Genomic DNA, 144,179 nt, shown 5'->3' with positions numbered 1-144,179 from the left:
CATTGCAACCACAGAGCTCTCTGAACTGGGCTGTCAGCACCAAGGAGCTGCAGATGCTAAAGATTCTCTCTAAAAAAAGGAAGAACTGGTTATAGAACAGGCAACAGAAACCAAGGCAAAAAGGAATTCTCAGTTTCTCTTTGTATCCTTGTGCTGATCAGGAGGAAACTAAGGTCTCTACTGCATATTTTCAGATAAACCAAAGGCCACTTCACAGAGGCAGTGTATATGGCTTAGAAGCCTCCCCAATGAAATGTCAGGAGTTTTCACACAATTTTAAATCTCTATGAATTAGCAGATTTCTTAACAATGCAGAATAAAGTTGTTTGGGGTGGAAGATTGTTTGGGTTTTTTTAATTTATTAGTTTTATCCTGTAACATCTGCAAGATCAAACAATTTAATATATGGGAGGTCCTCTACTGTGATGGCTGAAGCATGAGAGTATTTTCCTTTGACAAGAGAAAAAGAATAAAAATTAGTGAAAGTTATGGCTATGTGCCTATTCAAGAAATATAGCTACAGCTGACATAATGAAAACAAGTTTTCAGTTGCAGAGTATTACAATAGCTTTTGTCTCCTACTCACATCTCTGCTGTGCTTTAATTATTATCAAGTATCATTGTCAGAATATTCTAGTACTCAATACATAGCAATTCCTGAAATCAACAGCTAAGAAATTAAAAGTACAGAACATGTAATAGCCAAAAATGGATAAGTAAATGTGTTCTGGAGAATAGATGATTATATATTAATTTTTATGATTACATTATATTCGATTCCAGTAGATAGATGTTATTTCTGAAAATATCTTCAGCTGAAGATAACCTGTAAGTCTGTCATGTTTTCAACATTGCCAATCTCCATTTTCTCCCCTGTCCTGCATCAACATTCCTTCAGTCCATGTGTTCTGTTTGATCCCTATTGCTTTCCTCTGTGCCTTGTGCTTAAAAGAGAGTGGCAAGCTTTGGCCACTCGACAGTTCTTTCCCCACTGCCTGTAGCTGCAACACAACTTCATTTTGGAATATTCATTCAAGAGGAAAGAAATAAGCATAGGCTGCTTTTTAATGTGTCTTTGATGCTCCTATCTGACTATTTAAATATTCATCTGGAATTACAACTGATGAATCCATCTTGGTCCCACCCCAGGAATGACTCTCACCTTCTTAGAACTTTGAAACACAAGTGTATGTTAGTTTGTCAATGTGGTTGTAGTGATAAAGCTGCACAACTAATTTACTACAAAGGAAAGAAATTAAATATTTAGAATGTCAAATGAATGACATTGTTACAGATGTCCACAGATTCCAAAGATGTCATAATAATCCTTTAAATGATTCTCACAGTATTTAGACAGTAGGTCCATTCACTGTTTCCTAGTTGTCTGATTTCCAATGGAATCCCAAAGTTATGCAGCATTCTACACATCATCTAATGAGTGCTGAGTTTGGAGACATAAGCGCTCCACTCCACCTATTTTCTATTGCTCTGCTGATAACAGCAAGTTGTGCTGTGGACTCAGTGCTGCCAGGGCATCCTGTCCAACCTGCTGTCCATCAGGCTCCCCAGGCACTGTCCATAGAGCTGCTCCCCTGCAGGCACACAAGCCTGTAGAGTTGTAAGGGGCATTTTATCCCGGCACACAGCCTAATATTTGTCCTGTTGCATTTCACAAGGTTCTTCTTGGCCCCCTCCTCCACTTTGTCTGGGTATCTCTGAATGTGGCTCCTGTCCTGAGGACAGTGGGTGGTTCTCACAGGTTTTGTCACCTGAACAACTGGTAAGACTGGCATCCATCACCTCCTCCACACCATTACTGAGAGGGTTCAGTCCCTCACAGACAGCCTGGCAGTTCTCCACAGGTCCCCCTCCTGAAGGCAAAGCTTGACCCCTTAATTGCCATCCTCTGAGCCTGGACATCCTACACTTGTCTCCATCCATCCAGTTTTCCATCCATCTGGTTAAGTCTGGCTGACAGCTCAAAGATCTTTATAGCATGAAAACATTACAGACAAACCTCAAATTTATGAAAACACTAAAACTTTTACTGCCACGATTTTCTCACTATTTTTATTCAAAGACAGGATACACACAAAAGAATTTGTTTCTGGATTTCTATGAAGGTATAACTTTCTCTGGAGAGGTGTCCTTGCAGCTGACTTCAAGTTCTTATAAGCTCAGGAAAGAGAAAAAAGGGGAAAAAAAGTAGAGATAAAACTTTAGAGAGGCTTAATTACACTTTGTTATAACATATTTATAGTTGCCAGATGAGCACTCTCAGAACTAATTTTAACACCTCATTAGAATATATATTTCAACCCAAATTAACTAAAGGCATTAATCTTCTACACATATACATAAATCCAGACTGCAACTCTTTTAACTTTTTTCCTTTATTATAATTTAACACTACTTTTAATATAAAATGCCAAAAGAATATTGGTTACACTTTTCCATTTGCAAAACAAAAAATATTCCATAATTCAAGAGCATTCTAAATATTTTACCTGCAATTTTTAATTAAAAGACCCAAGTATACCTCAGAACATAACCCTGCCTTCAAAGGGGGGTGAAATGCACAAGATCACATTTGTAAGAGTGAACACACTTGAGAAAGGATGAGAACTTAAAAAAAAAAAAAAAAAGGATGAGCTTTATAGAGGTTGTTCTGACAGCCTAATTAGAGCAAGAAACAGACACATCAAATACTTTAGGTAATCCCTTCTCTCCCCCTCCCTCAATTCAAAGCAGCTTCTTTCTCCACTCCAACATGAGCCTGAAGGAGATGCACAGCAATTCCCTCTCCTTCATCACTCACACCTCAGTTGTTGAACAAACCTTGACTCTTAACTACCAACTCAATATGAAGTTTTCTTCATGAAAATGAATGAAAAGTATGAATGAAAGCACTCTGTTCCTTCAGTTGATCACACATCTCCACTTGAGATCACACATCTCCTTATTTCTGCTCTTCTGAGAAGGAGAATATTAGAAGACCATTTAATCTCAGCATAATGCAAATAAATAAAAAATTAATCTCATAAATGCAAAGCAGCTACAGCAGTTTAAGACACTGCCACCCCACATCTGGTCAGGGTCAGGGCAAAGTAGGAGTGATTAGCAGTAGTGAAAGCACTGAAGTAAAAGTCTCTGAGTACTTGTTCTGTGAGTTGTGATGTCTCAGATGGGGACAACAGTGAGCAGGAAGATGTGGTGGTTTCTTCAGTTGTGGCAGCAGCTTTGAGGATATTGTGGATAAAAGTTCTAGGAAGTACAGCTGGAGCAACTTACAATACTACAGGAGCAACTACAGGGCAAAAATACATCAATAGACATCAAGGTCAATAGCAGTTTAGTAGATTATCCCAAACAATGAGTTTTAATCTGCTGAGGACTGTAAAGTGTTTACCAGCATGCAAGGAGAAAAGAGAGAGCTGGGCATGGCCACCCCAATATGCTCCTACCAGAGGCCTCACAACACTTTTACCAAGGTTTTAAGTTTCACACTTCTGTTGTCAGAAACAGCTGGCAAAAAATTCTGAAATTTATTGTAATCCTTGTGAGGGTTTTGTTGTTTTATAATCACATTCATATAAACACAAAAGGTTTTTTGAGCTTCACTGTTTGTGTTTTAGGATATTTTTTGTGTGATGGTTTTTTTCTCCCTGGTGATATTCTCTTCTGTCTGTCAGGTATATTTTGAAAAACAAAATGTTCACCTGAGAAACCAGAACCAAACACTATTAAGCAGAACTAGATAATTCATCCTGGGAATGATCATTGGAAATAAATGTATATTTATCTTTGAATTTCTAGTATTGGATTTTTTATACTCAGAGGTACTTGAAGCTACAAATGTTTTTATGGCACACAGAGGTATCTCTTCTAAAGAGTGTTCAGGGATTGGAGAGCAGTTATATTGAAAGATGGCAACTGAAACACGGCTATTTTCATCAGGTTTAGAGAACAGCTTGGCAAGACACTGTAAATGCAGCAAAATGCATAACACCTAGTTGAGTAGTACCCTCTCTCTGTGAAATAAAGAAGCTTCCCTAAGACCTGATAACAACTAATATGAAATTGGACTCTGACACATAATAAATCCATCCATTAAGAGGGTAAAGAGAGCTCAGATTTCAAAAACTAGGGATACTGAAGAATGCCCTGTCAGTCTCATGTTGGACAGGATTTGGTTTACTTTTATGACACCACATAAAGAAGTAATAGGTTATAAAGCTTTCAGAGCCCTAGCATAGGTGGCAGAGACTTTATGCCCTCTCTGCTCAAGTGGATGGGAAACAGATGCCAGAGCACTTTCCTACACACTCTCCTCTGTGTCAAAAACTGTCAGAGGAGCAGAGGAATGAGCTGCTTGCCCACTGCTTTGTAAAGCTGATATATTTGGTTTTGGCCACAGACTGTTCAGAGACGTAACACCACAACTGGACACACATCTGATTTCCAACAACAGCTTCTAATCCTTTGCAAGCAGTGAAATTATAGGCACCAAGTTTATCCTAGCTGAAAACTGTTTATTAGGAAGGTATAACTTCATATGCAGTTAAATTATCTTTCAGTCTAAAAGAGGTTTCAAGCTTCTTCTAGCTACTCCTTCACTGGAGGGTAGTCTAAAGATTTTACTAAGTTACATGCTTCAGTTATTGCCAGGAAAGATAAAGGCACTACCAAAAGAGCTGTATCAAATAGCTGCAGGTGGTCCCAAAATTAATGAACAAAAATATTTTCAATCTTTGATAAAGAAACAGCTGACCAGAACTTTTCAGTACTTTTGGAAAGGAATGCATAGAGGACAACAAAGGTTTTGTACTGGTAAGGATGACCTCTCAGCTGTCAAAAAGTGTTTACCTGCTGGATGTTACACTTGTTCAGGACATAGAATGCAATGCTTCCACAGTCTTCACAGTGCTTCTCTCTGTGTGCAGTAAAAGGGGACATGAGCACGTTGTACAAAACGTTAAATAACTAAAAATGCCCCAGAAAATTAATGGGTATCAGAGGGAACAGAGTTCTTGATCCACATGAATGTGCACAGCGAAAGTGCAGATAAATTTGGATTAGCAAGCAAAACTGAGCCCTGTTGTTAAATAGCACTTGATTCCATTAGACTGTGTCGGATTGTTAAAAATGCTAACATTATGTGTGACTATTCATTTTCATCACCTGCTCTTGATTAATCCAGTCCTAAATGGCATCTGTGGACCCTGCCATCTCATACTACTTAATTAAATTAGCAACACATTTGTCTCCCCCGTTTTCCTATCAAAGGGTTGTGCTCAGGAGAAATAAAACCTTTGTTCACTGCATCTCCGTATAATTTACACTCCTTTTTCCCTTTTTCCTCCAGCTCCTGGCTCAGATGCTAAATTGTAACTGGTAATAGGGAGCTATTAGGTCTAGTGAAGCATGTCAAAGAAGTCAGTAGAAAACTAGACCTGAAAGGAGGCTTCAGATCTCATAAAACAGGGTCAAGATTCTAGATTCAGGATTATATTGTACCAAGTTTCATTCATTTTGCAATTTTTTTTTAAAAAAAAAAGCATATTACCTTTACATATATATATTTGGGGCAGAAAGATGGGAAAAAGGCTGAAAGAAAAGAGAAGGAGAGACAAGAATGCTGAAATAGGTAGAAAACCTTTTATTTAGGGTTTTTTTTTTTTTCCCCAACAACTTAAAAATAAAATTGTCAATAACAGGTACCCATGTCTGAGTAATAGGCCACAGTATATTGTATCTCCAGGATAAAGAATTCATATAATTTGCACTGCTATGAAACAGTACAAAAAAGTACTATCATACTGGGCAGTATGTAGCCAGAAAATGGATTCTGTGTGAAAATAAAGCATTCAGCTTACAATTAATCACAAGATTCACTCATGAATTAATATCATCTTCTATGTGATATCCTATGTAGTTTCCTCCAAACTTTGTCTCTCATGCCAAAAGTGACAAATCTTTTCATCCCCACCAGTCTCTAGGGCAACTTGTGGTATGTGCAACATGTCAATCAGGCAAGGATAACCTAAATACCAGCAACTGGTTCTTAGGTTCTTTTTTGTTTCCCAGTGGATATGAGCAGAGACTGAGATAGAGAGTACTTCTGTTTGGGGTTGCAAGTGAGCTGCAGAAGCTGCAGGAGTGTGCCACAGGCTCTGCCATGTTCCTCATCCAGTTATCCCTTTACTAAAAGACTTTTTACCTCCTGAGACAGGAACCTAGTGGGCTGCAGATCATTCTTCAGCCATCCTTGCCCTCTCGCAAGTAGCTTTCTGCAAGCAAAGGATGGGCAACCTGGCACTGCTGAGAATGGGACACCTGCACTTGTCTGCACCTCTCTTCCCTATTTGGAAATTACCCATCCAAGAAGTATAGTGATAAATTCACTCATATTTGTGAAGCACCCTCAATAGATGCAAAAATACAGGGTAATCCATGAAGACAATGACACAGAGGAACAACGGGCCAACACTATGAGATTCAATAGGCAAAGTGCTGGTCCTGCTCTTGGACCTCCCACAGCACTACAGACTGGGGACAGAGGGGCTGGAAAGCTGCACAGCAGGAAAGAAGCTGCAGGTGCTGGTCAACTTCAGATGAACATGAGCCAGGAGTGTGCCCAGGTGGCCAAGAAGGCCAGTGGCATCCTGGTCTCTATCAAACCAGTGTGGCCAGCAGGACAAGGGCAATGATTGTTCCTGGGCCTCTCACTTAAACACAGATATTGAGATGCTGGAGCATGTCCAGAGAAGGGCGAGGGAACTGGTGGAGGGTCTGGAGAATAAGTCCTATGAGGAGTGTCTGAGGGAGATGCGGGTGTTTAGCCTGGAGAAAAGGAGTCTCAGGGTGTCTCTTATCACTCTTTACTAATACCTGAAAGGAGTCTGTAGCCAGGTGGGGTTGGTCTCTTCTCCCAGGCAAGTAGCAATTGGACAACTGGAAGAAGCCTCAAGCTGCACCAGGTGAGGTTCATGTTAGACATCAGGAAGAATTTCTTCACTGAAGGTGTGGTCAGGCATTGGAACAGGGAACATTGCCCAGGGAAGTAGTAGAGTCATCCCTGGAAATGTTCAGCAAATGACTGGATGTGGCACTAAGTTCTTTACTTTATTTGGCACAGTGGTGTTTGGTCAGATGTTGGACTTAATGATCTTAGAGGTCTATTCCAATCTTAATGCTTCCATAATTCTATTAAATTCCTGGCAGAACTAAAACCTGAACAGTTCTGCACATGCCAACCTGTGAAAACACCAGTACTGAGTGCAGGGCTAAAGCACCTCTGTAAACTTGTGGAAACTGAGTGCCTAAAGTGTGAGACAGAAGTATGTCAGAAATACATAAGTACCTCTCTCATCAAAATGTAAATGGCTTCTCTTGCAGGAGAATTAGGAAAAAATCTTAAAAACAATTGATGATAAGTTCCCTAATTACTGTCTGCTCTATCTACTGAATAAAACAAAGACCAAGTGTATTCAAATAATTTTTGTAGTGATCATCTAATTAAATGTGTCATAATTTATATGCACAGGCAGATGATTGAATTCTTTTTCTGTGCAGCCTTCACCTTGGTATTTTCTATTTTCTAGGTCCTTCTTTTTTAGCTTTTTTTTTTTTCTTGGTTTGTTGAGTGCATAGTTAGAAATATACAAGGATGTCAATAAAGATCTTGAAGAAAAATACAGAGCTTTCATCAGAACAAAGGAGTGATGCATCTTTGAACTTCTATTTTTAAAATTGTGATTAAGTTGCTCTTTTTTGCAAAAGTGCATTTGGTGCTGTTGCAAGTATGTGTTTTCCATTTAAGTCTTCTCATATTGAGATGACAAGCACAATCTATCTTCCTGGTGACATTGTAGCAAAGCAGAAATTATTGATGCTTACTAGCTGCAGGATCATAAATAAGGAAATGGAAATTGATACTTAATTGATAAAGTACTTTCCTTTCCACTTAGAAGGCTTTCTAATTGCTTCATAGGAAGACAAATAAAGCTTATAAATGCCTCTGGATGAACTCACAGAAATACAGGGTAAAAACCCCCAAAACATCAACCAACTTTTCATGTGGTCTTTGTTTTTCACAAAAATCCCAAAGGGTCTTTCATGTGTACTTTCTCTCCTCTGCACATTAAGGATAAATTTCAATTATTTGGCTAAACCATTTTTTATTTGAGTCACTTCTTTTGTTAGTTTATCCTTTATTATGCAAATGTTTGATGCAAAATAAAAGTGCCACATGTTCATCCTGTTTTGAGCTCTACCAAATACTTGGTAGAGATTAAAGCTCCCACTCAGGAAATCATTCCTATTGGGACACTTTTCTATTAATGTTAAAAACATGTATATGTTTTGTTTTCCAAAAGCTTGAATTTAAACATATGCTTTCTTTAAATAACATCTACCATGGAAATACAAGCCTAACTCTGCTACTTGGATTTGGCTTTGAAAATTAAGAATGTTAAAGATGAGGATAGTATCTTTATAACATTATATTTATATTTATATTTATATTTATATTTATATTTATATTTATATTTATATTTATATTTATATTTATATTTATATTTATATTTATCAATCATAGCCAGGTAACTCTAAAAGGGCAAGTGTCCTCTGACATTACCAAGGGATGTTTTCACTAAGCCAGTGAACAAACCAGCCTCAGCTGCTGGGTTGAGCACACCTGTTCCTCAGAGAGCTGCTAGTGCCTTTCATGACAAAGAGGAAACAGAAAACGTGAATGGTGCTGGTCTTTCTCTGTAATTTTTATCAGTGCAGTGGTGCCTGATGTATCAATGCTTCTTATCTTCTTTCCTTAATTGTCAACATTTATTCAATCCTAGCTTATTAGGAAACAAACAGAAGTTTATAGACTAAACTGATTTCCAGCTAACACAGAAATTCAAATATATGTGTGTGTATTTCCTATAGAACAAAGCATCCTGAGAAATAAAATCTGAAATAATATCTAAAAGATCATTACTTCATTACATCTTTAAGGGACTTCACTTCTGTGAAGTCTTCCCCTTCTGTTCCAAGTGGAAAGGCAACAGGTAACAAGTGGTCATTTTTGCCACTCCCTTGTGGATATGCTGTGGCAGAAGGTAATTGTTTTTATATCATCACCCGAAGAGCATTGGATCAACAGAAAAAAAAATTGTAATTAATATGTTTATCAATTCAAATCTAGTATGATAGGTTGATGATAGAGTATAGACTGGAATATGAAATTTTATTAGTTCAGGAATAACCTTCATTAGAAAGATGTCATAGACACATAAACCATCAGGAAATGGTATCATGCAGATCTTATCTGTTCTATAATAAATCAAAAAGCTTCCCATTAATTTATATCTTCTACAAGTGACTTTTGTGATGTTTCATTTCATACATTCTTGGATTGATTTGAAAATTAAGAGACAGTGACAGATTTTTAGTTTTTATCCTTAAGGCAGAGTTAAAATATTATTAAATCAACATTAATTAAAATTTATCATCACAGTTTCCATTCAGAAAAATAGCAGGAATTTGAACATAGGCAAACAATTGCAAAACCCTAATGCAAAACACTCTGATCATGGCACAGTAATAAAATGAAGGAAGGTGTAAATCAGAGACAAAGAAAAGTTACAGAAGAGTAAAAGATAATAACAGTTTTCATGAGAAAATATTATTTCTTAGGAAAAAATAAGAAAATACTGTGCACTATTTTCAACTGCACTATTTATTATTTTGTTATGGAGGGAGAGGAATTATTTTAGTGAAAGATCTGTTTTAGAGAGCAAAAAAATAGTAGCTTAATAAAAATGTATATTTGTAAACAGGCACAACTGTAAGCAAGTCACGTTACAGATATATATGGGTAAGTTTGAAAACTGTTTTATCCTGTGGAAGGTTATTTAAAGTATTAGCAGATTCTCTGAAGCCAAGGGCATTTGCCATCCCTTTGTCTGCTGGAATATATGGAGAAATGTCATGTTCAGTTTAACAAGCTATTTCTGGGTAATACAGCTTTACTGGCAAAGTTAACAAATTATATTAAGTGCATCTCCTGTGTAATATTCTCAGATGGTAGTTCTACTACTTTGATTGTACTTCACTGAACAGCTAGGACTGGAGGCATGAACAAAATGCAGTCTTACTGGTTATTTCTGGTTTTGTGAGCCTGTGTTTGCCTTACATAAATAAGAAAACTATTAGCTGCTCCTTGGCAGGAGGTTTGTGAAGAGCAGGGACGCAGCCTTGTGCAGCCCTACCCCTGACTGCCTGAAGATGCAGACCATGAAGCAGCTACAGCCACATTGGCCTCTCCAGGAAGTCAACAACTGCCTGACACACAGCATGCATAAGTGATGGCATATAAACACATCTCTCTCTTTTTCAACCTGGTTATTTTTGCTAAAGTCACTCAATAAAGTAATTTTTTTATTATCTATCCTATTGATCTTTATACACAGCATGCTGTGATGCAATGTTGTGTGTCTGTATGTATTTTCAGTATTGAAATTCCCAGTTGGGAAGCATTCTGTGTTTCCAATAACTTATTTTTTTTATCATCTGTTCTTTTACAGCATATAAACTCTAGTCTTTCAGTTTTTCTTAGGGTGCAGCTTGCTGATTGCTGCTTTACTTTGTGAAATGTTTTAATTGCAGTTATATGGCAGTCAAATTCAGACACATTTAGACACAAGTAGGTCTAAGAAAGGCCTCAGAAAATGGTGGTTTTTTACAGCTTTCAAGGGGCTGAGTCTCAAAGCTATCACTGCATTTTCTACACTTCAGCATCCTCTAAAAACCCTTCATCTCAAAATGGAGATAGGGCACAGCCTTGGAATGCAGCTTGGATTTGCAGGAAAAATACAGTCAATATGGAAGAGTGTCTCTCAATACCTGGCACTGCACAATGTATCATTAAATAATTTAGGCTTAAGGGCTGGACCTCTGATCAACACACCAGGAGATGGCTCAAACAGAGCTTAAGAGTGAGAAAAATGCACCAAGACTCTCCTGTGTCATTGGATCCACAGCTATTGTCATTATCTCTGGCAGCAATTTCTTTCATTTTTCAATCAAGAGCAAAAATTATTATCCCAAGCATAGTGGAGATCTGCTCACAGGTGAAGCAGTACTTGCTTGTCACAGTCTTTGGTCTGGAATGATCTTCTCTGAGGATGGAAACAGAAAGGACATTCAGCTCAAAACTAGTCAGAACTTTGCATCAGACTCACACTGACACCATTCCTGATTTCATTTTCTTGGGGGCCAAGTCAGCACACAGGGCTTTGATCATGAGCATCACTGGTGATGGTAGCTGAGCCAATTCCTGAAATAACCATTTTGCAGACAAGCTGAATCATTGAAATCCCCAATTTACACAGCTCAAGAAGCATTTGGACTATACTCTCAGGCACATGGTGTGACTCTGGGAATGGTGCTGTGCAGGGCTGGGAGCTGGACTCAATTATCTTTGTGCAATTATCCTCTTCCAATTCAGCATATTCTGTGATTCTGTGATTAAAATTTCACAAACAGGATTCATGTCCTCTAATGCTATCCAAGATCACATGTAGACTGTTATCTCGAATAGGTTGTGAGTTCACCACATTTCAGAGGTGGAAAAATATTTTCTGGGAATTTGTTTTGTTTCTATTTATGAAAATGTCTTTACTTGATTTGCAAAAGAACATAAATATTCTCAAATTAAATTAATATGGGAGAAGAAATCAAGAGATCATGTATAAGATTTGTTGGTAAACTTTTGTTTGGGGATTTTTTGTGCTAGGCACAGTAGGCATAGAGGGTAGCAAAAAAACCCTTGTTCTGAGAAATTTATACTCTAAATAGACAAAAAAAGTAAAAGCAGCAGAAAGTAGCAAGTATATTCCATTGTATCTTTGGAGGATGGAGGCAGGGATGTCAAAAAAAGAACTAGAAGGTTACCTGGGGGAATGTGAAAAGAAAAAAGAAAGAAAGAATATTGAATTTGAGGCAGTTAGAGGGGAAGAATGCCCAAAGAACCAGGTGAGGATAAATATTGGGTGCTGAGACTATGAAAAAAGAGGAAAGTCAGACAAAGTAGAGGAACAAGAAAATGGTCAGATTGTAAATAGTCTCTGTATGTAGGAAAGCTCAAACTTTGGATGCAGCTGCTCTCACTGATCAGTGTTTCTGACTCATTTTTTTACCTGAGAGACAAATGATGAGAGGTGGAGAACAGAAGAGGAAAATATTTGTCTCAGTGTGTTAGCCTTAATCCAATGAAATCCTGGAACCATGGAAAAGCACAAAAAACATCTGGGATCCAAAACCAGACTAAGAACAATCAAAGTCCCCCATTTCCTAGCTGGATAAATAGAGCTAAATTTTCAGAAGTAACTGTATGTATTCATGTGTAGTTCTTTTCTGTTCTCTGTGCAAAGAAATCCACTATTAATCCTCAGACCATATTTGCATATATGACTTACATATATCTTGAATGAAAATGCAGTTTGTATATGGGTTACATAGTCTTCTGAATATGCACCAATTTGGATAAGACAAATTGCACACACACACTTTTAGATACTGCTTAGAGGCACCCTTGAAAGGCACCCTTGATTCAAAAGCTATTAGCTACTCATCTCAAATCTCACAAGTCATGCAGGATTAGTCCTAGTATTATTAATGCAGAGAACAAAGTGATTGGAGATTCAAAAGTCATTTTAGATGAATTTAGTAAATTTTATAGCAATCTTTTCACATCAAAGGGTTAAGAGGATAATGGTTATGAATATATTCCTTGATGTTTAAAGGATCCTTCAATTCCACCTGAGGACAGTATAGGTCTGGAATAATCTATTACCCATAATCAGATGGAGCATGCAATTTATTTTGGGTGAAATTCTCCTCATCTGCATAATTGGTCTCTATATACAGGAACTTTAGGGAAGGGAAATTCATCTTGCCTACTTGGGGTCAGGATGCATCATATGGCCCTTTGCAAAAAAAATGTACAAACACAACTAATGCTGAGGGAAGGGAAGGGAAGGGAAGGGAAGGGAAGGGAAGGGAAGGGAAGGGAAGGGAAGGGAAGGGAAGGGAAGGGAAGGGAAGGGAAGGGAAGGGAAGGGAAGGGAAGGGAAGGGAAGGGAAGGGAAGGGAAGGGAAGGGAAGGGAAGGGAAGGGAAGGGAAGGGAAGGGAAGGGAAGGAAGGGAAGGGAAGGGAAGGGAAGGGAAGGGAAGGGAAGGGAAGGGAAGGGAAGGGAAGGGAAGGGAAGGGAAGGGAAGGGAAGGGAAGGGAAGGGAAGGGAAGGGAAGGGAAGGGAAGGGAAGGGAAGGGAAGGGAAGGGAAGGGAAGGGAAGGGAAGGGAAGGAGGAAGGGAAGGGAAGGGAAGGGAAGGGAAGGGAAGGGGAAGAGCAAGGAGAGGAGAGGAGAGGAGAGGAGAGGAGAGGAGAGGAGAGGAGAGGAGAGGAGAGGAGAGGAGAGGAGAGGAGAGGAGAGGAGAGGGAGGAGAGGAGAGGAGAGGAGAGGAGAGGAGAGGAGAGGAGAGGAGAGGAGAGGAGAGGAGAGGAGAGGAGAGGAGAGGAGAGAGAGGAGAGGAGAGGATGAGGAGAGGAGAGGAGAGGAGAGGAGAGGAGAGGAGAGGAGAGGAGAGGAGAGGAGAGGAGAGGAGAGGAGAGGAGAGGAGAGGAGAGGAGAGGAGAATGAAAACCTTTCCATGATCCACATTCACCCCTCAACATCTAAGATCTATCATATAAAATTAGTGCATTTTCTCCTCAATTTTATGTGTAAAGGGAGCACAGATGTTTAAAAACTGTTGGTACATAATCTTTACACTAAAAAGCCTCCAGGTTCTTTGCTTTTCCATAATTTCAATTTTAAAAATTATGTTTATTTTTATTCCATGTGTGTTTGAATGCCAATTTTGTCTCTGAGATTTTAAACCAAAAGAGAACTCACCTATTTTGTGAGAAATTTAAGAATCAGATATTTGTATTGAAGTATTGAATTCAGTGTTAATTCTGCCTAATTACATTGTAGTTCAAGTTCTGAACTCTTGAGATATATTGATAAAGATATGGATATAAATATATAATTTCCACTTATGAATATAATTGGAAAAACCTCTTTCTTTGTCTTATTTAAGCTAATTACATAAAAATTGTAATTGTTTTATTGGTTTGGATATAAGAATTTTTCAGCAGATCCTAAAATCAGACATATAGATAGCAGGCTGAGTTTGTTTTAATATACTTTTCAGTTCTTTTCCACTACTTTCTTATGGTTCTTTTTTGTAGTTTGTATACTGTGTACCTCCTTGTGTAGCCCACCTGTACCTTGTTTCCAACAAGCATCTGTGTAAAATTGTGTCTAGAATAGTCAATCTGCATGTTTCTTCAGTCAGAAAAAAGTAATTTGTTCTCCTTCTCCCCTTTTATACTGGTACTTTGGAGAGTGAAGCTATGTTTTTGCACCCTTATATATATGTGCCACTACATTATGAAAGTGAGCAATTCTAGTATGAAAGTCTAAACATTCAGCTCCCATAGTTTCCTCAGGATAGAACGGAGTGATGACTTCTGGGAACCTTATCTGAGAACTGTTATCAAGCCTTATCTGAAAATAAGTCTATAAATAATGAAATCAAAGATCCCAAAGGCATTTACATTCTGGCTTCCAAGGATAAAGGATAGGCCCCTAATAAAGAGAGAGAAGTGACAATGCCAGAACCCTCCATGCTTGTTTTCCAGCCAGCACAGCAAGCAAGCAGATGTGGCCATGTGGATTTTGTTTAGGACTCCAAAGAAGCCTTTTTTTGAGCCTCTTCTGTGGTAAATACATGTGATTAATTTCCAGATCAAGTATTTTAATTGCAAGGGAAGGAACAGGATGCAGAATGGTAATATCTAAATGAACATGCACAGGTTTTTGAGGAATCCCTGATGTTTCATCTGTGATGGCTTAAAAAAATCTCAGCACTGCCATGGTCCTAACATGGTCAACCATGAAAATGCACATCTGCTTCACTCATTTTTTTCAACTTTATTGTGGTTTCTTTGCTTTTTGTTTTGTTGCTAGAACATAATGATTTTAATTTTCCTGTGTGGCTTTTTATAAATCTTTTAAATACATGTTTGTTAAATTAGTATTGTTGTCCTTGAATTTATTGTCAAAAAGACACATGTACACAGATAATATGAATTTGCACTTTCCATCACCCAAATCTTTCAATTTTTAGATGACTTGATATATTACATAAAGTCCTCAAGGAATGTTTTCAAAAATCATGTCTCCCAAGAGGAACCTGAAAACTGCAAATACTTCCCATTTGTATTAGTTTTCAACAACCATTTTTTTTCCATTGGAACTGAGAGGAAACAATGTCATTAGCTCTCTTGTGCAAAACTTTGCTAGAAGTGAAGCTTCCTTCATGGTTGGTGTTCCACCACTTCTCCAAATCATCACTCCATATGGTTAGAGAACATAAATGGATTCCTCTGAAGTGTAAGAATATTTCATATCTAGTTCAAAAAAAAATTCCATCTGCTTGGAGCTTCCTCTACAGCCCAATTCTCAACAAATTATCTCATTATGTTTGTGTTGAACATAAGCAAAACTCTATGACTACTTACACAGCTGCTGGCAATCACTGACCACTCTACAGCACAAACGAGTTTTGCAGTGTAACAGAGTTGTGAGTTCAGTGTGACTGAGCTCTAGCTAATGAATTCAGAGTCTCTGACTCCAAAGCAACAGGAGGACACAAAATAAGGTGAATTCACTAAAAATCCACGGGAGCTGCTGTCACTACCACCCCATCAGTCCATTTTCCTCTCTATTTTTTCAGCCTTAGGAGATGTCTTCCTGGGCTTCTGTGGTGCCTTGGGCTTTGGTGATTAGGGAAATAATCATCTTGTAAAGTGCTGGAGATAAGGAAGATTATTTAAATAGTGGTTTCCTTCTTTGTTTACCTCTGCAAAAAGCTGAGGAACCAAACAGCTGAGGGAAACATTTTGCAAGCTTTTCAAATTTACAGAGCAAATTCAACAGAGTTGCCCTGAATGTTATCACTGAATTTGATTCTTTACCAAATTAGCTCTTCTATGAGTAAATATATCTTTCACAGTTGCACTCCTCAGTCTATGTCCTGGAAGTAACAAAGCTGATGGAGTAAGTTCCAGATATGCAAATCAATTAGCCTACATAGCTAAAACAAAATCTCAGTAAAATAAGTGGTATCCAGTTTAAAATAATCAGATATCAAATCCAGGTTATATAATTTTCTTTGCAACATTATATGCCAATTATAAAATCTTACATTATTTTATGAACAGTGACATCATTAATCTTGTATGCTGCAGTGGAAATTTGTACAGAACTGAAAGCATATTTGAAAACAAAACAGTGCAAATAAAAGAAAACTAGCACTCTTACCCACAAACTCTAACTGTCAATTTGCAATATTTTCACATGTGATTTCTTTGGTAACTGAACTAAGATTTGAAGAAAAAAACCTCAGCATTACTAAATCATTTATTATTAATAACATTTTCATGGTAATTTTTTCGAAATAATGAGTACACATGAGTACACAAGCTTTGCATTGTGACAATCATCAAATTTTGTACAATTATGTGCAGATTATATATATATATATACACACACATATAAAAAAGATTAAAAAATCGTATTATACCAATAGGTAAGTATACAGATGTGTATTTATATATATATGTATGTATATGTAGGAGAAAAGAAGGCAATAAAATGCAAAATTTAATCCATTATGGGTTTAGTATAATAATGCACAGGTCTTTTTGGCAATAATACAAGCTTGGACTTTCTTCCAAATTCTTCATAGAGCTTTTAACTGAAAATCTTCTGTTCCAGAAGAATTCAGCCTCTCTCCTCAAAATAATATTTTGATAGGTTTAATGTTAGTATAAATAACTCCTGCTACTTTTTGAATATTATTCTGTCATTTTATATTTGTTCAATTTCAGTGTTACTTTTACAATTACAATATACTATGAAAAATATAGGAAGCCTTCTTTTTTGTTGTTTTTTAAATAAACAGTGATCATGGCATTCACATGATACTACCTCCACAGAAAAAATAAATAATTTCATGCACAGTACTTTCATGACATGGGTCTTCTAACTTCATTGACTTTAGGACCCAAGGGAAGCCCAGGCACAATTGTCAATAGACCTCCTTGAAATAAAAACATCATTTTTCCTTCTGCCCATTGCAAGGAAGACTGAAACTGCCACTGATAATTAATCCACTGAGAGAAATCAATATTGCAACCGGTTGGAGATGAAACAACCCATAGCAAAATAAACTTTTGCCATGACAGTGCAGCAGTTCTTCGAAGCATACTCTGTCTGTGGGCAGATGTGGAATCTTAATAAATGATTGCAGAAAACTAGGAGGCAGTTGTATCAAACTGTTGTATTTTGTGCCATAAAAATGCAGTTCTTGTTCTTGTATGTGCTGACTCGCTTTTCATGACACAATAATGGGCCCCTATTTGTAGAGTCTGAAAATATCATGAAACAAAGAAGACAGGACAGCTTGTATCTGACTGTAAGAAAAAAGTAGAAATGCTGTATTGCATTCCACTTATGCCAGTTTTTGAACTAGACTGCAGGAAGTTAGATTTTAGCATGAAACTCTAAATCTCAAGTGAACTGGTCAACATTCACAGATGTATATTCATTTCAACTCCCAGATGAAGGCCCAAATATTTCTTGTAGAAAAGATTTTAGGTATGGAATAGAATTACAAAGATTTGAAGAGTAGCTGTTTTAATTCAGACCCTTGATTGAAGAAAAAACACTTAGATAAAATCAATGAAAATAATGATGAGCTGAGTGCCACTACACATGGAAATCAAGCCTATAGATGCCTGGGAGTGGCATTAGCTGGAAACACCATGGCAGTCAGTGACAGAATTCACTGGTGCAGTCTCCCAGCAGCCCAGACTTTAGGGACAAATGGCTAACATTTGATCCTGTGCTCTCAGCACAGGTGGTCAGTGAACACAGAATGATCCATGTTCCTTTGTACAAAAGGCTGTTGCATTTTATCCTCTGTATGAACCTAACAGGTTGATTTAGCTGATGTATAGCTTCCAGAAAGGCAGTCACAGTGGGGCTGCCTGATGATTCTTTTGGCAGCTTTTAAAAATATATAGACCTTATTTCAATTTATAGGCTTGGGTTTGGGACATTTAGAATGTTCCACAGCAAGTTTTAGTTTGTTTTATCAGTCTCCTCCTCATCGTAATGTCTGGTCTACATTGTTTGCTGCAACTATTTTATCTACTTATGCCTTGGGACTGGGGTCCTTCTAATTGGATTGCAACTGAATTTTGACTGACTTAAATAACACATATACCTTTCTTGACAATCATTTTAACAGCTTATTATATTATTCTTTATATTATTCACATATTTAAAATATAATGAAGATAAAAATTAGAATTCATCCATTTGTCTTCTCTGAAACACTTTGTGGGTTTGTTTTGTTTATTTTCAATTAACAACATTTTGTTAGACTTAATACATGTCTTCACACCTACACATACCCAAACATGCAGCAGGCAAACATGCATGCACATACATATATGCTGTAATTTATTTAAATCTATCAAACTGATACTTTCAGTAGCCTCTGAAAGGCTCACCCTAAATCTTCTCTGCCCACCCAAGACAGCCACACCCTCAAGACATTCAGCTCCATGTGCTCTCAGAAGCAGAGAGAATCCTGTCTCCACAATGCAGCAGGTTTAAGAAAATAAGAAAGTAATAAAAAATTATTGGGAAAAATCACGTGCCTCACTTTGAAAATAAGGCAGGAGTGTTGCAAAAACAGAGTTGGGGTATTTTTCCCTGAGAATGAACAAGTAATACAGCTTCACTTTCCAATGAGTGCTGTCCTATGAGTAGTGTCCAGCCAGAGTTAGAGGGCAGAAAATGGACAGCAAGCCATTTGGAGGTTCGAGTTATCCTTTTTCTTTATACACATTTGTCATGGGGTACTCCATTCTCTTATCAGCTCAGGGAGAGATTTTTCTTTAGTCAGTAGCAAGTCAAAAGAGTCCTTACAACATGCTTGCAACGGGCTGGAAAACAAAGGATCACTGATAAAGGTTAGTCTGCTTTGGTTTTCATTGAAGCTTCCATTCCACATCAACATCCTACTCTGATACGGGCTAAAACTGATTTTTCAGTCTCCCCTCTGCCTCTAGTTGTAAGATTTTTGATCTCTGGGAGAATACAGCTGAACATTTCAGGGATGGAAGAGTCTATGCCACCAGCCTCAAAGTAGTTGCTGTCAGAAGAACAAGCTCAAATACATCACAGGAGGTGCTTGGAACAGATGTGTGTCTGTGTGTGTGTGTTTCTGTGTATGTTTTGGTATATAATCCTGTGCTCTGATATCTGATGGGATAGATTTTAAAATAATTTTCACAAAACCTCTGTGAGTCAGATATTTTTCTATACAGTTTTTACAAGAACAAACCTAAAAGCAGCAAAGCAGGGAAGTCACCTTCAAGCAGATAACAGGGTGCAGAGCTCTGAGTCTTGTGATTCCCACTCTCCTATTAAAAGCAACATTTTAGTAATGGCAAGGCAAACAGGAATGTTCCCCTAGAGAGAATTTTCTAGTGTTTTGTTGTCCTAGTGTTGTTCTAGTGTTGTGTTTTTTAACCTCTGCTGTCCTTTGGAGAAACTGCATTTAGGGGTTGGGTTTTATAGAAGCCCATAGCACTCGTGGAAACAAACTAATGATGTTTCTTATCTGTAGATAGCCTGAGTATGGGCATAATTCATTACTTTAGTAGCAGCTCCTCTGCTTGGGGAAGGCTAGTGAAAAGATATTGCCAACCTCACAGCAAAGATATCTGTTCCTTAGAACTGAGTTTCAGAAATCAGGCTGATTGCTCCCCTCAGTCTCAGATAGAGGGGAGCTTTCCCCTGAGGGGAAACTAGATTGAAATTGGTTTGGAATCTCCCTCTGGGAGATTATATGTTCCCTTCTGACCACAAGTCACCCTTTTCATGTCATTCCTGCTGCCCCACACCACTGAATTGCTCTGCCACCCCCTTTATTTACCACTTGTCAGCTTTCCTGGTTCAAGGTATAATTTCCTTGATAAATATTCCTTATGTCCCATGATTTCTGTTCTCCATCTTACAAACACAGTATAAAAAGGCTTTTTCCTTGGGCTGCAGACACTACAGTATCTTTCAAGTTCACTAGTCCCTCTACAAGAGAATATTTGTCTGCAGAATTGGCCCTTTGGGTGGTCAGACTAGATATTTGCCTGATTAGCCAAATTTTGGAGGAAAGTGGTTGCTCACAGAAGCTGCTGCACGCTGAGCACTTGCTATCAGTGTTTCTTCTGTTCAAATGAATCACCACTGAGCATTTTGAAGAGAGGAGGGGTTGAGATTTAGAGGTTTTGAGTGTTGGCTAAAACATTTTGAGCCCATCTTCCCCCACTAGGATGCAGGAAGCCTGACCTGGCCCTTAAGCCACACTCTGTTGAAGGAAGCACATGGTGCTGGGCAGCTGCAGGCAGCTCAGGCAAAGGCTGCAGATACAGCTAAGGATCAAGTAGGAAAGGGAGAGGAATCAAGCCTCTAAAGCACAGGCCAGGCCCCATTTGTCTGGCAGGGAAGCACAGGCAAATGTGGGGTCATGTTCAGCAGCGGTGCTGAGAAGCTGCAGCGGGATGCCCAGGTGGGATGCTCTCACCTCCCTGAGCACTGTGGCAGCTTGATCTGTCTTGTTTCTGGGCTGAAGTACATCTGCTAACCCACCACATTCCCAACTCCATGTGTTGACCCGAGGAGGTTTGATGAGAAGGACTGATTTCAAGAATAGATGGCCTGTGTGGCTGATTTATTTCTGCTGAAGCAGACTACCAGATCCTCTGAAGCTGTCTCAATTACCTCTATGTAAAGGCTGTTATTCTTCTCCTACAAGTAGTAGTCATGTTTGAGTGGCCCGATTTGTGCAGATTTGGCCTGCCTTGTCCACTTAAAAGACTATTAATCACTACTCCAGTTTATAAATCAAGGAGGCCAAGTTGCTGAGAGCAATTGAGAGGCTGAGGCTCCGCAGAAGCACTTAGCCAATTCCCAGACCCAGGCTTAGCATTTCTTTCTCCCCGCCTTTAGTCGTCAGACAATTCATCATCCTTCTCCCATTGAGGCAGAGTGAGCCTGACAGAAGGATGCCTGAAAGCTAATCAATATGATCAACTTTACGGGGAGAGCACATCAAAATTTTTTTTGGTTTCTAAGTCCTTTAAATAAACACAACCTATTTGCTTTAAGACTTCATAGTTTTATAGAAATTATAGAAGACAAAACCAAAAGACAAAGCACAAACTAAAAATAAGATGCAGCAACAAGGGAAAAACATACCACAGCCAGCCTTTTACAGTAGCTATCTATGAAGAATAAAATGTCAGGCAAGGAATAGGACTATTATGATTGTGGATTATCAGTTTTAGGTACTACAGTCACACAAGATCGCTTTTCTTTTACAGCAGTGTCAAGTGCAATTGGCAGGCCAGAAGTCACAAGGAAGTCTGCTCCTACTAAATAAGCATCAGCCTGTTCTGTGCTTGCATCTGGACTAATGAGGTTACAATAAAAAATGGATCTGCTCTATAATAAGGAAGCATGAGGGAACTTGAACAGGAGGTTTATTTTCCTATTCTGTGATAAGTTGCTTTTACATATTTCGAGCACAGCCGTTTTTTGGAAAGAGAGAAAACATAAATTGTTCATTGTACAGAGGAAAGCATGAGTGACAACTGTAAGTGGAATAGACAGTTTCCATTACCTCCTCACACTTGCTGAAGAATAATTTGCAAAGGCTGGGTAAATTGTGTTTTAAGAAGTGTAATGACGTGTAATAATTTCCTGTCAGCATGTCAGTTACAAGCAGAGTGAGTTTGATAATTTTGGGATAGGAGATAGAAAGAATTGAGGATTGGGGGGAGGGAAGACAGAGGGAAGAAATGGGAAGGTCTTTTAGGATCGCTGACTTCAGAAACTAATGAAAGCATAATTGTTAAAAAAAAAACAGGTGGAGTGCTAGATAAAAGCAAGAGCTGTGCAGCAGCCCGCCCAGATACTAATTCCCATTTGCTTTCCCATTAATCTTGCATAAAGATTCCAGGTCACAGGTCCAGCTACAGGGAGTATTAAGCAATTTAGTAGGATGGGAAATGGCTCAGAAATCAGAAAATGGATGATCAGAAAAATTCCCTTTTCTTGTACTGCAAAAGGCATCTGTAGCATAATGCGGAAAAATATTTCTGCTCTCGGTCTTTCTGAGAATGGGGAAAAAAAAAAAAAAACAACAAAAAATATGGAAAGAAAAAGAAAAAAGAAAGAAACAGTTGGGATGCATTTGACTGCCTACTCGTCTTTGAGAATGCACAGTGTGGTAGAGATCAGTAAATGCCACAGCTTATAGATCAACCTAAGATGAATGAGCCAGTTATTTTCACACTGTTTCACTCCTTCTTCTCATTTTTATCTTAAAGACAATATTGCCTGAGATTTATTATTTATTAATTTTGTTATTTTATCATGCTGGCACTTCTCTCAGGAACATAATATTTACTTTAATCCAGCCATGGCTGAATCAAATTTCCACTCTCCATTATACATATATGCACCTAGAATTAGTCTGTTGACCTCATGACACCTATGACTGATTTTCATTGTTGCAAAAGCAAAGAAAATTTGACCCTCAACATGTAAATTTTATATTATCCATCTCACCTTCCTGATAGACCATGATTTCCCTTCTTCAGTACATATGACTCTCCAGAACCATTCTTAAAATTAAACAGGACTGTTTCTACCATGTCTTCATTTTTGGTGGTGGATTAGGTGTAAAATAGATATTTTTCTACTTTAGTATTGAATATAATAATTGATGGCATTTTCCTAATAATCTATTTCTCTTCCATTTGCTTTCTTAATGGTGGCCTTGTGCAACTTCTACTGCTCACTGAAATTTAGGCTTTTAGAGAATAGAATACTTTCAGCCTTAAATATGCCTTAGAAAGAAGTCTTCTTTATGTCAAATGTTGAATTCACTGGTTAAAATAGAACATTTACCCCTGAATATACAGCAAGGTAAGTGAATCTTTTTTTTTCAGTTATGCCACTTTGTAAAATAGATATTAAAATGCTCTGGGTTTGGTAGTTTTGGTTTGGGTGGGTTTTTTTTTCCCTCTATAAATTATTAATGGCTTTTACCTCCAAATAGGTTTGAATGGAAATTTCACATCAATTTCTCGTTTTTTCTTCCCTAATGTTGAAGAAGATGCAGAGGTAGTCACATCTTGGGACTGAGCATGGAACCACTCAGCACATTGCTGCATGCTGACTTCAAGAAAGAACCTGACATATCTTAATTGTGTGACAGTGCACATGTCACCATAAATTTTGAAACTGATTTAATTGGAAGAGTTAAGTTATGAGTGTAAACAAATGCCAGACAGCTGGAAGAGTGATAAGTCTTGCTTGTCTTCAAGGTGTGCCACTGAAGTAGTCTTCTCAGACTGTGGCTTTACTTTCCCTTCCTTATATTCAACTAGCCTCATCTTGAAAAAAAACAAAAAACAAACAACACAACAGAGATATCCATGTTAATTAAAGTTTAAAAACAACACAGATACAAAATAATTATCATTGTCATTATGTTACACATCATAGCAGAGGAAAACATACTACAATTGTGACAGCACAAGTAATAGGTCCCAAGAAGTAGTTTTAATGAAGAACAGCTTTTACATGAGTGTTTTTCTCTGAGAATCTTCAAGAATCATCATTCCAAGTCCAATCCTACAGAATTCTATCAACAACCATTTGGTTATTCGAGCCGAGTTTCCTTTAAAATGTTGAACTGCAAAGTTCTCTATACTGTTCTAGGCACAGAAGTTAAACCCTTAGAAGGAGACATCATATTCCACTGAGGAACAACTCTAAGAAACATTTTGGGATCTGGACTGAGTAGCAACCGAAAATGGGCTAGTAGCAAAATGTAATGGTAAACAGCATATAAATGAGGAGTGGGGTGAGGGATGCATGTGCACCCAAGTAGGGGATGCCCAAAGGAGCCAGGAGTCCCTTTCACTTCTTTGAAGAGCTTCACCAAACTGGTGCTGAATCATTGCAAATTGGCTTCTTGGCACTCCTTTTGGGAGGATGTTGATGATATTGTGGGGTTACATAAAATAACAAAAGAAATGATCCATATGCTGAGTAATCTGCCATGTGGTAAAACATTAAAGGAATTCAAGTGGTTTGGCTTATCAGAAGACTAAAGACTAAAAAATAAAAGATGAAGGTGGTTTAATTATAGTTCTGTAAGTACTGTGCATTGAAGCAGCTTCTCATCTACTAAAGAAAGAATAAAAAGAGTCAACAGCCATGAGATAAAGAAGACAGATAAATTCATATTTAGTACTAAGTTATGCTTTTACAGCAACACTAACTACCAAGGGAAGTGGTGGATTCTCCACAACTTAATATATCCAAAGCTGGTCTGGAAGTCTGCCTGGAAGATATGCTTTCGTCAAACATAAATCACTGAGCTCAGGAAATAAATCTATATGATCTAATGGTTTTTTCCCTAGCCCTTAGATTCCTTGTATTTAAAAATATGGTATAGATTAAAATTGAACTAATAGCTTTGAGACTTTCTTTGGTTTCTGTTAAATTATTGTCTGTTTTTAAATACTTAGTGGGTATCACGGCCTGTCTCTGTTTTCCCTAGGAGGCTGGGGTCAATTCAGAAGTATTTCCCTCAACTTTAGAGAATAATTTTAAAGGCAGCTAAAGCCATACTATGCACAGATGGTCATCCTGGACTAAAGAGAAGTCCAGGGGAAAAAAAAAAAAAAAAAGTATGTTTCATATTAGGATATCTCTCTAAGCTGTACAAAAAAAAGAGTTTGAAGAAAGGGTATGTGTTTTGAAGTTTATGTTTTTTCACAGGTTAGAGAATTTATTCCAAATGAGAGCAAGAAAAGTTCTGAAGGTTATTTTTAATTCCTGCTCTTCTTTGCCAAGAACTTGTTGTAATATAATTCAAGAGTCTTTTTTTTTTCTTTTGCAAAGAGCTACCAATGGACGTCTATTCAATCAATATGGAGATAAACAAACAAACCAATATTTAAATGTCTGAAGTTTCCACTGCTGTAATGTGTAAGCATGAATTAAAAGGCTTGGAAAATTCCACCTTCATGTCTCCAGAGTGGCCACCATTTTCAATTAGGAAAATAATATATTATAATAAATCATTAAATATTCTTAAAGGAAAACTAAGCATAAATGTGATCCCTGAAAAATCATTATTCAAATCTAAGAGACATAAAGGAATCAAAATACAAATACAAATCACAGATAAGTGGAGAAATTAGCAAGTTATTAGTATTTTCTGTAATTCCTCAATTTCCCTCCTTTTAATATTGCTGCAGTGATTCTCATTAAGTTTGTGACTATAATTAGAATTTTCCACGTGACAAGCACTCTTCAGATGGAAAGGGAGGTGTAAATTCTGTTTAAAAGTGCATATTAATGACCATTATATTTCATATTGCTTCCATTTTTAAGAATATCTAAACAATGAAATTTAGAAATGTTTTCACTTAAATGTGGTGGAAGTAATTACTGTTTGCAAAAGAGAGATCAAACACAGACTAGGCTTACAAATCTTTCTTTCCCATAAAGATCAATTCTGCCACACATGGAAATAAGGAGCATGGATTCTTGACAGATACGCTGATCCCTGCCATTGTTATGGAGTGGGCTTGGACACATGGTGTGCACTGGTCTGTGAATTGCCCTGGACTGACAGGAAACTGAGCAGATGCTCATCAGGACTGCTGCAGATACTTCCACCCCCTCTTGGTGGCTTGAGGCATGACCATGTTCCAAGCCAGGGTCTCCCACCACAAAGAGGTTTGAGTGAGGGAGTTAAACCCACTGAAGGAGCTGCTGTGTCCCAGAGACATGGGTTGACCAGCAGTGGGGTTGGAGCTCCAAAATTCCAAACCTTCTGCTTTGAGAGTTTATACCTTCCTTCCAGCACCAGTATATGTTCCACAGCTACAGCAATCTGCAAATTGTCATTCTTTTGATGCAGATCAACTAAGAGAAACAGTCTGTCAGAAATATGGAGTAACTGAAGTCTGCTCTGTGTCTCTAAAAGTGCTTTGCTCCTGCACAGTCCTCAGTACTGTATTTCTCCATGTCATGTGAACCGTTACTCACCTGACAGGACTCACATGGCACTCACATCAACCTTACACTGTTGGAATGATGGCATCTTGACTACATCAGTAGCTACCCTGCTTATTTTGCATCACCCATTTTGTTTAAGTCTCAGAGTGTGACAAAGGGAATAGATCAACTTCATCTTTCTACAGAATACGCTGTCCTCCAAAAAGTCATGATACCAGTTCATGCCATAATGAACACCAAATGCTCTCTATAGCCTGAATCACACAGCCACTTCAAACAGTCAAGGACCACAGCTGCTTTATAATAAGGTCCAAAACTCCTGCACGATCAAGGTGACAGGTTAATTCAGGTGGCCAAGTGAATCATACAGGACAGACCTCTGAGAGAGATGCACCTGACCTTTGGTAGGAGGGTTAGTGAGGTCTGCTGAGCCATGACCATTCTGCACAAGGAGGAAGACTAGCCCTATCACAGCATCACACTCAGAGTTGGAAGGGACCTCCAGAGATGATCTCATCCCATCCCTCTGCTAAAGCAGGTTCACCAGAGCAGGTTGCACAGGATCACAGGCACATTTTGAATATTTCCAGAGACAGACTCAGTAACCTTTATGGACAGCCCCACATTCTTCTGCCATGCCTTTGAGCAGAATCTAGATAAATCTTCAGTTAAACAAAAGCCAAATGTTACAAAATAAAATGCAGACAATTTTGGCAGTATTGGTCTAATGGGGGCCATGTTTCCATGTGAAGTGCATTTCCATTCAGCATGCTTTAACTAAAAACTCCCTTGCAGTATGGGAAGGCAGTAGAGCTAGAACCAAGCTCTGCTCCCTAGAGGTGCCTGTGACAGCAGGGAGTGTGACAGTGACACTTTAACAGCACTAACTTCACACAGTACTAAGGAACTCTACCCCAACACCAACATGTGCAGCTATGGGCAAAGGTTAGACTGACTGCTTGGTATGTCCAAACAAAAAAGAGAAATGTGGAAATGCTTTTAGCCTCCTCTGCTGTGCAGTTGCTGCACACTATGCTGTTATGTGGGATTTTCTGACTGAGTGCCAGCATGATGTGGCAGTAGGACTGCTCTGATCATTGTGGGGTGTCTCAACTGATGTGCAACCACTTGCACCCAAGTTCTTCCCTCAGATGATTGCAAATTCAGAAACTGCTGGTCTCATTTGATAGCATACAAGGCCAGTTCTGTTTAAGCTGCCCACAGCTGCATAATTTCTGTTTTATAGACACTGTATAAAGCTAGATTTTTGCTCAAAATTTCAGAGACTATGTAAGAAGTATGATGAAGTCCTGAGCTGCAGGCACTCTGGCCACGTTACAAGTATAGAAATGGTTTCTAAATGCAGTTAAAATTATGAAAGCTCTATTATTTATGATGACACTGATTATCTTCCCCCATACCTCACTGACAAATTCAGCCACTGCTTTTAGATGAGATATCATACTTTGTCCACAGACAGCCCTAGAGGTAGGAATTAATTATTAAATACTGGGTGATGATAATTACATGATAACTTTATTGACCAAAATCGAAAAGGAATGTGTCATGGGTTCTAAATCTTCTCTATAAAATGAATCCTCTGAGAAAAGAGAATATCTATTCTGAAACAAAAAATTAGCTTATATAAACCATCTTTAGAAACCTCTTTGTCAAAAATACTAGCATCATGCTTTTAAAGCATTAAATGGCAGAACAAATTTTAATCCAAATGTTTACTTGTCAGCATTAAATGAAATCTAGATAATAAAGCAGAACAGTAATTCAAATTCAGTACTGTGGACCACATACAAACTGTGTCCCTGCAAAAATTCATATTTAAATTTAGTTCTGTATATTCTTGTGTCTTTCAATGCTCACCTTTTCAGAAATCTGCCTTAAGTGTTCAAACTGAGTGTTATTAAATGAACCTTCCCAAAATCAGATAAAATTTACAAAAAAAGGAAAAAAACAATCGAGCTGTGTAATTATATTACTCCTTACATTTGTAGTCAGTAAAAATTTTAATGTTACTGATTAGTTTTCTGAAATCTTAGAAGAGAAAGTGTTTCATGAAGTACAGCTAGTACTTTTCTGATTCTTTTTGGGTAGCATTACAATAACAGAATTTCCAACTGCAAGGAGAAATGCAAAGAGGATTTAGGTGAAAAATAACAGCTTTGATAGCCTCATATTGCCTGTTTCAGAATGTTTTAATTTATATTTTGGGACCACTACTTGCACAGAACTATATATACAGAACTAAATTAAGAGATAGAAGGTATGGCAGGAATAAAAATTCACAAACATAGAGGAATGTTTGTGACAGAAGTATGAGAAATGAATTTTAGTATGCATATCAGAAATCAGATTTAGAAAAACAAGGTGTCTCAGAACCCCAGCAAAATGTTGCCCTAGCATTTGAACAAAGCTTTAATCTTAGCATCATCCAAGGTGGTAAATTCTCCCAAAGAATGGGCCTAGAGACTGAAATTAGAATCACATGAAGTTAGAAGCAAGGGAGAATTACAGTTAGGGTTAAACAGTCTGGTCTGGTGCTTTCTCAAACCTTGTCAGTCAGTGTGGCTCAGTCCCTGTTCAACTGCAGATCCCAACCAAACTCACTGCAAACTGTGCCCAGATTTGAACTGAGCACAAGACAAGCATTTCCTCCAGGAATCTGTTGAGTTGAGAGGATGATTTGCAATGGGATACATGCCTTCCTGTCTCAGGACACACAGTGCCATCCATGATACTTACTGATTCAACACAGACTGGTTTCAGCTGGGGAGAAGGGCCTGATTCTGGCGGAAAATCAAGGACTCTTGCACACAGCATAATACAGCAGTGCATCCCTCTTACATTCTGAAGGACCAGCTCCCCTAGGATGGTGACATTTGTGCACACTTGCATTGCTGTTCTGCTATGACTTACTCAAGCACATGCAGCAGAGTCAGGGATGGCAGAAATGGCAAGCAGCTGGGGAGCTCAGAAGAGAGTATGTTGTCTCAAACAAGGCTGCCAACATGTTTCCCCCATGGTTTCCCAACTTGAAGCCTCTCCACGTGGTCATGTGCTAGGTGAGAAGCAGGGCACACCAGACAGATTGTGGGTGAGTAGAGGCAAGAGCACAGGGGATAAGTACTGAGCCAGGCCATGGGGACAGCTGGCACACCCTGAGGACATAACCAGTCTGCCTTTATCTAGTGTCTGCCTTGAACACAGAGACATGGACAGCATCCCCATCCAGCTGGCCCAGAAGTCAGAAGTTAGCCCTGACATGGTCACATGGTTGCACAGATAGATCTGTGTCTTAATTTTGGATCGATTGCCCCAAGCACAAAGGTAAGGAACTCAGTACCTCCTTCACTACCTGTTCTTTCAAAGGACATGACAAAAATCATATGCCTCAACATGAGAGATAATGGAAGAAGGTTGTGGGAAATGCAGAATAAGAACTGTCTCTTTTTATTCTGGAAGTGGGACATCCAGCCATTTCTCCAGGAAAGTAATGCTTACTACAAGTGTAATCGCTGTAACTGAATCATTATGTTGTCTGGATTTTTCTTTTCTCTCCTTCTGCCTTGTTCAATATGCTGCCCTTGACAGTATATCTTTCCAAAGTCTGTTTCACTGAATAGTTTTTAGACAGTTCTGGTACTTTTTAAATACCAGATTGAAAGTCAAGTCAGATAACAGATAGAAATCATATATAATGGCAAAAGAACAGAATTAGTGGAAGCTTTGTAACAAAAACAGTATTTAGAAGAGAAGTGATTAATCACTATTGGTTGGAATCTCCTGTAATGATGAATAATTCAATATATAACTGGTAAGAGTATCACTAGCCTGTATCCCTATACATTTGGTTCATCTGAGAAAATCACTATGTAAATAGAAAGAGCACAGAAGCACTCCAAGGCCTCTGTAACAACGGGAAATTCTTTATTTAAATGATGGAATTAACATCAGCCTGAGGCTTTCCTGTGAATTTCTGATGCAAAGCTGCAATTTGCATATCTGTGAGTGTGTATGATATAGATTATCGCATATAAATAAAGATCTGCAGAGCTCTCTGAATTTTTCCTGTGCAGATCCATGAGTAAGTAATAATGTACTGCCTATTTTGGATTTCTCTCTACTCAAGGGAGCATTAACTTCTGAGCATACCAGAGTAATTTAAATCAGTGGTGTGCAATATATGGGTGGGCAGCAGGCTCTCCACAGTGGCTCTGCAGCATTTCTGTGCAGGAGCAACATCAGCCCAATCCAAACAGAGTTTGCCCCTAAATATCTCCTTCCTTTGATTTCCCCTATCCCTGAAATTACCTGTTAGTTCCTGTGGGGTGAGGAGGAGGACAGCTGTGCCTGTGGTGTTGCTTCCCTGAAACTCTAACCAACAGCAAGCAGTAACCCAGAAAAGTTCAGCATGTGTGGCAGCAAAGGAGCCACTCAGAGAAGCCTGTGAACAGCATCCCCTCCCTCCCAGTGACTGACAAAAAGTGTCACCATGACCTGCACCCTCCCTTAGGTGAGGGCAGAAGAGAGCCACCACAGTCTAACTCCACCTCTGACATGGGAACCCCAAAGATAGGGGCAAGGGGTCCTTCTGCTCCTTTGGTATCACCAGACAAATGCAACTGGACAAGGCAGAAAACAGCCTCAAAGTACAGACTGTGCAATCCCTGACCATGCACTAGTGACTGTCTGATCATTTGGGTGGAGTGGTAACATTACACTATCAAGGAATTAACAAATGTGAAAGATAGGGATCTCCCAGTGTAGGAGACAGTCTTGATCCTTAATCCACTCCCACCTAGGATTTGAACTGCTGGTAACATCTGCATCCCCTCTAGTAATTCATCCAGCTATCCATGTCCCCCTTTGTTTATGTGGTGCCTCACTCTGCTCATCTAATCCTGCACTGATAATGGGAGTCATTATACAAATGAGAGGATATAGCACAGATGACAACATAATCTATCATTTCTTCCTATGACTGCAATGTTGTGTGATATTCACCAGGCAGATCTGGAAAGAGAACCTTGACATATAAAAGGGCAGTACCACACTCACTTTGCCCATCTTTAAAAAGAAACACAAAGAGTATGACAATTGCAAAATATTGCTCTGCATATCAGTGTCACTGTTCATAAACTTGACTTGTTTTACTTGCCCATAGATCATCCATTGGTCTCTGAACTTCTGTAGTTTAAATGAAGTAACTTTTTTTCAGGTGCAGACTTTTTTTCAGAACTGTAGACTAGCTTAAGGGATTTTCTATTAAAAATTTTAACACTTGGAAGTGAATTTGGGTTTTGCACAGCGTGTGTTTAAAACCTCACTTATGATATGGACGGACTAGTTTTATGTCAGCTAGATAAGGTTTTCACTGTGAATCAATTTACTAGAATAAGATAACTAAAAATACAACTTTTTTACATAAAAATCTATAGCAAGGATCCTTACAGAGGACAGTAAAAGGTACCAGGATCACATGCCATTCATAAAAGAGCCTTAAAGGAACCCAGATATTATGAGAACTAGTATTGGTGACACACAGACTATAACTTAAAGAATTGTGGAAGAATATTCTCACTTTTATGGGTGTGCAAACAGGGTGCACTGGCAAATTGTGAAAACCTCTAATAAAACCTGCTGATAAAACTAGAGATGGGTTTGATGCAGCTTTAGTAAGAAAGTCATGTCCTAAAGATCTGGTTGAAGCTGTGGAAGGTATGAGCAAGTATATGAGTAAGCTTGAACAAAATGATTGAATTTCCAGGGGTCTCACCCAGGGTTCCTTACCATTGCCTTCTAGAGGAAGCAAACTCTTCTGGAATAACAGGGAAGATGCAGGGATATACAAAGACAGAAAATAAGGAGTGTGAAAGGAAGGTTACCAGGGTGTGACATGAGACTCTACACTGGCATGCATGCCTGCATCATACTGCAAAAAAAAAAAAAAAAAAAAAAAAAAACTTGAAGGAAAATACTGAGATGCCAAAGTTTTCGGACACAGAAAGTTATTTGCAACAGTCAGAACCAGTACTGTGTAAAGAGTATGTTGGGGGAACCTGAAATTTAGTGACTGATCACATGACAGAATGTCATTATGTCATTAGAGATGCAATGTCAACAAAAGAAAAAGGAAAGCATACACAAAAATATTCTTAACTACACAGTTTGGACTCTGTTATCTACTACTACTCACAAAGACAGCATTCACAGTTTAGAGTGCTGTACCTGGCAAAAAACCCAAAAACACTATTAAGAAGGAAAAACAGTAAACCAAAGTAAACTCATTATGCTACCATTATTTTTTATTAGTTCATATCCTGAATACTCATGTGGCTCTAGTCATCACTTTTCACAAATTGACTTTACCCCAAAACACCAAAAAAAAAAAGGAAGAAGAAATACAAAAGGGAGTAAAATAACACAAGAAAACACATCACAACCAGGATTTTTGGCCTGCAAAATAACCTGCTGAAAAAGGATGCAATGAAGATCTGTAAAATCATGTATGTTCTTGACATGGTAACTAGGGAACAATGGTTCATTTTTTCTCCTGACAAAAGAACTAGGACTACCAAAACCAATAATCACTTTGAAAGTCTGAAACAAAAGAGTATTTTTTTTATACAATCACAACTAAATACTGGAAAGTACTGTAAGATGAATTTCTTAAACCCAACAGGTATAACACATGATTTTCTGGATGTGATTCATGAATCATAAATGAGTTAAATCAGTAAATCGTAGAAAATCATAGGTTAAGTCAAGGGGATTATCACTGTATCTTTTTCTCCTCCTTAATACAAGCTCCATTTATTTTTCCATTGGCCAGAAAAGGTTATGGACAGATCTTTGACTGGATCCAGATATCATGGATCACCAAAAATGACCAACACCTTATACTGGTAACCACATCACCCCGTTGCTCTTGCCTTGAACTTGGAGCTGAAGCTCATGCTGAGCTGCTCACAGGGCTGCTGTTATCCACAAAAACCTGTAAAAGTACACTGTAAAGGAAAGAGGGACTCATTGCAATTCTGATAATGCTTTTTTTTCTTCCAACAAAGGCTTTTGCACACATTATTGTGCACTAGAAAAATAGACCTCACTGCTTCAGTTTTCATCTGAATACTCCAGTACATTTTGCAATACTAAAAAACCACAAAGTTGCAAACATTCAAGCAAGTGTAAGCAAGGAAAGCAGTGTAGGTTTGCAGTGAGTGAAGGGGCCATGGTCACATATATCAGCACTACTGGAACTCACAGCTTTACAGTTCCTCACCTGGGCTGCCAAGCCTTGAATGCATCCATGAAGGATGGAGCTGCAGGAGGGAGTACTGGAATGAGCAACATATGAAAAACAAAACTTAAATGCTTAGTTGCAAGGCTTTGTTGCTTGATAAAGTAGCTGGGAGGTCAGCCAAAAGAAGTGAAAGAAAAGAAACAAGCAGCAAGCCAGAGGAGGCTCATATTTGGTAAAGAGGAAATGTGTCAATACAAGGGTTTGGAGGTGACTGTGCAGAAGCAGAAGTGTAAGTGAAATAGCTTATTTTGATGTGACAGCATTCTTGCTAGATTTAAAGCAATAAGTGAAGTGTTGCTGGAAGGTTTCTAATAAGCAATTTAAGAAGTCCCAAGTGCCTGAGCAAAAGCTGTGTAACGAAGGTCATGAAGGGGATTCAAAGATTTTAAACAGAAAGGAAAACATGCAGCATATATACAGGAAGAGGTAATGAGAAGAGAGAAGTAGAAGGAGCATTTGAACACAGCAGTTTTAGGTTTTAGTTTTCTGGGCTACAGCTTTTGCCATCTATAGCAGTGGAGGCAGACCAGAGCAGAACAGCATAACTCCAGTCAACAAGAGAATTTAAGACAGATTAGAAAAAATAAAGACAGAAGAGAAAAAAAAAATATTACAGTTAGAAGGAAAGAGAGATTATATAAACTATATTTTAAGCTTTATTTTTTATGGGTTTTTTATTTATTTATTTGAAGCTTTGGGTATTTCTATTAAGAAAAAGATGTTTCTGAGGTTTCTGAGCCAGAAATTACTTTTACCAAAGCTTGCTGTTGTTGCTAAAAGTTGCCAGAACTAGGAATCTGAGGAAAAGTTAAGGATGTGAAAGCTGGGGTAACAGCTGCAAACATCCAGTGTGAGGTAAATGATTCAACTGTATCAGGAGTTTCTAGAAGGCAGCAAGACATATAATTCTACACTAGAGCACAGAAATAGCCAGAGTACTAAATAACACAGCATATAATGTGGTTAATGAGGCAAATATTTTTAACAGGTTTGAGTTAGTAATTGAAACCTTGCAAAAGACTGCACCCGGGAAACAAATTTATTTGAAGTCATCCTTGTTTCATCTTCTAATTTTATGCAAGGACCGGAAATTATGCATTTGTGCAATGCCCAATAAACTTCTTCTTTTTTTTTTTTTTTTTTTTAATATTAACTAAGAGATAAAAAATGAAGAGGTTTTTCTGTCTGAAGTTTGTGAAGCAGCTGTTTACAGTGCGTTCTGAGGTTGAGAGAGGTTTCCTGGTATAAATCAAAGCCGGTCACATGCTATGTGGTATTTCCACTGTGTCCTTGATTATCTAAGAGCACAGCAAGTAATCAAGAGTATCTTTCCAGCTCTGCAGAAGCTATTTCCACTGACTTTCTCTGAAAAAGAGGCTCCACTTCAGCTGAAGTATCTGCTGTAGCTGGGAAAATTGAAGGCTTTCTATTTTCCCCTAGGGGCTATGTGGCTTGTGTCCATCAGTAACCTAGCACATTATTAGCTACAGAAGTATTTACCAGTTACGGGAACCTGCTTTTCTTCTTCCTCTTCACTTACAAAACGCTGGGTTTTATATGACTGTCGCAGGTTGAGTTCCCAACACCCTCGCTAATGTTAAAACCCTTTGTAAAGGCGCTGCTGTCGAGCGCCCGTGGGCGCGGCTGCGGGCGCTGGGAGCGGCAGCTCCGCAGGGAGCGCCTGAGCAAAGGAGCTCTTGGAGCGCTGCTCTGCTCCTGGAGCTTCCCTGCCCTGGCAATGCTTTCCCAGCTCACAGGGATGAGGCACCTCCTTGCCGCCACCCCACGCTAGCTTCTCAAAGGGCTCTCATCCTGAGTTTCTCCTGAAGGACCAGACTGGCATAATTTGAAGTCCTTACCCTTCCTTCCCAGTGGTCCTGTTCTGGTATACCCAGGATACTTGTGCCTTTGTCTCCTCTGGTACCTATGCCAGACTGCACACATCCAGAATTAACTGCCCAACCATCATTAAGCACACAACAGTCAGTAACAACATCCACCTCTTCCTGGAAATGCCCAACCACTAGAAACACAGAGCAGTTGCAAAACCTTCCCAGAAATCTGTTACTATGCCTTCATTTTCCAACACCCAGGAGTACTAACTCTCCAGTCATACTGAATTTCATCTCCTAGTTTTCCCCAGGCATTGAGAAAGACATGTATTAGAAAATTTCAGTTTATACACACGATCAGAAATACAGTTATGTGAAGTTTTGCATAGATCAATTTATCATTTCAGGAAGAAGCATTACATGGGATAGTACCTTCCAAAACTTAAAAAACAAACAAACAAAAAAAAGAAACAAATTAAATTTTCCCATGAAAGCTACTTAATATAGAGTGCCATCTGCTGGCACTGTTGAAGTGAGGCGTTGTTCATAGGCATCGAGGTTCAATAAAGTTTTGCTATGCCCTGGTAAGGGCACATTTCGACTCTAAGCTGTTTCACACTTTCTGTTTTATTTATTCATGGTATTGCCTTCATGGAATAAAAGGGCACTGAAGCACAGTGGTGTAGACAGCTCTTGTGTGAACATGGGGGAGAAAAGCATAGTCTATTAATTCACATTTTTATATTCAAGTAGTGTCTTTATTGTTTTGGGATTTCTGCATCTATTTTGCTTTATCATTAATAGATTTTTGAAACAATCATTCTGGAAAACATGAAAATTAAAAATATAAGAGAATTTCTAAAATACTGTGGGTGAGACTTTTAAAAGAACCTACTTCACCTTGTGCTGAATATACAGCTCCAAAAATCCAACTTGCAGGTCTCAGGTTGAGAAGCACATTATTGATAAAATAGTATTGTATATCTGCTTGTTCACATGAATTTTCTACAAAAGCATGTGGATTAAGCCTCCTAAAATGCTACCTAAATACCTTTTAGAAGTACTGCCTCCTCCAAAACCAGGATAAAATAATGTTGCCCTTAATGAGATGTTCCCTGTGTCCTGGGTCTGAGCTGTGCCAACAACAAGCTGAATAGTGAGAATAACTAGAGGGGATGAGGATGAAGGAAAAGGGAGATAATATACTACCTTGCAAAACATTCTTTTGTCTAAAACCAAAGTTAAAGTAACATTCCCCTTTGCTAGCTCAATGACTGCTTACTGAAGAAGTCTACTTTGCTTTTGAGTGTCAGCATTATTTGTAACATTTACACTTCATGCTGCCCTCATAAAGGAAAAAAAAAAAAATCTTAGAAAGACTGCATTCTCTTCAGAGACAACAGAGATTTTTATTATTATGAGACACTGGAGTTTCTGATTTCCAGCAGGTTCACAGCACAATGTACTTCATTGTCTTCCCTAAAAAAATCTCCATTCATATTGCAACTCACTCCCACTCCCTCCTCTTACTTCTTTAGAGGCACGTGACAAAGTGTACCAGACCAGTTCCTGAATAGTTAAGTTCCTTCCATCTCTCATACTGATAACAGCTCTTCCATTTTGCTTTCTTATAATGTTTTTTCACATCTGACTCTCTGTTTGACTTCCTCCACTTTGTTGTGCAGTTCCTATGAATTATTGAGGCAGTTTCCAGTTGATCTCTCTATCCAAATTAAGCATTCCTATTTTTAACTACCCACTTTGCTCTTATCCTCATAGCATTTACTTCCTCTGTACTGTCCATTCTCTTATCAGTCAGGTCAGCAGAAAGCCAAGAAGGTTGATTTTGCCAGATATTATGCAAATATCTCTTCATTGGTGATTTCACCGGTCTGATGAGATGCATTATCTTCGTAAATATTTGCCCTTTAGATCTAGAAAATAGAATTCCAGAGAACCTCTCTGAACATCTTCTCCCACCTAGCACAACTCTTTGAGCTGTTCAAGCTAGTTTCTTATTCTTACAGTCAAATGGTGAACTGACAGTGAAAGGATTCTTCCTTTTGTTCTTCATGCCTGTTTAGAATGACTTTCACACTTAGCCAGCCCCTCACAGCATTATGCTTGGACAGATTTCACACACGACAGCTTTTTGACTGATTTCCATCCACTTTGATGGCCAGTGTCTTATCCAAAAAGTCATCTTTCAGAGCAGCCTTTCACATTCCTGTGAAACTTTGGCCTTCCTTCTCCTTTTTGCTTTCTGCTTATCTGTTGTCTTCTTCAGCCACTAGCCACTGCTGTTACCATTTATTCAATCTCTTCCTTCTTGCTGCTCAATATTCTGTCTCTAAAGGTTGCACCTCATCACTCCTTTCACAGAACAAACTCTTTGCACTGAGCAAACTCCTTCCACAGACTTCCTTCACATTCTAGTATTTTCCTCTGCCTTGTCATCATTTTAACATATTTCTAGAGGTCTCCTTTTCATCTGGGGATCTGCCAATCAACCCCATCTGCAACTACAGTTATGTTCATGCTCTTTCCTTTCATCTTATCTGTCATATTCAAACACATTTCTGTATTCTACCCTCATTTCTAGCTGCATTTCAGTCTCTCACACTTTTTTTTACCTGAACATTATGAGATGACCCTTCATGCATATGTAAATTCTGTCAGAAACTCACTGAAGTATAACATACACTTACAGCTTTTGCATCCAGTCATCTTCATGGTTTCTGCCATATTTTGGTCTTCTTCACTGGTGCCCAAGCTGCTACTTTTTTTTTCTTCCTTGCTTTAGGTTTAAAATTGAACAAACCATCTGCATACCAGTGTCCTCCCCAAAATTCTTTTACTAGACTCATACCAGCCTCTAGTTGCTTTGATTCTGACACCTTCTTACCTACATTAGCCCACCACTTCATTTAGGGTTAACTCTGATCAAAGGCCATGATCAAAGACTTCCTCTTTGTGCTGTTTAAACTAAGCCATATGGCTCTGCAACACAGCTTATCTAGTCTTGTTTGAACTGGTTGTGCACTTCCATGCACAGCAATCACTTCCAATCATAGTAAGAAATTCATGTGGATTTTCGGATGCACTTAGGCCAAAGCTCACATTACAGCTACCCCAGGCAGAAAAGCTGCCCGCTGCTTTGGAAGTCTGAACCAGGAATCCATAACTCCTCACTCATCCAGCAGTAAACACCTGGGAGAAGGTGGGCATGCTTTGCTTCTGGGGTATGAGTTTGGTGGAGTTTCTTTCAAAACTAAAACATCAGAGTTCAAACAGGAAAAGTGCACAGGGTTATGCTACTGGAAAATTTGGGAAAAATATACCAAGAGTCTAAAGCCTTCCTAATGAAGCTGCAGGTATTGGGAGGACTTAAAACAATATAATGGCCCTCTCAGTCCAGGCAAGGTGAGCTACTTAGATATCCTCTGACGTAGCCAGTAATTTTTACTAAATAGTTCATTTGGGTCTACACATTCCTGATTTTCCCCCTTGTCTCTTTTTATTCTCAAAATAAAAAATGTGAACCAAATTTTAAATTTGTACTTAACTCTGCGGAGCTAGAAGGTAAAAAAAGTGTATTTTGTTTTAGTTTGAAATGCCTAGAAACATTTTGGCTGCAATAGAAAAATCCTTTCTGGAAAAAACCCACCAGTATTCAAGATGTTACCCAACACTGCAATAGATTACAATAATGCATAGGAATGCCATGTCTGAAAAAAGAACAGCCCTTGATGAACTTTGAGTGTTTTTACATCTGAAACTTAGGCCATTAAATCCCTGCATCAGAAACCATTATGCTGACTTCAGATCCCACAGTATTTTCTTACTTTCGAGGCTGTATTTTTTTTTTTGTAATCTGGAGACTGAAGTGCTGTATGCTATACTACCCTTCTCCTGGAATTTCATTTGACAACAATGTACATATTAGCTTTCAAAATCTTTACAATTTCTATAATGAAAATATAATATTCAGAAAATACTAATGCATTCATGCAGTTTCCAGAACTCTAATAGCACAAACACTATTGTATTCTAGTGTTACAGCTAAAACTTGGACTAAAGAATCAAAATAAAGTGTTTCTAAATGCCATATATTAGACTGCCTGGTTTGTTATAAGGTAATAAGGAGAAAGCTTGCATGTAGTCATTCATGGTTGTTAAATAAGATTCTTTGTGACTTGCAAAAAAACTAGAACACAATGAAGAATTATCAGTGCATTCTCCACGGAAGTCATCTACATGTGTTTATTTAATAAACAGAAGATGGCTTTATTATACACATTTGATTTCCATATGCAATCGTCTCCTTATCTGTCACTTGTATCTAAGCAGGGTGCTTTATACAAATCTGAAAATGAAAAATTCAGAGCAGGGCACAGGAAACTCATTTAATGTCGAGTGCAGTCAAAATCAAGATTTCTTTATTTGTAGTAACAACGCTGTTAAATCAGAAAATTACTCTCCTTTTCTGCATGTCCTTCTTCCTTTACAATTCAGTTGTTTGATCATAAATTGTCGAGTGCAATGACTTGTCTCCTCCACTTTCCACACTGGTCGAGACAGATTAAAAACTCCGGCATACCACCAACCAGTCTCAGCATACCATTAGCATATATATGAGATTTGAGACATTTTCTAATATTCTCCAGCAGAACTCATCTGTCAGCCAGGTGATGAATTATAAAAACTCTTAGCTTGTTTAGAAAAGAGGGGGAGAGTGAGAGAGAGAAAGAGAGAGACAGAAGAGGAAAACACGATGCCACCTTTCTTTTTCATTTTACCCATCCACCCTTGCAGTTAGCCATACAAATAAACAGTAACCTCAATAAAAGAGACACAGTGTGAGACATTTAAATACAAGAGCAGCAGAGCACAATTAAAGGCTCATGGAAGTAGATAGAATTATGGAGTGGTCAGTAATCTACATAAATAATTTTGAGCACATTTTTTTCTACCTCATATTAACAAGGACTCATAAGGTGCATTACAAAATCCACAGAAGCATCATAAGCTGGTAAACCAGCACAAGGACTGTGTAGAAAGTAGTGGAATAATTAAATTGCAGAATACATCCAAATTAGAGAAGATTGGGATAGTTTTTGCAATCGCTCATGAGTCCAACAAGTTTACATGCACATCCTGAAAATTTTGTATTCAACTAAAAAATTAACATTCCTTATTTGCATTTAATTAGCCTGTTTCGGTTTTTTTGTTGACTAGAGGGTGGAAATTGGACAATGATTTCTTGTGATTTAAATCAAGATACTATGAGCACTATTAGTAGGAAATAACAAATACAGGATATTACAAATAATGAATACTTCTTCAAATATGTCAGTAGATAATTACAGTTTATTAGTATATTTTAAAACTAACAAATTGCTACATGGATGCTTTATATTAAAGAAAGGTTAATGTCTATCATCATAATTTACACAGTTGCCAAATGCTAATGCCATTTTTTGTATCTAATATTAACTAAAAAGAATTTGTATTTCCTGTGGACTCTTGGAATTAGAACTGAGAAAATATTAAAACATACATATATTTTTCCACAGAAGAAGTTCCCAGGAACAAAGCTCTTCATAAGCAATAGGAAAAATTGGTAAACACTGTTTAAAAAATGGGAAAAGATATTTTAAAATTTAATTTTATTTCATGCTAACATTTTTAATACACTAACTTCTGAGTGTGACAAAAAAGGGTTTTTTCCATACTTTGAGGGCTTAAAAAATAATTTGAATTTTGTTTTCAAAATATCATTTCTGTTTAAAAATTAACCTACCCATAAAAATAAAGAAGAAAAACATCTAGAAGTAATTAATAAATAATTTATTTTCCATGAGTTGCATTAAAAAAATAATTCATAATATATTACAAGCATGTTACAGTACAAATATGACAAGACAAATTCCATTAGAATTGAACTAGAAGTTCTGTTAATAAATGTACAAGTGAACCAATGTATATAATTACTTGTTTTTTGCCCAGAAATGCATTTGAGATCCAGGGCACTGCACATCAAGCTGCTATAAACTATGGAATAAAGAAATCATTATTTTTAGGTTGGAATGAGTATGCAAAAAGTGAGAGATTTATGTAAGTGAACAATTTGATAGAAGGTTGAGATCCTATTAACAATAATATGGTGTTTGTGTTAATATACATGAGATGTGTGTCAGAGGATGAAGGTTTTAGCCAGTAGAGTGATGACATCTGTGCATGCATGAACTAAGAAATTAATGTATATAAATTATCAGATGTATAGAAAAGCGTAATTAAGGAATAGTTATTTGGAACTGATATTGAATGCCAAGTAATCAATATTTCCTCGCTAAGCTATGAAGATTCTGAGAACATAAATTAGCAGCTAGTGAGCTATTTTTACAGTTGGAACACTTGTTTCAAGTGTTAGCAATAAGCAGAGTTATCAAAATCATAATCTGTTTTGGTTTCCATTTGCAGGTGTACCCAATACCATTATTAATTCTTGCATTTAGAATGATGAATTAATTTAAGGAACAGATGTGTAACTGGTCCTTTCTCTCTATGATAGTCACTGTCTGGTTGCAATACATCAGCATTTTTAAGGCATTTAATTTTAAAAACAACAAAATGATTTTTAAAAACTTGGACTCAAATCAATACTTGCTTCACCAAATATTTGCATTTAACATCAAAGAAAAGCAACAGAACATTACTAGACACATTAATAGTCCTTAATTAATAAATACAAAGATAGATAGATGATAGATAGATAGATAGATAGATAGATAGATAGATAGATAGATAGATGATAGATAGATAGATAGATAGATAGATAGATAGATAGATAGATAGATAGATAGAAACTATGCCTCAATTACAGCACAATAAAAGACATAGTACACAATCATATTGCATTGCCAGGTTTCTCTAAAGTCATAGAAAAGAAACTGTGACATGGACATCCAGCTGTTTCTTTGTCCATTTACACTGGATATTTTCAGTGAAATTACCAGCACAAGAAACATTACACTGAGGTACTTCATCCTGATTTTCATTATGTTTTGGAGCTAAAACTAAGGCCTTTTAAGATTCTGAAAAAAATCTCCTACTACACTAAAGACGAGTGTTCTAGGACTAAAAAAGATAGCTTTGGAAATCAAAACAGATGTTCTTGCAAGACTGCAAAGCCAGTGTTGTAGATTTAAATGATCCGGATAAGTTGCAAGCTGAAACTTTCAGAGATTTGCCAGCAAAACTTAGCAGTAAAAATCTGGTTAATATTAAAAGCAGAGATGCTTTTCCAACATAATCCTAAATGGATTTGTTGTATCTCATTTTCTTAAGCAGCTTCAGTGAAGAAGTGGAATGAGAAAAAGCAGCATGCTTTTACCATCTCCACTATGGAAAACGATGTGGAAAAAAACCCCAAACCTGTGGGTCTAAATGAAATCCCAGAAAGGTCCTATTATTAATTTATTATAATAAGCAATAGAGTATCAAGTAAGAATATGGAATCTAAAGTGACTTAACTTTGTAAACTCAGGCCCATCTGCTGGTGAAAGCTGAAAAAAAGATCTCACATTTATGTTTAAGGAAGTTTGAGTCCGGCTGTGCACCAGGCGTTAGAGCGCATCAGGCGTTTCTTCTCCTGGTACATCACAAAACTGTCTCTGCAAAACAGAAATTACACTTTGCTAATTTCAGTGTAGATAATATATACTTGGCAGTTTTTCCTTTAACAAAGCCAAGGAAATGGTTAATTCTTCATTGATCTGTTCGAGTATTCCCAGCTGTACAAGGAAAGAAGTGGAGAATAAAGAAGAGGCAGTTTCATTGTATGATATAATAAGCAAGATTATTGGCTGAAAAAGTCTTTTATCAATGCAAAATTCGTGGAGGAAAAAATATCACGGAAATTATGTTATTGGCACATTGATAAATGACATGCCTACTTAACTGGGATCACTGCCAAGGGACAGATCCAGTTTCATGCAGGGTTTCAGTCCCCCTTAATAGCACCAGCAGATAAAGTGGCAAGCAGTTTATTTTGTGGTGCTTGCAGATCTCTCCATATGTGGAACGGTAGGATAAATGTCCTTTAGTCATACCATTATTGATCATTCTGGCATTAGTCTTACCAAGTCAAAGTCATCTAATATAGATGTTACACATGTTGCAATTGATTTAAAAATTTTAATTATTTGCCTCAGTGCTGCTTAAAATAATTTAAATAATCTCAGCATAGTGGAAATGAATATGTCATAATCAAGATATTTGTTAATCATGGATAGGTACATTTCAAATGCAAAGACAGTAACAACAGACACTTCCACTGCTGCCACAATGCTTTTTCCCCATGCTAACAACTCAGACACACTGGTGTGTTAGCTGAACTTCCCACTAAAGGCATGAATCACATTCTAATACTGGGCATCTTCAATGACTCAGAGGAAACCTTACAAAACGTGTCTCTTTGACAAGGTATTCTTCCATTTGGGAAAATTATTGATCCAGCTCCTCTCTGAACTATGCCATTTTCCATCTGGAACAGCTTAGAGAAGGAAGAATGCATATTTAAGACCAGTTGTCTTTATAAGAAATTTATGATGATGGTGGCAAACAGGAAGGGACTGCATTTGCTGTCAAAATCTCTTTTAAGGCCACCTTTTCATAGTGAACTATCAAAAAGCAACCTTTCAACAGAACTTGCTGAATCAAATTCTCTTTTCATTATGATCTCTTCCACTGGTTGTTATTATCTTATTCATTTTATCTCCTCTTTCCTTTTTTTTTTTTTTTTTCCTTTGGCTACTTAATAAACAGACCTTTGTAAAACAAATGGCTCCCCCATCTTCCCCTTCCAGGTGAATACTGTAACCACTAGGCTGTAAAATGTCCCTCTCTCAAACCACTCCATACACAGCAGTGCAGTTTTAATAGGAAGGGAGAAAGGTGATTCCAGTTCAGCCCCTCTGCAGGCAGAGTTGTAGAAGATTTGAAGCCTTTCAGGCAGCTAGAGCTGGCTCAGACTTCCCAGTAATGCCAGCAAAACTGAATTTTGCCTGCTGAACATTACCATGGGTGAGACACACCCTTGCCAAGGGCAAGGATGCAGGGAGGAGGAGTGGCACCCAACTGAGTAGGACAATGGAGAGCTCACAGTCCTCTCCTGTCTGCACTGATTTGAGACATTGGAACACTGACTGGGTGTGAATCTCATCCAGAAGCAGAGCCTGCCTCATCACACTCACCCTTTTTACAGCAGCAGCAACAGCAACCAACTCAGGCACAGTCATGTTGCTGCTCTGCACAATTCCTTGCTTTGCCTGTTCCTGGAGATAGCCCCATCATCAGTGAAGGAATCCCAATCCACCTTTTAATGGCATGTTCAGAGACTGCTTTGCTAACTATGAACTTCTCCAGCCAAATGCCAACAAAGTTATCAGCTTTCCCTGTGTTTTCAGAAGAGTCTCATCCCAGCAGTCACTATCCAGTCCCATCTCCAAACACTTCCTGGAGTCGGTTTTTAAAAGAACTCAGAATTTGATAGAAGATCTACTTTCTTGCTTCCAGATGGTCTAAACTGCTCTTATTGATCAAGCCTAGAACATTTATTATTGAGTAAAAGGAGCCAAGATGCCTGGGAGCCAACATTCAGCAGATGAGCAGCAGTTTACAGTCTCACATTTTGATCCACATTAATTTCGATCAAATTAATTCTTTCTTTAGGTCCATTCATGTTTGGACAGCACGAGGTTTTATGTAAACCTCATCAATTGCATTACACACATTAAACAGCAGACTTGTTACACTTTATACATCACCAACAGCATGTCACAAAACAAAGTACATTTCTGGACAAGCTTTCTCTGGTAAATCTTTTTGACCACACAGCCTGCTCACCAAACCTGCATGTGCAATGAAGAATGACTTAGGTTAATGTAATGGCAAAATGGAAAACAATTGGAGCCTTATAACCTCCAAAAACATAATATAAACTATCCATGAAGACTAGTGCACTGTGTTAAGGTATAAAACAACACCTAAATCCGGCTCTTTCTTGTTCCCTGCTTATATAAATTTAACGCTTTGCAAAATTATTTCTGAAAGTTAAATTTTGGGAGAAGGCTGATAAATTTTGTAGATAATATTACACCCTAAAGAGAGTCTATCATCCTGTACTGAAAAATACAGGAATAAACAAGCAATAGATAAGATGATCAGCTCATCTTTATAACAGTCAGGGGTCTGGTATTTTGGTGAAATTTTATTTATTATTTATGATAATTTTAATTTTAAAATATTTATAATTTACTATTATTTTGCTATATTTTTAGAAAATATTATGATGTTACAATGAAAAAGCATAAATCAGGGTACAAAGACATAAATATAACAGTCAATTATCCAAATTTCTGTATAGTTTGTTTCATTCAGATGCATTTAATCATAACTACATAACTTTTTAAACCTATTAAAAACTACAATACAAAAATAAGTTTTCTTAGATTAAAATTAACATTTTTTACAACATGTTTAGCTTTTTAAATTACATTAATTACTTCAAGTATTTCCAAAATATACTGACAGCTGGATACAGAAAAGTAATGACTATTTTAAAAAAAAAGAAAAATGTAATTTCTGGGTAGACCTTGAAACAATCACCAGCTAGGACAGGACTCCATAACCTTCAGGTTTCAGGAGAGAATATCACTGTAATTAAAATGGAACAGAGCTTGGGGAGTCAAGAAATTGCAGGAGAACAAAAACATCAGGCTAAAAGCAGTAAATCAAGAGCTGACTCCAGGGATGAAGGGGTAGATCAAGTGGGGCTGGAAAATAGACTAAAATTCATAAGAGTTGGGCAGAGATGTGCAAACTGGAAAGCACAGTAACACAGCAAGAGAACTGAGAAGAGCATCCAGCAGAAAATGTAACCTTTGTATTCCTTAGTTCCAAGTAGACTGTCTGGAGAATCAAGGCCAACAAGTACTGACCTTTTTTTTGTTTTTAAATCATGTTCCTAATGTATTAGGAGTATTTGGAAATAATAGTAAAACAATTTTTCTATTATAAACTTAACATTCATAGATACCCACTAAAGATGTATTTCCATAAAGACTACAACTCTAAAGGCACATGGGACATTCCACTTCCATCCAGTGGGGAACTGTAACCACAGCACACATAAAAACATTTTACAGTAGGCCACTTCTGGATTTAATTTGTTAAATTATGCCTTTTCTTCTCTTCCTGGCTTATTTCCTGTGAAAAAGATGACTTTAAAGGGTCTCAACTACATATGTTTAAGTCAGGACTTTGGTCAGGATAGAGGGAGTTTTCATGCCTACATAAGGTCAGAAAAGCAATTTGTGGTAGAACACGTCAGATATATTGTTGGGAAAGGTCCAGCTCCAACTCAGAGAACTGACATGCATACATTTTTTAGGTTTAAACTGTGCTGTAAGATGCAGATCATATGAGTTCCACCTGAACTGAGATGAGGACTCAATGAATCTCTGACAAATGTCTTCTCTCCAGCACGATGTCCAGGGGTGCCTATGGTCAACTCGTATCTCCACTTTGGATGACAGTGTTTCCTAAGCACTGAGATAGTCATGCAAATGCATTACCTTTTTCTGACATAACCCTAACAATATCTTAATCTGGGAAAGGAGATGGTTGAAGACACATGCACCTGTCTCTGTTTCCCTCAGGACACTTGGACAATGATGAATTCAGTCTAGCCCAGTGCTCAGTCACACACATGGTAATATACTTTTCCAGACAGAGTACCAAAAACCTCACTCAGGGACCAAAGTCCTAGATACTCCTGCAGCCTGCAGGAGTTGGAATCCATAACTCTCACTTTTCTGGGAAAGTCCCTTTACCCATGGAATATTGATTAGGCTTAGGACTGGTTCATCTTTCAGCTTACCTGAAAAGGTGGGGGCAATGTCAGAAAATAAAAGATGGGCTAAGTAGCTCAATATCCAGCTCAGGTACCCAAATTACAGGAGCAGTAACACTCCATGTGTCGTTGTCCCACGTAAGCAAAAATCCAGCTTTAACCATTCTTCACCCTTTGAGATCTTATCTCTTTATTGCCTAGGTAGATAGGGAGTTAGATAACTAGTTTATATGTTTTAAACTATCTTTGATATGACCTTAGGTCTGTATTCATTCAATGCTGATAGGCATTCCACACACTGAAAAAAAAAAAAAAAAAAAAAAAAAAAAAAAAAAAAAAAAAAAGAAAAAAGAAAAAGAAAAAGAAAAAGAAAAATAAAAGAAAAAGAAAAAGAAAAAGAAAAAGAAAAAGAAAAAGAAAAAGAAAAAGAAAAAGAAAAAGAAAAAGAAAAAGAAATACAACCCAAAAAGCAGCATATCAAATACAAATAGGGAAAATTGTAAAACACACTTATATGTATCCTTTCCACAGACCATCAGAAAAAGCTTAGCACATGCTTGGAATAATAATTCTATCCAGAATGACAGAAATCTCATTTTTAGCAAGAGAAGAAATAAGGACAATATCTTTCAAGACCACCAAGGACCTCAGCTCTCTTCAGGTCTATTTGCTACTGATAAATGCAAAATAATGAGAAGAAACAATTGCATTAGTACAGGAAATATTAATAAAAATAATATACTGAGTTAAATCTCCTTGCAACGCCAGCAGTTAGCCATTTGACTCAGTCTACTTCTTCACAATGAACCTTAAAACAATAAGCATGGTAGGAAGTGTTTCAATGACAGCTGTAGTAGACATGGTTTGTCCCTGGTAAGATCCTGTTCAGTACCCAATGTCACAATTTAACTATAGAAGTTACTATGAAATAAAGTTAGTTCAGATCTTTATGAACCTAATTGCAGTGAATCTAAATTATGTATTTAAATAATCACTAAAATCAATGAAATATGTTCTCTGTAACAAGTGGGAGTTCTACCTCTCATATTTGCTTTCTGGTATATTACAGATATGAATGTAGAAGTGAAACTACACCTCACTGGAATTAGGACTACTAGTTTTACTCTCAGTAAAATTTGAGAGAATTGTGTAGGATGGCCAGATTGATGATATTTACAAAGCCCTATCCTGTGCTGTCACAGACAATCCAAAAGGATTGAGAAGAATCTGTTCCTTTGCACCGTGCATCTATCAAATCGGTATGTACCAATTGATCTCATTTTCTGAGATTAAGCAACAATAGCAAATTTCAGCTGGCCAATGAAATGGTCAGAAGACTGGCACTAGACTACACATGGTTGCAATCTGAATGTCACTCTCTTCGCAAATGTGAAACTTTCTTATAAAAATGTTCTGCGACTATGGAAATGTATCTGCATTCTACCCTCTCCTGAGCCCATTAAGGTAACTGATAGACTTTAGATCACAGTGACTTGAAAAAAATTACTTTTTAGTATAAAAAAAAGAAGACATTCAGAGAATAGAAAAGAACAAAATCCTACCTTTTCAGTAAAAACAGAAGGCAATAGAAGCTTTGGAACAAGTGCTTGCCAATAGAAGGATTTCATGCTCTTGTTAATTAAAGGAACAAAGAAAAAACAGTGCAGTAGGCTGTATCCTACATAACAGCTTCTACTAATAAAAAGTAATAGACAATTTCCTGCATTCAATTCTTTTGAATACTATTATACAAGGTAATAGAGTTTTGGAAATGGAAGTCCTAGCAGCCTGTCAGAAAGAGCTTTCTTCCACTTTTTTTTATTAAATGACTAAGTGCAGCAGTCTGTGTCCTATCTCTCCCTCTTGCATCTATTGGATTGTATTATTTTACATTTTGATTGAAATGATGTCACCAGCAGATAAAAGCCTGGCCCAGGCATTGTAATTGAATCAGCCTGAGTTGTTTATTCTAGTGATCTACAGCGATGCTTCTCTTGTCCTAACACAGAATACATAAAAGATCCCCTCTTGTTTAACATGCTACTGATTAGATCTATTTTTTTTAGAAGAAGGAGAAATCAAATTGGGGGGTCGAGAGAGTATGAACTGGAGTTTAGGGGGAAAATAGGAAAAAACAGATGAGAAGAGACACCATCTGCAAAACTTTCCATGTGTGACTGAAAGTTTAAACAAATAAATTTCACACGGCATCGGTACCAGATGCAAACAGATTTGATTGACAACATTTAAATAACAGTTAATGGGAACATCTACAATTTTTGAAAGGTTTTTCATGCTTAGCTCCTAAATCAGACATGTTCAAGTGCTTATTTAAAAATAATGCTAATCTTGAAAGAAGAAATATTTTAAATTAATGGGGGGTTTACAGCTCTAAAAAATACAGTGTGTTGGATATTAAATTATTGTTATTAACATCTTCTGTTTTCACTAAAAGCCTTTTACATTTTAAAAAGAGTTAAAACAACCTTCTGTTTCACAAGTTGTTCCACAAGTTGCTTTCTTTAGGAATTATTTTAAGAGGAAGTCTGTCTTTTATGCCAAGTGCTGTTTCTTTGTCTTTGTAGTTGCCCCCCACACATGCTCCCACTCCCTCTCTGCCCCCCAAAAAACTTTGGTCAAATAAAGGAAAAATTACACTATTTTATGTATGTCATGTGCATACCTTCACACAAAACTTCCTCAACAGCATTTTTGGTGGTGGTAGGGGTGGTGGTGGTTTTTCTGTTTTTCATTTGCTTTTTGTCTTTTTACTTCTGCATCTTTCCTTAAAATAAAGTACAAGCATACGAGGTTTAGTACTAGTGCCAAGATGAAAATACGCCAAGCCCATCAGGCAATTTCCAGAGCTATTTGCTACTTTAAATCTATATTTTTAATTGTTTGCCTCATGTCTGAAGCTGGGAGCTTATTTAATTTGCTATCTGTATGAGAAGGAAACAAAGATGTAATTTCAGAAAATATGTAAGAGATAAATAGATCTTTTGAATACAAATAAAAAACTATTAACAACTACAATTAATAAAGTATTGTCATGGAAATGACTATTAAAGACATTAGTGAAAAAAATATTTTGGGAACTTTTTATAATCCATTTTTTAGTACTGACATCTGTAACAAGACAATTTCCACATGTGAAAATTTAAGCTAGCAAAAAATAGGTTTTTAAAAGTAAAATAAAAATCTGTCTACAATCTCTAAATATACTAAATATATCTTAATTTAATTTTATTTCCTGAAAATTAGCTACAATGTGTAAATAAAAAATACATTTCCCATACCATTTGCAGTCTATTTAGCACTCCTAATAACTGAAGTATAAAATTCACTTCATATTAATTGCAGATACCCAACCAAAAGACCTTAGAGATCTTAATTTTTTTCTAAATCATTTATTGTCCTGAAGGTATCGTTATTTGAGAGTATTTGTGAAATGTGCTTATTAATATTTCTAGTCAGTGATGAACTTGGAGCTAGGAAGGTACAAGATGCACTATCTACATTAATAAATGTGTTTGTTTGCAGTGTATTGTAATGGATGTATTTTGACTGAAGTTAACCCTTTAATTTGCATAGATTAATTTGGGTAGTACTCTTTGCAGTTATCTTGGTTTTCAACACTGCTACTCACTATGAAAATACTCATCTCATAAAAACAAAATTGAAATAATGAAGAAATTAATTCATATCTGTCATTAATAATTTTAAAACAAACTCACTGCTTTATTTAAATATAAATGTGTATCACATTTGGCCTTGTAACATAGAGACATATTGTTCTGTGACCAAATAGGGAGACCTAGACTCACCAAACCTACAATCCATATTCAGTCCCTAGAGCTGGTTAAATATAATTTGCATCACAGAGGTTACACATTTGGTCTCTGGAAAAAAAAAAATAAAAGGTAGGCAATGTTGATTTAGCTTCCCTTCAATACTCTCCAGCAGCTGCCTCAGGGAATAGCACTCAGAGGAACATCCCAATATGCCATGCTTTTTCTCACCATCACATTACTTTCTTGTTAAAGCATAAATGGTTGGTAAAGGCAAATTGATTTCAACAAAGGAAAACCATTGTGAACATGAGATCCAGCAACCAATCCCCCTAAACATGAACAGAGATTTATTTATAATTTGAAGATGCAGAATTAATTTTTTATTAGCAATTTTCATGATTTTTGGAGTTTCCACTGTGAATTCCTCTGATGTCTGGAGGTCTGGCAAATATCCTAACACCATCAATGGGATTCCCTATTTTAATGGGAGTTGTTTCAGATGCTGCCAGCAGAAATGTGTGAAGAAAAAGAAAGCCTATAACTTCCATTTATTGTTTGTAGTAATTTCCTTTTATTATTCGTAGACAGTATCTTATGAGAGTCTTTCCTTGTGAGATTTGCAGCCACAAGCACATTTGATAAACCAGTTAGAGACTTGTGCAATCTGATCAAAATCAAATTAAACTTTCAAACCTATTAAAGCTTGCAAAAAGAAATGTAAGATGGCAAAACATAACACCAAGAAGTGAAAAAAGTGACCACAAAACAGACAGTCAAACAGTAGTGCATGTGTCAGAAACACAGCAAAACATGAGAGAGATGATGCATGGCTATTTGCTTGATTTAAATAACTTCAGAATAAAAGACACTCAAATCCCAGTACTAATGATGCATTAACTGGAAGATAGACCCTACACCCTTCCTTCCTCCAGTGCTCTAAGCATGTGGAAGCCATCCCTATGATCAACAAGATCACATAAGAGAGTAATTTGTTGGGCTTTAAGGGTGGGAATTGGAAAACTGAGGTTGAGGACAACATAGGTTTCACATTAAATAATGTGCTTTTTGATCCTGAAAAAAACCGATATTTTTTTTCCTTTCTTTAATTCATTCAGGAACCTGAAATGAGTGCTCAGCTTGTATTCGTAGAAACATTACCAATATTTCAGGTCTGTCTTTAATCAGAAAGCCAGGCTTGAATACAAAATAAAATGACAAGCAAGATGCTGAAATTTCAAGTATATCCTGTCTCTTACCAAGGTATGGAATACAGGAAGAAATAGGGTGTTCATGATAAGAAATGGCAGTTTCCTCAATTGTCTTTTTTTTTTATATATATAAAAAATGTATCACAACCTAAATCCAACTCTTGCTAAAGCAACTCGAGTAAGAGAAGATTTTCAAAAATGCTGAGCCCCAGCAGACTGCCCTGAAGTCAGTTATTTAGAAAACTAATTGAGAAATCCAATATACTATCATGCTTGTGACAATTCTGATCCAGAGAATGTAAATAACCACTGAGATAGCCAAGTACACATAGGTCCTCCTGCATTTTCCTAAAACTGATACTTCAGCTCTGTTCTGTCTTTTTCAAAAAGAATAATTAATTGCACAGCTATGCGTCTCCTTCATAAAATCAAAATGAAATAAAAAAAACTGTGTTGCAGACTTACCATTAAGGAATGGTAAGAAAATCCATAGAAATAAAGATGTTAGTGTCAGTCTTTAAGGGGCCATTATAAACTAAAAGAAATGTAGAGACATAAATAATTCTTTGGCTATATATATGCATATATACACACACATGAACATACACATCAGAAAAGCATAGAGTGCAATTTCCTTCTATATTATTTATGAAAAGATCTAAAATCTGATTAATTGCATTGTACAAAATGTGATTTTTTCATGAAATACACTGCAGCTGAGAGAAAATGTGTCTGTATAGCATATTTTTTCGTGCAAAGTCTGAATATTTAGAAAAGAAAGTTTACATGTCATCCTGTTCCATCTTTGCATGTACTTGCTCTTTATCTCTAAAGCAGCATACGTTCCATATGAGAGAGGGGGTTGCCATGGTATCTGCACTTTAAAAAATTGAATAGCAGATCTAAAAGAAGCATAAAATCGATTTAACAAGTTGTCATGTAAGTTACCCTGGCCCATAAGGATGAAATCTATGCACCTATTTTTACATAAAAAATGCTTATTTAAAAAACAAACAAATTAAAAAAAAAAAAACCACAATTGTATTTTTTTAGTCTCTCAACTAAATACACTTTTCATTAGGTTGGTTTCATCAACTTACAAACCATTTGGTCATGCATGTGGATTTTCAATCTTTTTTCCTTGTCTCTTTAAAAATATAAAACACATAAGAAGTAAAGAAATAACTCTAAAAAGTGATCCTAATACATCAGATAAAATGCTGGCATACAATCCGAGACAAAAGTAAACCTTACTTAAAAATTCATTTATTAACTTCTTACTCATTCTAAATAAAAGACGTTTGAATAAACGCCTTCAAACGGGTACATTTCTTTTTGTTTTTTTAACTACTCAGAAAAGAAAGCTTCATCTTTGACTCATCTTGACTCTTCTTCATCTTTGACTACTTCTTTTAGGTACAGGCACAAAACAGTCACATTTCTAGTGCCCAGTTTGCAGGGGAGGAGTTCTTGCCTAGTTTCACAGCAAATTAAAGAAAACGTGATTTACCTCTCTCTGTGTGTTTGTTGGTTGGGTTTTGTTTGATTGATTTGTTTTGTTTTCCAAAGAGAGAAATATGAATGGAAGAGGACAGGTGGAAGATGACAACACTATATCCTCCCAACTTCCCTGCAGGATAGGTTACCATCAACTCATTGAGTAAACCCCACACAGAGCTATTACCTCTACCAACATCCTCCTTGGAGCAGTGCAGCCATTGGGAAAAGGTCAATGTTACCTAGCAACTAAGAGCCAGTGCCTTTTTGTAAATTAACCCCTTCATATAAGCTTTGGTGACATCTCAAATCACAGAAGAACACCAGACATTTTATTTTCATTTAATGAGTTCAACTGTTGTAAATTGTCTGACAGAATCATGACTGAACCCAGAAATTCTTTTAAGGATTGGATTTGTTCAGTGGAATACATAATCCTAACTATGCTCAAATAGAATTATGTTGATCTCTTGTAAACCCATACAAAAATCAAAGGCTGCTTCACAGAGAGTTTCAGGATATTGTACTCCAAGTTTCCACCTCCATAGTCCCAGAAAAGGACATCCTAAAACACAGCCAAGGTCAATGCTCAAAACAAAGTCCCCAGAGAAGCCACAGACACAGACACTGCTCCGGCTATAAGGTGTCTGTTGACTTATTGACTTGCTCTCCACTTTGAATCTTACTTTGACTATAAATCCCATATTGAAATAGGAGATGAATAAGACTGGAATAGGAGAGGCTCTTTGGCTCAAGGATGCCAAATAGCTGACATTCTGGGGATTATAGAGCTCAAGGTAAATGCCACAACTGTCAAATAGGGGAAGCATGAGTTAGTGCTAGGGAATGCAGGCAGAAAACTGTGCTAAGAGTAACTAAGAAGGGGACAAACTCTTTACCTGATTACTTACTTATATCCTAGGACTCAGTCATGGCCCACTGTTTGTATAGGTTTGCTCTCTCTCAATGAAGTACCTCTAGTTCAACTACCTCCCAAATTTATATACAGTTCACTACCTACTGGCATGTGCAAACAAAGGAATTTTCATTCTCCCAGACAAATCTCTCTATGCCATGAGGAACCAGAAGAATCATCAGAAAGCTCAAAGAGAACCACAGAACAACCATTACTGCAGGCTCTGTCAAAAGGACAAATGTGCATCTTTATAGACATAGCCATTATCTGCACAACTCCTCTGTTTTTACAGAGAAATTGAGATAGAAACATTTTTTTGAAGCTGGGTGAGAAGTTGTGTTAGCTTTTTTGCTTCTAATAACATAGCAAATATTTGCTTAGTTTTGTTAAGGTAAGCTCATGTTCTAAATACTTTGTGTGGAAAATGAAGGAAGTATCATAAACATCCACCCATCTAGAAGATGACCATACTCACAAAACACCTGAAGTATTCTCTTGGATTTAAATCCAGTGTCTTAATCAAAGAATTCCCAGACTCTTTCTGCAGTCTTTAGCCTAATTTATGGCATGGAAATACAGTCTTGTCCAGCAGTAAAACTCACTTGGCTTTTAATCCTAGTTCTGCCTCAGTGAGAAAAATGTCTAGTTAACTAAATAAAAAGTTGAGATCTTTTCATGACCTGAGCTCAGAAAACCAGGTTTATCTCCGCATCTCACAGTTCTGCACAAGTATGTATGCAAGAGAAAAAATACATTTCAGAAAGAAGAGCCAATTGTATCAATTTTGCACACTCCATTTTATGCTTTTTGTCCTTTCCCAGGGACATCAAGCTAAATTTATGGAACAAATTTATAGAATTCTCTTCTTTTTTAAAGGAAATGTAGGAATGTTGTGTAAAACTGTGATTTCAGGAATACATCTAATCCCAACCTCCCCCACAAACATGTCAAACCTATGATAGAATTTGTAAAAGATGGCAACCCTGAATGACATTGATAAAAGGAAGGCACTATTCTAGAAAAATAAGTACCTTTGTCATAAATGTCAAAAATGGTATTTCATCTTTCATTTTCCATATTCTTCTGAGTTTCTTTGCATTTTTTATTTCTTTGGAATCAACTGTTGATATTAATACCCTCATCTTTCTACCAGCTCAGAACAATTAAGGCATTAAGTATTTAAAACTACTCCATCCAACATATGTTAGACATAATAGGTTTGCCAGCAAAGGACTGTCCATTTGGCTACTGTATTATGTCCTTCTTCAAGTTTCTTAGTCTTCACTGTTTCTTAATAACCTAATTAATTTTAGGCCATGTGCATTCCTCATCACCATCTTGCTTCTTCTGCAGGAATAAAACATAAGGAGAAACAGCCATAACTAATGTCAGGACTTTCTTCTCAAGATGTTTGATAAATTGTCTAAATATATATGTGCTTTGAGTTACAGGACTCATTAAAAAATAATCCTTTTTTAAGGCTGAGAACCATAATTAGATCAGGATTCGTGTCTGTCAAGTTGCCTTTTTTATATCACTAGATTAGGAATTTAATACATAATACATAATAGACCCCAGGCCTTCTCCAGAGCTACTTTGGGTTCGATCCACAAAGAAGGTAAGGGTGGAATTTATTTCAACTAATCTTTGAGGCCTACAAAGTAGTCATCAACATCTGAACTATACATTTGTTATCTTTTTAAAGCCAGTGGATGAAAAGGCATATCTGGGATACAGATCACCTTCTCATAAGGTCGATGCCTCAGTTGGGTGAGAGAAGGGCACCCATGAAGTGTTCACTGGCTGGAAAGGGATTCTAGATGACCACCCCAGGTCTGGAAGGACAAACCTGAAGTGGAGTCATTCACATCCCAAGGGTTCAGAAGAAGTTCCTACCTGCAGATCACTCTCTGGACAGTATCAATTACTGCTTTGGTCTTTAGACAACAGCTGTCTCTATCTTCTAAGTTTAACAGGAATCAAATACGAGATTATCTTTTACGTACTTCATATATTAATTGGGTTCTGCTGTGGTAAGCCTTCCAACATACCAGATCAAGCCAACATGAAAGTCATCAGCTGAAGTACTGCACAGGTCCTAATCCTGATGCTCATTCTAAAGAAAGCATAAATTATTTCCAGAAGATAAAATTTAGTTAACTTTTTCATAATGTGTATTTATGAGAATATATATACATTTACAATGTAACATTTAGAGAAACACCTAAATATTTAAATACACACACACACACACACACAGAGATATATATAGCCAAATATATGTGAAGTAAGTCAGTAAAGGAATGTAATGGGCACATAGTGAAAGTTAGAAGAATTAATAAAATTTTTGGCACTGTGGTGTTAAAGTACTATTTGGATGCAAAACTTCCCACCTTTAGTTGAAATCCTTCCACAAAATAATTTAATGACATTTTCATTATGCTGAATTTTTTAAAGTAATTTATCCTTAAATATCCTAGTTGCAATATACAACATGTTTTTGGTACTTTGCCCTACCTATCTACTTCCCTATAGTTTTGATTTTATGTGCTGGCTTTTTTTCTCACTCTCCTTTCTCAGTGTTGTGAGTTTCGTCTTATTCTGTGTCCTTCTCTTGGCAGGCTGGACAAACAAAAATCGCAAGAAAATTTTGAGAGCAGAAAAGAACAATTAAAAACATGTATCACAAGCGATTCCTTTAAACTAGTTCTTGTGAAAATGCTGATTATGCATAACAAGTTCTTTGTGTAGAAGGTCTCAAGAATATCTCCTACACTGAAAAGGAACAAAAGATTACTGAGCTGCTAAAATACCACTGTGAACCTGCTGTTTTGTTCTGAGAGCTTACATCCTAATTATAGCATTTTTCTTTTTTCTGTATTTAAGAGTCCTTTTTTATCGCAGCGCAGACTGGACATAAACATTCCTTTGGATCCTGTGTGTAAATAATGAAAACATAAAAACTATGGATTTTTCCCCTATCAAGGAGGTTAATAGTTTAATTGTGTACGGTTATTCTTACATTAAAAGCTGCATACCTGGCAAGCTTTATCGGGTAACAGGGACTTTTAAATGTGCCAATGTTTCTACAGAAGTAACGCGGGTCAATTGCAAAAGGGATAACCATAATGATTAAATCATTAAAATTTTGTCTATGCTTCACAGAGCATAGAGAAAATTAACTTCCCACCAACCTCATTTTTCTGCTGAACATGAAATAATGATTTTCTGCCAGTATAATTACAAAGCTAACATCTGATAGAGTCAGCATCCAGGGGGGATTATCACATGCATGAGTATTAGACCTCATTACCAGCTTGACTGCAAAATTATTACATCTTGTAATTGGATGGTGAGATTTATATACAGATTGGCTGGGTTCTCTGTAAGATTGTAATTACAAGCTTCGTTGGTTCGCTACTTATCACACGGTGCAGGAGGAGGCAAAAACAAGCAGAGGAAAGACCATTTCATTAAGCCATAACCCTATCAAGGGAGGAGCACTGTAACATCCCTGTATTTATTAGGCCAAACAGAGCTGTTTGCAGAAGGGGAGGCCATTTATTACCGCCTGACAAATGGGATTTCATTTATTTAACCTCAGTGATCTATTTCAGTAAAATGTACAAACGAGCCATCCATTTTATGATTCTGGAGTCAACGCCTCAATTATCTAAAGGCTAACTGACTGTTAAAGCACCCATCTGCTAGGATGAATTCATTGATTTAATTTGCTTCATGTTACTGAATGATTCTCAGCAGACAGGGAGGGGATGGAAGGGGAAGGGAAGAAGGGAAGGAAGCAAGGGGGTGGCTGGTGGTTTAGGAGGATGCATTGGAGTGATTCAGCACGCCGGTGCCTGTCTGCGTGTCTGCGCGCGCGCCCCGGTTTTTTTTTTTTTAATCCTTCAGCACAACAGAAGAAGGAGATCAATAGCAGCTTAAATTTTATGAGACAAGGAGTTAAGTTGTTCAGCTCGAGCCAAAACACCTTTGTTCTACCATAACAAGTAATCTCTGTGGCGGAATTAATATTGACAAGCTGGCTTCTTTGTAGCTAATTTTGTGGGTGCCTGAGCCAATCGTGAGCCTTGCAGTAATAGAGTTGTTATTAGAGTTCATTATAAAAGCTGTGGATCAATGGCTACACTGGGAGGGAGAGGACATGCTGCAGCAGAATGCATATGTATGCTCAAGGAAATGAAATCCTTTTAATGTCCTTGTAATAATTTATTCTATAGTACTCTTTGACTTAAAAAAAAAAAAAAAAAAGAAAATAAAAAAAAGTCTTTCAGAAACAAAATTAAAAATGTTCCCTTGTGAGGCCTTTAATTTTATCATAACACTGAAACTGATAGGAAGTAAAGCAAGATTCCAGGGGTGGAGAAATTCAGGCAGACCTTGTTACCCAGCTCTGAGTTTTATTAGAATTGGATTTTGTCTGGAAAATACCCTAACTCCCATTTTATCCAAATCACTCTGGCTGGTTTGTGGAAAGTTTAGGCTGCTATACGGGTAGCATTGATGTCTTTTCAAACACCCCATTTTTCTGCTCTCCCTAAACCCTCTGTCTCATTAAATCTGATTTTTACTTTTTTTTTCTTTGATGGAGTGTCATTTTGTAGAAAACATCTTTACACCCAAGGAGAAGAAGTCACAAATACCATGCTACAGCTTTTTTTCCCATGTTTCTGGGAAGGAATGACCTGTATGCTGTGAGTTAGCACTTTCAGCAAGCTGACAAGGAGTTCACAGAACACAGCTCTTTGTAAAAGGTTGCCTCTTTCAGCTGTAAAAGGGCCGTCCTTGATGTAAGTGTTCCCAGAGTAATAATCCATTTCTCTTGTGGCAGCCACCAGCTCATGCTATAATCTTTCCCACAAGCTCCAAATCAGTACAAGAAAGCTGTTTACTAGACAATTTTCCCTACATCTCAGTGTTAAATGATACTATATTAAAATGGAAGAATATCACACTCTAAGAAAGGCAGGAGGATCAAAGGCATCCCTCACAGTGAGTGAGTTGAAAGAAATTAGCATCTTTTGGTCATGGTTTCCAAGATATAAAAATATGGTATTTCAGGGCCATAAGTTGTTTGCTTTTCTTTCTCCTTTATTTCACTATAAAAAATAGCCATTCATTTTTTTTCATCTCCCTATGCTTGTCTCTGCCAAAAAAATTGAATCACTTTCAATTGATGCAATTAGACAGGGTAAGTCCCTTGTGTAGACACTGTTGTTTCAATTGCAGCAGATATCATTAAGTCAATATAAGACACTCTTCCACAAAAATAAGGCCATCAAATATGAGCACTGTTTAATCTGTTTGGTTTGGGTTTTTTTTTCAATTACCACATTTTTCTCAAGGATTGACAAAAACAAATAACTTCAATTTTCTCTTTTTTTTTTTTTTTTTTTTCTCCAGACATCTGTCTTAAAACTTAGATTCCTGCTATTTGGTAGAGCGACAGTGATTTTTTGTTATTTAGAACGTTTTGAATTTGGTGATTTCTTTCTTTTGTTCTAATACAAACCCTATGCAGCTGTACAGGTTGACTGCTGGAAAGCAGCTCTGCAGAGAAGGGCCTGGGGGTTCTGGTGAGCAACAAGCCATCCTTGAGCCAGCAGTGTGCTCTGGGGAACAAGAATGGTATCCTGGGGGGGATTAGGAAGACCAATGCCATCAGGTTGAGGTAGGTGATCCTGGCCCTCTACTCAGCCCTGGTGAGGCCCCATCTGGAGTGCTGTGTCCAGTTCTGATGGCCCTGCTTGAATAGGGAGGTTGGATGAGATGACCCACCATGGTCCCTTTCAACCTTACCTGTTCAGTGCTTCTGGGATGATAAGCTTAAATTTCAGAATTTGAACTGAATATAACTTGGTTGGAATCGTGCTTTGAGAAAGACTGAAAGGGTAAGTAAGTATGACATATTCCTTCTTCCCCCAGTTCAAATAAATAATTTTTCCAGTCACCCTCTGTTGATTTCCTCTTCTCTTCATGACAGCTAATTTCCGATAGTGAAAGAATATCAAAAGGATCTTATCTGTGATTTTTATGGCTTGTCATTCTGTTCTGACATCCACATCCCTCCCAGGATCTTTCTGAGGGATCCCTAAGAACCTCAGTCTTGATGATTTCATTGTTCTTTGCTGTTCTTTATTTGTTCAGTATGGAAAGTCTTTAAGGAAAGGGAAAAAGAGAATTGGTAAACGTATCTCAGAGGTCAAAAGGAGTTTCCATAAAATTATTGCAAAATGAGCAAGATCCTGCAACAAAAATGAGAAAAAATAGCAAAAAACTTTTCAGCCACATAAAAGAAATGTAAAGTCAGATCACAATGACACAGAGATTAAGGGCAGTATGTATCTGGCTCAAAAACTAAATTACCATACTTATAGAAAATGGAGATAAAATGCCATCCTTAGATGTAAGAGCAAGACATCCACTGGAAATGCAAAGCAGAATTTCCCCTAGCAAGTTAATACTTATTAGGTAGATATATATTCTGGTAGACCATCATTTTTTCAGCATACTGCTGTAAGCACTCTGTGGTCTGAGCAGCCAAGAATTACACACAGATGACCTATGGGAAGCTCAGTACAGCAACTGCAAAATTAGCATTATGATTTCTCCCATGCATCTGCCCTCACTAATATATCTGTCAGGCCCTCAGCCAGGCCTTCTTAGTGTTGGTCAGAAGTTCTTCAGAACACCAAATTTCTTTTTGTAACATCTTTTCATCTTTTGAGACACTCCATGTCAGTGTAATACAAGCATAGAAATCTTAAGAAATTGTCTTTGGTTCTCCATTCCCTTTCTACCAGAATTCACTGCTCTGAACCACTATTAGTCACTCCTTTTTTTTTTTTTTTTAATTTTTTTTTTTTTAATTATTTTTTATTTTTATTATTATTCTCCTATTTTACCCCATTTAAAGTTTGGAAATTACTGTGTTCTCTTTTTCTGCTTGATGGAGCACAGAAGGTCTCTCTTGCCTTGAATCCTTGATTGCCAACTTTGAAGTTACTTCTGTATATTACTGCAGGCCACTATAATCTCTAGCAAAGTATCAGCAGCTGAAATCCCTCCAGCACCAAGATTAGTCTCTAATTCTCCTTTATTTCAATGGAGAGAGAGTTTGATGATGCAGATCTGATGCTCTGTCACAGCACTTGCTCCAATAATTTCACTGTGCCACTCCAGATTTACACTGCACTAGAAGCAAGGAACAATCAGGCCACTGTGGGAAATGGGTAATTCGTAGGAGAGACTCTTTCTTTGCCACACGTTTACCCTTAGTGGAGATGAAATAGATTGTGGAGTTGTATTTATTAAGCTCTCTTGTCACTAGAAAAAATGTAGCAACATTTAAGCTGCTATTCTTACTCTATATCCCAAAATACCACTACCACAGCAACAACTTTACAATAATACATTTTGGAGTTCTCAAATGCAGTTTGAATTTCTTTCTTTGAAGTTTCTGCTTGCTTTCTGAAAATATTTGAACAGCTGGGGAAGGCATTCATTAGAACACACATTCTCCAGCCTTACTGATCACAATTAACATTGGCAATAAACCACTGAATACAGTTGTGTGTTGCATATGCAGCTACAGTAAAAGGCACCTACTTTTCAAGTTTCAAAGCCACTTGTCCTTTCACCCTACACCTCAAAACAGGCCTGAGGCAGGAATGTATTGCTAAACACAGGCCTCAAGGCATGCTATTCTTTAGTAAAATATGTGTTGTAATGAGAGAACACTGCACCTCTAATAGTTTACCATTTCATGAAGGCCTACAGTTATCTCAATCTGAAGTCTGTTCAGCCTAGTCTTATCTACTCATTCAGTTACTTTTTTATTTACATACTTTCCATACAACTCAATTGTCCATATACAAACAAAAAGGTGTTCACTGCCAGTTAGTCAGTGTTGTTTCAGTGCAAGGGCCAATATTTCCACTAACTTTCATGAGAATATTTCTCAGTATACACGCCGAGACTTTTGGAAGAGCTGGTTTTCTCTTTTTCTCTCATACTCAATCTAATCTACATGCACTAAGATATGAAGCATTTCACAAATTAAATACGTCCATAACTCAGAAAAGACATTTGCCAGGAAAAAAAAAAATCAAACAATGTAGCCATGGTAACCTGTAATTAAAGATCAGATCCAAAAGCTTATCACAAAACTGGTATCTACAATACACACATTCTTTTTCATCTTATTAGAAATAAATTCTAGGGAAAAGCTGTATCCAAAACCAGTTTTCCTTCTAGTAAATATGGGTCAAAGGGTTCCTTAATGTAGCACATAGGATAGCATGAGCTGAGCTTAAGAGACACCAACTTGGGATGTGTGTTGATATCTCTAAGGAAATTTACTAAAAAGGCATGTTTATTGAATGGGCTTGGGAAGATATCAAACTGTGAAGGTGTGTAGAAGTACCAGCTCTCTCAATAAGTCTTTAAAGCAAAAAATTCTGACTGGGTGAGATAAAATCACATGATAGGCCAGGCTGGAAGGCCTTTGAAAGATCACCTCAACATCTTATAGAAAAGGGAACCTAGATGAGATTTGCTAATAACCTTCCCAGTTGTATCTTGAAAATCTTCAGCGATGGGGACGCATGCCCTTAGGGAAGTTGTTTAAGTGATTGATTGTTCTCACTGAAAATCTTCTTTCTCATCCTGGAACCTGTTGCCCTTTGTCATCTCCATGTTACTCCTTACGAAGAGAAAGCCTCCATCCTCTTTGTAGCCACCCTTTAAGTACAGGAAGATGGTGATGAGATCCTCTGTGAGACTTTTCTTCTCCAGAGTGAAACTACCCCCCTCTTTCAGTTTTTTCTCATAAGGCATTTTCTCCAGATGTTTGATCATTTTCATGGCTTCCTTTGGTGATGAGATTGAATATTTGTGTTATTATTTATTCTGCCTCATAACTAGAATAACTAGAAAAAGTAGTTAGATGTATTTGGGAAGGACAGAGTTGTAGCTCAAGAGTCACTGTTGCCCCACTTGCTACCTCCACACCTCCCTAGTTATTACTTTGCTAATGGATAGGAAAAGTGTCCTAACTAGGACAAGAAAGAACTCAAGTAAGGGTTAGATTTGATGTGATAATCGAGAGATTCCTGATCCTAAATGCATTTTCACCAAAAAGACCTTGAATGCTGGTGGGGCATTTTGAAACTACCATGTCTTGTAATTATGAGCGTGACACAATTATCAGTCCACTGATCTATGCAAGTGTGTGCTTTCAGCTTTGCTTTAATCACTGAGTGAGGAAAAGACTCTGAAGATATGATCTGTCAGACCAAAAATACCTGGTTGCTGAATGAGGAAAATACTGCTCTGGATCTAGGGATTTTTAAGAATGTGTTTTCTACAATCTAGTTAAACGTACAATTATTTTAATTCTTAAGGATATGTCCCTTCCCTTGATTAGGAGGGTATGATTAACACACTGATTTTAATGTAGCAGTCATATTAATTAATCATTTACTATCACTTAGGTAGAAAATTGGTATTCTTGGTTGTACATGTAAAAATAATATTTTAAATAAAGCCTATAATTCTGGTGATGAATCCTCAAGAGTTATTCAGAGTGACTTCACATGAACAACTCATATCACAAGATTAATACGAGACTAGAATAATTTTGTGTAACACATAAAGAGCTCTATCCTCATTTACACAAAACCAAAATGAACAAATGTCAGGAACACACTAGCACACAAAGAAAGTATTTTAAACTAAAAATTTAACTAAAAATTGGTCATGTTACTGCTTTTGCCATTATCTATAAGTCTATGCATTTTTTGAAACAACAAGGGATTATTACTTCAAGGATAATGGAAACACTGCAGAACTACCAAAGCACTTGCTCATCAAGAGTATTTTCCTTCATTGTTCTTGTTCTATTTTGTCCATTGCATTTTTTTCATCAATATCATTTCTCTGTTGACAGTAAATGCCAATAGAGTCATCATACTAACAATCTTTGAGATCAAGAAAGAGATATATCCAAACAACTATTGTTTCTTGGTTTGAGAAAAAGGCCTTCATTTAACACATATTTTTTAAAGTCAGATATTTCTATATTGCAAGTTCCTCACAAACATTTTCTAACATTTCTTGTTTGGATACTAGCCTTGACAACTGTGATCTCAAAGAAACCATCAGTGTTTGGGCACAATCAGAAGCCCTCAGGAGTTCTGAAAACCCAAATATAAACACCTTTGTGGAGGGTGGGGAAAGGGTAGGGAAGAGGAAAAGACTAGTTAGAAATTCTTCCCACAAAAAACTCTTTGGAAAACACACTTAAAATTAGAGTCAGTCCTTAGGCAACAACTCTCTTCTCACCAGCTTTCCACAAGCTATAATAGGGTGTCAAAATTATATCTATCTACTTGTTCTGTCTTTGATGTAAGTGACAAAGCAATAATGTAGTTTGTTCCTCTGGTTTCTGTGATTTCTTTCCTAGAACTCTTATTCAAGGACTGATGAGGCCTAGAACTATTTAACTTCCAAAAGTCAGAAAAGAAAAAGGGACTTCAGTTGAGCCATCTGGCCTCTACAACACTGAAAATCACTGGTGGGGACCAAACTGAGTTTTCTATGTCACTGATAGCCAGTTTAAGCAGAAGACCACTCTCTCTCCTCATGGAAGCATGATTTGTGTTCCCTTAATAAAACTACCAGTTTCAGTCAAACAAAATTAAATTACAACTTGGAACAGAACCTAGTATTTTTGGCTGCATAAAGTAATTGAAATAATTATTATTACTTAATTCTAGTAGCTAATGGGGGAAAGAGCATGGGACCTATTGCTTCTCTCTCTCTCATATAAACATGTAAGTCAGCAGCCTGCAGTGCTACACTCACCTGTAGGCATAACAATGCTGAAATCTATTGTGCACAGCAGACCATCTTCAACAAGGGACCAAGGAGCACTCACCTTGTAATATCCTACATCCCACAAGTGAAGGTGATTTCCTATTACAAGCACTTTACACCTCTTTTCCACCCTTTTACCAATTCCTATATGGAAGGAATGTGCATGCCAAATTTTGCAAGGTCCTAAGTCCATGGGCTGCAAAGAAAGAAGCTTTTTTGTCCCTCAACCTTGAGAAAATAGCACTTTCCTTCCACTAAAAATATCCACCAACCAATCTGGTTTTTTGTTTCTTTCTGTCTGTGAGTCATTTCTATGGTGGACTGAACATTTCTAGGAAAATAAATAAATAAATAATGAACTTATATCACACAATTCATTCTCTTCATTCTCTTCCATATCTACAGTGACTGTACTGTCTTATACAGACAGAAGCCTTGCTTGCTAAACACAGAGCTCCTGGGGGTTTGCTTCTTGACAAAACCATTCCTAATCATTCCTATCCCCCTCCTTTTGTGGGAAAATGACACTGAAAAAAAGAAACAGCAAGGCATGAAAAATGGAAAGCTAGGGAGAAGTGTGCATAAATAATATACAAAACTCTGCATTCCTTTGAGACCAGGACTGAATCCAGCTCAACACAGGGACAGTCAGGGTACTGGATCCCTATCCTTAGGATGCAAAATGGGCATCAGGTCCTCAAAAAGAGCTGCCAAACTACCTTGTTTCTTCATAGGACAGTTCCCTGTTCCCTCCACACCACATTCACCCAGCTCCCCCTCAGAGCTCACTCAGCCCATGAAGAGAAGGCATTTCCCCAGGGACTCTCCATGTCATGTCTCCATGCTTCCCATTTGAAAGAAGCAGTCCCATCCCACCCAAGCACCAAAATATCATACAATAGCATTTCATGTATAACACACATATGGCATAACTTTCCTTCTTCTGCTGCAGGACTGTCAAATAAAGTCAATGGAATTGCAGTGATGTAAAATATGCCTAAGTAAGGTAAGAATAAGACCCTTTTCTGCCCTCTGCAGCCTGATCATATGAGAAGCTGAACATTTCCCACTAAGTGCTTTGTGCCCTCTGCTCACATCTATTTGGTTTCAGTGAGAATTCAGCTAGAAGAGTTAATCTCTTACAACCCACTATTCTGATGCAATATGTTGCTCACATTCAGGAAATCTGAACTGAGTTTAGAAATTCCCAGGTCCCTCTGACAGTCAATAACTTACTATTTTAGTGCAATGAGCACATTAGCCCCGAACAGCTTGAGACTGCATTCTCCATTGATCAGATAAACAATTTGTGAGATATTTTATTACGAAACGACGCACCAATTTAGCCATCTTTTCATCAATGATGTGCTTAAATTGGATGTGAAATGCCTAGAAAGTTGCCTCCCCAGGGTGCCATCAATGAGAAATGTAAAGCAGAGGCTTTCAGTTAATATAGTTCATGTAGCAGAGTTTTATCTTTCAGTCAAATCAAATTTAAGTCAGCTGGTAATACATGTTTGACCTCCCATTATCTAAAGCCATAAATTGCATTGTAGTGATTTGTTAATCTCGCCTTAAATCACCCAGCAACCTTTATATAATTTTTTATGAATCATGGGGGTTTTATTTTTCATTTACTTATGAGTCTATAAAGTACAGTTGATTACATCTCTGGTTTCTTGTACCTACCCCAGTCATTCAAGAACCCTTACTTCAGTTGAATATAAAATGCATTATTATTTCTCAATTCATTTAGGTACAGAATATCCCACTCTGGCTATAAGTGCTTTATTCCAGACACAGCATGGATAGACTGAACAGTCCACTTTCAGACTGAATCTCTGAATCACAAAAGAAATGGAAAATGAATCATACAGTATTTGTGATCTTTTCTCAAAAAGTATCTAAGCCTGTGTTAACATATTTGCTAAAACAAATTTAATTAACAGAATGGATGTCCTCTTTTATTTCACAGCCACTTCATGTTGTACTTCTATCACAGTTTCATCATGGAATTTCAGGAATGACACAAACCATCATGGTTTAATACATCACATAAATGAACAGGCAACATTTTTCATTTCCCTCACCACCACTATGAAACAGGAAAGATATGGAAAACTGAGAAATATAAAGTACATGCAGAACTACGGAAAATGAAGTACCTTTGTAGTATTTCCGGAAGAGACAGTTCAGAAGACGAAAGGGACGAGATTATGAGAAATGTATTTTTTAAATGTAAACATTCATCTCAGTTATTCACTATAATCAGACTTTCTCAGATTTTTTTTTTTTTTTTTTTTTTTTGCTTCAACATCCGTGTAATACTGAGTTTTGCCAGCTTTTAGAAACCTGCAGCCTTCAATCAATATAAGAATCCCTGTCAGAGGATCTAGAAAAGGCACAGTCCTGTGTGTTGGGCACTGTAAACAGCCCTAGGGAGAGATGCATCATAAACAATGTCATGGGGTAAGAGCAGAGATCCACCAAACTCATTTAAAGGTGTAGCTACTAAGCCTTCATTAGATGGGTCCACCTTCAATCCCATCTGATCTAAACAGGACTCAGACTACTTATGTGTAAGATGGTAATTAGCGATGACTTGAGAGATTTAGTCTCTCTGCTTGCAAAATGGAAAAAAAAAAAAAAAACCAACAGATTTTTTATCCTGGCAATGCAGTTTTTCCATCCTTCAAGATGTCTCAGAATTTTCTCTTGGCTTGAGTAACAGGCAAAACATCCCCTTTCCTCAGGTCAAACCCTCTCTCTGCCACACTTAAGTTTTAAAGGGATCTCTCCCATTGACCAAAGTACAGATGGTAAAGCACATATTGACACAGCATTCAAACTTCTTGACATTACAGTACAGAGCACTTAAGCTTATTTTTATTAAGTCAAGCTTTATCTTTTGGTCTTGCAGGATGTCTCAGAAGGTTTAAAATCAATTTTTCCTACATCACCACTGTCCTTTACTTCAGCTATCATCTCTGTTACTGTCTGTGTGGACTCCTCTTGCAAAGAAACTCATGACACCAATAGCACAAGAAAACACTGACAACCACAGGAGACATGTAATCATGCCTAAGCTTGCATTCACACTTCAGGGACATTCAAATATCTAACCTAGATCATCCTCCCTTTCACTTATGCCACTGCATGTGAAAACCTTTAGGATGGATGCTAGAGATAACCCTATTGCAGGAGCAGAGCTGTCAGTCAAACAGACAGAAACTTGGGCAACTAATCTTGTAATTAAAGATGAAAAAGCAATACTGTTAGTTATTCTAAAAATTTATATTCCAAAGAGTCACATTTCAAAGGATTATTCCCACTCAGTAACAATTACCCTTTCTCTTGTACCTTTAATCTTGGTTCTCAATGTTTAGCACAAAAATAGAACCCAAAAAAATAAAATCAAGCTAGGAAAATATGTTCTGGCTCACCTTTGCTTTTTCATACAGCTCTAAAGAGTTCTCTGCTCATTGCATCTCTCTGTGTCACCAAGACTACTCAAGAACTAGCAATAAAGGCAGCAATATATAAATATAATACAGGCAATACAATAAAGGCAGGTATAGAAGTGTTATATGACTTACAGCTCATTCATAGCTTATCAAAATTTTTGCTAAAACATAGATGCAACATTAATAAGCATCTAATTTATAATTTTGTGTTAAGAACATAGATGAGTAATTAGCATAAACCAATTGTTAGATGTTACATTTCAATACATTGAGAGGGCAGTGGTGATATGCAGAAGTTGTGCTTAGTACTCACAGCAGCTAAACATTTGCTGAGTGTCTGACTGTTAGTGGGGTTAAGATCAAACACTAAACAAGAAGTCATGCTGGGAATCCAAAATCATCATCATAATGTTAAAAAGCCCAACCAAAAAACAAAACAAAACAAAACAAAACAAAACAAAAATATCTGAACAAAAACTAAGATAATAACATAATCACTCATCCCTGGGAACGAAGGATTTAAATAAATTTATGGATAAACTGGTACTAAATAATATTTTCGTGGTATTATCAACTAATGAACAACCATGACTCAGCACAAGCTACATAACTAACCCAGACCAGCTGAATACTGAAAGCTCCAAGGCAGCTCTGGGTCCTTTATTCCCTGAGCGTTGTTTTGCCCTCAGGCACACTCAGTGTAGACACAAACCCTTTTTGAGAGAGAAAGGACACACCACCAACATGTACCCTAATGCAACAGCTCTGCTCATTTTACAGTTTCTCTACCAAAGCATTTGAAAGGTATGGTTCTGGGGAGAAGGACTGTAAGTACAACAGTGCTTACTTAAAATTAAAATAACTTTTGTAACAAATATACTGTCTGTTTCAATTTTGAAAAAGCTGAACTCAGATAAAAATCACCTAAAGTATGAACTTTTTACCTAACATCCCTCTTTCACTAAATGGTAAATTATCTCAGTTTCCAGATTACTTAAAAAATTAAGAAACCATTACCATAAAATGCATTCAAAGCCAAACTAAAAGTAAAGCCATAAAGATGACCTTATTGTCACAAATGGGACAGAAAATCACTATCTAGAAGACACTGGACGTATTTAATAGAAACATAGTATCATTTCACTTGGGAAAAAACCTTTAAGATCGAGTACAATTTAAAAAGAAAAATAAAGAGGTTCTTCACCCTCAGACTGATAACATTAATTAAAATATTTGTCTTTTTATTTGAAAATATTATTGTATTTGTGCATATAGGAAAAAACAAGGTAGGAACAAAGTGATCTTGTAAAAGATCATGTAGTACAAGTTTCAAATGTGACAGAAGGAATCTGGCAGATTTACTGTAGGTCAATAGTCATAGCAGATTTTTTGAAAAAACACCAGAAGTGTTATAAAACTATTATACTCTCTATGAGTTCTCGAAAATCAGAAGAATTTGCTTGTGAAAGCCTTGCAGTTTTGGTATAGTTTGTTTTGTTTTATTTTTCCTCATTATTAACTTTAGCATTTATTACACCCAAAAGTGATCTTATTTTTATCTCTATATTCTGCTCTTGCTGCATGATTGCAAATTTCATAAGACTCTCTTTCAACTAAACTATTTCAATTTTCTATTCATACACTCAAGACTTCAATCACTATGGCTATTTGAAAAATTATATCACCAGCAAGAGCAGACAAGATTTTATCTTTTGTAAGCTATAAAAGAGGAAGATATTTATTTTCATTCCTATAGGAGAGGTAGGTTGTGACAATAAAATGTAAATGACACCCACAGATTTCAACTGTACAGTCAAAACCTGGGCTTGTTTTCAGAAAAAAACATGAAAATTTGCACACATTTTTACAGTTTTGCAGCTGCCATTTATATTAATAAATTCAGCCATGTATTTAAATAATTTTTTAGCATCAAATCAAACTAAAAATATTACATCTACTTGTGAAAAAACTAAAATATGGGGTTTAAGACTACAAAGACAGAGTGTTCACATGATCTTAATAATGTTAACTCATACATGTGGACATGCAGAATCAGAAAGAGTAGTATCTTGCCAAATAACCAATATACTTTTTCAGATAACTGTACCAATACAGATAATTCTCACGAGCAAAGATTTTTCAAGTATTAAATGGAATCATGATTCAATTATAGCAATAGAGTCTGTCCTGGCACTGCTTGAGAGAGAGGACCTCAAACATAATGTAGGAGGCCTAAAAAAAAGGTACCTGTTTTCACCTTGGAACTGATCTGTACTAAACATGATACAACATAAAACAGACAAATAAAAACAACAAGCAAAATTTTAAAACAACAAAACAAAAAAAAAATTCCTTGAATTTGAATTCTCCACTGAGAGGAGAATTTGTGGCTTTAAACTGACTGGAAATTCAGATGGCTTCCTGTGCAACACAAAATTCAGGAATGCTATTGGATGTTATAATAAAATTTGGTCTTTTTGTTTAAAAAAATCAATGTTGCACAGTTGTGTTAAACAAAACACATGTCATTTTACTTCACAACACTATGCCAGACATAAACGTTATTCACTTTTGAAATTTTAAGAACACTGAGAATGTATATGGGTAGCCAGGAATCTATCAATGAAGTTGGAGAACAAAAATTTATAGGATAAGTAGATCCACCATTGTCTATCTCCTAATATCACTATGCCTCTTGCATCACCAAAACAGCTAAGAAATTGTATTCACACATTACCAAATCCACTGGGAAAATAATGTAAGCAAAAAAATCTAAGGATACCTGGAAACTGTGTAAAAGCATTTCAGTAAAAGTCTGAAAATCTTCTGCCTGAAGCAATTAAGAAAGATGCCTTCACCAATTAAAACTACCCTAACAGGTGCGAGAGCAGCTATGAAAGCATAGCTTGCTGATTAAAGAAACAAGAAGCTGATGATTAATATTAATTGGAGTGTAGGAATTGTAGAAAATTGATAAGGGAAGCAAAGCGACTCAATCTATCATCGTGCCAGAGCTAAGGACAATATTTCTTCACTGAAAGAGTGACTGGGCACTGGAATCATCTGCCCAGGGAGGTGGTGCAGTCACTATCCCTGGAAATGTTTTAAAGAAGATTGGATGTGGCACTCAGTGCCATGGTATAGTTGATGAAGAGGTGTTAGGTCATAAATTGGACTTGAAGATCTGAAACATCTTTTTTGACTTGGTTCATTCTGTGATTCTGTGATTCTGTAATTTAAAGGCATATTTCTCCATGAAAGCACACTTAAGGAAAGAAAGGGCAATCAAGACTTACTTTTTCAGCCAAAAGAGAAAGAATCTTAGGCTTCTGACATCATTAAGAGACATACTGCATTAGAACAGCTGCTCTGTTGATGCTGGTAATTCTGCTTCCCTATATATTCTTGCTCCTTCTATTGCCAGCTACACTATCCTGCTGTTAAATCTTCCTGAGTCCCTGCAGTAAAGAAGGAAGGCTAACAGAAGGGGCAGTAGTGCAAGGGCATGGTTCCAAACTTTTCTCCGACTTTTTACTTGCATCATTTCCTCTGGTGGATGGCTGACATCCAAATTATATTGTCTAGAACTTGCCTCCTCCATCATTTCCCCAACTGTATCATCACACTTGATGAACTTCCATGGAGTTACCACATTATCGTGCCTTTCTTATAAGACTTCATTGCTCTGCTCTAGCTACTAGATGTACGAATTTGCTCTTCTGTCAAGTTTCCCCCTCAATCTTCCAATCCCTTCAGCCCCAAACAGGGAAAAACACACACACACACACACACACACACACACACACACATAGACAGACATAGACACTCTCTCACACCCTCTCTGTCAAAATGCATTGCTGCTCTGTGCCAATAAGAAAAACCTTCTCAAAATCCTGCTTTGCAGCCAACCTTCAAGCACACTTCTCTCACAATGCCTACAGATAATGGCAGTCCCCACTGGCAAGGCCAGAAGTCCTCTGATATCTGAGGGGGTTAGGAGAGAAAGAAAGAAACAATCAGGCAAAAGGCACTGCATGAGGATACTCTCTTCCAAGAATAAAGTGGCTCTAATACTCTGTAGCCACATTAGGCACAGGTTTAACGAACTTCATTACCTCATTTATGAATGCCTCAAATGCCCTGTGTGAACAGGACCCCTCTCTGCATTACCACACTTGCACTTGCCAATATGCTCACAGCACCTTACCTGCTGCAGCCTTCATCTGCATCTGGTCTGAAACACTGACAGTGAATTTTGGCTTCTATTACATGTCCATGGAGTGTCTAGGGTAAGGTAGCTCTGAACTTTTAATGAGGTTCTTAAATGCTACCTTGATATAAGTGGCTAAGCGAAACAGCAGTGATAAGACTGCCTATTTAGGGAGTAACAACCAGCTTACCACTATGGTTGGTTTAAATCCTGTGAGAACTATGGGCTGTATGACTCTAGCAGCACATACAATTTTGCAGATAAATTAAGTTTTACTCACCAGATGCCTACTCTCCCTTTAGCCGCTGAGGTACTGGACAAGAACAGTTTAAATATAAATTCAAATTTTGTTCTATGGTTCTAGCTCATCTCTATTTCCAGTGTAATCAAACATAAATCTGATCACACAGCTTGGATAATATCATTGTTCATTTTATAGCCATGGCTCACCGTCACACTGGACAAGATCACACAGGGGATAAGGTCACGGAAACTCTCTGTGTGTCTTCTACCCTGTGATGTTATCAGGTGCTCAACCCTAAAGCAATAGAAATACACTGATAAAAGAGGGGAAAGGGAACTGTGATAATAAATCAACTCAACTGCAGAGAAAGTGCCAGGGAAAACAATATTGATTTTTTTTTACAAGTCAGCGCACAGATTTGTCAGACAAAAGAATAGAGATGTCAAAACCCACAGAATCAAACACACTAATATTAAGAGAAAAACATCCACACTACCTACAAATGCTAGAATGTGTGCATAGCGATGTTTATCAGGTAGACGAATTTATTTTATCACCGTCAGAAAATTTAAAGAAAACATTTATATGATCTGTATTTAGTGGCTACTGTTTGCCCCACACTGATTTCACATTAAGACATCTAAGTAGAGTCAGGCAGAAAGGGATTCCACTGCAAAAGGAAAGTGCCTCTGGCCCAGTGAACAAAAGATGCTTCACTCCTCACCTAGGGGAGGTGACTCACTGGTCACAACCTCCCCAGGTGATAGCAAATTATCTTGCTTCTCTTCAGTGACTTAGAGGAGCTTTCTTTCTAAAATGGCCATGTTACACTCCTGGAAAATAGGGGATTGGTCAGGGGAGGTCAAGCAGACAACACTATATTGGACAGAGAAGACATTTAATTTCTATTCCACTATTGAAATGAAGTATTAAAATCATAAACCTATTAAAACAAGTATAGTAGACAAAATCCTGAACTTTGATTCTCTTACTGAGGATCATAAGCAAGTAGGAGTTACACAAAATGCTGAGAGTAAGAATAGGAATAACTAGCAGTTCAGAGCAGTAATTCATTTGCTGCCTAACACCAATCTTTGATAAATTCAGAGAAAATAAGGTCAGAAGGACTCTTACTTCAAATATTGTACCTTGTGGAACAGAAACCCTTAAATGCAGTTCCTCTTATTTGTATTCCCAAAACCTGTTTGGCAAAATCAATTGTTTTAGAAAGATATTTAACATTGATTTGAAGACTTTATAAGGTGTAGAAATCATCAGTTCCACTGGTAATCTGTGCTAGTATTTCCATGCCCTTACTGTTATAAATTACTTGTAATTTCTTATTCAAATTTGGATGCCTTTAACTTCCCACCATTAATCTTTCCTCTCTTAAATTACAAAGGCAAGATTTTCTCACTGTAAAGGTACTTGGGCATGATAATCACAGCACTTTTAAATCTTTTTTTTTACAAAAAGGGATAGACTGAATTCCTTAAAACTCTCATTATAGATTGTATTTCTCAGCACAAGAGTTATTTTTGTGGCTCCTTTGATCACTACTTTTAACCCTTTCCAATTCTGGAGCTGCAAGGGGTTGTTACTCCCATGGATGTGGGTTGCACCTGTGACCATCTAGAGATAAACAGATGTTATTTCCCCAGTTCACAGGACTTCAGCACCTTTCATGCTGCTGCCAGTAGGGTACCAGGCATACCCACAGCTACATGCCATGGAATGTGTTCCAGGTACAAACTAATACTGAACCACAAATCAGGGCACTGTAAAAACATTATGCTTTAGCAGACATTGATATTCTTTAAATTGGACATACTGTTTTCATTTGCTAGGCCCTGTTTTTATTACCATGCTTTTATTTCCATTGAATGAGAAGCAGTGCTTAAAAAGAAGAAAATAAACTGTGTTTCATCTTTTGCAGGATGGTCACAAGAGTCTTGTTTAGGGAAAAAAAGCTATAGTAGAAGTAGCAGATCAGTTCTAGGCATCACTAGAAAGGCAAGCAGCAGACTTCATTTTCAACACCTACACTTCACCAGCTGCCAACATGCTAAAAGAATTATGAACTTTCAAATACTCTTGAATTCTATATGCACATTCTTTTCTGTCATAGGATTTTTGTTTTCTTTTCCCATTTTTTCTGTCTATGAAAGGGTTATTTAAAAAAGAAAAAATGTAATGCAGAGAAATATGCAACATTTGATGCCCTGTTATTTAATACCATATCTCTGAATAATCAAAAAATCTATTAAAATAGAGGCTGTAATTAAACTTTTTTTCTGCCAGTAGTTTCTCCCTTGCAAGTTAAAAACACATCCATGCCACGAGCCACAGCAGCAGAACACTTGTGCCTGAGGTTCCCTTCTCATGGGACACTTCCAGTTATGAAAGAAAAGTGCATCACAGCCAAAATTTTCATAGCTTTCAGCACAGTGAAGCAGCTGATTGTGCTGTGAATCTTCTCATAGCACGGGCAGTCTCCAGTCCCACCACTGAATTAGAACCTCTTCATGATGGGGACACAGCACACAGTTTGAAACATGGTCTGATTAAAATGTCAGTATTTGAGAAGGCTTGTAGCTAATTTGGTTTGCTTGGCACAGAACCTCAGAATGAAAATTGCCTTTTCATGATCTCTTCATGAAAATGCAGTTCAGTGGTAAACAAAATTTCAGAAGCAGAATCGGTGTCTTTTGTGTTTGTTACAATTTTTGAGCCAAGTAAAATTGTGTTGAAGTGAGGGCTATTAAAGCAGCCATCCTTCAGCAACTAAATGTTTTGAAAATCCTTAAAGGATGATAATGCTAAATGTACTAGGGACAGGAGAAATACAAACCACTGGATTAAGTGAGCAAGACTTGAATAAACACCAACATGTGATAAATGATACTAGAAAGAAATAACAAGTCTTGCTGAAAATACATTTTCCAATATACATTGGTTTGTTCTTGTTCATCAGGCCTGTCAAACATACAAAAGTTGCTTATTTGGATATTGTATGGGCTATTTACTACCTGGACTTCTGAATTCAAGCCCACAGTTTAAGCCTATGGAGTCCTGAAAAAATTCCAACAAGAGCTGTAACACTGGATTCTTTGTACTTCTCTTTGCATTTTTATGAAAACATCTAGATCTCAAAAAACATTCCATGGAACCATACTTCTTAGACATAAACGAAATCCTATCTATTATTTTAGCAAGATATTGTGCTTCATATTAATTTTTTTAGAAATCTCTTCCCTACTCTGTAATCTAATGATTAAAGTAAATGTTTTCCTTCCTTCATCTTTCCTGCAAAAATTAAGAGAATTCTCTCTGAGTAAAAAATAACAAAATTTAAAAAAATTCTAATCATTCCTAAAGAGGTAGAAAAACTTCAATTGTGTAGGTGCAATTCAAGATTTTTATATGACAATACCATATTACTTAGTAGAAACAACTCAAAATTACATTTATGTTCAAAATTCTTGGGGAATAAAACCACACTGCACTGATTTCATAATTTAATGTATTATTTTTTCATTTCAAATGTGTGACTTACAACATGGACAGCTATACAGAATATTTCACAGGGGACTACATATTTATTCTCTTCCTGAATGTCCTGGTTTTGGATGGGATAATGTTAGTAAAACTGAGTGCCTATTCCAACTCATCCAATACTTTTCTCCTTTAGAGTCTCCTGCCTGGCTCACTTTTCCCTATCTGCTGACATCACATCACTATTGAATGGCAACAACCAAAGCATTCATGACAAAGTTATCTTGCTCAGCCTGTGCAGCTATTTGTCTGTTTTAAAGACAAGTTACTCTTATGAAAATCTAACATGAACACAACATGCCTGCTGGCATTTTTCCTTTACACCAGCACATCTTATGAGCCTAACAAGGCTCATCCATCATCTGCACTAACCATGGACTGAGGTGAGAGGTCAGGAGTCAGGGATTGGAGAAAGTCAACTGTAAGGGGACAGAAGGCATGCTGATAGGTAAAAGACTGTATCACTGTCATCCACTGGCAGCAGTGATTGACAAAGACAATATTGTTTGGTAATACATGACAATTATCCATTTATTTCAAATTTTCCTTTTGCTTTTCACAGCTGGAGAGATGCAATAGCTTCTGCTGAAAGTCCATGAGAGACTTTTATGATTTCTGCCATGTCTGTAGTGCAAAGCATCTGCTCAGCTTTTAGAGGTGACCCCTCAGTGAGAGGTTCATAATTTTAGGTTCCAGGTTTAGTCATTTTGCCCTACACAGATAAGATTTCTTATTTCTCCAGAGGGTTCAAGAAAGTCATGTGAAAGAAAATGGTCTTGCCACTGTCAGATGTTCTTGATAGCATTGTTCTGGACATTTTTCTCTGCAAGTATATTCTTTTTAAAAACCCATAATTAAGTAAAGGCTTCCTTAAATCCCACAAGCTTTATAAAATAAACCTCTCTCTCTCTGAGCAGAGCTTCTCTTTCACTCCCAACTATCCATTCTAAAATCTCAGCAACAGTTTTCCAATTTCTATGACAATTACTTTCCATTATTCTAAATCTTTTAATCATGAGATATGACTGCCTAACCAGTAAAAAAATAAGCTCCAGGTTTTTTTAATTTCATTTTTTCATAAAATTAAGGAGCAAAAGAACAGTATATTTGGGATTATTTTAAGAAGAGAGAGATGTTTCAGCAATCTGCTAAACAATTGCATGTCCTCTCTCAAAAAGATTCTATGTTGTTAAAGCAGTAAACAGTAGTATAAAGTTTCCTAAATTACTTGACCTTTCTTACACAGTCCAATGAGCAAATGATAGGTCAACTGATCTCAGAGGGGTATTTTAGGAAAACATCCCTAGAAAAAATATACAGAAATATGGTATTCTGGATCTAAAAAAAATAGTCTCCATGTCTTAAACTTCTGATAAAAATAAAAATAGGACCAGGATATGTGACTGTCTTTTGAAAAGCCCAGGCTGAAATTTAAATGTCCTTAAAATTTAAATATCCTTAAAGAAATAATCAGGGTTTAAGCCCTGAGGGGATCTCTTAACCACTCAGCCTTATTTTAAAATTCATTATGTGTCTTTCAGCTATCCTATGCTAGACTGAAAAACTTTATCTTAGTTTAAATACTGTTTGCCCAACAATTGCAGAGATTTTTGCAAAGATGTGTGAGGTGAAGCCCCTGTCCAACCCACAGTACGTCAGCCCCTTCTCACTGCACGATAGCAGCTCCCAGGGAGTCTCACTCATTTTGCTTGCCAACCAGAATGAAGAGCTCTTCAACACCCAGCATTTTTTTCCTCTCAGAAATACTTACATGCAGCAATCAAGTTACTGCAACCTTTTGTTTTTCCTTCTCTCAGCCTAACAGCTGGAGGTTTCTAAGCCTGCCTTTCAAAAGCCTTTACATCATCTGTGCAGCTCATTTACGCAATGGCCCCACTTTTAAAATATGACCACGGCCAGGCTGGGGAACAGAACCATATTTAGCTTCTCAATATCTGTCTCACTGACTTGGTTTAAAGAGGTAAAAATCACCTACTTATTGATCCTCTGTGCTCATGCCTAAGGATCATATTAGCCATTTTGTCAGCATAGCAGAGAACTCAGTAGTTGAAAACAGTGCTGCAAAAATGCTGTTAGTGCTCCAGTATGACACAGTTTATATCTAGAAATTACATCACCTATAATATGAATGTCAAAAATATCACATTTCCTTCTCAGCATTCCAGCCCAGAATTAATTGGAGGTCCAGAACCAAGGAGGTGAAAGTGCACACAGTAGAGTGCTAGTCTTTCAGCCACAGCCTTTAAATATTTTACATACATGTCTTCATTTCCACAAAATAAATATTTAATCTTTCATAATTTTACATTATGTTTTATTCTGTTGCTTCAAGTAGGATTTATTCTAGTAGAATTACCATACAATCTTGGAAATGGTCAAATCACCAGAAAGTTATTTATCTTGGATATATACACCAGGAAAACTCAGTATAAAAGATAAAGAGTAACTTAAGGATTTTAGTCTTTAGTGGAACATTCGTTTTATGTGCCAGATCCTGAAATCTCGCATCAGCCAACACATTAAACTCCCAGAAGGCAGCAGAGGAAAGGTTCAAGTGAAAAAGCACTTGACTGCTGAAGGAGCCACTCCATAAAACTATTAATCCCCAAGAAGGACAACAGAGCTTACACTAAGAGTGAAATATGTGCAATTGAGGATGCTACCCATTTCATTATTGATTACTGAATGGCCCAACACTGCAATCTGCTCCAAGGAAGCAATGATTCTACTCTCCTCCATCGCCTAGTTCCTTAACACTGAAGTTCTGAGGTCTCAGATTTTAGCATCACATTCACGCTGCTTTTTCTTAAGGATTTCTGGTTCTTGTTTTTGTAGGCACATTAAATCAAGACTATGTAAATGTAATGCCTGACTATGAAACAGTGGAGAGAAAAAAAAGGGAAAAAAAAAAAAGAAAGAAAAAAAAAACTGCACCAAAGCAAACCTACCACCCATTTGGAAATACTTTTGTTAGGCAACTGCATCATGCATTTAGGCATTTTTTACTATTAAAATCAGTATCAGTCTTACCTCTGAATTCAAACTTCCCTATGCTGAGAACTGCCCAGAACCCCTTCTTCTTCTGAGAAAGGCTCTTTATTACTCATCAGGCATAGCAAAAGCTGATGTCAGCATAATGTTGGGAGGTTTTTCTCTTGTTGCTAAACTCGAGGTAGTTGCAGGAGCTGATGAGGCATACTCAGAGCACATTTACCCGCTCCTCAAGGAGCTTAAAGCTGCCCAGAGAGTAAGATCCTAGACTGCTGTGACCAAATGTTTAAAATATGGGCAGAAATATTAACTTAGGAAATAGCCCAAATCTTCTTCCTCCTTTTATCTAAAAATTTTTGTCATTTTCTTTTGATCACAACAAAAATTCCAGGCTCATTCACACCATTTAATGCTAATCCCTGTAAGACAATGGATTTCTTAACTGTCCTTCTGACTACATAAGAATTTTTTTTTGTTAAAATACTATCAAGCTTAGAGTATTGAGTTTCTCTAACTCCACTCTCAATTACCTGTTCACCTCTGTTTTCACAGTAAGGTCATCCAGATGACTCAAGTTGCTTCAAACACACTGTTTTAGTACCTCAAAAAAATCTCACTAGGAACTTATATATCTACCAAAAATATGTTTTGGTGTTTTAAATCTCTTCTTTAATGAAGTCTCCAGGTAGTATTTGGGCTTCATTATGTGCCTAATGAATAGATATCTTTGAGGAAACAGTAATTGCAAATAATCTGTGAATGGAGTTACTGGAATCATATGTAAAATTCATCATGCAATTTTATTAATGTAAGTCATATAATTCAGTTTCAGATTTGCAACATCTATCTGGTTTTGGTAACAGCTAAATCATACTTTTAAGGTGTTAACTGAATTGTACAATTCTCTTTCTGGGTTTCACAATGACTCTCTATTTAGAAATGTGACTGCCCTACAAGAGCAATGACTCTCTATTTAGAAATATGACTGCCTTACAAGAACAGTATAAATATCTGAACTCCACAGATTCATTTAAAGTGGGAATTGCTGGATTTTCAAGCCAAAATCACTGTAAATTCTTATGTCAGGTATTGCTGGTGTTCTTCAAACAGTGACTAAAGAACAAAAAGTTGGCCCTTGTTATGAAAAGGATACAATCAGCAGCAGAAAACAGATTAATTAGATATACAGAGAAACACAGAAAGACAATGAAACATTAGTTTGTGTGATTTATCAGTTAAACAACACAAACAATGTGGAAAGGTAGATGTGAAACAAGTAAAAGAAATACTTGCTTTTATCAAAGACTTGCAGAGTCAGAAATGTAAGCAATGTACTCTCCATCAGTTCAAATGAGACACTGAGATCACTGGTTTGTCAAAATTTTGTTTTCCATTGACTACCATTTGGCTTTGCAAAGTTACTTCTGATTCCTATTCCAGTAACTTAAAAGTTCACAGATTTGCAGTGTCAAAGATCCTGTGTCAAAGCACTAATATATGACATTATGTCAGACTAAAAATATTTTGGAACAGCAACTGCCAAGTATTTGAAGGCTAAATTCCATTAGTGATTTAACTCAGAAGGACCTTTCTGTTTCCGTGATGCGTGCCTGTGGCCACCTGACATATTTCCAAGTTCTTTTCCAATGTGTGTTCTCTCTCAGTATTTTTTGAAATTTTTAAGTCTCCATTTGATGTGGAAAATGATGTCTAGGTAACCCCTCTGTGCATCCTGTGACATTTTAGTACTACCCTTGGTTAGCAGTTACCCGGTTCTGTTTTGTAATGAAGAATAAAGTCAGCAAAGTCTAACAGGACATACCATTAAATCAAATTATATAGCACCAACTATTCAAATAAAATTTTTGTCTCAGCATTTAGTTTTGTCAGTTGACAGCAGGGTTAGTAAGATCTTTCCATACATAACTCTGTGCAACTGCTAACGACACACTTCATCAGTGATTTTTTTTTTTATGTTCTTCAAACATTTTGATAAGGCTTAATTTGGACTTCTTTATGCTATACTTTGTCTGATGTGTCACTGCAACATTTTTCCTAAAAAGCAAAAGGGCAAAGGCAAAAAAAAAAGCTTCACCTTGCTTGGCAACAATGAAATAAAATCAAAGAATATTTCAAGTTAAAAGGGACCCATAAGGACCATATTACTATGGATTTTGAGTCAACATCTACAGTCTCCTTTTGCAAGGAACATCATGGATTTCTGCATCTGTAACAGAATCCATTACATAGCTTTAAATATTCCGTATCTGATTCTATGATATTCTAAACATTTTTAAATACTCTTATCTGGTAATAAAATCATACATAATAAAACAGCATCAAACTCTACTTTGGTCTACTCTATCTCTCTATTATAAAGTATTAAATATTAAACAATTTAGATAAAAGAAAGATGAAAAAGAGGTACTCTTCCTATCATAACTTAGCATTAATATTTCATTAAAGTCCAGATGTGACATATTATTAAATAGTGACATTTTTCTTCAGGAGTATTTCTTCTTATCACTACATTTTTAAATAATTATACTAAAAATTATCTTTTTTTCTATGAACCATTTAAATTTTGAAAAAGAAAAGTTAAATGATTCTGTATTTTTATGAACTGTGCAAGAATGAACCATGGCCAAAATCACAGTACTTCACAGATTCCAAATATTTTATTTTTTTAATTATTTATTGGAAATTTAGAGTAGCATTGAATGACAGTGTCTTCTCTTTTTCAAGCAGACTTTTTTCTTGCCACAGAGGTGTAAAACTTCAAATGCAAATCTGTTGAAAACACAAGGAATGAGCTGTCATTTATCTAGGGAGCTGAATGAGAGAAAGGAAGGAAAGTAATCTTTCATTCAAATTTTAGGGAGTTTTTTTTCAAAAGGCATGACAATAAACAAATAAATTCAGTTATCAAGGTTTCATTTTCTTCTAGTTGTTGAACACACCCTTCCTGCTTCTCCTAGCTGAAGTTATCGACACCAGGTTTTCCACAGGCTCTTGGTGAGAGTGCAAAGCATTTGTATTGATGGCTTTTTTTCCCTAAATGCATGATCTGTAGCCTGTTCCCACCTCTATTTATATCACCATGAGCTCTTTCCATTCTATACTTGTTAGTATCTAGTCTGTATTAATGTTCTGTTGAGATGCTTTGTGTTGTGTTAGTCACATTTGCTTTGGCCAATGCAACTCCAGCACTTTATTGTTGTCTTATCCTTTCAGGCCAGGAATTATTCAAAAAAATAAGAGTTTAATTAAGTTGTAGCTGAAATTTTATCTCACTTAAAGTACATAATAGTTTATATGTACTTTCTTCATCCTAAGGCTGGTTCTTAATAACTCTAGCCTGACTGTAAATAATGCAGCAATTGCTTGCATCACTTTCAGTGTATTGTGTAGGAAAGGCAAGTGACCCTTGAAGCCTGTACTATTTTGCACATAATAAATAAGATAAATGCACAGTGAAATAGCTCGTAACACATCACAGACACACGAAACAGAGAAGAGTTGGTAAGACAGGTAGGTGTATCACATAGCACAACACGACAAGGTTGAGATTAGTGATGATATGCTTATCATCCCTGGACAGAGTACGTCCTTGCAGTTACACCTCTGATGATCAGGAGCTTTTGGGTACACACACATCATACAATAAAAAATATTTCAAACTTCATGGCAGAGAATCATAGGATCATCCATGCTGGAAGAGACCTGCAAGATCATCCAATCTGACTGTCACCCAGCACAACCACTGTAACCCCTAAGCCACATCACCCAGCACCAGATCCTGATGCCTCCTAAATACCCCTAGGAATGGTGACTCCACCACTTCCCTGGGAAACCTATTCCAATGCTTGACCCCTCTTATGGTGAATGGTTTATTTTTCTAATATCTAATCTCCCCTTTCTTAGCTTAAGGTCACTTCCTCTTGTCCTCTCACTGCAGTCACGGCAGAAGAGATTGGCCCTCTCTCTCTCTACACCACCCTTTCAGGGAGTTGTAGAGAGCAGTAAGGTGCTCCCTGTGCCTCTTCTTCTCCAGGCTAAACAACCCCAGCTCCCCCATCTGTTCCTCATAAGGCTTCTTTTCTAGAGCTTCCATGAGCATTGTTGCAATTGTCTGGATATGCTCCAGCTCTTCAACGCCCTTTTTAAAATGAGGGGCTGAAAACTAAATGCAGTTCATAAGGTATGGCTTGACCAATGACACATACAGAGAGACAATTTTTTTTTTTCCTTTAGGATGAAAAGTGTATTTGCTTTTGCTGCCATTGTCCACTGCCCTAGCCATAAATGCTTGACTCACACTGTCAGGCCTTGTTCACACACATATGCACACACAAACTTGGCACATAAAACCTCATGGACTCACTAGGCCACTAAAGAAAAAAACCAAAACCAAACCAAAACAAGCAAACAACAACAAAAAATATAGAAAAAGAGACATTGGAAAGATTATGAGGAACAGATTTGTGTTATCCCATCCTACAAAGTTCTTCTAAGAAGGTGGAAAGCCCTTGTTAGTAGATAAACAAACTGAATGGGTTAGGTAGTGACATTTTTCATCTTGTTTCCTTTGTTTATTCAAGTTAAAAAAAAATATCAATATTCATGAAAGTAAAAGCACAAATATCATCAGGGCAGGATTACCACAAGCACTGCAATTTCATACCAATTACTTTCTACACAGACAAAGTATAAAATTAGTTTCAGATACTTTTGCTCTCTATGGCCACATTAAACAAAGCCACAGAAGTTGTTAACTTTCTTATATGCTCATTAATAACAGATATTGATCAGCCTAATTGCAAGTGCACCTTTATACATCACTGCTGAAGTTATTTATCTCTGCTAAAGGTATTCACCTTTCCCATTAAGTTATTAAGTCACAATTGTTCTCAAAAACATTTTATAAGGGCTTCCATAAAATTACAGTATTTAAAAAGAATGCTCTTTGACATCTCCCGTGTAATTGTTTTCTGTAAAAGACAATAATTAAAGAGCAACTCCACAAAACTAAAAGTGTATTATAATCCATAAAAAGTATGCATCATAATGTGGACCTGTGATGGAGTTTATATTGCCCAGGAAATTTTTTTGTACATAAGCATAGGAGAATCTATCACTTTCATAGCTCATCATCATGTCACTATATTATAGAGCTCAGCTTTTGTACAAGATGGAGTTAATCAGCATCCTTAATTGACTGTCAAAGGGGAGTGTTTCTTTTCTTCACTTCATTTTCATGTACATCACAGACAGCAGGGGAAATGCTGCCCTTGTCATTTAATCAGACACAAGTTCACAGGTAAGCTCAACTAAGTCTGCCAAGTTGATTCACTCCCTAAAATGGCCTAATCCCATAGCCAGATTCAACACACACAACATAATTTATTCCTAAATTCCAATGTGGAATAAACAGACCTGATCCCTTGAGACACAAACATAAATACATAAAAGACACAGACAATATGCATATTAACCACATTACATTGCAATCCTCTAGGATGGTCCTTCAGCATTATTTTTGCACCTTCATAAACCCCAAAATACCTCATAAAAACAGAATATCCCTTGTTGGCATAGTGTAAAATCCCAGCCTCTTAAGCTGCCAAGCAGCCCTCTGATGAGTTGACTAATAAAATTGATTACAAAAATAACAAAAAACAAACAAACACAAATAACCATGTTAAATTACAAACCCAAAGCAGTCTTAGGAGTGGTAGAGACTGCTGAGCTGAAATTTTGATACCAGAAGGCACCATGGTAAAAAAACATGGGAATGGTCTGACAACTTGGAGCTGCCAACTCCCAAAGAAGCATCAAGGAATTAAACTTCAAAGTGAAAAATATGAAATCTCTGTAAAAGTGGTCATGAAATACCAGTAGCATTCTGAAGCAGCTACACATATGTGCCTGCAATAATTGGAGCTCCACAGTATCACTAGCCAGGAAGCAGCAAAGAGGCTTTTGTGTTCCCTGACCCTGACAATTACATGTTTTGGGGTTTTACTTCAATATTGCTTTCAGTCCATTTACAACAGTAAACATTACCTCCCAGCTCACAGAATCTCTGAAGATCAAGACAGAAACACCTTCAAGTCCCCAGAGCAGCTTTCTGCTAGTGCAGACTTCTAAACCTACAGCAGACCACTTGTATGTCCCTCACATCCATGCTCTTGGCAGTTTCTGCCATGGTGAGTCCCTGTCTCCAGTAAGGGAGATCATTCCCCTGGCCATGGGTGTTCTCTGCTTGTGTAACTACCTGCAAACAATGGCATCCTTGTCTAAATGGAGCAGGAGACAAAGGTGTGCAGAAGGCACAGCCAGGGATGGCTCTCTTCAGCAGCACAGGTTTCAAGCCAGCTACATCCTCCACAATGGACCATCCATGGGAGCCAGAGATGGCTGAAGAGCTGCTGTAGCTGTGCAAGGCTCATTGCTTTGCACACCTCTGATGAGCTTCCTTGGGATGGCACTCTCCTAAAGACCAACATAACACTGAAAAAGACTTTTCTTCTATAACTGCAGTTCACAGGGCATACCAAATGATGTTCAGAGGTTTATGTTATAGGTTTGATCTTCTGGCTCCTAAGATGATCGTTTAGAGCAGCAGATTATATGTGCATATCCCTCCTGGCATACTCATACTCTTTATTAATTATTTTCTGATCATAAGGCTATAGAATTAAAGATAGACTGCACAACTTTAATTGACCTTTTCTACCTTCTGTATCTTTGAGCAATCTTAATGTTATTCTCCAAAGAAAACCTCAAGTTACTCAAATTTCAGAGGATTTCTTTTTTGCTTTTCTTATTAAAGAGAGAGCTTTAAAAAATTTCAGAATTTAAGTAATTTGAGTATTCCTTAATTTAACTATTTTCCTGATTGCTATAGAATTCCTACAGAATTTGGTTTTGCCATCAAGTTTATGAATTTTCTTTTAGATTTCTTCAATCTTTTACTTGCATCCCTTGCTCATTTCAATTCTTCTTTTCTTGCCTTATTTTATTCCTTACTTTCTCAATTTTATTTAGTTCATTCCCACATTGCCATTGAAACAAACATAAATACACCATTTTAAACTTTTGAGAAGATCTTCCTTTTCCTTGTTGAGGACATCCAGTTTACTGAACACTGAGACTTACCAACTACCTTTAAAGTCACTGACATTAGGGGTGAATGGCTTGGGTAGAGGTCTGGAAGAGATCTGAACTCTGGAGACAGACACAAAGGCAGCTGTGAAGGTATCAGAACTGGCAGTGAATCCAGTGGATTAGTTGTAATAGATTATCCAGACTGTCTAAAACCTATTTCCCATTTATGTATGGGTAGAATAAACTATAGGTAATTAATTGATTAATACTATAGGTAAAATATGTAAGAAATCATATTATTTCTTACTATATGATTATTTTAAAGTCCAAACAACCTGTCAAACAAACAAGCTGAAATTCAACCACCAATTTTTTAGCTAAGCACAAATTTAACACAACTGCTCAGTCAGAGAAAAAATCTACTACTTATACATAATAGAAAATGCCTTCTCCCTGGGAAAAATCCCAGCCTCCCATATCGTTTCCCTATATTCTTCTAGGGAAAGCATTAGCAAAATAAAGAAGAGAAGTGAAATTTTCTTACTATTCAATGCACTATAGTCTTCAGCCTTCATCATGAGTTGTAGCAGTCAGTGCTTGTACCTACGTTCTGTCTGTTCCCTTTTATTTCAAGCCCTGGCTGGAAAGAAGACTGGAAATACTTTGTGAGCTCTGAACCCCTGGAGAAATCCACTACCAATAGAAAATTGTCCACCAGGATTTTTATTTTTTAATTTTTCATCATGCTTAGAGGTTTTCAATTCCTTGGGAGCAACATGAAGCCACTGGATCACATCAGTTAATCAAGCCACACTATACCTAATACTTTTAAATATAAAATTAGAGCAGAAAAAATTCTTATCCTTCTCATCTCTGCCTTCCCCTCAAATAGCCCAGAACCAACAGATCATCAGTCTTTCTTAAGACATCACAAACAAAAATATAAAAGGCCAAATATACTGTCTTTGCTTTCCTGTCAAGTTAATGCTGGAAGTTTGATACAGTATTTATTTTTTCTTTATCTAATTTTTAGCAAGTGCCTTTCCTCAAAGAAGGAAATATTTGGGATATTTATTCAACACAAATTAATTCCTCAGGAAAGTGGCTTACACCAGATGTCTGTGAGCTGTTAGCCACATGTTGCCAGTTAAGCCTTTTGTTGTCAGAAGTTACATACAGTTCTTCCAAGTATCGTTCGTTCCTTCTAGTATCACCAACTAATCTGATTGAAAGACCAGACAGTAGGTTCCAAATCCCCAGATGGGGACTGCCTGTAGCTGCTAATAATTTTCACACCAGGAAAAAATAAAAAGTTCTTTTCATGTTAAGGGCATTTTATTTTATTTTTAAAAAGGTACCTCAGATCCACATCTTTCCACATACTCATTCAAACCGCTTGCAAACATTCTTGCACATTTTCACAGTCTGTTGCCAAAATATTTAAGACTAACAGCATCAAATTACCTCCTTCTCTTTTTGATTTTCAGACTCACACTTTTTTTTGGCTAGTGTGATGGCTGAGGAAATTGCAAGGTGCTAAAACAATCAGATAAAACAAAACAGACCATTACCTCCACTTACTGGCATATCCTGCTCTCCTTATGGAACTTTCATATTTGAATAATGATAGAATTGTCTGTCTTCTAGCCACCTCTATTACAAAGCCAATGCACTTACAAGAATGGAATTAGATGAAAAAGAGAAATAGGAAATATCATAAACATAAACCTCCAACCAAAGAGGGAGCCTGAGCTAAAACAGCACATCCAAAAATGAACTTTCTCATGCAACTTTCCCTGAACTCCTAACGTTTGCACTTAGCTATATACACTTTTCAGCTATATACAGTATCTAAATATAGCATACTTACATAAAAATTTTCAATTTTACTGAAATAATTAATTTATTAAAATTGAAATCTTAAAATAAAAAAATGTACATTTTTTCCTCAACAAGCGCTCTTTTTTTCCTTGCCATATTGCAGGACTGGAATATTTGAGACTTCTAATCTGTCTCCACAGAACTGATGTCAAAGTATAGTGCAGTCTAATTTAAAAAACCAGAAATTATTGAAAATCTCGCTCCCCAAACTTCAGCAGTTGAGCACTGAGGACCACCATAAGAAGGTAAAATGTTAGAGGTTATTTTTGCCTTACTATCTCTGAAAATGCAACAACATGTAAAACGTGTTATCTTTCCCATTAATGCAAAATGAAATGTGGTTTTGCATGCTGTCTTATAGAGATCTGAGAAACAGGAAATGATTGCTTGATGGGGACAATGGCAATCAGAAGCATCAACTGTGTTACTATACAACATGGAAGTTATCTTTTATCTTAGAAAGCTGCATTTGCTTGAGTTGAAGGCATATTCATTGACCAGGAGGCCTGTCAGGAATTATATCATACCTAGAGAAACTCAGTAAGATCAAAGATTATTTTCTACAGTCCATTTAAATTTCCAGCTACCCTACACTTTCATGCCCTTTGTTCAAAGCCAAAACTTCACAGATAAATTTGCATCTCCTTTTCCAAATTCTTTCATTTATGTTTTTCCACATATCTGTATTTCCATGGGCAGACAGAAAAGAAAGGAAATAATAATTCTGTAGTATTTCCACTTAACTCAGAAACTTACAACCCTAACTTTAAAACAGTTCTATTCCTCTACTATTTGTCCTTTACTGTTTGCCATCAAAATGCTTTTAGAATGGCTGTTCTTTGTGGAACATATCATATCCTCCAGGTTCAAGAATGATCCATCTCCACCTGTAGGAAGTCAGGCAGAGATCACAGGAGACCCATGTAGTTAAACAAGGATCTCCTGACTAAACTTAAACATAAAAAGGAACCATGCAAGGGAGGGATGCAGGCCCGGGTCAGACAAGAGAAATATATACTTACTGAATACCCAAGGACATGATTAAGAAAGCCAAAGCCCACCTGAAGTCAAATCTAGTGAGGGATATGAAAGGCAGTAAGAAGGGCTTCCAGAGGCCTACCAACAGCAAAAGGAATCATAGGTAAAAAAGCAGGATTGATACTAAATGTGGCAGGGAACCCAGTGATAATGGGCATTAGTAAAGGCCAAGGTTCTTCACCTAGAAGTTCAATAATAAGACTTTCTTCAGGAATCCCTGGCTTGAGTTTAATGAAAGGCCATGAAGACTGGAGCACATTAAAAAACGTAAGTTCTCAAGAAAGCTAGAACTGTTCGGTACACAACAGAGAAGGCTCACAGTAATCTTATCAATGTTTATGAAAAGGCAGAAATATGACAGAGTTAGACTCAGTCATATTCAGTGGCAGGGCAAGAGGCAAGGGGCACAAACTGCAACAGAAGAAATTTCATTTTAACATCAGACAAAAAATTCATTCACACTGGAACAGGCTGCCCAGAGGTGTTATGAAGTTTCCATCCTCGGAAATATTAGAAACTTAACTAGGCACAGTCCTGAGCAACTTGCTTTAGCTACCCATGCTTTGTGCATGACAGGTGGAATAGGCCATCTCCCGAGGCCCTTCCAAACTCAGTGATACTGTGATTCCAGAAAGGGTTGCAAATCATGTATCACAAGCGCCACAGAAATAAAAGCTAGGAACTTCAACATTCGGTTTAAGGTGTTTGAAAATGTGTTCCACTGACCACCCAAGACATGTCAGCAGTGGAAAAGCAGTCTCTGAAATATTTTTCAAAGGGACAAAGAATCTTGCACTTTGTTCTGCCACTAAAAATCTCATCATTCAATAAAGATCTGAACAACTTATGGAACTTAAATAGTAATTATTCAGTGATGTAAAAAGTCACTAACAATCATCAAGTGGTAATGATTTTGTGTGTTATAAAGCTTGATGCCTTTCAATACTTTGTAAATAGTCTGGAATAAAGTAAAAACAGACTCATTATCAGATTTGTAAATCCACCAAAGTCTGCAGAATATTAAGTAAGGTAGAGAGGGCAACTGCGTAGAGGGATCTGGAAATTAATTTAGTAAATTTAAGCCCATTCTTACAGCACATACCTTAATACAGTCAAATAGATACAGAAGCAAAGAATTCCTACTTGAACTTTACTCAAGGTCTGTATCCAGTAAAATAGTAACTTCAACCCTTAGGACTTCTAAATTATTCTCATATTGCTGAACAAAAACTTCCAGCCCAGTTCTGCCACCCAAAAAAAGGCTACTGTGTGTGCAAACAGAATAGCAGTATGTGAGAATACCAAGATACACTTTACCTTTTTGTGTCTTGATGAGAACTACAGTGAAGATACTGTCATTCTACTATCAGAAATAATATAAAATTATATATAGACAGTGGAAGTGCAAAAGTGATTTAGACTGAACAAAGCTTTACATTAATTTCAAGAACTGCATTGGCTTAGTTTACCAAAAGAAGATTAGGTTGTGATTTTGAGTGAATTATTATTTTCATTGAAACAAGCAGTTTCAAAGGCTGTTTAGTGGAGAAGAGTAAAAGCAGAACCCATAAGTGATCACTAACACTAAACAAATTCAAACAGAATTAAGTTATCATTTTTCAACAATGAGATAGAATATTGAATCATCTCTTGGAAGTTTGAAATTTAGGTTACCTACACTTATGAAAGGGTAGAATAGAGCTATTAAGCTCTGTGCATGTAATGATCTCGGGGTTTGCTACCTTGCCATCTGGAACTAAATGATCTAATGGCCCTTTCTAAGACAAGATCAATTACTTTGTGGAAGTATCAAAACAGTCACATTTCATTAAAATGCAATTTTTCCTTGTCAAAACTTAAGTTCATTATGAGGTCACCTGTGTGACATGGGTTAGATCTGGAACTAAAAATGCAGGTAATCCATATCCCCATGTTCCAGTAGCCACATTTTAAGGCATATCCTCTGATAGAAGCTGAACACTCACCGGCTATCTACTGTAGTATAAAACATTTCCTATATTTATTCTATGTTCCCTGATTGCTCAGAGAGTATTTGCTAATGTAAGTTTTACACCTCTACTGTAGAATTTGACATGTTTTCAATCAGAAGCATGTAATTTTAACAAAGACATAGCATTAATGCTACTAACCAGTATTAAAAGTCTCATGAATAAAAATATTTCAACTTACATGTTTCTTATTTTAATTTAGCTGTTTAATTACATTTCAGTGAAAGTACCATGTTATTCCTTTTACCCTCTACTCTCCCTCCCTACACTGCACTGAGTTCAGCAGCATGCAGATGGCCACAGTCCCTTCCCCTCTTGTGTAAGGGCTCAGGGCACATATTGAGGTTCAGCTTTTCATTCTTCAAATGAGTGAGAAGTAGATGATCACTAAGACAAGAAAAGCAGGGTGAGAGAACAATGGATTTCTTCTTGAAGAATGAACATTAAACCTGACCAAGCAAAACAACAAACTCAACAGTAGCAGATAAGAACATGTTTGCTTTCTCCTCAACGATATGGGAAAGCAAAGCTACTTCCATTTGGGAACAAATCAAAATATTTCATTTTCCCTGGCAAGAAACATTTTATTTTTTACACAGGTATTGCTAAAGCAGGCAAAGCAATGTATTGGAGAGCTATAGTTTAGGCACAAAACCAAATGGGAGATGGCTTTTTTTTCTGGATTTAAAACAGCCAACTCATCGCATACACAAAGCTGCTTAATTGCTCTCCTCCTGAGGAGATCTGAACTCAATAACTGCTCTTTGCAGAACTCCTGAAACACAAAGTCCTTGGTAATTCTGCTGGGATGTTCTGCTGCTTTTCCTGTTTAAGCTATTCTAATCTGAAATGTCTATTGAGACACTGAGAGAAAAGCATTCAGTATTTTCTTGTAATGTTCAGAGCCAAGAAGCCTGGCAAAAGCACATCTTATTTAATGTATGAGATCTAACCAATTGGCTGTAGCTTACATGAGTTTCTACACTGCCCAACAACCATTTTCAAAAATCTCTTGCAAGGCAGTTAGAGGTATTTTACCTTTATCTTTCTTCCCCAATAAAACATTAAATAACTCACTACCTAACCCTCTAAGACTTCCACACAGGGATACATCACTGTTCATCTCCATTTCAGAAAATGACACCCTGAAATAGTTGCAGAGAATTGTTTCTAACCGTAAGTCCTCTCCTACCCCAATGACACCCTACCACTACACCTATTTTCTAAATTTTTTTCTTGAGCAAAATGGCTGGTTGAGTCACTACTAATTCATCTCCTGTTGAATGCAGAGCAGAAAACATTTACTCTGCAGTACATGCTGATATGTAAGAAATTATGTTTTCCAACACAGTGTTTAAAACTATATCTGTTTCTCCAATACTAGCTGAATCATTCAGCTCTGTAACATCATAGATAGCACAGTGGGGCTTTTTTTATTGGTCTCTTCTGAACACCAGAATGCTGAGGTTTTCATTTTGCTCTGCCAATTCCACCTGCACTTGGAATACAACATTCTAACTCTGCAGACATGCATATTTTCAGTTCTCTGAGCTAAACAAAAAAGTGGTAGCAGACAGCAAACCAAACTTTATTTTGTCCATCTGTGGCTGAAATACACTGCTGAATGGACCCTGCGCTCCTCTTCAGCTCTAGGAGGGGCTTTACTCTCTTCACAACCCTGTGGTGAAATAGCTGCATCCACACTTTGCTGGATTTAACAGCCTAATCTCCCAATAGGAGCTATTATTAAATTAAACAAGGGCTAGTCCAAATGGATTTGGTTTTATGGTGACCTTTTTAGTGACAGCCTGTTCAGGGAGGGCTTTCTCAGAGGAGTGGAAGAACAGATGGGCAGCCAAGGCTAGCAACTCTGTTCATTTTACTGCATGGGATATTTTTTCCCCCATGTTCCCCAGATGTATTTACCTGCTTTATTTTTTTTTCCTACATTTTTTCCTACATTTTTCCTATATGTTTTAATGCATTTCTAAGGCATTATTTATACATATATTCTTATGGTCCAAGTCCTAATGGCAAAATATCATTGTTCATCTGAAGTCTTTTAAAGCAAGATTGACCCTTTCAAGAAGTGATGACAGTGTGTAAGTTTTCACTTCATCTTAGGGCTCTGTCTATTGTGAAAGCTTCCTTTCTGTAGAAAAAGTCTCTAAAGTTTTGTTCTAAATAAAAATTCAGTATTCATGCCTTAGTGCTCACTACAGGACCAACTTTCTCTCATTCCTGCTTGTGAAATGCATTGGGTGCCAATGATAACTAATCCAGCACTCTGAAGGAACAATGTTTTCCAAACAGATTGCTGAAAACATACAGATGTTTTCATATTTAAAACATAAAGATGTACAGCACCTCCCTCTCCCAGGACACTTACCAGACATCTATCACTGCACTGGAAAAAAGTTAAAAAACAAAATAAAACACAAACAACAAAACACTGGGCTTAAGCATTGCCTGCCAGATAACTGCAGTACTGAAAACAATTTTCTTTACTTAAACAGCTATTAAGGATATATTAATTCAAAAAACATTTTTACATGTGAGGATTTTTTTTCTACCCTTCTAGAGAACAGCAATTGCACCCACACTATGAATTATTTCCCCTAGACCCTGCAGGGCAACAGGAATATATAATGTCCTCTGATGCAGGACACATCATGAAAGAATTTAAAGAATTTAACTTTTTGTGCATGCTAAAACTTCCTTTCCCTTTCAGGACGAAGCCCTCATTTCTTCAATTTTTCTTATTCTTCCAGATATTGCCCTCTCGTGTTGAAAAGGGTTTGGCATTATTTTACTATAATTAACATTTTTTCAAGCTGACCCCTTTACACATTTTCACACAGTTTTCACATATTCACATTGTTTTTCTTCACATAGAATTGTATTTACCACATTCCCTGAGAATATTGTGTTCAGAAGTTGGTACCCTGAAGTGTACTCTCTTCCTATGCTGCATCTGTCTTCTGTTTCAATGCTTGTCCTTGGCCTCATTGTGGCTTATGTAACAAGGCTCAATTCAACTAAAAATAAAAATGAGAAGAAAAAAAAATCCCATTTCATATCAGCTTACTATATTATTATCCATTTCCTTTATCAGGAATTATTTTAATCTAGCAGTGCTGTTAGCATACTTGCATGAGTTTTGAGGTCTTGTAAGCTCTTGCAAAGTGACACTATTCCACCACAATTCTTGTTTCTTCTCGAACTGTATGCACTTTTTTTGTCTTCCAGATACCAGCATTCTTTCATGCAGTATTTTGGATCCTCCATCACGAATGGCAGAATCAGAGGACAATATCTGCACTCCACACATATGTGCCTAAACCTGCTTCTGCTTTCATATACTGCCTATTAATTAATCAAAAAACACGAAAAGAAAAAAGATAAAAAAGAAAAAATAGAGAGAAAGGAGAGAAATAAAAAGGAGAAAAAGAAAAAAAGAAAAAAAGTGAAAAAAAAGAAGATAAGAAAAGAGAAAGAGAAAAGAGAGAAAAGAGAAAAAGGAGAAAAACCAGAAAAAACAGGAAAAAACAGGAAAAAAAGGAAAAAAGGAGAAAAAAGAGAAAAAAAGAGAAAAAAGAGAAAAAAAGAGATAAAAGTGGAAAAGGAGAAAAGGGAGAAAACGGGGGAAAGGGGGGGAAGGAAAAAAGGAAAAAAGGAAAAAAAGAAAAAAAGAAAAAAGGAAAAATGAGGAAAGAAAAGGGAAAAGGGGAAAGAGAGGAGAAAGAGAAAGTGGTTCTTCAATCACATTACAGGCAAACAAGTTCATATTTATTTTCTTCTATTTTCTCTTCAAAAATGAAACTCAGATACTTCATTCTTACATCATCCCCATCTCCTTTTCTCTTCTTTTCAACTGCTTTTTCTCATTTGGTAATATTCTTTTTAATTTGAGAAACTAGCATTCCATACTATATGCACAATGATTGTACATGATGAATTTGCAAAGTGGCATAATGAGGTTCAGATTTGTTCTCTGTTCCTTTCACAATAATTCATAATATTCTATCTGATTTTTGACTGCCACTCAGGCTGCTCTCCTGTTTCCATAAGGATATCTATTACCACTCAGAATGAGATTTAGGGTTGTAATAGTCAGCTCACAACCCATACAAGAATATGTCAAATTAGGACCATTCTTTCCTCGCCGTGCCCCCTCTCCCATTCCCAAGGGCATCATTATCTATTAATCCACATTGAATTTAATCAGCTGTTTTATCATAGCATTCCTGGATTGCTTTGCATCTCTTGATAATCAGTAGATGGTATCACCAGCAAATTGTTGTGTCAGTATTCTTTCTTCTTCTGATCATTTAGGAATATGCTAAAGAACATACTGCAGCACTGAATAGTCGACTTTGTTGGCAAATTCTGTCCACTGTGACAAATGTTATTTTACTCACACCCTCCTTTACCCTAGTTTACAATCCACTATTAGTCTGTACAAAAACCTTCCCTGTTATTCCATGGTCTCTTAGTTCTTAGAAGATTTTTGCAAGAAATCATGATAAATTGCTTTGAGAAATACATTTACCAAATCCAGAAAAAAACTGGACCTGATTTTCTTTTTTTTCTTTTTTTAACAGAAGATGAAGGCTTATCCCAATAAGTTTTCTACTTGTCCATCTAATATGTCTGTTCTTCAAAAAAGTTTGCTCCAGCTTACTTAACAGTGAATTTACTGCCATGTACTAAAGTTTTAGCTGTTTCATCACCAAGTTTCTTTAAATCTCTGAAGTGAATTTCATCACTGTCTGTAGATGTATCTTTTTTGCCCATTTGTTCAGAGTCTTCATCCTCAATAACTAGATTTCAGAAAGGCCTATCAATAAACAGATTTGAGAAAGATCTTCCAACATTTTTCCCCACAAAAAAAAAAAAAAGCTTTATCATTTAAAAAATTTCAACCAATTCTTCCTAAATGTACACAAAAAAAAAAAAAAAAAAAAAAAAAAGTCTAATTTTTCAGCTGTATTGTCTCCTCTTTCATACATTAATCACTTCTTGGACTTACAGGTCTCCACAACACTTACATTTTTGAATGCACACAAAACAATTATTTATTACTCTTGTTTTTTTCTTCCAATTCTTCCCTGAAAACATTTTTTTAAACTCATGTTATTTACCCACAGCATCCTTCTTTCTGTAATGAAAGAATTCCTTTCACAACACACACCAGCAATATGCATTTGCTCCAAGCTGTCAGCATGTTTCAAGCAGTGAAAGAAATGATCACATAGTCTTGTATGTATTAAACAAAAAATCTTGTAGAGCAAGAGAAGCACCATTTGTCCCTACCTCATTTAATAGTACTATAGCATACACAGTGTGTAATTGTGTAGTATCTTTACCAAGAGAGGTTTCAAGGCACAAGTAGTAACATACAGGACAGTGATTATATCCTTCCTAAAAACAGCAAGTAATTTGTCAATTCAACATACCCAAGTAGTTCAATATAAAAAACAAAACAAAACAAAACCAAATTAAAAAAAAAAATTAAATAGAGTACAAAATGAGTGCAGATGAGCGACCAAATCTTCTGGTCATAACTCCAGTAGGTAAAGGTGATTAGACTTTAATAAGGGGGGATGGTTATCCCTGAAGTGGAGTAGGATAAGGATACAAGGTAATGAAAGAGTGGGATCTTTATCATCATTCAGTGGGATACTTGGAAAAGAACACACCTAAGGGCTGAGAATTCAATTGATGATGCTAGAGACAACATGTCTTTTGGAACAAAGAGAGGAACATCTCTATGAAACCTTCAGTTGTAAAACAGAACAAGAAATGAAAAACATTTCTAGCTGAGGATAACTGCCCATAGAAGAAAAAGACAAGGAGAATTTGAAGGACTATAGTAACTTGTGAATATGAAATAGAACAGAAAAGGATATTTGATGCCCCAGAGAAACAAAAGAAAGCAAAAAAAATAAGTGTAACATAAAGAACAAAATACATGCTAACTCTGAAATAAGACAGGAAGAGTATCAGGTATTGGCAACTCAAGGAGAACCAAGTCAGGAACTCACAAAGAAAAAAGGACATTCAGAGTTCCAGATGGAATTAAAAATTACACTCATAAGTAAAGGCTGGAGATTCACAGCAAGACATGGAGGGGCAGATAGTCCTGGTTTAATCTCCAGCTGAGTTTAAAATCACAAGAGCAATCACAGCCTCCTTTCTACTTGCAACAGTCTGCTCATGGAAAGGGATCAAAAAACCAAAATGGCATCATATCTGTTACATGCAACTGGCAGGTGGACCTGCAACTGGGAAGCATCACAAGGAGCAGGAGAAACAATTACAACCCCTTAAAATCAGTACTGCCCAATTCCCCCCGGAAAAAAATATATGAAGGACTGTTGCAGAGAATACTTGTAAACAAATAGATATTTATGTGAACTTCAGAGGCATCAAGTCACAAGACAAGTAAAATGTCTAATAAGAAATTAGACTAATCAATAGTCAAATGATGTACAAGAAGAATCTGTAGTGTTTGACTGTTGAGGCAAATTTATTGAAGGAAGTAACTTTCCAAGAAATAAATTCAACTTGAACATTCCAGGGAATTGCCACCTAGAATCAAAGCTGAGACAACTGTTAAGAACAACTTTAAACTAAGAAATTATAGATCTCCAAACACTAGTGGAAGGAAAAAATATAGGGTAAATGAGAACCCAGATGTGGATTAAATAATCCTGTGGTAACAGGAGAACATATGGTAAATAAAATGAATTGACTGTGAACAGCAATCAGGTAAAAGAAGATTACATGAGTGAGTCTGCTCTACATAACAATGAAGTAAGAAACAACTCTGATGTGTAAAGCTTTCTCAGCACAATAGAAGACCTTACATTTTAGGATGTAAAAATAAATGTTAAGGAGAAAACATAAGCTTGACAACATAGAATTGAGAACTGAAGCATAGATATAGAAGGACAGATACCATTCAGGAAAGATAATCCTAGAGATGACAGCTGTGGTGCACTCACTAAGATATAAGGCATTATGAAGGAAACACTTCTTATGACATCCATGTTCAGATATAATCTTGGATAATGATTACTGGAACATCATTGGAAAGTGAAATACTATTCATTATTGTGATGGGATAAACTTCTTGACAAAGACTAGAACTGACTACAGTAATTAGCAGGTAATGATTGCGGTGGAGGTGATGCACTATTGGATGTTACAACCAACAAACCTGCATAACAAATACCCAGAGCTAACATGAATGAAGACTTAAATACTTTAACATTGAAAGCTGAATTAGTATAAATTAAATCAAAGGGCAAAAATAATAGTTTTTAACTCAATTATCATAAACGTCAGTAAACCTAGGGGCCTCTTCAGGGAACCCAAATTAACTAAAGGAATTTAGACACTGAAGTACCTTTCAAAGATAGTAGGATACTTGGGAAACTGAATTCTTGATAGCTAGAGCAGAGTCCCAATCTGATTAAATGAAGAAATGTTACAAAGCAGGCCATCAGCTACAAATGAAGAGCTGAAAAATGCTGCAAGGATTATGAGGGCCACTTAACCTCAACAATAACATGGAAATTGAATGGAAATTGCCAACTTTTCTCCTGGCATAGTATAGCACAGAAGAGCCAAAAATTTAAAAAGGAAAAAAATAAAAAAAAAAAAAGAAAAGTAAAAAGAAAATAAAAGGGAAAAAAAGACATATCATGATTTGATGAGTTTGAAAAAAGAAAACAGGTAAATCGGGCCAGGAGCTGAATTAGAGTTTTGCATCTGTTTTCAAACAGATTTCGATGACAGACTATGAACATTGGCATGGATAGCAAGAGGAATACAGAACAGAAATTATCATAAATGAGGTAAAAGTACCAAAAATTTGAAGCGCTATGTACTCTTAACTGGGAAAGAGTCAGACTTCTTCCACGTGATACCAAAAAATACAATAAGGAGGCTGCAACCTCTCCCTTTTTTTCTCATCAGAAGACAATATTGTTGACAACACATAAGAAAAAGTTTGATAAAAGACTCAAGAGGTTGGGCTCTGATTTTAAGGCAGCAGAGTTTCTCAGATCCTTTCCTTTGCAAGACAGTTTTAGCAATTTTTTGCCATTCTATAAATTCACCAAGGAATGGAACATGCCAGCCCACACTAACTGTGGCTTTCCATCGCCACATGGAAATAGGGGTGTGAAAATCCTGAGGATCCTGACAATTCAGCTGCTTTCAGGATCACCTTTTGCTCATGCTTTGACCCAGGCATGCTTCAAATCTAAGTCGTGCAGCTGAAAAATTGACTACAATCTGCTCTGTCACTTAGCAGCAATCTTCAGGCAAATCTTTAAAAGTAGCATGCCTCTGCCAAGAAACAAAATACATAAATAACATAAAGGTCTGGAGCTATCAACAAGAATATGCCCAAACCTAATGACAGGACAAACTGAGGAAATGTTCAAGAATTTCAAGAAGCCACATTTTTCTACACACTAAATTCCGCTGATGGTCCAACAGTGCTGATAGGCATCACCACTGGTGGCACCTGACAATACACTCAAGGCACAATTAACCAGAGGCTTAAGCAGCAGAAATGAGTGCAGAAGTTTCCATGGTGAAGAAATGGGATGAAAAGGGAGACAGGAAAAATATCATCATTTTATTTCATCAGGCCACGGCAGACAGATCTGTTCTTCAGAAGTTTCCAAGCTCACAGTATCTGGATTTCAGCCTTTCAGGTACATCCTGTAACTAGTATGATGTCACACAAATTAGCCACATTTAAGTTAGTCTTCATACTTTTTTATCCAAATGGCACCTATATATGCATGTTGCAATACTGACATTGCCATACTCTGCAGTGCAATCACTGAACAGACTGAGCCATAGCAGGGTCCTAATTTCATATTAAATGGATCTCTAAGTACCTTTTCAGCATATCTGTACATAAGTTTATGAAATTTCAAGTATTTCTAAGAAAAATTAAGCTATTTCAACTTCCATCTTCCTGCAGACTTTCACCAGACCTGTCACTCCCTTGCAAGCCTGGAAATACATGTTAAAGACTCAGGAAGTCATCTGGATGAAGAGGTCTGGTTTATAATGAAGGTCTTAATCAGGGGCATAAACTAACCTGCAAACAAAATTTCAACCACTTGTATACACAACCTGTGCAATGAGATCAGAGTTCATGCCTTATTGCACAAATAGCGTTTTTATTACAATAAAACAGTATCATATTATTTCCTTTGTAAAGTACACTGTTACACAGTGAAGTCATTGAAGTTACAGGCAACAAATACCTGAAAAAATGCTCTGCAACTACCATCAACATCATGTCAAATACCATCATTTCTCCTGATTTGGAAAATGATACTACTGAAGTTATGCTTTGGTTCCTCTCATTTTAATCATGTCCAAAATGGTACAAGCAGAAGTTGTTGACACTCACAACTTCTAAAATTACATTTACTGCTTTCTATAAAAGTGTATGTATATATATAAATATGCAAATTAATGTATATTTTAGCAGAATTTAACAAACACTTCATTTTCCTAACATATCTTAAGCATTTTTACAATATGCAATAGAGTGGCAGAGTAAAAAAAACTAGTATTGCACTATTCCTTTTGGCTACATCCTCACTAGAATGAACAGGGATTTTTGATTAAGCAAACAATGGCACATCATATAACAAAAGCATAGATAGCATGGAACAATCACTAAGGGTAAAATATGCTTCTATTTTCATTCTCTGGAACTGAGCTCTTTAATTTTATACTGAGCTCTGCCAAACAAGTCCTGGTACTCCATAGCTCCTCATTCTTATCTGTACTAGAACTCTGAATTCCCACAAAATAGTCCACAGGGAGCGTTAAATTTCAACACATGGAATAAATAGCAGTGAAAGAATGTTATATTTGATTTTTATGTATGATGGATATGTTACAAATTTCTTAGAATGTTTTTTATTTTAGATCTTGGTTCTCCCAAGAAGACAAAAACAGACAAAATAGGCACATCACCCAGTGATAAATATTTATTTCAGCTATATTTTATCCTGAAAGAGAGAACCACCATTTCTGCTGTCAGTTTTCAGAGCCACTTTTATATCTGTGTTATCAGTTAGAATAACAACAACAACTAAAAAAATAACCCTGATCTCACTTAGAGCAGTCACTTCAGCCCCAGATCCAGAAATTAAGGTGGCCTGCTGCCAAGTGGGAAGTTCTGCACACCTGCCTAGTCCTCAGCATGCTTACATACAATCCACCTAGCCCAGGTGTTAATACAGCTGCAGTGTGAATCAGATCAGGGTCTGATCTCATCTTTTTTCCTCTCAGGTAACTTTTCCCCCAGGTCCCTACAGATTCACAGTATTGCTACATGAAGACTTTTGCCAGCAGAAGGGATGGGACAGAGCTGTATGCAAAAGAAGGCCTGAGTCTGAGAGACAAAACTACATCCAGTACTAGTGGCATGTACCTCAGTCATCTAGATTCCTCTCTCAGTAATTACTCTATTAATAGCATTTAATCTTTAGTTCATGCCATCAGAAAAAGATTCTTACCGCACACAAAGTTGTTTTGTACTGCCAAAGACAGAAAAGCAGTTTCAGCACTTCTCTCAAAGCACAAGGAGATACTCAGTAACTGCAGAATATGGCAGGATGTGCTGGACCTACACACAGCCTATTCCCCACTGTTCTGTAGGTGACAGAATCATCTCAGTGAGACTCTCTGTCTTGTATGTGCACCCACAGATGCTGAAAAACAGAACAAGTTCCAGCTGCTGAATCCACCGGCATCAGGACTGAAACACACAGACAAGTATGCATGTGCACACACACAGAAACATGCAGTACAAAATAACACATATGGGCAGTATATAACTGCTGTATTTCCACTCTATTTCTGTATTTGCCCTACATGTATTTATGAAATTTATGAAATTATATTCTCCTTACCAATTAAACTCTATTACAGAAATGTATATTTGTTGCAAGAATATGTGGAAAATACATATAGATGCTATTTATCTATCCAGCTTCTCTGCACAGAGATCTTTACATCATACACACACACACACGTATTTTTATCCAACATGCTACCCAAACCTTTCATAATTTAGCAGAGGACAAAAGTCCTATCCGAAATATTTAAAACTCATGAAAAAAGTATTATTCTGTTATGAAAAAAAAAAAATTGTTCTGAGATATTGAACTTAAATGCCATAAAAATAAAACTTTGATCTAGTTTACTTTCCATAGATGTGAGAGACTGAAATGTTAATGACTCAAAAAATCAGCCATTTACAAAAGCTGATTTGCTGAGACCAGGTTTGCACCACCCAACTGAAGGAGAGAAGGAAAGATTTTTGTGTGTTGGAAAAACCTCTGATCTGCATAAGATAGAGGGGCTGCATACCCACCACCAGAGGATGACCATGACAAACAAACCTTTGTTTAGCAACAAGCTGGGTTTTAAGCCAGATAAGAGAGAATGCTGATAAGAAGCAAATCCTGCTAGATGGGATAGTGCTTTTTGTATTGCCAATATCCTCCCTTACACAGCTGACTCAGGTGAGAAAACTCTCCCTCCTATTCACACACAGGCCTGAAGGTGTCCATCCCTTCTGATGGGGCAAAACTTATAAAAGTGTAAAACTTGTGACTGGGATCCATCTTGGATTCGACTTGGGTGTAGCCCCAGCCAGGCTCTTCCACTGCCCAAGGTGTATCCTTTCAATAAATACCTGCTTTATTCCTTTTGCTCTGCCTAGTCTCTGTTCCAGATCAGCCTTTCCAGGCATCAAGAACACCACTTCTGGGCTACAATTAGAACTATTCTATTACTTGCTTTAAACCTACTACAGGAATGAATTTATAGACACTGATATTTTGCCCAGCTGTCAAGGATGCAAATTAAACAGCCCAGGTAAAACTTGTACTTCAGTCACTATCTTTAAAACTAGCAAGTACTATAGGCAAAACCTTTCTAAAGTCCTGTAGTGTGGCAGCTGCATATCTTTAGATTCAGAACAGCAAGCTGTGCAGAACCTAATTACAGGTGGAAAACTGGAATAACTTTGTAGGACAGGAAGCTATGTCACTCCCCAGTGACAGAACAGCAGAAGACAAGATTATTTTTAATACCAACACGATTTTCACTTCAGTTGCCAACACAGAGCTCACACACTACAGGCCATGAGCAACCACCCCATCCCAGGTCTGGCTGCAGAGGTAGTTGATTGCAGCAGATAATTCTGCAGTTACCTTGGCAGGAGGCACCCCAGGCTCAGCCAATTCAGGAGAATCAACCAATCTTAACTGCCTCCAAACTGCACATGCCTCATCCAAGGCTGAGATTCTTCCTTCTTTCTCACTGGACTGCATTGAATTAGCTGCCTCTTAGTGAACATTGATTTTAAAACAAACAAACAAACAAACAAACAAACAAACACATTAATGACATCTGCCTCCTAGGTGTTATTTGTCCAAAATAAACAAATTTGCCCCTCCACAGATGACAATTTCCTTGACTTTTCTCTTAATGCTAGAGCACACAATGATTTCCTGCTACCTGTCCAATTTGTTTCTTTTTTGTGCCTTTATCTTCCTAATTTTCCTATGCTTCTGAGAATAACTTGATTTTTTCCTTTCTGTGTCCTTTCACCTGACATAAATGACGAACAATTTTTAAAAGCTGCTATCTTACTATAGTTCTTATTTTTCATGCAGAATGGAAAATTATGTATGTCCTTACTACTCAGGCATTCAAGGAATATCTGCCTCCCTTTAGCTCTCTTATGTCTCAGACCAGTTTCCTGAAAAAACATATCTTTCACATGTTTGAATTTACTGGTCTACATCCCTAAAATCTACCTCTGTTTCTCAGTCTCCTAGTTATTGGCCTGGTGATGTTTTCAAACCTTTCTAAACCAACTGGAATTATACAACCATTAAACAGCCATTAGAAAATGGTTCCAGTGGAGATTTCAAACTGGTAAGAACATAGTGTGGCATTTTTGACAATGGACATTTTGGTTCTATATTAAATTATTAGCTTTGGATGATCCTGTAGACAGACTACTTGGGCTATGAGAATATCAACTGATTATGCAGTGTCTGCTTAAAGCAGCATTGAAAGAATTATGCACTATATTTTCTAAGGACTACAATTGGTCCTTGGAACAAATTGCAGCATCTGTGGAGTGATTCACACACATTAGGCCCAAGGAATAAAGAGAGTGATAAAAAGCACATAACACATTTCAGATCACATTTGGACAGAGAAAGTCATTACTCAATCACAATTCATATGAGATACTAGTATCCCTATGTAAGAGGCAGACAGAAGTCTGGTGATATTGAATCACGACACAGCCTTGGAAACCACCTTTTCATTTGCACCAATAAGCATACTAATCAATCACTAATAGTTCCTAGTTCTTAAAACAATTATTTAAACTATAATAAGATTCAAGGTTTTTGATTTTATCAAGTTTCTGACCATGTAAGTTATATCTTCCTTTTTTCTTTTAAGCATATGTCTTCTGGTATCTCTTTTCTCAGACTTTCTGTATTTTTATTTTAGCTTTTATGTAAACTGTAATAAATACTCAATCACTACTCACTGTCAAACATGTTAGTTTTCAGACAGCCATCTCAGGTACCCTAGTATTACATATCTTAGCTCCACTTGGGCCCTTACACCTTAATTTAGGCTCATGGGTGGCTTCACTTCAATTTTATAACTTGTGTTGGGTTGTGTACAACCACAGCCTCACACAACATCAGCTACTTAAAGTGATCAAACCCCATTTGTGCCTACAGAACCTGAAACTTTACAGACTTCCAAAGAATGTATGAGTACACTTACTGCAAACCAGCACCTTCTATCCAACTTTGAGAAAAACCCAGTGATCAACTTTTCCCCACTGTCTGTTGTGTCCTACACTTCAGCAGAGCTGCATCTGATGTCTGTGTCAGATGCCACGACGTCCACTCTGCAGATTTTCCAGCTGGCCAGTGGCCTAAGGATTGCTGATTCCAAGCAGCCAAATGCAGACAGTGACTTAGTCACAAAGATTCCTTATACTCCTCAGACTCATGCAATACTCAGTGGCACGTTTACTTCTATTTTTATAGAGCTCAGATTCTATGTTTGAGCCATTGATCTTGTTAGCCTTTTTGCTTGTTTCAAGACCATCCAAGCTCATGAATGCAAGAATCTGTTTTGAAACCCAAGGAGGCCAACACAGATGGTTTTAACCATGTCAGTGTCAAGTCACAATCAAATGGATTTCCTCTCCTTGCACAAAAGCAGCTATTTTTAAAAACTGTAAAACTGCACACATCTGGGAGTTCTTACAGTATTAGTAATCTCTATATAGTATATGTTGTCATCGCTAGTAGGAATTCCCTCTTCCTTGACCACAGGCCAAAAGAACACAATTTCTTTTTGAAGCAGCTCCAGTTTATGTGGGCTTAATTTCAGATTTTTGCCATAAACTTATCACAGATCATTAGTAATGTTTTAGTTCCGAAAGTTTCTACTACGCAACACAGTCTATATTCCATGCCATAAATACAGAGACAAGCATGAATACAAACACTGCATTCTTTATTCCCCTACCTGCTTCAGCTCATGCTGAAGAAACAAAACTACAATGAGTCAGGGATAGTGAACCTCCAGATTTCTTGCTAGATTTTCAATAACCTTTGTCAACTTTCTTCTCTTACAGCGTTACTTGGTCAGTGGTTCAGTATTCATCAGAAAACATATTATGTTAACCCCACGCACTACATCTTTGTTGGCTTTTTATGTCTCTTTAGAAAATATTAGCAATGTTCTAGAACAAGAGTGTCTCGTTCCCTTTCATGCTTTTTTCCTAGTCCCCTTTCTAACAGCTTCAATCTATGCAGCAACCCTCCTCCTTGTGGAGTACTTGCTACTTTTGAGGATTTTTTTAGCAAAACTGTCAGGGAGTTGTTTATATTTCAAGGAATTCTGCTAATTTCATTCCATTAAGAAAGGTTCCAGACAAGACTAAACAAATCCCTCCTCTTCACTGAGCTCCCACTCATTATGTCTAGCTGCCATTATGGTTTCTATCCCTGGAGCCAGGAAACATTCAGTGAAAGAAACAACTTTGAAAGCATACTTCTCTCTTGCAATTTGCCTCACCTAGCCCACACCTGCATGAGGAACTCACATGGATGAAACTTCAGGATGTTTTCCCTGACACTTATTAAGAAGTTATTTATCATACAGGAGTCCAAACTATTATTTCAGCTCTTGTATTTTCACTTTCCAGCTTTCTTATCAAATTTTACAGGTAAAATAGCCAGGCCCAGTTAGCTCAGTCTTGGTTAAATGCATGTTATCAACCACCACCCAAGTGATTTCAATGAGTTAGAAGGTTTTACATGGTGTCAGGAAGCAGCAAGTCTGACCTCCGAGACAGTGCAAGTCCCAAGGTGAGGATGATCCAGTGCATGCAGTGCCTTGCAGTGACCACAGCAGTGTCCCACCTCTGATCCCAGAATACAGATCACACTGCTTAGTGGGAACAGGCCCTCTGGTAGTCCCAGGGATGACAAAATGATAAACCAGGTCCAGAGACCATACAGCTCCAGCCTGTACAAGAGAAAGTGGAAATAAGGTTATAACACAGGTCCACAGTCAACTCAGACAACAAAGACAAGACAGAAGACAGGCAATACAGAACATCTAAAAACACCCATCTGGGAGACAAGCTACTCAGGTCTGAGGTGTCTCTGGGAGTTAGGGTCCAGTCCCAAGCTGGAGCTGAAGTGAGGTTTCTGGGTCCGTGAACACAGTTGTGGACAGAGAGTCCCTGGAGGCTGGTTAGAGCAGTTAAAGCCTATTGGAGCTCTCAGAGCCCTGATATTTTGCAGTTTCTATTTATTTCCTACATTTTTACTCCTTCAATTTCATTTTTACCACATCTACTACCAGGTTTCCTTGCCCAGAGTCACCATGCCACTGCACTTTACAGCCAGACCTGTGTTATTGCTCTCCAGCTGTCTAGATCACACTTAAAATTTTAGGTTCACTCTTGCAATCTTATCTGCTGCTTCAGTTTTATATCCTTCCATTCCTCCAACAACTGAATAATTTTTCATATCTGACACTTGTGAATGTCAGCTCTACCCAAATTTACAGGTATGTTTTTTGTGTCCAGGTCACTGTTTTCTGTTTTGTTGATTTGCACAAAAAGACCAAACAACTGTCTTTGGGGTTTTTCCCTCCTTCATTTGCATAGTGGTGTGATTTGATTGCTCTCCAAGCTCAAACTGAAGCTCCCTTCTGGTTAGTGGCAGAACATTAACCATTTGCTACCATGGTTGCTCCAGCTTGGTCCCTCAGGAACAGAGATCATCAGTTTGTGCCTTGGAAACTGGATCCCGTTTCAAGCACCTGCACAGGATCTGCTCACTAAGAAGCTGGCATTTGTGACATTTATCTATCTCTAAGTTGGCTCCATTACAAGTCACAGATGATGGGCTCACAATTTGTTTAATTAGGAACAAGCGTGTAAAGTAAAATGGTATGAATTAATATCTTTTATCCCAGGCTCAAGTCTTTTGCAGACCTTAGCTGCAAATGTTTATGCAAAACTAGCCCTCCCATTTAGGCTTATGGCAATTGCCTAATATCTCTTTCATGCCTCTTTCTTTGCTTCACAGTCAATTTAGCAAACCTGGCATCCTGGAACTTCTTGGAAATGCCTTTCACTTGTACATAAGTCTCAGGTTTAGGTGTACTACTGCATAAGAATTTAAGCTCTTTATATGTCTTCTACATGTGTGTTTAAAAACAAAAATGTCAGTAAAGCTCCATCTGACTCACTACAATAATTTAGTAGCAAATAAAGACAGCAATCACAGAATAGTCACACAGTTGTGAACCTTTTCATAGGGTCTAGACTAACATTTTAGTATTTCCACAATTCACGTTTATGGTATGAAAACACAGAATTGTAGAATGGTTGGGTTGCAAGAGGCATTAAAGATCATCTAGTTCCAACCTTTCACTAGACCAGGCTCTTCAAAGCCTCACCCAACCTGGCCTTCAACACTTCCAGGGATGGGAATGCACAGGTTCTCTGGGCAACTTGTTCCAGTGTCTCACCATCTTCACAGTAGGGAATTTCATTGTAACATCCAATCTAAATCTCTCCTCTGTTAGTTTAAAACCCTTCATCCTTGCGCTATCATTGTTTCTCTACAAGAAATCATCTTCTCTCTAATTTCCCGTGGATTTATTTAGGACGGGCTGAGGGGGCTCTCCGGGGTTAGTGCGAGCCTCCTTCATTCCCTCATCCCTCCTCCCATCCCGTCTCCGCTCCCCCCGGGCAGAGCACAAGCAGGCGGTGCCGGCGGGAGCGCTCCAGGCCCCGCTCCGGGCCCCGCTCCCGGCCCCGCTCCCGGCCCCGCTCCCGGCCCCGCTCCCGGCCCGCGGCGGCCAGCGGAGGGCGCCCGCCCCGCTTCCCTCCCTCCGTCCCGCCGGCCGGGCCCGGGGCAGCGGGGCCGTGAGGGGGTGAGGGGGCACACCGGCATTCCCCGGCGGGGCCCGGTCCCGCGGCCGAGCCGCCGGCGCTGGAGAAGGGGCGAGGGAAGCGCTGTGTCTCCGTGGGGCTCCGGGGTCCCGCCCGGGGCGGCCCCAAGGCAGCGAGCCTCGCCCCGCTGCCCGGCACGGGCGGGCGTCAGCGCCGCTTCGGCATCACCAATGCTCTTTTGACTTCCCCCTCCCACCCTCTCCCCATTTTTTTTTTTAATTTTTTTTTTTAACCAAAATTGCCCCCGTAGTTTATTTGGTAATTTAACGGCATATGATTTAAATCAATATAAAATTCAAATACTTTTGTGCCACCTGTTGGATTTTGCCACTAATTACATGTAGCTGGAAGTGCTACATGTGCTGCTGTGTTCAGCCTGGGAAGTGTTGCCCTCAGTGCCGCCGGCTGCCCTCACGAAAACATTACTTTGTTTGTTATGTTGAAATATTTTCTCTCTGGGCACACGAATAGAGCTGGTTTTTTCCTCATAAAAACCTAACATATAAAATGACAGACTGCATTCAATGAAGGTGCAGCGTGATGCAGGGCTGGAGTCAGAGTTCCTGTTAAAATGCTGTAATAATTATTGGGAGTATTATTAGCGGTGGAACTCCAATCCGAGGGCCCGGGAGGCAGAAGTGGCTGGTTCTAGGTACACAAAGCCATCAATGCACCTGACAGCATCCATGGTTCGGGAGAGGGAGGAGTGCTCCAGGCCAGTGCGTTCCTCATGCCTGTGAATGCACAAACAAGTACCAGCACTCCTGCTCGGACTATCAATCATGGGCGGTCATACAACACAAAGCATGCCAAGTCTTACACAGCTGAGACTCTCTCAAAAAATAATTTTGTCTGACCCTTCTTCAATAGCTGTCAAGTCATAATGTCAGGAGACATTTTATCATATAAGAATAAGCTGATTTTATTTCACATTGCAGTGGACAGATTTATTCATTATAGAGTAATATTTTTTTTAGAATGACCAGGGATAAATGAGCTGCAAGTAATACATTCCTATAAGAATCTAAAAATTAACTGATGATTTTATTTGGATTTCACTGGGGGAGAAAATTAATGACCTATGGGTTATCAGCTGTCTTACTTGCTATTCCTTATCTGCCTGTAATCACACCAGAGACACCTCACAGTTGAGATCGAGAGATGCAGAAGCAAGTGGAGAAATGCCCGTGGAAGGAGTGGCCGCTTGCTCCAGGTGTGACTGCACAGAGCTGGATGTGGGAGGTCTCCATGGTGCCCCTTCCTCACAGTGGCAGGCGAAGGGCCATCTCTGCTTCTCATGAATGCTGGGTTACAGCCATGCCTTCCACAAATGGGAAAGTACATTAGAACAAGGAAACATTCTTCCATGGCAGCACCAGAAATAAGTAAAGCCCCAAAATTGATTCATTTGCCTCCATGTTTCTTATGCTATTTTCCCATTTTTAAGCAGAAGGTACACAGGACAAGTTCATTCATTTGGGGATTGTCATTGGTTTTGATTTTGCATACAAGTGCAACTACCTCTTTGGTATGTGTCTTTCTATAGTGTACTCTTATGTTAAAATGCAAAAGTTTAGAAAGATATCTAGCATTGTTTTATGAAAATATAAATGCTTTCTATTTTTTTTTTTTGTGCTGCTTAACCCATTTGAGGAGAAAAACTACAAAAGTAGATTGCAAAATTAATAAACTGTATCAGGAAATAGTGTGTACAATACAGTATTTCATTGCTGACATCTGTCAGATTCAGAGAAGGCTTTAGTGATATATTTGTCTAAATCTTCTATTAGCAAAGAATGTCTTTAAACTGTTTCAATTGACCCCAATTTTATTGACTTTGGTTTTTGCAATAATCCTGCTTCTAAATCTTCTGTGGTTTTATGAGAACAATTTTCCACTGTTCAAACAGTCATAAATGCCCACAAAATTTACAAGATGACAGAAAAACACACCAAGTAAAATTAAAGTGTTTACACACCACACCAGTACTTTGCTCTTGGCAAGTGCATAAGTGACTTCACAAGATGCAAATCAGTGCACATTACATATTGCACATTGTCTTTTTAGACCAGTCTGTAGGCAACATGAGCATGTCCTGGAGCCCCAACACCATAGCTCTTTTTTTGTTCAGTTTCTACAGGCTCATAAATAGCATCTCAGGCTTTAGCTCCTAATGTGGTAAAAAAAAAATGATGGCTTGCAATAAACTGAAGTCCAGTTATTTAAAAAATTCACAGCTGACTTCTTTGCTTTCATTGCCATAAACTTCTATCTCATGTGGATTATATTCTTCCTTGTCAATTTATTTCTACATATTCAAACAAGCCAATGAGCAAGGAAAGCAGTCTTACACCATTTAAGATCTTTCCTACAAGAAAAGAAAAAACAAAAAAAAGGTTTAAAAGATGTAGTTGCAGTTCCCATTTAGCTAGTACTTTCAAAACCAATTGTAAATAAGTTGATGAACTCTCTTTTTCAGTGGAATTCAAGATTTAAAGAGCCTTTCTCAAAGTGAAGGAGTCAGTAAAAGTCAGTCATTGTAAGCCAAAATTCAAAGATAAATACATGAGTTAGGAGAAAAACAGTGATTTTTCTAATCCTCTTTCTTAATAAACCTGGGTAGATTTTTTTGATGCAGACAAGGTTAGGAGATAAACATTTGGCTTGGTGTTGATACCAATCCTTTCTTAATTGAGGGAAGAATTAGCAAAGAACCAAAAGTGGCACCCTACAATAATGCCAGAGACCTGCAGGAGTCATGACACATATGATGCCTCAGCTGCACAAATCACAAGGAATATAAATGCAGACATTCCGTGAGAGGGAGGGAGGCTGAAAGGGAGAAAGGGAGGGAGGGAAGGAGACCTTCACTCCCTGGCTGATCCCTTTGCAATTTCAACTGCAGAATGTGGTAGCCCCTTCTAGTGACAGATGTGGCTGGAGGCAAGCCCAAGGAATCCCGGCACCAAAAGAAGAGGAAGGAAGAAAAGAAGATTGATTGTTCTACTTTAACACAGAGAGCCACATGGACTAATCTAGGAAGCCATTTTAGTCAGGAAAGGTTGCCCATAACCTCTTCTTCCTGGCAAAGATCTTAACACTACTTAGGTTGTGACTTTCATCAAGAGACATCCTTTTCAATTCTTCCATGATTTTTACTGCTGTGCTATGATTTCTCAGCTCATAACATATTTTAGTTTTAATGCCTTTATTTTACAGTCCACTTAGAAGAGAGTCAAGTTCTTTTCTCCTATTCCTCTACATTGCAAAAACCCTGTGTTTTTCTTTCTTTCTTTTCATTGTTTTTCCTCTTCTTCCTTATCATATATTTCTTCAGTTACTCCGGGAGCATAAATTTTGTTAACTGATCTGTGTGATGCATTGCTCAATCTATACCCTTCCTTGCTTCTAAAGTAGACATAAAAATTGGTTAATTAAGGGGGCAGATGAGTTGAAAACATAGAAGACTAATATTTATTTCTTGGAAAAGCAAGAGTTATAACTACAATTCAGGCTTAATTTCACCTGGAAGAAAATCATTTTGCAATGACTCCAAACAGGCTGTAAAATATTTTCTGTAGATGTGGAAATATACTAGTGTGGGCAGAGTTTGGAGAAGTATGCACAGACCTTGCAGAAACATATGGGATGTTGTTTTCCTGGTTTGTAAAGGATACATTTTAAGTGATGGTCTCTGTGTTTCAATAACTGTGGGAGGAAACCTGACATTAGAAAGTGCATCCATCTTCCTGGACAAAAGAAAAGATCAACTTCCCAGAAACTTTTGTCATGGAGTCAATTCTTACACAATGACATGTAATGCTAAATAAATCATTTTTTGAATTACAAATTGAGAATCTGTCGCCCTGGATAAATGTTATTCATCGGGGGAAGGCAGGGAAGAATGACTTAAAAATAATTGTTTACAAGTATTCAGAAGAGAATCCGATTTGTCACTCCCATTTTGAAGTGCCAGTGTGAAAGTTGTTGCCAGCTTTTAAAATCTCTCATTTGGCTTTCAAGTAATATGTGTTTGATTAAAAGCCAGTTAGAGAATGGTGGTGTGATTTGGTGATGCAAGGCAAATGGCACAATTTAAAGTTTCATTAAAATCTGCTCTCTTTACAGACTTAGATAAGGCCTTTATTTGTTTTAGTCATGCTTGCTGTCCTTTTCAGCATTGTTACCAGACTGATATTAACAAGATTCAATGTGTAAAAGTAATGCCCTCACTTTGAATTTTGCAACATGGTCTCTTCAAAGTAAGGTCTTTTTCAGCTGTTTAATAAGTGTGATGACTGACTTCTTCAAGCAAAAGAAGGTGTTCTGTCTTGCCAAAAAAAATGTAACCATATCGTCCATCACTGCTGTAGGTACCTGTAAGCTAAGGTTGTATTCTTCTCTCCAGGTCACACTAGCAGAATTTATCTACAAATATCAGCAGGAAACTCTCAATTTACCTGACAAATCATAAAACAATATTTTACATTGTAAAGAAACTTTGGACTCTGCCAATGTGCAAGTCAATAGGTATGTACGATGAATCACCAAACAAATATTTCAGTGCATGGGGAAAAAATAAATCTAGGTTCAGCCCACATGCCAATCAATCAGAGATTGCCTGAAGAATCATAGAACACATTTGGAGACAAGTAAAAACTTTCTAGGCTCTGCCACGATACTGGGCCAATCAATCACGGTGTGGCTGATGAATCATGAAACACACTCTGCAGCATGTCAGCACACATACGTGGTTGGCACAGTTCTCATCAGCCCGAGTTTGTCTTGCAGTTAAATTGACTGAAGGTGAGTTATAGGACTGTTGTTTCTCCCACCTACTGACCTCTGCCACCAGCCACTCTTAAATCCTCTTGCCCTGCGCTTCGTTAAAAGTGCATATTCAAGACAAAGGTTCAACACAAGAGCAAACATGGTTTTGATGTCAGATGAGTTGTTAACATGCTGCTGAAAGCTGTTGAACACGTATTTTGACAACAGAACAGACACCTACAAGAGTGTTATTCTCTTCAAAGTTTGCTGTGCTGTTTACATGGAAATTTAATATAAGGCGTGATAAATGTGGAATATATTGCACAATATTTTTTAAAAAGGATAAAAAAAGCATATCTGTACTTTTTCGTCACTGTCCCATTGGCAATCTTTTTACCTAAGGCATTCCTAGCTTTACTGGCATTCATTCACCAAGTGAAGGTGGGAGGGCACTATGGGACTGTGATAATTTTATTCTTTCTCAGCCAAAATTGTTCAGCACAAAATATTTCTCCTATGTAACAGTTCAACCTTTTACAAGTTACATCAAAGTAATCCGTGTGAAATTAACATTGTCTACAAGTCACTTCTCCTTTGTCTTGTGATTAACCCCCATTACAAATATTTTAATGCTGCAAAGCGTTTTCCCTGATTACATGAATACTCATCTTGTGTGATATTTTCCACTTAAGATTTCTGAGTTTAAAGACGTATTTTTGAAAAAGCGACATTTTTACTGAATCCTAACTCTTGCAGAATTTGAGTGCTCATTGTATCCCTCTATGTAATATTATTTAAGGGTGCATTTTTCTAGACCAAGGCAGAACTTACAACAGGAGTAAGAATACCAATGCAGTCACATTTGAAAAAGAAAATAGGAGCAAAGAGAAACCCCATACTCACACCACATTTTTCCATAGTCAGCAAGGCTGTGTGATGAAATAGTGACAGTTTCTTGCAGGTATTTTATCAGTAGGTGTTCCATTTTTTGGAACAATCTGGGTCCTGATTCCTCCTGAGTATGCTTCTCAGTTCCTTATGGATTCTTTAACCCCATCATCATCATCATCATTTTAATAAATAGATTTCTCAAACTTCAGCTTTCATGCAGTACAGTAAATGTCTTGATACATTCAGCATTCAGAAACATCCCAAACTGCAGGAAAGTTAATTGTAACCTCTTGTTCTACCACAAATAACATTATAATCAATTTGTTAGAAAGAAGTTTGGTTCTCTATACCAGACAGGTAAACCATTTCTGATTTCATAGCAGTAGATAAAGAAAAAGGAAGGTTTTTAATATAAACCTCAATTATCAACTAAGGAGAATTTTGAATGACATTTCATGTCACTCCTGCTACTTCTTAGTACCCATTAATAATTTATTTTCTTTCTTTTTTTTTTTCTGGTGGTTATTAGCATCTCTACTCTTATTCTGAAACTAAAAATTTTTTTAGCAATAGGCAGTTAAAGTTACAAAATGTTTTATTTGCAAAAATATAATACATAGGAATTACAGTGTACACCTTAAATGTAAGTGGGTAACTATAGCCAGTTCCCTTTGATGTCAAAGTGGTAGTAAACATGGTGTAAGATTACATCTAGGAATAACATAATACTATTGGAGGAAGTGCTGGGAAAGGATCATATGTTCTGAAAAAAATATATGTCTATATATTTATTTTCATGTATATCCTGAACACCAGTGTATATATGTCAGACAATTAGTTTTTTAAGGAATCAAAGGATAGATGATACCTTTCACCATTCTTCATAAAAATTAATTCTTAAAATTTGCACATATAGTCCCATCTCAAGTTAAAAATGTGCTGAGAGGAATAAATAACAATGGTAAATAAATAATGAATTAACAATTATAAAAATAAAAATTAACAACTACATAAAAAATACTACTTAAGATTCTGCAGCTCTAATCTCACTTTTCACTCTTTGAAAAAGTGTATTAAAAATACATTCCTCCCATGCTATACTGGTAATATCAGCCAGATAATTAAACAGTGTAAATCACTGGGCTATGTCTATTGACATTATCAAAGGATACAATCGTTTATGTCCATTATTTTAAAGAACAAGTACTTTTCCTACTGTGGTCAGTAAATGCCCACTTCTTTATTTCAAGGTGAGTTGTGCCACATTGTCAGCCTTGTTTACTTATGCTTCACTGAATTAGGCTGAGGAGGATGCAGAAAAAATGACTATAATATTTATGAAATAAAGATCTCGTCCAGTTCTCTCTAGGATAAAAATATGCTTTAAAGACATCTGCCAACGTCAGAAACATATTGATTTGCCAGCCAGTGCTTGTTAGAGCCACCACTGAGAAATAAACAACAAAACTTGGAAAAGTGAATCCTTCCCAAACCCAAATTTTGCTAGGCTTATTGTATACAGATGCTGGTTTATTCCAGCAAATGTGTGCCAGATATGCACAGCTGTCTTTCTGTCACTTTTGATCCACCTCAGTATGTCTCCCCTGCTAGTTCTGTCTGTACCTTGTTGAAGGTGTTAGAAGGGAAAAAGTTCATTTCTCATTTCTAAACTTTCACTTCTCTAGTATCCATCCCCCTCATATTTTGGTGGGGCTTTTATGTCTCTGTTACATAGAGGCCACAAATGGATGAGAAGGTGTTACAGCACTGATCAGATATAAAAACTCATATCTGAGTTGCCCATGACATTAAATAAAGGTCTAAAACAATAATAAGGTGGAAGTACTAGTCCCTCCTCTAAAAAAGCCAAATACTGATACTTTTCACTTAACTGCCTGAAGCTTATGATTTAAAGCCTTGTTTTCTTTGCTGATAGCCCCAAGCTGTGCCCAGTTTCTCTACAGACAAAAGGATAAGAGATGTGGTGACAAGCACACACCCCTTTTATGAATCAGAGAAACAGTGCTCTTCTTGTTCCCTAGGCAGTTGAAACCCGAGCCAGTTTTACAGCTTAGCACTTACCAGCTGGCTTTCACGTGAAAGGCTTTTAAAATATATACATAGGTTCATGCACACACATGCACAGAGTAAGACATTTTTGATTCTGATGACAGTTACAGAAATACAGAAAAAAAAAGTCTCTAAATCATGTTTCTTGTTGCGACTGATGCTCTCTCTATCTTCTCCTGTGCACCTTGGACAGGGGGAACAGATTGTGCCTCTCCACTTTTCATCAATCTTTTATGTCTTTGAAGGCTAATGTCATATCCCCGTTCAGATGTTTCTTCTTGAGGATAAATTACTCCCAGGTTGTTCAACTTCTCCTCATAGCTGATATTTCCAAGTAGCCCATGCTGGATATTTTGCTCTTGCTATTACTTGGAGCATGTTGATAGAACAGAAGGCATACTTATGTATCTTGGCATGACATATCCATGTTTTATCATCTCAGAGAGGTGTTTGCCTTTCTTTGTGAGAGCCTGGCATTGCTTCCTACCCAGTTCACCCACCAACCAGTCCAGTTCTATACTTGGTGGAGTGGATGAATTCTTTAAGTACCTCAACTGTCAGACTAGATTGAAACCAGGGAATCTGACACGTTTAGTTTTCTCTGCTTTGTGGATTTATTTAGGCAAAAGAGTGAAATAGGGTTACTCTAACTTTCTAGATATTTGCATCTGGACAAGTCATCCAGTAACACTTTGTAGGTAATGGCAATAAAAGGTAATGGGCAATTCTCTGGTACAATTTATCTTGCTTTGCTATACACATATCAAGTAGGTCAAATGAATCACCCACTATCTGATTCAAAAGTCAGGAATGTGAACAAGGCAAATTGGGAAACAAAGAGAAACAGGTTTAACAGGAGAGATGAAGAAAATACTACGAAGAAGAAAGTGTTAAAGTGTTACTTTAAGTGTTAAATGATGAGAGAAGAAAGAGGATATAAATTGTGAAGGGTTCATTGGTCTTTTAGAAATAGTTGCAAAGATCAAGCAAACAACACTGTGTGTGAGTACCGAATGGAGAAAATGCAAAGTGAAAATAAGCTACGAAATATGTGATAACATATCATTGCAAATACATAAGATTCTGTATGTACTGAGACCTTCTCAACTAAGCAACTTAACTACACACTTGGAGAATTCTCAACAGCAGTTGAGAAGCAGAGCTTTCTGTAAAGGAATATAGCATGTCCTTCGAAAGAGGAAGTTGGTTTGTCATGGCAGATGCAGTAAACAGAAATAAAGAAAGGATGACATAGGAAGGAAAATTTTGGTCTTTCTGGTTTAGTTACTGATGTGTGAGAAAGAGGCAAAAGCAGAGAATGGAGGAGAAAGTGGAGGAAATTGAGTGGAAAGTAACAAGAAAAAAAGCGAAGAGGAAGTGAAGTGTGGAGAGGAAAAGGCAAACACAAAGCCATGGCTGAACTATATAGAGAAAAGCCAGTCAAATAAGGTTGGATAAGTTTTATCTACCTTCAGGAAAAAAAATACTGGAGAAGCATTGCATGTAATTACACTGAAAATATGCTTTTTGCCAGTCACTTTTATCCTTTATGGGGGATAAAAAAGCAAGCAAATGTAGTACAGGAACACTTTTTGTACTTGTTCATCTTGAAATATCCCAGAATAACATTTTACATTATGAGGTACCTTTTGCAAGATGTCTTAAGCAAATGTTTTAAGTGTTTCTTACTCAAACTAGTCTTTAAGTGGATTAAAACAGTAGAAAAATATATTAAACCATTGTAAAAATTGTTTCAAGTTCTGTGCTTTCATTACTTTAAACACCTTACCTGAAGGTTTTTTTATATTCTTTTCATGCAAAGAAGAAATTGGCCCAAGAAAAGAAACATTCCTGGATAATGGGAAGCAACATGTGTGTATTTCTAAAAACAGAGAAACTCTTTGAACATCTTCCAAAAAAAATCCAAGTATATGCACACATTCTTCCAGCTAAAAGGAGAACCAACACTTGCTGTCTTCTTACACATTGCTTCATTTTATCTTTTGTATTTATACAACTACTGCTTATATCCTGCAGTCAATCCATTAAGAATAGTTTTGGCTGTGTGCTCTTCCTCCCCACCCCCTTCCCCGGTGGACCTTAAGGAGGAATTTTATCTCAGGAGAGAAGAAAGAAATTTATTTTTAGGTAATCATTTCAGATGGCGAAAGGGCACTGCTCATTATAACATATCTTAGTCATCTACCTTGCTTTCTGGTTCAGCCCTTGACGGTGGAAAGCAACAACCTTCCACCCTGCTCCCCACTCTTGGTGTTGCTCATATTTGGAGAAGCTGAAAGGAATAGCTTAAAGAACAAGGAGATATGAATTACCAAAAAAAAAAAAAAAAAAAAAAAAAAAAAAAAAAAAAAAAAAAAAAAAAAAAAAAAAAAAAAAATAAAAGCAACTACTGCTCTGCTTTCTCTTTTGCTTCTGCAGTAATTTCACACTCACAGTCTCTCAGTAAGTGAATGTGAATGACTCTTGGAAACAGAATTAATGCCAAGGTGTTACCTCCTGACAATAAGTTGTACGTCCTTCCTCATATCAAATTACTTAAATTATCCTCATATTAGCTGGCAAAACGTAACATTAGGACACAGTTTGAGGAAATAAATTTTGTGACATCTGAAGTAATTGCTTCTTAGAATCAAGCTCAGAAATATCCAAAGAAAGGGGAGCTACTTCAACCTAAATAAAGCATGAAATTGAACAATAAGTAGTTCTACTGAGAACAGGAAGCAAGGGGCCAGATGATGGAAGCTATGTTCACATGGCTCCAAAACTTAATCTTGTGTCCCACCATGGGATATTTAGGATGCAAATATTCCTTATAAACATATTAAGGAGTCAAGAGAGTAGTGAAACATTATTAGGAAGCTAAGTAAATAATTCATGGAACAGAGAGCTTCAGAAAGAGTACAGTCCATTTTTCTCTTCATGCCAGTTGCTATTTCAGCATAAAAAGTGATATTAATGGAAAGCAACATGGTACATATCATGTACATTGACAGTAGTGATTGGAAATTGGGAAGATACTGAGGAACAGTGAGAGGGAATTTGGAGGGTGAATGAGCAGCATTTCACAAACAAATTTAATCAGTGATATTAAAGAGGCCAATCATACGTGGTTTTGTTTATTGTAGGGCAAGGATCTAAGTTTTTTATTTAAAAGGCACATGTAATTGCATAAAAAATGCCAGAAGAATTAAAAATTGTATCATGGGTGAAATGAGTCTCTCCTTGGAAACTGCAGTGGACCTGCAAAATGTATAGAAAATTCCCTTTTTTGTCTTCAACAGCAGACTCACCTTGAACCTAACCTGGTGTATATATAAATAGACCTAAGCCTACAAAGTCATCCATCTACCAGCTGAATTCTGTCTGGTGAGTTGCTCTGCATTTTGATTTTCAGAAACACCCATATATCCATTTCTCCTCTAAATAGAGGATGAGACAACAAATGGGTCATGTGTCATTGAAGGGGTCAACCTAATGGTGTTCTAATATCCTGAAATAAATCACCTTATAAAGCAGAGACTCCTCACAGAGAACTTTCTGTCAGCTTTACTAGTTAGAAGAGATCCTAACAAACACTGTAGGCTTTTAGATGGTGTCATTAAGGGAAAAAAGCAGTCTCTGATGATATTCAGTCACAATCTAATTTATTATTTTGTTTGTTTATTTCAAATTATTTGTATTATTTCTATTTAATTTACTTGGATGAAATCAGATATATAATTCAAGGCAATACAGTTTTATATGTTTGCTTCAAGTGTGAATGAAGCCTAAGGTTTTCATTCAAAAAATAATTTTGTAACAACCTGTATGAGCAAATACATAATTTATGTACATCTTCTGTTTGGAAGAGGAATCCTTTAGTGTCCTTCCAACATGGTTAGGCAACTCTCACACTTTCCAGTGTTTTGGACAGAACCTAGAGCAAAAATATCTGTCATCATTGTTGCTAGCATGGGACTTGACTGACAAGGGGCATTGCTACAAAAAAAAAAAAAAAAAAAAAAAAAAAAAAGCAGGTAGGTATGCTGATACTGGAGAGAATGAAAAGATAAGAGCTTGAGTATCAGCTTTCACTCATTCCGAGTCTCACCTGCCCACTGGTGTGGAGAGCTGGCAGCAGCTGTCTCACTGATCTTCATCTGAGCCACAAACCTGCTATCAGGTTGCCCAATTTGAAGGAAAGGGTTGCACCAGCCCCTTCTAGAAACAATCAAGTACCAAACAAGTTGGATTTCAGTTTTGACAACTTTTCTAGTTGCTGTTGCTGGTTTATTACTTAAACTTTTTTCTAAACATGGACATGTTTTGAAGCAAAAAATAAACATTGCAGCCCTCATTTCCTTGAGAATAAAATAACCCTTACGCCAGGGTTACTAGAATCATTTACATAAAACAGACTCATCAGAGCAGACTCATGTTCAGTTTAATCCAGTATTGCTTGCCAAGATTGCAAGTACGGGACAAGCAAAGTGGGATGTAACACTCTCTTCCATAAAACTGTCCAAACACCATCCAAGCCACGTGAACTTTTAGCACTCACAGTGTTCTGCATCAGGGAATTCCACTCTTTAATTTAGTGTTAGGGAAACTACAGCCTCTTGTCATCTGCTTTGCACTTATCAGTTGGTGGTGTTCACTCCTAGGTTTTGCAGAGAAGGAAAACAGAGGACAGGCAGTTTCCCTTCTATCCTCTTAATGGCACTCCTTGTTTAGGCATCTGTTGTGTACCCCTTCAGCCATCTCTTCAGTCTTTCTGTGGTTCCTGTGTGTGGCTCAGAACCATCCCAGATTTTTGATTGTCCTTGTTGCCCTTGTCTGAGTCCCTTGGAGTTCTATCATTATATTTTTAAAATGGAGCAACCAGAAGTACACAGTGTGTTCAAGGTCTACATGCCTCAGGGATTTATCACCATCAGGTGGTGGCAGAGTAATGTTAGTCTTCTGTTTTATATTGCTTTCCTTAAAATCCCTAACATTCAATTTCTTCTTCTTCCTTCTCTCTTTCTCTCTTTTTTTTTTCCCCTAGTGAATGACTGCATTACCTCCATGTTTTCACAGAGCTCAAAACCCTTGTTTCTGGGTGGTAATGATTAGCTCATGATACATGCAAAATTAGGATTTTTCTCCCATGCACATTATTTTATGTACATCTGTGGTAATTAGAATCTCTATTTATTTAATAATTCAGTACCGTGAGATATTTCTGCACCACTTTTGCAGCTAACTTTCCCTTTTCACTGCTATAAATTATCAGCAACTAACTGTCCCCAAAGTGTGATCTTTTCTAGATCACTTATAATTTGAACAGCATCAACCACACCTCAGTTGCTACTAAACACAACAATTCTGAAGTCATCAAGTGTTCCATAGAAAGCATGAAATCCTGTCAAGTCTCTTTGTTTATCCTTTTTCTTTATTATGCATGTATTAGTTCTAGCTTAAGGAAGCAGCTTGTCAGGTGATGTGTAAGCAGACACTGGCAAGCCCAATCTTCATTCTTTTGGGACTCCTGCAGGTATCACTCTTCGGTCTGGGAGGTCAGAAGACAAAGGCGCCTACAGTGAAGCAAGAAACAAAGTTGAGAAACCATCGTGGGAGATAGAGAGCAAGAGATAATGACTGAAAAAGAGGAAAACCTGGAAATAGCCTGGAACTGCATGGATCATCGGAGTTTCAATACCAGAAAATGGCAAAAGGGAAGTAGGGAAACAAAAACAAATAAAGAGGTAGAGGGAGTCTCCAGAAGGATACTCAGTACCAAGGGACAGAATAGAAAATCAAGCTCCAGAAAAAGAAGAAAAAATAGGTAAGGAAAGTAGGGATTTATTTAAAGGACAACTGTCCCCAGTCTTTCTACTCAGAACTGTAAAGGATCCTTTTCTTTTTTCCCCAAATAAGACAACGTTAGAGAAAATGGACTCCTACAGGGTATAAAATCACCAGTTGTTCTATTTGTCATTATAACCTAACAAATCTCACATCAGCTGACAATTGACAATGGCTTTGGTAGAAACTGCAGAACAAATGTGTGTATAGCTCAGCAGTGCTGTAAATTTGTGGAAATAATCTGCAAGTAAACAGCCTGTAAAAGAAAATGCTTACAGTCTTTCCTAAATCACCTCCAAAGGGAATTGCCTATGCTGCATGTATGGGCACTGTTTTATAAGGCAGTACTTGTTAGATAATAATTTTCTCAGCAAGACCCAATGGATAGAAGATCTGACACTGTCCAAAAAACCTGTTGCCACATTTCTAAACACAGCAGTTGTTCACAAAACACTGAAATATGTGCATCTGAGAAAACCTCCCTCTGATCTGTAAACTTTGCTAACATTATGCTTGAGTCTAGGGCTGATGGTAAAAACTTTGTTCCTAATGCAGAGCTCTCTCCAAACTGCAGATGAGAAAATCATTTAAGAGACAGCAAACTCCAAATTGGAGCATGCCTCACAGTTTAGTTTTTGTTTCTTGTTAGCTGAATTTATATTTCTTGGCTAGTATTTTTATATGATTAATTACCAATGAGTACCAGAGTGATAACTCTAAAACCTTTGCATCATTCACTGTACAGAGAGTAGTGCCAGAAAAAAAACAAGATTTCCAATTATGAGCTGCCAAATTCCTTTAGCCTTGTTACAGGAGATCCACTCAGAATGACAAATTAATTCATTTTCATTGCCAATCTAGTCATTGTCGTCTCCACTGAGACTGTCAATAACTGCCAATTGTGATGCTGAAAATTGTGATATTTTATGAGACAGTTGGCTTGCTTGCTGGTGTCAAGGGATAGGAAGTTGATTTCTCAAATTCACATCAAATTTTTCCCTACAGAACTGGTAAAATCTTACACCCAAGGAAGACTTTCATGTCTGAATGTTGAACAACAATCCCAAAAAAAAAAATCTTAAGAGTAGAAAATAGCTGTCCAAGAAACAAAGAGATGTCTTTTAGAGGCCAGAACCCTCAGGAGAAAACAATAAAATCACTGACAAGAAATATGCTGTGATAAATTGATAAATTTTTGCAAGTAAAATTTATAAAACAATTATTTTTAACTGCATTGATTAAAAAAAAAAAAAAAGTAAACAAAAAACCCACAAGAGACAATACGAAGTAGGTGAATAGGAATGGAGTGACAATGAGATGGAGATTAAAGATACCTGAGATATGGTCCTCAAACTAAATCAATAGTCTACACTGGTTTCTCAAAAATTATGATCTTAGCAATATGGGGAATGGTGAATAAAAATGGGGTCCATGGAAATAGAAATTAATGCATTTTAAATGGAAGAAAGATTGTAAGATTTAAATGGGAGCCAGAGTGAGGAGTAATCAAAAATTAGGTTTATAATCTCCATCCCAATGTTCTGAGAAAATTTATATTCACAACAGAATTTACAATGTCACAATGGGTTTGGCATAATACCATCTGATTGAATTACAGCTTATGCAATGTATGCAGTGTCTGTGTTTGAGGAGAAAGAGGGAAAGAAATGCTCAGACAAGTTTGTGTCTTGTCATTCATACATTATATCATTATACATTAGACATTAGGACAGAGTTTGAAGTAATTAGCAATTAATAAAATGGAGATAAATAGAAAAGGAGATGGAGTGCAATATGGATTTAGCACATTAGACTGCAACACAGAAGCACACAGTCTTTAATCAGAGATATAATACTTTAAAAGAGAATGGGAATGAAACCATGGTTGCTCAGATTGCTAGAATGTGGTTGGTACAGCTCAAGATGGGAAATTATTACTTAAATGAAAAAAGAGAATTATATCCAGAGAAACTGTAAATGGAGAAAAGTAGTAAGTAAGACATCAATAGGATGTATATGGCTAAAGTGAGCATTAGAGTAAAACTTTCTTATGGATTGGTTCTGGGATATTTTTTATTCAGCATTTTCATTCATTGTCTTGTCACAAGAAGCAGAAGTGAGATAATTAGATGCACTGATGACAAAATATGGGGAAGAACTGTCAATAAAGAGAAGAATCGTGATTTTCTCTAGGAAGTATTTTAATATAATCAGATGGAATTCAATAGAGGAGAGTCACAGCAAGTCACTCAATAACTAAGACAAAGCATTTCTGCTAGGACCTGGTTATTTAAAAAGAAGTGAGAAGCAGAAATACCTTTGTGCATGAGGCAATCACACTGATATGCTGAGGAACATGAGGCAGTTGTATAAAAGAGATGCAACCACCAGGTGTTCTGGTACTAATGATCTTTAGTGATGAATGACCATCGATAAAGGCAATGGGAAGCAAATGTTTGTCAGAACAGAGATGTTTCAGGCAAAAGTGACTAGTATTTTTCAGTGAAATTAGGCTTTGCTAGTGAATTTCTACCCAGCTTCAGCAGTGCCACAGTCCTGGATTGCCAACAGCATTCTCTCTTGGGTTATCTCTCAGCTTCTTCATGGTACTTTTAAATGACTTGAGATAAATAGCACATCCAATCTGTACCCAGTGGCCACCTGATGGCATGTTTTCACTTCCCAAAGCACTCTCAGTAGCTTCTTTTTGATTGTCTTTTTGACTGCCATAGTTACCAACTGTGTGTTTGCTAACTTCAGTTAGCAAGCACAAGCTGCCAGCTCTGCATCTGGGCAATTTCTGCATTTCTTTCTTACCCCTTTTTTTAGATTTTGTAGCATGAGATGCTCTGAACAGCTGGGCCTGCTTGGAAAGAGCACAATATCTATGAAATTTTTTTTTATTCCCAAATGTTTGTAATCAAGTACTAATGTGGAGGTGGATCAAAGGTTGACAGGACTTACAGCACAAGATTTTCAAACTTGTAGCTCAGCTTAATAGATCCATGGGCTTCCTTCACACCTTTTGATATGGGCATTTCCACAGTGGCTCTGGAGCTGTGTCTCAGAAGGCAGTAGGTGCTCAACAGAGGGAGTTTCAGTCCCACTGCCTTCATTTTTCTTGCATTTGGCACACTTGCTGTCTGCTTAAAGATAAGCAGAGTATTCTCTGGGGAGTGTCTTAGACAGCCAAAGCAGCCAAAACTCATAATTTCATTTACATGAGAAAGATCGCCCAAATCCCAGACAATTTATGCAAGACTGGCAATACTTTATAATTCAAGGCTCAAATCAAAAATACATTGTGGTAGGGGAGAAAAAAGATTGTCTTTTCCTTAAGGAAAAAATAAAGCATTTCTTTTTCCTATTGCTTGAACAATATGGGATGCAGAGCCATCCTAACCCCTGGCAACTCTTCATGCTTACCTAGAACCTAGCTGAGGGCAGCTTCTCAGGCTATCTCAAAGGCTGGGGGAGACTTAGAAGTTCCCTGGAAACATAGGGAACCCTCCCACCTCAAAGTCCTCGGATAAGTCCCCAAAAGCTGTGACAGCACCTTTACTGCCGGGGCAGGCACTAATCACAGCATACTCTAAAGCTCTCTGCCTTCCCTCTGAAGGTTTGTCTGAAGTATTGTCTGGAGAGGGTCATCAGTGGCTCAAAAGTCAGGCATCTGTTTAACGAGACTTTGCCTTCATCCTCACGAAAGCATTTCAACAGGATATTTTGCCAAAGCCTGGCTTGATTTTGTTGAATTGCTTTTAAAATATTTTATTTAAAAATTCCTAGTATTTTTGTTGCTTGTAGGCAATAACTCTACACAAAACATAGATAACACTGATAATACAGAGATATGTTATAATTCATATAATTCATATCATAATATGAATGGCTGCTTATAGAACTGATTTTGTATGAAATTATGTGGCACAAGTTTTCAGAGTTGCTCTGTAAAGTTCAAAGGGCAAAACTCATTCTTAACATAAACTCTGTATTTTTTTTTTTCCCCTGAATAAATCAGGTAGTCCCCAGCATGTACTTGCAGTGTTTTATATCTATTGCCATTACAGTGCTTAGCAGTTTGGGTTCAGTGCAGATCCCTGAGCTTATCTCTAACCTCTGTTTATCTCTCATCTTGGTTATGCAAAGATTAGTTTCTGTGAACATTGAGACTGATCATCTCTGCAGACTGCTAGCTTCTCATCGCCAACTCCTTGCTTCACAAAGGCTGAACTTTAGAAATTTTGTTGGCCTTTTTCCATCTTAAGTTCCCTCACTCACAGTCTGTCTTCCTAAAAGATGTTTCATGCTCTGTCAGGATCCTGGACAGCAGAGCTGCTTTTCTCTCTCACTGAAGAGGATCTGCTTGGCTGGCACTGCTCACTGCCTAGCAGTGGGAGACGATACTGTGTCTCTCACGTATGGAGCTGTCTCTAATTAACCAAACGTCTGTGGTTCCAAAGATAAATGTGGGTGCTGGGAGCCTCAGCTCTGTGATATAAGTCTGTATGCCATCTTCAGCGTCTTGGTTCTGGGCTTAAGGAAAATGTTTTTCTAGTTTCTCATTCTCGGTGGAGTTTCAGTGCTTGTCAAGCTATAAGAGTGTTCTATCAGCTGTTCTAGTATTTCAGGCATCATTTCTGGCAAAAAGTTTCTCACTCTTTTCTCAACAAGAGAGTGAAAAGCTTTACCTTTATAATCACATCTGTATTTCCTAATATCAAGATAATTATATATGCAAAATATCTTTGCTTGGGAGACAAGTATATTTTGTCACTGAATTTCATGGTAATAGCACAAATTTGTTCAAGTTTTCCTATTTTCCTGTAAGGCTCTCACTTTTTTGCTGTCCCAAATTCTCATTAACCAACAAGTATTTCACATGACAGTGAGAACTGCACGTTTCAGCTACAGTCTACAGATTTATTGAGGTAAAAACTCATAGCATTACAGACTTCTATGTGGATCATGATACATCTCTGATACTTCTTGTTTAGTGCACTTTTGTCTGCACCTTCAGGTACTTTCCTCTTCTTTTCTGTCCAGCCCTCTGCTGCAGATGTCACCAAGGCCATGGAGTCAGAGAACATCCAAAGGCTCACATCACTGAGACATCCCACTGAGGGCAGGATCATGACTAAGAGGGTCAATGGGGGCAGCTCAGCTATGATGCAATTTCTCCCTTTTGTACTTCTTATAGGGCAAAGAGGGTGCTTGTAGTGGACAGCTGAGCATAATAGCATATCAAATGTTCATTCATTAAATATTTCCTCATATGCATCTTTAGTCTTCAGCACCATCACTGAGGGGTTTTTGAAAGCACAGCTTTCTATAGATTGGTACATTTCAACTGAACGACAGGATCATAGAGAGGGTGATGCCAAAAAGCTTAATGAGAAGAGCTATACATAGTAGAGTAAGGAATTCATAATATTCCATTGAAGACACCATATGTCTTTCCAACAGCTAGTCATCTTTAATAAAAGAATTTAAAGCAATTTGTTCTCAGTGTTAGTCTGTAGTCCAGATTTAGTAAGAATCTTTATTTTGAGAAAGAGCATTTTTAAAACATTCAGAAGAGGAAGGAAAATAACACAGTTGTTATAAATACTAGCAATACCAGGAGTAAAGAAAAAAATTCTTCATTTTTAATTTTGTCCTTGGAACAATTCTTATCGAGTGTTAAAAATACCTTTGAGCTAAAGAGAGGACAGTGAAAAAATTGCTGTATGTGTAGCTGCACATGCAATATTGAAAATTATGCTATCTTTTTTATTTCAAAATACCAGATTCATCAAACTGAAATCTTTTTCTGGAAGTGTTTTAATTGCAGAATTTTTCCCTTGGACTTGGGATTAAATTTTTGATCCAAATGTGAGAGACAAGCAGAAACTATTCCCCAAGTGACTGTTGAACTGGGACGTGGAAGCCACAGGTGCAAGTTCCTGTCTGCATCAGACAAAAGGAATTTCACTGTGGAGCAAGTATTTCATTTCACATGAGTGCCTCCAATATTGCTATACTGAGAATAGCTCTATTTTTTGTTTTACATCAAGAAAATAAAGGTTTCAAAATCTCTTGTTCTTTTTCAATATGGAATGAACACAAATTTCAAAATCTCACACTTATTTTTTTTCCCTGAACTTGAATTCTCATTTTTTCTAATAGCTCTACAATCACATGGTCCGTCATATTTTACTGCCAATCTTACACATGTCATAAACAGAGTCTCCAGCTACAGAATGAATTATTTATATGAAGGGAGTGAATCCCAGAACGTTGCAAGTTTCCTGCATGAATACTTTTGTGCCTCTCGTTTGTCACACGCTTCATCCCATATTTGGCTCTTGTCAGATGGAGAGCAAAGGCCGTGAGTTGCTGCCCCAATAGGAGCATCTTCTCTTCCCCTTTTTTCTTCAGAGCCCAGAGGACATAAAAATGTGACACTGCTATACTAGGAGTGCTTTAATACCCCCTTTGTGTCTGCCCTGTCCCTATGCTTGAGGGGAAGTAGGGAAGATTGAAAGATTTGTTCTTTCTTAATGTCTTTGGTCATGGGCAGGTTAAGTTCTGGCATATCACCTACATCTGCCTGAACATCATGCCATGGTTTGTATGGGTGCTATGGGGACACAGAGACAGTGAGTGGAATAGCTTTTACATTTCCCACAATTTCCATGAATTGTTACATGGGAAGGAGTTTTTTACAATTTTCATAACATTTTACTATTTGTCATTAAAGTTATTTTTATTCTTAGTCTTATAAAATTATCTGATTTAGCACTCAGAGTTCTCATGAGGCATGTGGCTTGCAGCAGACCCCAAGGAGTCAGTTCTTCATTGCACAGGAAGACCATATATCTGAATCTGCAGTCTTTTGAATTGCAGGATTTTCCTTCAGAACTGCAAATCTGGAAGGGTCTGCAGAGAACAGGAAAACCTATGAGCTATGAAAAAAGTTCCTAATGAAAAGCAGTGGAACTGTGGAAAACCATCTTGGAAGATACATACCAATTATGGAGGGTACCTCCTTTCAGCAAGACCAGGAACAAAGCAATATAAATTACACACAGAAGAGAAATAAATCTAACTTTAATTAGGTCAGAAGTTCATGTGTCTGTAACAATGAGCTTCTCAGATTCTGCTGCCTCTTATGTTCTACCCCTGCTCCTCCCCAGCTCCAGGATGTGGCTCCAGGTTTTAGATGTGTCTCACCAGGAGCTCCACCACCTGTTGCCTGCAATGGCCCTGATGCATCTCTAGAAGGCTTTGAGTGCTTTTTCTGCCTTAACTGGCAGCAGCAAAGCCTTCTGGGATAATTAGTGCTGCTTCAATTGGACAGGTAGCGGATGGGAAATAAACAGGTTCAAGAGCTCAAGGGACATCCATGTTGCTGTAGGCAGGGAGGCAGTGGAAAATAAATATAGCTAAGCAGTTGGAAAAATATTTATTTATTTATGCTCCTTTCCTTTTGAGATGTGAGATGAGGACCAGCCCCAATATGAACTCATTTTTTTCCTAAGCAGTTGCCAGGTCTCTCCAGTCCTTAAAAATCGCATCCCACATAAGTCCGTGGCCAGCTACAGTGATGACCCATTTGGAAAAGCTTTTCTTTATTGTTAACTGTGAAAGGAGATAATTTGTTACATAAATAATGAATTAGATGTGTATTAATTTAGAACTGTTTGTCTGAATGGTTTGCAAAGCAGCTGTGTGATTTTAGGCAGTCATATGCTGTCAATTAACAACTTATTCTAAGCCAAATCTGTGTAAGCTTATTATGTGTATCACGGAGTGTGGAATTTCTTCATAGGTTTTACTAATTCTAGCTGTATGCTATTGGCTGCATAGTAGTTTTAAACTGCTAAAGATTAGTAAAAATCCCAGTTAAATTACTGAAGGGCAGAGGGAACTTCCAGTTGCATTCCAGCTATTAATCTGCTAGTGATACTTTTCATGTTGTTAAGAAGTTGGGAGAGCTCATTAAAATCCCAAGTTTTTCTTTATGGAAAACTTTATGTGAGTCCAGAAAGACAACATTCAAACTGAATATTCATAATACATTACCAGTATTTAATTCAATTGTGGGAGGGAGTTTTTAAGTTCATAGTTAGGCAAGCAGCATGGCTTGTGCTTACAAATCTGATTGCTATCTGTCTTTCCAAAAGAAAAATGCCCCAAAATTTCAAAGAATTGATCTTGTGTCCTTAGAGAAGCTGGAAATATCTGAGACAACTAGCTATTAAAAAAAAAAGCTTAGAGGAGATTAATTAAAAGCTTTAACAATTTCCTTTTATTTTTAAGTGTACTGTATATGAAAACAATAATTTCACCTTTTGATTATTCTGATCTTATCAAAAGATAACAAGAGCTTTAATAAATCTAGAGGGGCTGCCTCAGAGCAGTACAATTATTCAAAGCCTCCCTTAACTCTGCGAGTTTTCTCTACTCAATATTTCCAAAAGGATAGTCCCAAACTTGCCCTTAGTATTTGTAATATACAGCACTGTGTAGTTTGGACTGAAGTACCCAAGGATGACCATATCTGGGTTCTGCAGAACTGTTCCTTCTCTACAAATATGGTCATTGCTAAGAGAAAAAAAAAAAAAACAAACAAACAAAAAAAAAAAAAAAAAAAACCACAAAAAAAAAAAAAAAAAAAAAGCTTTTATGCAAACTTCAGAGCCTTTTTATTTCCACAAAACTTTAGCCACAATCTCCCAAGCTTATGAAACTTTAAGCAGGAAGACTTGCTAAATCTGTGTATCAAGTCCTTAATAAAATCATTTACATTGAAACTTGTTCCACTAAAAAAATGATGCAGTAGTTTGGCTGTGGGTCAGCCAAAACTCAAGCATATCAAACCTGTGTATTTCTGTGTTTTTCAGTGTAATGGCTCCCCAGCTTCTCACTCACTCACACTGTCTGGGCAGCTGACCCACAGCTAAGCAGGAGAACCAAAAACTCTGTGTCATTGCTAGGGAATGCATCCTATTGAAAAGAAATTTTTGAGGTTTCCTCATTAACAATGTGCTCTACTAGTGCTTTGGGATATCTGCTTCTCCCCTCAGTGGAAGGAAGCTCTGCCTTCCATTCAACACAGTGTGAACATGCTCAGTCCTGACTGCTTTATTCTTCTTCATCCTGATCCTCCTTACTTTCTCCATTCCCTCTCTTCTCCATCTGAGGCTTTTCTTCTATTACCTATCCAGCTGCATTGTTCTCTTCAATCTACCAGCTCTTTCAGAGAAAAAATAAAAATTTTCAGCTCTGAAATTCAGAATTTCTACTGTCCAGACACATGGAGAAAAAATATTCCTCTCAAACAAATCTTTTTAAAAAATAGAATAGGAAAGCCTGTATGAAAGTTTAATCAAAATGTTTTTGGGATGCAGCTGCCTGAAGATAAATTTAGTCAACAAACAATGAGTGCCAGTATGACCTCTCTCTGATTCCTCCCTTAGTAGAGTAATTCAGCTGCAGTTAAGTGGGTAAAATTGCTGATAACATGATATGAGAGTAAACAGAACTGCCATAAAACTGAGAGGCAACAATTTTTAAACTTGATAAAAGTATTTTCTTGTGCAGAAAATGCTTCACACACAGTTTCCCTTCGACTTAGATAACATTGACACCAAGAGCTTAGAGGCAGACAGAGAAATACAGTGATTTCTACCTAGAGTATGAACATCCAATTACATTAGATTTCAGTTCAAGACTTCAAGGACTATAACCTGATCTTTCAGAGTCAGACCAGGATGGAACTTTCCTAACAGCAGATTATTTCATTATTTTCCATAACAAAATTTTCTGAACCTTCTGCTGAACCATTTGACCCTTCACAGAGGTACACAGAAAAGACAGTACACCAAAGTGATATCGTGAGTTTGCTTCATTTAACTATAAGCAAAAGAAGCGACATCATATTAGATCACATGTGGATATTTCATGTATGTTAGGGAAAATGACAAAGATTCATCCTGACTTTTTCAAGTCAAAGCTCTTCTTTATAACTGAAATGAGCTACTCTTACATTGGATTTTTTTCTTTCTGCATCCTTCTTTTTCCAGTTTATGTTGTCTACCTCTCCATACCTCTACCTGTGTAGTATAACCACATACTCTACTTCTCCCCTCAAACTGGCAAATTCTGATTCCTCAGCTAAGTTTCTCTAGTAAGCAAAGCAGCCAGTAAAATTAATAACATTTTCATGGCATTTCTTTATAATTCATTCTATTGCTTAATTTGCTTATATGATTCTGCAGCTGAAGAAAAAGGAAAAAATGTCAGACTATTGTACAGATCCAAACCAGCCCCTTTGAACTCTGATTTTACAGCATAAGCATCAAAGAAGAATTGCTACTCCAAGGCTTTTTATCTATAGAAACTGTAGGAAAGAAATGATAAAAGAACATATTTGCATTCTTACCTCAATTTCCCATTCTAACTTCAGGAAGCTCCTATTGAATTTGATGCTGTAGGATTAAGCCTTTGGGCCCAGATCCTCAAAGGTACTTCAGTGTTGCAAAGCTAACTTTTATTCCTCCTGTGACCTCATGGATTTCTCAACCCAAATACAACTTCCCAGGCAATGAATATTAAGAGTGATTTTTTTTCTTTCCTTACTAAAAAAAAAAAAAAAAAAAAAAAAAAAATTCAGAAATCACCCGAGCAAGGATCTGCTTAAATCGGCCATGTCTGAAGAGCAGACAAGTGGGACTAGACATAATCACCTGCCTCTGCAATGGCTCAGAGTGACCTAAATATCATTCACCTCCACCTACCTTCTGGTTATTTTGGTGTTCAAGGGCTGGTTGATGTCTGTACAGATGTAAGGATGATTTACACACCCAATTTGACTCCTAAGCAAACAGTAAGTAAAAAGATGGAATGGAATGGAATGGAATGGAATGGAATGGAATGGAATGGAATGGAATGGAATGGAATGGAATGGAATACAACGAAAAAGAAGAGAATAGAATAGAATAGAATAGAATAGAATAGAATAGAATAGAATAGAATAGAATAGAATAGAATAGAATAGAATAGAATAGAATAGAATAGAATAGAAGTATTCTCAGTTGGAAGTGATCTACAAGGATCATCTAGTCAAACTGCCTGACCAGGGCCAATTCACCTGGGTGATCTGATGCAGACATGTTGATTTTAGAGCCAGCTTACTCAGTTGTTACATATCTGTCCAGATAGTTGCACAGTTCATTGCAGACCAACCAGGTCTCCTGTTGAGGCTGTCCCACTGTCTACAAATTATGACATGTAGATTGCAAGAGAGCAGACAGCCCATGATTAGAGACCTCACTTGACAGATAGGAAAGTGACACTCAAGCCCTTGACTTGAAGATTAGAATTTAATCTTACCTAAAGCCCAAGTTTGGGCTGAGGCAGGGATCTCATACCCAGGTTGACCTCAGCATTTAGGCTGGATAGTGTATGGTCACTGGTCAGCCTGCTACAGGATTTAAACACCCACCCTGTGCCAGTGGCAGCTTGCCAGAGATTTTGAGCACTTCAGTGAGGTGTGTGTGCATGGGGATGCTGAATCACCTTTGGGGATCTGAGCCTCAGTTTCACTAACCTGAAGAACCTGTTTTCTCTTTACAGTCTACGGTGATGATTCAAGGGCAGGACACTCTTGCTCTGAGTGTGGGCACACATCATGGTGATGGAGACTGTGGGTTACCATCACCAGATGGCTCTAATCTCCTTGGTGGGGTAGGGCAGGGCATCAGCCCTCAGCCCCCCACTCTCCCCTGCCCTCGCAGAGCACTTGCTTCTCCAGCTGCCTGGTGTGAGAAATGAAACAGTGGAACCAAGCAGTATTGCAACTGCAGGGGGATAAAGGATATCCAGCTATATCTAACCTGCTGCTGCCTCAGATTCCCTCCTCAGCTGCATTTGTCAGGCCCACCATCTTTTGGTGTGCTCCATCACCTCTCACCCTTCTCTGATGCTCCATTTTTATGGAAATTCATTTATAAAAGGAAGACAGTTATATTTATAATGTAGAGCATGCTGGAATACTTAATCTTTCACTTCATTTGTTTTCAAGTGTGCCTTACTCAGACGTGGACTGATAAAATGACAAGTGCTAAAACAATCTGTGAAATGATGCATGGAGTATTAAGTAAATTAATAAGTGCCTCGGAGCAAAGATATATATAATCACAGAAAAACCTGACTCTTTTCATAGGAGATATATCCTTGCAATACTGTTTTATCTGGGTAATTAGAGTTAGGGGGTGGAAACACTGGCTTTCACGAGATTAAAGAGAAAACTTAAAATATTCAGATGGGAATTTGTTTTATATAAAATGCTACATACACACTTAAATATGAAAGTTTGATCCTTTAATATTTAACCAATGGACAGTCCACCGAGACATCTCTTTCATTTCCACTGAGGTCCTGGTACAAGCACCAGCTAGTTTTAATAGACATCACACATTTTAAAAAAAATAGGTGCAGTTAAGACACAGTTCAGCTAAGAGCCATGGGGCACAATATGTTGCATGGGTCAAAAGCGCACGTCCTAAAGGAACTAGTGAACTAGAACAGTGTCTTTGTTATTAATCCGGAAATTGCATTTTTAGAACATATATTGCTGACTATATAAGTCTCTCTTTTTTTTTTTCTTTTCTTCCAGTAATTTCTTTTTTCACATGAACAGAGCAAACATCTCTCTTTGTTCCTTATAAAGATCTTTTAACTTTCCTGTTCCAGCTAGACAGTAACAATCCCTTATGCATCTTAACATTTATGTTTATGCAGGCTACAAATGTCCGTGCTCATAGTCATGCCAGACATCTTTAATACACACCTCCATCTGCCAGCGACCTGCCCGTGACCTTCTTCAGAAATGAAAGGTAACTTGGCTAGCTCTATTTCTGCTCCTTCTGAAAAAGGATTGTCAGGTCAAATTGTGGCAGTTTAAGTGTGATGTCTGATATTGACTGCTGTCCAGCAGGGACTGTAAGCGCCGCGTCCCCCACTTCATTCAGGACCTTACTATTGACTTGCACTATCATCTTAAGGTTAGTCTTTTATCTCCTATGCTTCCAGGCAAAGAAATAAGTGGCACTGGAGCAAACTGCTGTACCACAGCCCAGGGACACTGCTCTTGTGGAGCTAGTGGCTGTATGACTTCAATGCCCACAAATTAGATGAGCACTGCACAGTGTGTCAGAGACAGCTATAATTACTATTAAAGCATGTTTCTGTAGCTCAGTTTTAAGTAAAATAGCTTTTCCAATATAGCTGTTTCTCTGTGTATCTGTGTTTGCATGTGTGTACTTTGGACAACATAGGACAACTTCTTTAAAAGAGAAATCTTTGTACAATAAGGCAAGAAAGTGAGATACTAAAAATCAAGAGAACAATGAAACAAAAAACTAAAAAAATACACTGTTGAATGCCTTTTCTAAGTGCATGTTATTGCTAAAATATTATTATTTCACCTTTTTCTTCCCCCTTCCACCCTCCAGGCTTGTCAAACCTCTTTCTTAACACCGTATTTGTGCTCACCAGTCCCTTCCCAGAGCAGTGTGTGTCCTCATGGTTATTTCACTTCCAGCTCCAAGTTTCTTACATAAAAACTAAATGTGGGACATTAGAAAGCTTGAAGTAGTCCTTCTAATGGAATAGGAATCTGAAATATCTTGCAGGTGCAGAGGGTCTCTGCTGGTTACTGCACAAGGTCACTAGCAGAAGGGCAGAGAGCAAAAACATTTTTGCATTACTTTCTCCCTTTCCATTTAATGTATCTTCTACAGAAATAAAACAATGGGATATAAAAACTGAGTGTTTCAAGAATTACAGAGTTCATTTTGGTCTGATCTTTGATGCAATTTAGTTTAACAGTAATACCAGACTCCTCAAAATATGCAAGTTATTTCTAATTCATAAATGTCTTGTGAATAGGCACCCTTTGAAAAATAGTTTGCAAATCAGCTGCACTGCTATTTCTATTGCATTTAATTTGAGTGGTTGTTATTTGGACTACAGATACAGGTTCAATTTAAGTGGGTGGCATTGCACCATGTGGCATATTTTATCCCAGGATAAAACCATATTATTTTATTTTTTCTGTCCACTTCCCAGGTGCAGTTTCTCATTAGATTATTCCATAGCTGGTATTTTCTCTCCTCTCCTTCTCTCAACATGAAACTCTACCCAAGCATTGAGGAAATCTTTGCTGAAACAAATATATCAACTGTGATTTTTTTTTCTTTTTTAATCTGGATTTTAGCAAAAGAAAAGTTGAAAACTCCTGCCTCATTCCACAAATGAAAACTTTGTTCAGTGTTGGCTTAGAATAGCTCAGTCTTGTTCAAAGAGATTAACAACAATGGGTTTTCAGTTTTTACAATGTTAATCCATTACTAATCTAAACATATTTTAATGCTCCTTGAAGCACAGTATTATTTTCCTAATCCCAAATTTGCCTCATTGATCCCATCCTTGCTTATTTTTCCCACAACAATGCAGTTTATACAGGACTGTAGCTAAAGCATTTACAGTTAAATCAGAAATTGGTGATGATGATAAATGTAGCTATAAGAGTTGATAAGATAGAAAGGTAGACCTCTTTCCAGCCCTTCAAACATGGCCATCACCCAGAAAAAATATTGAGAAATGAAGTGTTGCTGTGATAATTTTCCACTTACTTGGGATTCTTGAGTATTTACAGATGCTGTACATATGCCATTTCATATTAGTGAAAAGAAGAACAGTTAACAAGATGTCATAACATACTAGTTAAAAATTTTCCTCACTGATATGCCATGTGTAAAAAAGAACAAGGTTTCAGAATGATAAGGAGATTTTCTTGTATTTTGAAGTATACCAGGATATTTCCAAGAACACGTTTTTTAAATATTTTTTCATTTCTTAATGAAGCCTATTTTCTATTTTTGAGTAGATCTCATTATCAGAAACAGAAATGGAAAAGAGTGTGATAGTCACAAAATATATCTTCAGGCTCACAAAATATGTCTAGAAATAAAATGTTTTCCCATATTTTTTTTTTTTTACATTTAAGATATATATTAAAAAACAAATGTAGGTTAATGCTATGAGTTTATTCATGGCTCCTGTTTAAAATTTAAAATTCCAAGTGTGTTTGTTAAATGTCTCCTATAGCTGATGCCTCATAATATCTGCAGCATCCACCAAAAACTACTGTGAAGGTCATGGCACAGGCATTATTTAGTCTCTGTTTTTAAGGTGCAGGTTGTAAGCAAAATCAACCTCATGAAAAGAGCTGAAAGACTCAGAGATTTTGCTTTGCATTAAATTTTCGATGGTCCTCAGTAAAAACAAATCATATTCTTATCTGTTAATGTTCCTACTTCCAGACTGCCCTCCTTTCCAGACTGCACTCCTTTGCCATAAGTTATCTTTATTACTGCTAAAGGCTTTATACTCCCCAACAATATTTAGGGAACCCAAAGCATATTTTTTAACCTTTCTGTGTAAATGTAATACCCATCCTACCCACCACTGCTTCTCCAGTGACTGTACAGGTTGTTTCAGCAGGCAGGATGTTTTGCAAGGATGTTTTGGAAAGTTACTGTCCTCCAAAGACTGAGTACAGCCCCAGGTGGCTTCCATGGTCAGATGGACAGGAGGGAGCTCCTGGCTTTGGGGTGAGTGGAGCAGGCAGCTGCCCTTCCTTTTCCCAGGACAAGTGGCAGCTCCACACATTTCATCCAGCCTGTCACCAATTCCCTTCCTGTCAGAGTCTGGCATCTCTGTGGCTGATGTTCCTTGGCCATGGAGGATGTAAGAGTTGTCAAACCACAACAAAACCTCCAGTGACACTTGAGTCAGGACTTCTGGCAAGAAAAAATAAATTATTATCTAGATGGAGATATACCCCATCTCCCATCAGTGAGGACTCCTAACTTTTCCAGGGACTTTTTACACTGAGGTGAACAAGGACACCTCTGTTGTTGCCCATTACATGTGGGCCCATTCTGGAGTTTATTTGCTTTCTAGCAACATCTGCTCATATTCAGGGAGAGAAATAACCCTCAGGGAGTTGTAATACCCTCCCCAAGGCTAGCAAAAGTTGTGGGAAGGCTCTGCAGTTTCTATTCCCTGCAGGAACAAGGAGGGTGGGGATGCAAACCAAACTGCAAGGAGCCAGCAGAGGCCAGGCAGATGGATCTTCTCTTTGTTTATCCAGAGAGGCCATGCTCACTCCCAGTTATCCCACTAAACACATCAGCCTTCCAATTCTTAGAAGAGAAATTCCAGCCGAGACTTTTTAGACCTGATCAAATTAAATTTGAGGGTAGAAGAGGTTCAGAGGTTTTAGAAATAGAATACATTATTTACAACTAGAAGTATTTATTATTCAAGTCATTCTATCAATGCTAAAAGAATATTTAATAGCTAATGTATTAAATCCATATTTTATGAATAGTCAGATAATTTTGATTCCTTTTTCCTTTTGTCAACTCATTTAAGTGCCATGATGAAAAATAGCTTATTAAGTTGGTGTCACAAATAAGATTTCTATTTTTTCTTTACAGCTCAGAAACATGACAAAATAAAAATGAATTAATAATATTTTTCATACCTTAACACTTTTATTCTTAAAACTTAATGTAGTTTTTTGTGAAAATTAAAAGTAAAAATATGTTTAATATTTAATTACTGCATTCAAAGTTCACATATTGTACGGCCATTGAGAAGGTAAAAATCTATTCCACTCTAATATCAGCTGTAAATGTGAGCAGAACTGCTGATATTTTCAATTTCAGAAAAATGTTGATAAATACATGAATGATGAAATCTATGCTATCCTGAAAAGGAGAAGTAGCAACTATTTCACATATCAAAAGAACCTTGTAGGTGATTATAAATCACAGAAGTGCAAAATAGAAAGATGTGGGAGTCCAAGGTATCTCCCTGGCTCCTCTGGGGATGCAAAAACCTCCCTGGCAGACCCCCTCAGAGACCCCCGAGTGCTGCCCAGGAGCTGCAGGGGCTGGATTTGGCTCCTTGGGAGAATTTGCCCACCTTGAGAGGAGACGCAGAAAATAATGATGAGTAGAGTGTAAATTAGAATGTTAGAATGTAGTATAAGTAGGTTTTTAGATTGTTTCTATTAAGGGCCATGTGGCCAAGATGGAGGATCCTGGGTGTGGTGGGCTTCTTCCTCCTTCTTCTTCATGTCATCCATGCTGAAGTTGCACCCTGGGAACCACAGATTGGATGGTGAAAGAACTGGACATTGCAAAGAGGTTGCATGGCATTGGGAAGAATTTGTAAATATTGTATACATAGTTTAGAGTATAAAGGCCTTGGCACAGCCCTCCCAGGGGCTCTTCTGCAATGGTCACCCTGCAGAGCAGACCTGTGTCGAGCTGGCAGAAACATTTTTAAGATAAGATAAATAAACAGCCCTGAAACAACACAAGGTCGTTTCAAGCTGCTTTCTTGCCGGCGCCTCCGAGAGAACCAGACTTTTTACCACCTTCATGCCCTCTCTGGGAGGTCTCATGCCTGAAGAGACCCTCAGAGCCAGGACATCTGAGGGGTCTGCCAGGAGGGTCTTTGCATCCCCAGAGGAGCCAGGGAGATACCCTGGACTCCCACAAAATAGAGTTCAATGATCTTAAATTATAAGCAGGATATGCTTTTATTTAATGCCTTATGCACTCTTGAAAACATTTCACAGAACCATAGAATGGTTTGGGTTGGAAGAGACCTAAAAGATACCAAATTCCAACCTCTCTGTCTCGGGCAGGGACACCTTTCCCCAGACCAGGTTGCTCAGAGCCTGGCTGGTCTAGACCCTCAAAGTGTACCTCAGGTGTTGGGGCAGCCCCACCTTCTCTGGGCATCCTCACCCCCACCACAGTAAAGAATTTCTTTGTAGCACATTATCTAAACCTGCCCTCCTTCAGCTTGAAGTCGTTTGCCCCTTGTCCTGTCTCTACATGCCCTTTTGAAAAGTCCCTCTCCAGCCTTCCCATAGCCCCCCTTTAGGTACTGGAAGGTGCTCTAAGCTCTTCACAGAACCTTTCCTTCTCCAGATTGGATGTCCCCAACTCTCTCAAACACTAAGAATAGTAAGAACTGATGCTGCAATATTTTCCTGTTTCTATATACTGCAGCATCTTTTTATTTGTTTGTTTCTTTTTATGCTCTCTTACAACACTAGTTTCCTCTTTTATTTGATTTATTGCACTCACCACATTCAATTTTCACCTTAATTTTTGTTTTAATGTCTGAAAAATTTGCCATTGCAGTCTCTTTAGAATGTCTTTTCTTCTGAAACAGGATGCAGCTTGTCCTGCCAAGTGGAACTGAATTTTATTAAATATGTTGTATATATAATATATGTAATATAAGATAAAAGTCTCTTTGTTGTTGCAACAAATAGAGCTAAATACTGACTTATTCCAGAAACCATTTTAACAAAGTTCCCAGCCTGATTGAGACTAATGGTTCAAGGAGTTAGCAAGTGAGTATTATGTGAGTAACATTTACTGTGTTTTTTTAAAGAGTGCAAAAGAGCTGTCAAAAGGAAAGAAAACAAATTTTCCTGCTTTCTGTACTCTGGGGACCTTCTGGAAGGAGAACTGCACCTTTCCTGGACATAAGGAGCATGAAATGCTTCTACAACATAAGATGGAAGCCTGCAGAGGGAGAAAGGATTTGGCACAAGGAGAGAGCCTGTGTTCAGAAGAAAGCAGACCCCCCTCTGGCACTATGGAAGGAAAAAGACTTTTCTAAGCAAGGGGTTTGAGCAAGCTAAGGTCCATTGACTGTTCCTGGTCTGAAAGGCAAGTGATATTATGATATTATTTAATATCTGTTTAATTATATATATATAATTAATATCTGTTACTTGGCAGATCCATGATCTCTGTATACAAAGAATTATGTTTATCTAGTTAAGCAATTTTTTTTCTCTGATAAAATCTGTCTTTAGAGCCAGGGATATATTTACTGCCCCTGAATGACTCTGAATGACTGCTGAACAAACAAGAAGTTGGACAGCAGCATGTCTGACATGTCTGTGATGATCTGTATGGCTTGAGCTTTAAGACAGCTTGTGGTGGAAAAAGGTGATGTGACATACCCAATTCTGGTAAACTATGTGATTCATCATAGGGTAATTTTTTAAATGTCATTTTATGTAGATTACAGCAAAAGGATGTGTGTTATTCATTCACAGACCATCACAGCCCTTACTTTTACTCATCTACCCACCTGCATAAAACCAGCAAAATTTATCTGATGTTATTTGCATCAGACCCACAAATTAGAACTTTACTTATTTCAGATTTGAAAAATACTGACCAAATTCGAGGTTAAACTGGAGAAGGATACAAGATCCCACCTCTTTCCCAAGCCTATTTTGTGAATGACTAGTTACAGGTATGATAGAGAGCCCTGGTCATGGGGAAGAAGCAGCCTTGGGCAAGCATAGTCATATTTGAGGTTCTAATTTGTTTCTGCTTGTATTAAAACACACCACTTTACTAGATTGCTCCGAAGTTGACCAAGTTATTGAGTTCAAACTTAGTATTTTACCCTATTTTAGCAAGCCACAAGACTCAGCACCACCTGCAAATTTTACATATATATCTTACATGTAGATGTATGCATATATCTACAGATAGACAGATAGATAGATAGATAGATAGATAGATAGATAGATAGATAGATAGATAGATAGATAGATAGATAGATAGATAGAAGGTATACCTTCCATTTTCTTCAGTAGATTTTCTTCCAGAAAGTAAGCAATTTGCATGGGTCATACAGAGCTGAAGAATCAGCTGGCAGTCAATAGTCCTCCATACTTCCATACATATATATAAAATAAGCAAACTTTAAATTTGGAAGAACATATGCACTAAGTCTTGTAGTAACAGCTCTTACTGAAAACCTTAAGCTGCATCAGTGCAGTTGCTTTTATCAATTGGGTTTGTGCTCGAAAAAAAAAAAAAAAAAAAAAAAAAGAAAAAAAAAAAGAAAGAAAGAAAGAAAGAAAGAAAAAGAAACCACCAGGACTCAACTCTAATATTTTCAGGACAATTTACACCCACTAAGAGGATTTTTAGCATTTTCAGTTCTATGCTACAACTCCATGTGTGTGCAAGGTTCTGTGTATCACCCCCAGGATGATCAGTCCAATCCCTGGCTTTGATGGCTCTTTATTAGGGCATTGTGATTGCCCTGATGACCTGATCTTCCAGCTGTCTCTCCATCACACTCTGCCTTGTGTCTCTGCTGGACAACCATGAAGAGCATATGGTAGTTTCTAATTTCCTTACTTATACTTGCTGTTGTTTATATTAATGCTTTTGCTTATTTTACTTTTGTTTTTTTTTTACTACAAGAGGTACCATATTAATGGCTACTTTAGTTTATTTATTGCCCCTGTGCATAAAATAGTTGCAGAAAACCTTTCTGAATTCTACCAAGAAAAGAATAACAATCCAATATTTGCTAGTACATGCTATTTCCAATATAGGCTAGTCAGTGCAAAAAATATTATATGTAATGAGTGATGAAATGTCCTGTGATTCTTCATTTCTGAGGTTTTTCAATCTGCAAGTTGTCTTTTGTCCTTTCTGACTGTTGCTGCAAAGAGGATGCATATATACATGTCCTGTGTTTTTTTCATAAAACATGTCAGGACAGGAAATGATTGATATAAAGTTGCCCTGCCAATTTCAGCATATCTTGGGCAAAATATTTTCCAGTCAGAGCACTGAAGTTATGTTTGAGGCTCCTATTGTTTGTTACTCTACACTGGTGGAAATACACACATCTGTT

At 37.3% G+C, this 144,179-nt stretch overlaps 1 long non-coding RNA gene across 1 annotated transcript; it reads left to right on the top strand.

Moving 5' to 3' along the window:
• Positions 1–134,769: 134,769 nt before the first annotated feature.
• On the top strand, positions 134,770–136,559 carry LOC306799306. The gene is made up of 3 exons (XR_013773576.1): positions 134,770–134,888; positions 136,146–136,240; positions 136,437–136,559. It is a non-coding gene; the product is annotated as an uncharacterized lncRNA (long non-coding RNA).
• Positions 136,560–144,179: the final 7,620 nt, after the last annotated feature.

This window comes from Erithacus rubecula, assembly GCF_903797595.1.
Source record: "Erithacus rubecula genome assembly, chromosome: 3".
Lineage (NCBI taxonomy): Eukaryota > Metazoa > Chordata > Aves > Passeriformes > Muscicapidae > Erithacus > Erithacus rubecula.
This window is presented reverse-complemented; position numbering and strand designations above follow the sequence as displayed.